This window comes from Anolis carolinensis, chromosome 4 (assembly GCF_035594765.1).
Source record: "Anolis carolinensis isolate JA03-04 chromosome 4, rAnoCar3.1.pri, whole genome shotgun sequence".
Classification (NCBI taxonomy): Eukaryota; Metazoa; Chordata; class Lepidosauria; order Squamata; family Dactyloidae; genus Anolis; species Anolis carolinensis.
Genome location: NC_085844.1, coordinates 250,634,030 through 250,778,208, shown reverse-complemented (window position 1 = coordinate 250,778,208; position 144,179 = coordinate 250,634,030). Strand labels below are relative to the sequence as shown.

Genomic DNA, 144,179 nt, shown 5'->3' with positions numbered 1-144,179 from the left:
ACTCTTTACACACTATAGCATTTCCTGGATGATGCAATACATGCTAGACACAAATTTCATTTAAACATTACTAATACACAAATCCCACATTAACATGCAGTTTGTTATCACTTTAACTGCAATGGCTCAATGCTATCTTACCTTGGGATAGAAGCACCCTTGGTACCAGTTTGCAATAGTTTTGTTTGCAGAAAACAATGCAACAAAGCTTGGGCTGGGAAAGAATGACATTTTATTTCAGCACATTCTGTTGTTACCAGTTGCAAGTTACTTTTGGGTAACAACATTACATTTAAAAAGCAAACCTTCCATTTAGCAGCAGAGGTAATGTGTTGGCAGAACGAGCAACAGTTTCTAATTATTTCCAAAAGTCACTTCCAGGCGAATACTAATATTGAAAGAAAGAAGATGGGATTAGATGTATGAGAAGAAAGCAAGGGAAGAAGAAAGGAAGGAAGAAAAGAGTGAGGGAGATAGTGTATGATGGAAATGGAGAAAGGAAGGGAGAGCCACAAAGAGAGCGTGCCCAAAGAGCATTGCTATGGAGACGTGAGGTCAGCTCTCTCAGAGCTGGAGAAGGGAAAGGTAAACAGCAAGCAGCTCTTCTGACATGAGGTGTATATATGCTAGTAATCTAAATTGATAAACTATACGTCTACCGTATATACTCGAAGATAACCCGAGTTTTTCAGCCCTTTTTATGAGCTAAAAAAACCTCCCCCGGCTTATAATCGGGTCAAGGTCAAGCCGGCAGGAGCCTGGAAGCTGATGCTTGCAATATATGATATATTTATCTCTCACCTTACCCTCCTTCATCAGTGTTTACTTTTCCAAAGCCTCCCTCGCTCTTGACCAAGGGAGTGTTTTGAAAAGGGAAAGAAGCCCTTGCAGATCAGGAAGAAGAATATATATATTAACCTTATAAAAGCATTTTCCTCTGAAATATTTTTAATCTCTGCTACATTGCAGGCATTTCTCCCTGCAAGCCTTTGCAATCCCTATGTACCTTTATATTTGTATCTAATAATGCCCAGCTGCTCACTGGAGGGAAGGATATGAGAGGCAAAGATGAAATATTTTGGCCACATCATGAGAAGACGGGAAAGCTTGGAGAAGAGAATGATGCTAGGGAAAATGGAAGGAAAAAGGAAGAGGGGGCGACCAAGGTGGATGAATGATACCCTTGAAGTGACTGGCTTGACCTTGAAGGAACTGGGGGTGGCCACAGCCAACAGGGAGCTCTGGCCTGGACTGGTCCATGATAGCACGAAGAGTCGGAAGTGACTGAACGAATGAACAACAACAAATTCCTAAAGCCAACAATTGACAAAATTAATGCCATTTGATACCACTTCAACTTGTCATGGCTCAATGCTGCTGAGTGATTCCAACTCCACAAGAACCGTGGGTTTGGGGCCCGGTGTGCCAAGCTCCAAAGATCAAATTAAACATGGTTGAATTGGAGGCAAAAGGAATAGAGGTGCTTATTTGTCTTGGACAAAGCAAATGCCAGTAGAGTCTGCACTCTAAAAACTGGCATATCCCACCTATTGGATACGTACAGAAATATTTATAGGACTTTGACAATTGCTGTCCTGAGTGCTAATTGACTCAGGTTGGGCACAGCTAGGATCTGCATTCTAGTTAGCTGAGATGTGTCGTCTGCCTCTGTCACTGATTGGTTTCCAGGTTTGGTGGGAATTTTAATTAGTTGTTATTGCTGAATTTGAAGTTTTGTTGCTGTCGCTTGTTTCACTTCTCAGGCTATGTGGGAAGGGAAAGACTGTGGGTAGGGTTTGAGCGACTGGGTGCTAATGGTCCAATTTTGTCTGTCCAGAGTGGGACAGTGGCTCTCATCCAGGTTAACAATGGGTAACAAGGGTGTTGGCATGGCTTGAATGGATTCCCAGGAAGAGGGACTGGCTGGGTGTTGGATAACTTCTGCGACATTTGGTTTGGCTCCATCGATAGGAAGGCAGGCACATTGCTAAAGGATCGTGCTTGGGGCCTGAAGGGTGGTAGTTTTCCTTATGTCCTCCCCCCCCCCCCCCCCTGCTGAGTGTATGTGTGCTTGTGAAACTTGTCTGAGTGTCCAGGCTAAAAGTCATCTGTGAAGGGTAGCCCAAATTAGGTTTCTTGAACTTGTCTATCAGGACCTTTCCGTGGGTTTTGGGATCTTCTTTGCGGCCCAGGGATGTTGGTAACAATGCTATGGGATGTTGGGAGCTGTAGTTTAATAAGAAATCTTTATTATACCCTCCCACCATCTCGCTGAAGGGACTCGGGGTGGTTCACAGAATCACTACAAAGTGCCTCATATAAACAAATAGTGCATAAGCATATAGGTAAAGGTTTTCCCCTGACGTTAAGTCCAGTCGTGTCCGACTCTGGGGATTGGTGCTCATCTCCATTTCTAAGCCGAAGTGCCGGCGTTGTCCGTAGACACCTCCAAGGTCATGTGGCCAGCATGACTGCATGGAGCGCCGTTACCTTCCCGCCGGAGCGGTACCTATTGATCTACTCGCATTGGCATGTTTTCAAACTGGTAGGTTGGCAGAAGCTGGAGCTAACAGGGGCAGCTCACGCCGCTCCCGGGGCTTGAACCAGGGGCCTTTAGGTCTGCAGCTCAGTGCTTTAACGCACTTTGCCACCAGGGCTCCGCATAAGCATATACACATCAACATAAGTTTAAAAACAACGAACATACATAAAATCCCATCTGATAAAATTGTAAAATTCCTAAAACACAGTACAACCTGTGAATAAAACTGGCTGTCTACAATAACAAACAACAACAACAACAACAACAACAACAACAACAACAACAATAATAACTTTATTCATATATAAAGGCTCCCATGGGGACCAACCAAGCCCAAATTACAGCATAAAATATAACAGCAAAATGCATTTAAAACATATAAACATATAAAATAAAACATATAAAATACAATAAAAAACATACTCAATCGACCAATAGCCAAGGCGCAGCAAGCATATTCAAGATTGGAAGTAAGTCAGTAGAATTTATATATGTGCAATATCTTGCAACCTCTAGAGCTGGGCCAGAATAAAGTGCAATGGCTGGGTATAGGTAGAGGTAAAAGGACAGTGTCAATTGTGCCGAATCAGATCAAAGTGCAAAGTGAAGCAATCGGTGGATCCTTAAGTCCGGCCATAGATTACAGCAGGTCAAAGGCCTGCCTAAAGTACCATGTTTTTAAACTAGCCCGAATGGCTTGAAAAGGGGGGGGGGCTAACCTAATCTCTCTAGGGAGAGTGTAGTTTGGTGAGGCACCAGCAATCTTTGGTTAAATTACTCCCAAGAATCCATAGCATTGAGCCACATTAGTTACAGCAACACCAAACTACCTTCATTCTATGGTGGGAATGCACCCCTGTTAAACACAGGGTTAGTAATCAATCTAACCATTTTCTCCAATGTTTGTCTGCAAGACCCAGATCAGAGAACACTTTGAGGCAAAGAATGCAATTTGTACACACAATCCCCATGCAACAAAAATATTATCCTGTTGAGATCTAGGGACGGAAAATAGCACATCACTTACCTGCCCAAGGATGCGATCATGATCAGTTTGCTGCCAGTCACCGACAACTTAATAATCAAAGCAACTTTCTGGAAATACACCATTGAGAGAGAGAGAATGGTCATTTGGGTGAGTGTGAGTTAACACAATCCTATATTGGAAGCAGTGCCTTTTTATGCATTGACAAAAGAATTAACCTGAGTTACCGTAATCAGTAGTGAGAAGCTGAGTACTGAAACCAATAAAACAATAGCTTGTGTACCTGGTGTAGGCCAAGTATGCATTTTCTAATGGCACCATTTGTGACGGCGCGAGTGGCGCCATCTATAAGTTGGAACTATAAGTTTCAAGATTTGAATTGTTGTATCATGCCTGATTTTGTAGATGGATTGGTTATTTATATCTGTCAATCAATGTTGTTTGTACCTGTTATATTGCTCACTCAGCAAAACTGTTTGGCTCCACCTCTTCCTGGAGTAGGACTGTGTTTCCTCCTTTTCATTCCATCAGCAAGTTCTCTATCGGATGGACGTGAAAGAGAGGCTTGGCTCTGAAAGCCCTTCAAAAGTTACCTCTCAGCACCAATTCTGAGGTTCTTACCCTTGGGACTCACACTTCATGTTCAGGACCAACCTGAACAACGTTGAGGAGTCTCAAGCGCCTTCACATCAGTCCTTTGGCAACAGAGGAAGACTCTTGTCTTCAGATATAGGTCATTGGACTGAGGCTGAGTTTGCTCCGGCATTCACAGCCAGAGAAAGAGGGATCTGGACAAGCTTCATGGACTTAAACAATCAAAGACTGTAATGTATATTTTCTTTTACCCCCTTTGTGAACAATAAACCCAGTTTTTGAGTTAACTACAGTGTTTTGGTCCTTGGGAGTTCCAGTTTCCCTAAAGGAGGGCAAGAAGCAATCCCCTGGGGAAAGATGTCACGTCCATGCCTCTTTCACTAAGAGTTTACAGCCCCAGGCGCGACGGCACACCATTCATAAAATCATAAAGGTAATGATGTGTGCTTCTAATAAAGAGCATTAGAAAAATGCAACACCAAGCATTTCTGCTCCTGGAATCATAACAATTGTACTTTTACAAAGTCTTGAAGCTACTCTGCCGAAGAGTGCTTGAGACTTACCAAATCACAGCTCCCTTAATTCCATAGCATTGAATCACAGAATTTCAAGCAGGCATGGGCAAACTTCAGCCCTCCAAGTGTTTTGGACTTCAACTCCCACAATTCCTAACAGCCAGTAGGCTGTTAGGAATTGTGGGAGTTGAAGTCCAAATCACTTGCAGGGCCAAAGTTTGTCCATGTCTGCTTTAGAGTGTTGTCAAACCGTGTTAATTCTACAATGCACCCCTTGCCAAATGGACACTTCCAAATATGAGGTTGTCATTCGAATGAAGTAGAAACAATGGCCTACATACTTGTGTATAAGTCGACTTCGTGTATAAATCTAGGGCAGATATTGAGATCAAAATTATGGATTTTGAAATGTTCCACCGATATGTCGACGATGCTTCTGTGGAAAGGAAAAGGGGCCTGCGGTGCCTCAGGGGTCAGCCATCCCTGCATGCCAGTGACGTTATCCTACCTCTGAGCTTTAAAAGACCTTCGTGGTGCAGCAGAAATACGCTTTTATGGGCTACCACTAACTGTTCTTCTGTGGCTGAAGCACATTGAGGACCGGACCCCAGATGCAAAAGCATGCAAACGAAATACCCCACCTCTCTGTTCAATGGCGCTGCCCATGTAGAATCGCATGCAAACTAAACATCCCATCTCTCTTTTCAGTGGTGTTGCCCATATAGAATAGCGTGCAAGCTAAACATCCCACCTCTCTGTTCAATTGCAGTGGCCATATAACATAGCCGGCAAACTAAATATCCCATCGCTCTGTTCAATTGCAGTGGACATATAGAATAGCATGCAAACTAAACATCCCACCTCTCTGTTCAATGGCACTGCCCATACAGAGTAGCATGAACACTAAACATCCCACCTCTCTGTTCAATGGCACTGCCCATATAGAATAGCATGAACACTAAACATCCCACCTCTCTGTTCAATGGCACTGCCCATATAGAATAGCATGAACACTAAACATCCCACCTCTCTGTTCAATGGCACTGCCCATATAGAATAGCATGAACACTAAACATCCCACCTCTCTGTTCAATGGCACTGCCCATATAGAATAGCATGAACACTAAACATCCCACCTCTCTTTTCAGTTGCAGTGGCCATATAGAATAGCATGCAAACCAAACATCCCACCTCTCTGCTCAATGGCGCTGCCCATATAGAATAGCATGCAAATAGGAGCAGAGGCTGGTCAGACTGACTGGATACCTCTTTCCAGCTGACCTGTCCAAATCCAGTCACCAAGGAATAGTGCTACTTACGCATTTTAGCCTGACCACAAACACGATTGTTCCATCTCTATTCTTGGTGAACATGTCCAATTGAACATATAGCTCCACAGTAAGCTTGTCCACTCCTAATTTAATCTCTATATCGGTGACCTTGTGTATTCTGATGCTGAGAAGAGCCTGGAGGGAAAGGTAAGAGACATGTCCTAATGTTATCAATAGGACCCTTGGAAGCCTCGGAAGTGGGATTTTGTTATTGGAAAGCCATTTCCGACCTCCCGCATAGCCCTTGCTAAAGATCCCTTGGTAGGTATCCTGTTAGTGTGGTTCTCTCCTTATGCAAGCAGAGGTGAGTTCAAAGCATCACACGTACCAGCTGTAAAAGACAAAAGAAAAAAGAGAAGTTTCAGATTTCTGAGTCTTGGGGTAGCTTCTACTTTTGCTCCTTGGAATACCCCTAGCAGTAAAGAATTCATAGAATAGGAGGAACTCCAGAGAAGGAGATTCTGCCTGGCAGCAACATAGTACGCTGTCAAACAGTTCTGACCATCAGGAGGTTCTCCCTAATGTTTAGGTGGCATCTTTTTTCCCCCCTGCAATTGGAATCCATGGCTTCATTGTGTCCTAGGCCAGTGGTTCTCAACCTTTAATAACAATAATAATAATAATAACAACAACAACTTTATTTTTGTACCCCGCCTCCATCTCCCCGAAGGGACTCAGGGCAGCTAACATGGGGCCAAGCCCGGATAATTACAATAGAACAAAATAAAATGCATACATAATACACTTTATCAGAAGATAAACATACATCAAAATAAAACACAATTATATACAATAACATCGTAAAAATAAAATAGTGACAATAGTATAGTTAGACATAATTTAAAAACCAGAACAGGAGTTAACAAACATAAACTGGGCCTTTTCTTCACCACGGACCCCCTTTTCGATCCCTTTTGTGGCCACAAACCCCTAAGCCTTAGCTCAAGATTTAAGGCGCTAGGCTACACCAAATAATAATTTCAGTTTTCTCATGAAGGTCCTTCAGACATAGAGAGAAGGGGATATTGGTTGAGCTGGTAATGTACACACTCCTATTATGATAGATTATACAAATTTAAAATAATAGTATAGTAATATGCAGCACCTTAAAAGGGTGATGACCCTCTGAAAGCATTGCAGGCAAGGAAGGGAGCCCACCTTATACAAACTCAGTTCTAATGCGTAGACTTCATTTAGTCACAAAATAGTGTGCATAAGACTCGAGTAAATACGGTACAATTCCCACCCATCTGCTCTCATAGCCAACGCCCAGCTCTGATGGATTTTCATTAAGAAAATAGATTTTTAAAGCTTGTTTTTTCAAAAGAAGCATAGAAAATGAAGATTTTGTTCCATTTCCTTTTCTGGTTTGCTTTCATTCATTCAGTCGTTTGTTCATTCAGATATAACTGCAAAATTCATAACATTTCTTCAAACCTTTGTGGAGCCCTTCTGACAACATGGCAAACCCCCCCCCCCCCTTCCCAGGTTCAGAACCACTCTCCTAGGGCATTAACACATCAGACAAGTGTGTTTTAACCCAGAATAAACCTGTTAATCCAGGTTTCCTTTAGAGAGGGGAAACATATGCAGCTCCTCCTAGGATGCATTACCATAAAGCGGAGAATATAGACCAAAACTATGGCAGAATGATTGGATGTATTTGTATTCACGAGGATGAGATGACAGTTCCTCTTCTCTCATGCATAGCAAGGCAGACAAACTAAACATGAGCCAGGAGTGTGATGCATCAGCTAAAAAGCTAATGTAATTCTAGGCTGCATCAACAGGACTATAGTGTCCAGACAGAAGGAAGCCATAGTCCCACTCTGTTTTGATTTGTTTGGACCGTCTCACTTGGGTCCTGTTCTGAGCAAAGCAATTCAAGAAGGAGATAGACCAAGTGGAAAATGTGCAGAGAAGGGCACCAAAGTGGCCAAAGGTCTGGAAACTATGAATGGATATGAGGAGCAACTTAGGGAGCTGGGTATGTGTAATTTGGAGGAGAGAAGGGTGAGAGAAGGGGACATGAGAGCCATGTTTAAGTGCCGTATTTGAAAGGAGGTCCCATTGAGGAGAAAGGGGTCAAGCTTGTTTTCTGCTGCTCCGGTGACTCAGGCACAGGAGCCATGGAGTTCAATGGCAGGAAAAGAGATTCTTCCTAAACATGACGGGAAGAAGAGCTGTTTGGCAGTGGAATATGGTAAAGGTATATTGGAGTGTGGTGGATTCTCCTTCCTTCTCTGGAGATTTTCAGGCAGAAGCTGGATGGCCATCTGTTGGGAGTGCTTTGATTGTGTTTTCCTGCATGTTATAAGGGGGTTGGACTGGATGGCCCCGGAGGTCTCTTCCATCTCTTGGATTCTGTTATTCTAAGGCCTGGCTTCCAAACTTTGGATCCTTTTGTTGGCTCTTCTCTGAACACATTCCAGCTTGTTGATATCCAGAACTGGACAAAGGGTTATTATTCCAGGTGAGAGCTGACCAATGCAGTGTAGACTCATACAATGCACCACAAGACTCCTTTGCATACTGATAATCAAGACTAATGCAGCCGTGGGTTGCATCTGCTCTGTAGGGTTAATGCATTCTGGCATCCTGTTGTGGCTCCATGCCATGGAATCCCGGGAGTTGTTGTTTGATGAGACACTGGCGTGTTTTGGGCTGGGCTGTAGCACAGCTGGTAAATCACCAGCAGTAATAACATCTACCAACCGAAAGGTGGGCAGTTCAAAGCCTGGTCGGGGTGAGCACCCAACCGTCAAGCCCAGCTTACTGTTTACCTAAGCAGTTCGAAAACAGCTTAGAGCTGTAGATCGAGAAATTAGGTATTGCAAATTGTGGGAAAGGTATTTTACAACATCATAAAGAACAAGACCAGAATTGTGGTGAACAAGAGGAAGGTGGAAGGAGGAAGTCCTGATGGCTCTTCATCATAGAGAATGGAGCAACAGCACTCCCTGTGACTGAATCCGAGCTCAACCTCCAAGACACCAAAAACTGGACTTCAAGACAACAGACCTCCTTTCTGTCTGTTCTGTCCTATCCTGTCTGTCCAAACGGCATTGAATGTTTGCCATGTATGTGTACCGTCATCCGCCCTGAGTCCCCTTGGGGAGATAGGGCGGAATATTAAAAAGTGTTATTATTATTATTATTATTATTATTATTATTATTATTATTATTGACACAACAACATAGTCTAACACAGCAAACAAGATAGATATGCTGGATTTTGTATCACAAAATCGTAAGTCGAACACTTCCCAAGTGTCTAGGACTGTGATGTATTTTCGGATGATGCGTGCAGATCCCAGTAGGGTGGCCTTTTGCAGTTGGCAGATCATAATTTGTCAATGTCTATTGTTTCCAAATGCCAGCTGAGATCTTTTGGCACGGCACACAATGTGCCAATCACCACCAGGACCACCTGTACTGGTTTCTGCCAGAGTCTTTGAAGTTCAATCTTGAGGTCCTGATAGCGGCTGAGGTTTTCCTGTTGTTTTTCGTCAATTCAACTGTCACCTGGGATGGCAACATCAATGATCCAAACCTTTTTCTTTTCCACAACTGTGATGTCTGGTGTGTTGTGTTACAGAACTTTGTCAGTCTGGATTCGGAAGTCCCACAGTATCTTTGTGTTTTCATTTTCCATGACCTTTGCAGGTTTGTGATCCCACCAGTTCTTTACTGCTGGGAGGTGGTACTTGAGGCATAAGTTCCAATGAATCATTTGGGCCACATAGTTGTGCCTCTGTTTGTAGTCTGTTTGTGCAATTTCCTTACAGCAGCTGAGGATATGATCAATGGTTTTGTCGGTTTCCTTGCAGAGTCTGCATTTTGGGTCATCAGCTGATTTTTCAATCTTGGCCTGAATTGCCTTTGTCCTGATGTCTTGCTCCTGGGCTGCAAGGATCAGGCCTTCTGTCTCCTTCTTCAGGGTCCCATTCGTGAGCCAGAGCCAGATCTTCTCCTTATCAGCTTTTCCTTCCATTTTGTCAAGGAACTTTCCATGCAATGTTTTGTTGTGCCAGCTGTCAGCTCTAGTTTGTAGTGCGGTTTTCTTTTACTGGTTTTTTGTCTGCTGGGATTTTTGACTTCAATCAAAGCAGGTTCTTCACTTTATTATTATTATTATTATTATTATTATTGCAGAGAAGGCTGAAGACATTGCAAAACTTTGACTCCCAGGATTCCATAGCATTGTGCCATGGCAGTTAAAGTTGTATCAAACTGCTTTAACTCTACAGTGTAGATGCACCCTACACCTTTGAGTTCTAACCCCCCATGAATTTGCATGTGTTGCTAGATTTTTAAAGATTTTACTTACATCCCCCGTAATTATCCCCAAAAGAGTAAGCCTCAATCCGATGGCTCCTGAATACTGTTTTGAAAAAGAGAAGAAAGAACACAGAAGTCAATGACTCAGAGACACCATCTTGGTGTGTGTGTGTTTAGACTGTATACACACACAAGAGCAATTGCTGTATGATGATCTGCAGCATTCAGTGAGTTACAGAGAACTCATTCACATTGTAAAATTCACTTACAATCAGGTTTCACTCTCTCCAGTGTCCGCTTTCTAAAATTCAAGCTTGCCATCACAACAAGCTTGGATTATAAAGATGGTGGAAACGGCTGAAATGGACAAACTAGCAAAAGCGATAAATAACCTTTTAAAAGGCAACCTTGTATAACTTTCATAAAGAAAAATGAAGTTACTTGTGGGTTCAGAGGTTTAAATATAACAGGAATAAGATTATATCAGAAATAGAAAGTGTGGATGTATCAACATACAGTAGAGCAGGGGTCCTCAAACTTTTTAAGTGGAGGGCCGATTCACAGTCCCTCAGACTGTTAGGGGGCCGGACTATGATGAAATAGTCCAAAATTAGGATTGTTGTTGTTGTGTGCCTTCAAGTCATTTCACACTTAGGTCAACCCTAAGTCTAAAGTTTAGGACAGAGGCCAGGTCAATCACCCCGGAGGGCCTTAGTTTGGGGACCCCTGATCTAGATAATCTCATAAGACCATAGGTAAGCAAAGAGACCTCCAAAGACCATCTAGATCATGGGTCCCCAAACTTTTTTAACAGGGGGCCAGTTCACGGTCCCTCAGACCATTGGAGGGCCGGATTATAGTTTTTTTTAAAAAAGCTATGAACAAATTCCTATGCGTACGGCACATATCTTATTTTGAAGTAAAAACAAAAAACAAAAAAAGGAACAAATACAGTCTCAATGTTAATAATAATAATAATAATCATCATCATCATCATCAAAATAATAAAGAGGGTTGGAAGAGACCCCTTGGGACATCTACTCCAACCCCCTTTTGCTTTTGTGCATCACATCATAATCAAAGCACCCCTGACAGATAGCCACCCAATAACAACAACAACAACAACACCATAATAAACATGGTTGGAAGAGACCCCTTGGGCCATAGAGTCCAACCCCTTTCTCCCTTTGTGAACCAAAACATAAAGCACCCCTGACCAACAACAACAACAACAACAACAACAACAACAATAATACACTAAAAATCAGGGTTGGAAGAAATTGCTAGCCTTCAAGAAAAATGAATCCACGACAGGGCTGCAAAGGAGGGAGTCTGTGTGGCAAGATAAAACGGGAGCCCTCTACCTTTTACCACAGGCATGCCCCTATTGTTGTTTCGCCTCCTCCATTGCAGGAAGGCGCATACAGGTGAGGGAGGAGGAGGAAAAGGAGTGTGCGAGGTGAGCGAGGAGGCAGGAAAGGCACACATCTTTCCCTCCTCTCTCGTTCTGTGCAGGCCTTCCTCAGCGGTAGCGAGGAGGAAAGGAGGAAAGGCCCACGCCTTTTCCTCGCCCCGTGAGGCCCTTCCTCGACAGCGGGAAATGGCGTGCGCCTTTCTCACTTCTCTCACCCCACGCGCACCTTTCCCACTGCCTTCCTCGACGGCGGCAGCGGGAAAGCTGCCCGCGAGGTGAGGGAGGAAAGTCACATGCCTTTTCCTCGCCTCGTGCAGCTCTTCCTCGGCGGCAGCAGCGGGAAAGGTGAGTGCAGGGCGAGGAAGAGCCATGCACCTTTCCTCCCTCACCCTGCGCTCACCTTTCCCGCTGCCTCCCTCAGCAGCGGCAGCGGGAAAGCGCCCCACGCAGCGGGGGAGGAATGCCTTTTCCTCCCCCCGTGCAGCCCTTCCTCGATGGTGGGAAAGCTGCCCCTGGGGTGAGGGAGGAAAGCCGCACACCTTTTCCTCGCCCCGTGCGGCCCTTCCTCAGCAGCGGCAGTGGGAAAAGTGTCTGTGGGGCGATGGAGATAAGAAAGGCATGTGCCTTTTCCTCCTTCTCCACACTACACGCACCTTTCTTGGCGGAGGAGGAAGGAGCCACCACCGCGGGGGCCGGATAAATGGCTCCGATGGGCCGGATGTGGCCCGCGGGCCGTACTTTGGGGACCCCTGCAGTAGAGTCTCACTTATCCAACATAAACGGGCTGGTAGAACGTTGGATAAGCAAAAAAAATGTTGGATAATAAGGAGGGATTAAGGAAAAGCCTATTAAATATCAAATTACATTATGATTTTACAAATTAAGCAACAAAACATCACGTTTTACAACAAATTGACAGAAACAAGCAGTTCAATACATGGTAATGTTATGTAGTAATTACTGTATTTACAAATTTAGCACCAAAACAACACAATGTATTGAGAACATTGACTACCAAAACATTGACTACTAAAAGACAAACTGCGTTGGATAATCCAGAATGTTGGATAAGCGAATGTTGGATAAGTGAGACTCTACTGTAGTAAAATTAGTGCAGTTTGACACCAGTTTTAACTGTCGTGACTCAATGGTATGGGATCCTGGGAGTTGTCGTTCAGTGAGGCACCAACACTCTAAATGGCAGAGAAGGTAAAGGACCTGGTAAGACTACAACTCCCATAATTCCATAGCATTGTGCCATGGCAGTTGAAGAGGTGTCGAACTGCATTAGATCTACAGCCCAAGTATTTTGTAATAGTGAAATGAAAAATGCTGTATTGAAGTTCATGCCTTTAGGAAGGAATGGGGGAATAACACTTAGACAGAAATAATACATTAATAATATTGTAATTATAATATTATAATATGATTATAATACATTGATAAAAGGAGCTCCCGGTGGCACAGCAGATTCAACCGCTGAGCTGCTGAACTTGCTGACCGAAAGGTCAACGGTTCTAATCCAGGAAGCAGGGTGAGTGCCCGCTGTTAGCCCCAGCTTCTGCCTACCTAGTAGTTTGAAAACATGCAAATGTGAGTAGATCAATAGGTACCGCTCCAGCAGGAAGGTAACGGCGCTCCATGCAGTCATGTGAATGGCCACATGACCTTGGAGGTGTCTATGAAAAATGCCGGCTCTTCAGCTTAGAAATGGAGATGAGCAGCAACCCCCAGAGCTGGACACGACTGGACTTCACGTCAGGGGAAACCTTTACTTTTACTAATATGGCTAGTCATAAGTAAGTAAAACTTTATTTATATACCGCCCTATCTCCTCAAGGGACTCAGGGCGGTTTCCAACATGATAAAAACAATACAATACAATACAGTACAATACACATAATAAACAGAACCATACAACAATTTAAAAATAATTCAAGTAATATAAGATATCAAGATGAACTGTGGAAATGTATAAATTGTGTAATGTTCAGCTGACATTGTATTAGTGTTTCTGTTTTAATCCTTGCTCAATTTTTTTCACAATAGTAGACTCTCAGTTAATCAGCACCCATAGGGACAGGCAAAGTTAAAGGTTTCCCCTGACAATAAGTTTAGTCATGTCCGACTCTGGGGGTTGGTGCTCATCTCCATTTCTAAGCCGAAGAGCCAGCATCGTCCATAGACGCCTCCAAGGTCATGTGGCTGGCATGACTGCATGGAGCGCTGTTACCTTCCCACCAGAGCGGTACCTATTGATCTACTCACATTTGCATGTTTTCGAACTGCTAGGTTGGCAAAAGCTGGGGTTAACAGCAGGAGCTCACCCCACTCTCCGGATTTGAACCACCAACCTTCCGATCAGCAAGTTCAGCAGCTCAGCGGTTTAACCTGTTGCACCAGCGGGGCCTCCATAGGGACAGGGAGATGCCGGATAAATGTAGTTCCTGGTTGCTTGAGAGTTACAATTAAAAATACAAACTAAGATAAATAAGTTAACTTAAAGTAACATTTCTGCTAAAAATTAGTTGTCATTTTAATTTTAAAGTATTATTTCTGCCGGTTGCTTGAGAGTTCTGGCTGATTGAGTTCTGGTTAACCGAGAGTCTAATACACATGTATTTTATAGCCCTTTGTTTTATCAATATATTCATCTATATTGTGCCCTGTCTAGAGCTGTGAGGGGAGGCAACAAATAAAATCCTCCTCCTCCACCTCCTCCTCCTTGTATTACACCTTGTATTAGGAGTCCTGGTGGTGCAATGGGTTAAACTCTTGTGCCGGCTGAACTGCTGACCTGAAGACCTGTAGTTCGGAGGTTCAAATCAGCAAGACAGGGTGAGCCCCTGTCTGTCAGCCCCAGCTATTATGTGGGGACATGAGAGAAGCCTCCCACAGGATGATATCACACCCGGGCATCCCCTGGGCAACGTCCTTGCAGACGGCCGATTCTTTCACATCAGAAGCGACTTGCTGTATATTCTCAATTCGCTTCTGACACAATAAAAAAATAAAATAAAAAGCCTTGTATTACAATATTTTTTTAAATGGACGACTCACTCTGTCAGGAGTACAAGTAAATTCTCGCTCGAGTTTCTTTGTGTAGAGCATCACAAATAGTTTAATTAATTCTGGATGGATAGCTTGGCAGAAACTGTAGCGGGACAAGATGGGACGAGCAATGGAGGTTGCAGAACTGGGGATGGTGTATTCGTTTCCCGCCGCTGAGGTGATCTTCACCTGGAGAGGAAAAGACAACGGCAGATCTTTAGACCTGCTTGAAAGCTCATTATCGATCTGGAGAAGATAGATGTGGAGAAGAACACACGGTTCTGGTTGCAACCCGCGGCTTTTGCTTACCAGCAGAGCCACGCTAAGATCTGCTTCAGTCATACGTGGCATTTCTGCCAACTGGCAGGCACAGGTGCCATACGAGCCCAGGCCCACGTTCACTGCAGAAAAAACAAAATGAGCAACAGCATCAAGCAAGACCCCAGCGTGTCCACTTTCTAGAACCCTAGGGTGGGTTTTGTATAAATTTTTATTGTGGTACTAGTTGTACCCAGCCACACATTGCTGTGGCCTAGTCTGGTTAAATGGGAAAGAATATTAAGTAAATGGGTTCCTGGCTACACACCAAACTAATATATACCCAGAAGTACAACGATACGCACTGGTAAATGGTCAATAAACAGGTATAAAATAAAAACTTTTGAATGAAATACAGAACTATTGAATGAAAACTATTGAATGAAATGCAATGCCCCAGTGCCCCGTCCTCGCTATTATTACTCTTGTAGTTTTTGCTAGTGGTTGGGTGTGGCCCCAAAGATGCCTCATCTCCAAGTCAGAGGGAAAGGTCCTTCTTCCTCTCCGCCACTTTCCTCCCTTCCCTTTCTCCTGCTGCTTCTGGTGTCCCATCAGCCCTCGCCGTCTCCATGCACCTTTCTCCTCCTTTTTTAAATAGTCATTTGTAGTACAGCGGCTGTTAATTTTTTTGTCCAGCAGATGGCACTGCTTGCAAACCTAAGCATGGTTTTACCTGTCTCAGGCATGGCAGGTGTGTAACAGTAGGTACACAAACACCTTAAAACACTCGACAGTTCAAATGCCACACTGTATCCAAATTTCAAAGCAATTGGTGAAGTAGTTTGGGAGATATGAGGTCCCTCACAAACGGACATTACATTTTTATTTATATAGATACTAGCTGTGCCCGGCCATGCATTGCTGTGGCAAAGTATGGTGGTATGGGAAATAAACTATTGAGGAATTGGTGGTAGTTAGGGTAAAGGGTAAAGGTTTTCCCCTGACATTAAGTCCATTATAAATGGGTTATATAGCTGTGTGAAAGGGCCTTGAGTCTACACTGCCATATAACCCAGTGCAAATTAGATAATCTGTGGAAGAAGCCTAAGTGAGGCCTAAGTCTGCCTGTCCCCTGGGCTGAGTTGGTTGCTAGGAGACCAAGTGGGCAGAGATTAGTCCTCTAACTGGCAGCAATTGGATAAAAGCTATGATTCCTTTCCCTCTAATTAGGACTTTATTTTTCTTTTCTTTTTGTTGTATCAACCTAGAGGCGTGAATGATGGATTGTGTTGTCAAATTTCGAGGTTGGGGGGCCTGTAGTTTTGTTATTTTGTTGGTCGTTGTGATGCCATCACTTATTTATATATATAGATGATGAAAAAACAATATCTAAAATTCAGCAATAGAGATACACATATTATTTCCCCGGTCCCACCACCTCCCCATTCACACCCATGACTTCTGACACCACGTCATATGGAACTTGTATCTAACAGAACTCTATCCTTATCATTACACTAGTAAATTCCCCGTGTGGCTATTTTAAAATCTATTTTTGTCTTCTTTTTTAAATACCCAAAGACAAGTCCCCATTTTCTAATAAACTCTTCTTTGTTTCTTCCCCTCAAGCAATTTGGGAGCTTGGCCATTTGAATATATCTGACAATTTTTTTCCTCCAATCCTTAATGAGTAGTTCTCTCCCCACCCTTCCAAGACTTTGCTATGGTAATTCTCGCCACCATAAAACTATATTGACAAATTTCTACATCATCTTTACCAATTCTGTCTTGTAACAAGCCCAGTTGACATCTTTCTGGGTTTTTCTTGATCTTTTTCGAAATAATTTTATTAGTTTCTTTCGTCACCTTTTTCTAAACTTTTTACCTCCTTAAAAGTCCACCAAACATGGAAGAAGGTGCCTATCTGCGTTTTGCATCTCCAACATTCCCTCCTTTGGGATTTATCAATTTTGACCATTAATTCAGCCATTATGTAACTTCTGTAGAAGTTACATAACTTCTTTCATACAAGTTTTCTCTAATGGACCCCATTATTGAAAATTTAAATCCTTTTTCCCATAGGTATTTCCAATTATCCAAATCTATATTTTCCCCTAAGACTCTGGCCCAGGAAATCATTACTGTTTTTATTTGTTTATCTTCCAGGTTATATTCTAGAACAGGCATGGGCAAACTTCGGCCCTCCAGGTAGGCTGTTGACGTCCAAAACACCAGGAGGGCTGAAGTTTGCCCATGCCTGTTCTAGAATATATTTGTATAACCTGGAGATCAATCCTTTAATTTCTTTCTCTGAAATATTCTCCAACTCTGGTTTCCTTTTGGAGAACCCAGTTTTAACGTCTTTCTTAAATATATCCTGTAGCTGATAATAACGAAACCAGTCATTTATCCCTAACTCTTATCATAGAATCATAGAATAGTAGAGTTGGAAGAGACCACATGGGCCATCCAGTCCAACCCCCTGCTAAGAAGCAGGAAATCGCATTCAAAGCACCCCCGACAGATGGCCATCCAGCCTCTGTTTAAAGGCCTCCAAAGAAGGAGCCTCCACCACAGTCTGGGGGAGAGAGTTCCACTGTCGAACAGCCCTTCTCACAGTGAGGAGGTTCTTCCTAATGTTCAGGTGGAATCTCCTTTCCTGTAGTTTGAAGCCATTGTTCCGTGTCCTAGTCTGCAGGGCAGCAGAAAACAAGCTTGCTCCCTCCTCCCTTCACGTATTTGTACATGGCTATCATGTCTCCTCTCAGCCTTCTCTTCTGCAGGCTAAACATGCCCAGCTCTTTAAGCCGCTCCTCATAGGGCTTGTTCTCCAGACCCTTAATCATTTTAGTCGCCCTCCTCTGGACGCTTTCCAGCTTGTCAACATCTCCCTTCAACTGTGGTGCCCAAAATTGGACACAGTATTCCAGGTGTGGTCTGACCAAGGCAGAATAGAATAAGGGGGAGCAGGACTTCCCTGGATCTAGACGCTATTCCCCTATTGATGCAGGCCAGAATCCCATTGGCTTTCTTAGCAGCCGCATCACATTGTTGGCTCATGTTTAACTTGTTGTCCACAAGGACTCCAAGGTCTTTTTCGCACACACTGCTGTCAAGCCAGGCGTCCCCCATTCTGTATCTTTGATTTCCATTTCTTCTGCCGAAGTGAAGTATCTTGCATTTGTCCCTGTTGAACTTCATTTTGTTAGTTTCGGCCCATCTCTCTAGTCTGTCAAGATCGTTTTGAATTCTGCTCCTGTCTTCTGGAGTGTTAGCTATCCCTCCCAGTTTTGTGTCGTCTGCAAACTTGATGATCGTGCCTTCTAACCCTTCGTCTAAGTCGTTAATAAAGATGTTGAACAGAACCGGGCCCAGGACAGAGCCCTGCGGCACTCCACTTGTCACTTCTTTCCATGATGAAGACGACGCATTGGTGAGCACCCTTTGGGTTCGTTCGCTTAGCCAATTACAGATCCACCTAACCGTAGTTTTGTCTAGCCCACATTTTACTAGTTTGTTTGCCAGAAGGTCGTGGGGGACTTTGTCGAAGGCCTTACTGAAATCCAGGTACGCTACATCTACAGCATTCCCTGTATCGACCCAACTCGTAACTCTATCGAAAAAAGAAATCAGATTAGTCTGGCATGACTTGTTTTTGGTAAATCCGTGTTGACTATTAGCAATGACCGCATTTGTTTCTAAGTGTTTGCAGACCACTTCCTTAATGATCTTTTCCAGAATTTTGCCTGGTATTGATGTGAGGCTGACCGGACGGTAATTGTTTGGGTCGTTCTTTTTTCCCTTCTTGAAGATAGGGACCACATTCGCCCTCCTCCAATTTGCTGGGACTTCTCCCGTTCTCCAAGAACTCTCGAAGATAATTGCCAGTGGTTCTGAAATAACTTCCGCTAGTTCCTTCAGTACTCTTGGATGTAGCTGATCTGGCCCTGGGGACTTGAATTCGTTTAGAGTGGCCAGGTGTTCCTGGACAACTTGTTTCCCTATTTGGGGTTGGATTTCCCCCAAACCTTCGTCCATTCCATGTTGCTGAGGTTGAAGATGGCTTTCTTTTTGTGAGAAGACTGAGGCAAAGAAGGCATTAAGTAGTTCTGCCTTTTCCCTGTCCCCTGTCGCCATCACCCCATCTTCTCCTTGCAATGGCCCTATCGCCTCCTTTTTCTTCCTTTTTCTACCAACGTAAGCAAAAAAGCCTTTTTTGTTGTTTTTTATGTCCCTGGCAAGCCTGAGCTCATTTTGCGCTTTAGCCTTGCGAACCTTTTCCCTACAGGTGTTGGCTATACGTTTGAATTCTTCTTTGGTGATTTCTCCCCTTTTCCACTTCTTGTGCATGTCACTTTTGTGCTTTAGCTCAGTTAGAAGTTCTTTGGACATCCATTCTGGCTTCTTTGCACTTGTCTTATTTTTCTTCTTTGTTGGCACTGTTTGCATTTGCACCTTGAGTATTTCACTTTTGAAAAACTCCCATCCATCCTTAACTCCCTTGTTTTTTAATATCGGCGTCCATGGAATGCCGCTCAGTAATTCCTTCATTTTTTGGAAGTCAGCTCTCTTAAAGTCCAGAATGCGTGTTTGACTTGTCTTAGTTTCAGCATTCCTTTGTATTGCAAACTGCAGGAGCACATGGTCACTTGCCCCTAAGGATCCAACCACTTCAACTGTATTGATCAGGTCTTCCACATTTGTTAAGATTAGATCAAGAGTTGCTGATCCCCTTGTTGCCTCTTCTACCTTCTGGACCATAAAATTATCTGCAAGGCAAGTGAGGAATTTGTTGGACTTTGTACTCTTGGCTGAGTTTGTTTTCCAGCAGATATCAGGATAATTGAAATCGCCCATGACTACTATATCTCTTCTTTGTGCCTGTTTGGTCAGCTGTTGACAGAAGGCTTCATCGAGTCCTTCATCCTGACTCGGAGGTCTGTAGTAGACACCCACGACAAGATCTTTTTGAGTCCCGGTTCCCTTGATTCTTATCCAGATGCTTTCAAGCTGGTTTCCCGGATTACAGTCTTGCATTTCTTCTGCAACGTAACTGTTTTTGACATATAAAGCTACTCCCCCTCCTCTCCCCTTTGTTCTATTTCTGTGAAAGAGGTTATAGCCCTCAATGGTTAAATTCCAGTGATGGGAGTCATCCCACCAGGTTTCAGTGATGCCTATGACATCGTATGTGTGGTGCTGTGCTAGGAGTGCTTATCTCCCTTTTAATTTCCATTGACCTTTTTCTTCCATTAGGTATTCCCTATACATTCTCATTTCCTCATTATATGTTGGTTTTAACACTACTTCAAGAGGGTTTTTTGGCTCCATCCCTTCCTTAAAACTGGGTTCCCCAAAAGGAAGTCAAAGTAAGGTTATATAAACCTACTGTGGGAGGGGCCTCCAGAGATCATCCAGTCCAACTACTTTTTGTCACCCAGACGCCTTGGATTTTTTATCTGCCACATCACACTCTTGACTCATGTCCAGCTTGGGGTAGAATCATTGAAACACAGAAACATAGAGATGGAGGAGACCCACCCTCCCTCCCTCCCTCCCCCCCAAGAGATCATACAGTCCAATTCAATTCTGCCATGAAAGGACACATAATCAAAGCACTCTTGACAGATGAATATGTCAGATTAATATGATGTGCAGATTTGATAAGTGTGGATTTAACGTGTGTGGATATGAATGAATTTTATGAAAAGTGCATGGATGGGGCCTAATTTGGCTGAAGACACAATTCTAAAATTAAGGCCTGCAATGACTAACTGCCTGCTTACTGTACTGTTATTAAAAGTTGTTGATAAGACCTGTGACAAATAATTAACTGTTGACATTGCTGACTTGATGAACTTTTGGTGAAAAACAAGGTGTTTAGTCAACACAGAGCCAACACCAATCAAGAAGAGTCAACATCTGCCAGGAAACTGAGGTGCAGTCAACATGTTCCAGTATGTAAGATGTCTGTCATTAATTTACAGCTTTTTGGGACAACATCAGCTAAATACTGCTATATAAGTGACCTTATTACAATCCAGAAAGTGTGACAGACAGTGAGCTGTTCACCCGCCATTCTCTGCTCCGTGGGAAGGACAGAGATGATGTATAAGAAGTGTCAGATCTGCAATAGTCTGTTTACTTGCCTCATTTTCTCAAGGGAAGAGGAAGGAGTGTGTTTTGGAGTCATGTTCTTTTTGGAGTTTTAGAAGTTTTGGAATTGTGTGTTGGCAGATTTGCCAGGAAGCAGTCTGGCCTAAGAGATGTTCTTCACGGAGGAAGAATGGAGAAATGGTGATGTATGCATGAGGCTGAATGCATGTACATGTGTGTGAATGCTGAGTAAAAATGTAACCCCCCCTTTGTTTGTTTGTTAGCCAATGTAATTGTAGGCTGTTTGTTTGTTTGTTTGTTTATTTATTTATTTATTACAATACTTATATCCGCCCTTCTCACCCATAGGGGACTCAGGGCGGCTTGTTGTGAATCCAATGGAGTTACATGGAATCTGTATATCTGTATGTCCAATGTTGTTCTTTGTGTAAAAGTGTAGTTCTGTAAAAGTTCTAATATACCCTCTCATACTGAAATTGCAATAAAAGAATCTTTCTTTAAACAGTATTCATGACAGCCATCCAACCTCTGCTTGAAAACCTCTAGAGAAGGAGACTCCACCAGACTCCCTGGCAGCCTATTCCTTCTACAGAAAGCTCTTATAAACAGGAAGTTCATTCTAATGTTGAGGTGGGATCTCTTTACGTGCAATTTGAATCCATGACTCAGTTGTGTCCTTGTCTCCAAAGCAACAGAAAACAAGCTTGCTCCCTCAGTATGACATACTTTCAAATATTAAACATGGCCCTCCCAGCTAAACATACCCAGCTCCCTCCTTAAAGAGAGATATGTGGTCTCCAGACCTTTGACCATTTTGGAAGCCCTTATTTATTTATTTATTTATTTATTTATTTATTTACAACATTTATATCCCGCCCTTCTCACCCGAGGGGACTCAGGGCGGCTTACAAAAATTGGCAAAATTTAATGCCCAAAATACAATCATAAAAACAAAACAATAACAGATCTATTAATGTGATGACCCATGGGCCTTGTAGTCCTGCTCATGACATTGTGATGCCTGATGAAGAAGAAAACTTGGGTTTTTTACCTTCCCAGTCAGAACTGGATTCTTCCCAGACAGATTCTTCCCAGCCAGATCTGGGAACCTTGCACCTGCAAGAGGGTTATGTTCCAGAAGTATGTCAAACAAACACTGAGGCTACATCTCCTGTGTTTTCTCGCCATGAGTTTTGTAAACAACAGAGAGGTTTGGAAGCGGCCTCGCGCAGGAGTGCTAGAATAATTGCTAAGAATTTAGCCAATTAAGCCTGCTTTCCATGAGAATCTTTAAGGAGTCAAACATCTGGTCTCAGAGATTAGCTTTCGTTTCTGGTTCCCAGAGAACTGCTCTCGGCGGGAAAGTTAGACTCTATATAGGTGTTTTACCCGCGGAGTAACTTTGCGGAGTCAATTCGTCAGCCTCCGGAGCGAGTTGTGTCTGAACAGCGCGCTCCGCTTCAAGCCTCGTTCCTGCTCAAGCCTTGTCCTTGTTTCCAGCCTTCGCTCCTGTTTCCCAGCCTTTGTTTACCTACGGACCTTGCCTTGTTTCCCAGGACTAAACCTTGCCTTGTTTCACGGATTTTACCAAGTTATTCCACGGACCTTGTTCTTGTTCCTCGTTACCTTGTTCCACGATTCAAGCCTTGTTTCAAGTATCAAGTTATTTCCTAGCCTTGCTCAAGTTCATGGACTAAAGGACCTTGTCATCTCCCCTCACTTTGCCTGGCAAAGTGAGTGTTTCGGTTATTGGATTACAACTTTGGACCTTAATATTTCATATTGGACATTGTTTCTTTGGACTAATTTTGACCTTTCCTGAAAGGTCTGCTTCTGGACTAACTTTTACATTTGCTTTTATTAACTTTATATATTTCCTTAATAAAGATATTAGATAGAATTTGGCCTCTGCGTATGGTTATTGGTGCTCTGTAGCCTGGGTCGTGACAATTAATAACATTGTTAAAACACATTATAAAACCTTAAAAACGTATATATAATTAATTCAATTCGTCCGAGATCCTCATTCTACATCCTTCCCTGACCCCTTCCAACTTGTCCATCTCCTTTTTGAATTCCTTTGCCCAAAACTGGACATAGCATTATTCCAGGTGAGGCCTGGCCAAAACAAAAGAGAGCAAGACTATGACTTCCCTCCATCAAGTCCAGAACTTTCCAAACTGTGCCATGACACATTTGTGTGTTGGCTGCAATGTGTAGGCATGTCGCACAAACGTAACAAGAAACGTCCCAATCTATGTGAAATAAGCAGTAAGTCATAAAAATGAAAAATAATTATGATATATGTTGTGTCGCTATACATTTATTATTACAATTTCTGTATGTGTCCATATCTCTTATAAGGTGTTGATTTAACCCTTGGTTTGCTAGAAAACTGAATTACTGTGTTGTTTAATGAAGCATGTCTAAAAATGCTGTGTCACCAATATGAAATGGTTAGAAAACTCTGATCTGGATGCTAAACTCCTATTGATGCATCCTCAAATTATATATGGCTTTTTTAGCTGCCTCATCCCACTGTTGACTCACATTCAGCTTATGGTCTACTTTTCTTTTATGTCAGGAATATAACTTGAGAAACTTTAAGTCACTTCTGTTGTGAGAGAATTGGCTGTCTGCAAGGATATTGCCCAGAGGACGCCTGGATGTTTTTACCATCCTTGTGGAAGGCTTCTCTCATGTCCTTGCATGGAGCTGGATCTGATGGAGGGAGCTCATCCGCATTCTCCCCAGGTTGGATTCGTGTCGGCAACCTTCAGGTCAGCAACCCAACCTTCACGTCATCAGTCCTGCCAGCACAAGGGTCTACTAAGACTTCTAGATCGCTTCCACATGGACTGTTTTCAAGTCAGGTGTCCCCCATCATGTATCTGTACATTTCAGTTTTTATTGCTTAAGTGTAGCACCTTACATTTCTCCCTGTTGAAATTAATTTTGAATTACGGAATCCTCCAAATGAGAAAGAGTTGGAGATCCTCAGGTTCATCTAATCTTAGTGGACCACAAAATGAACAAGAGTCAACAGGGTGGCATCTAAAAAGGCCAAAAATCTTAAAAGGCCAATTGATTGGCTGCATCTAGCATTTAGATCAGTGGCTCCCAACCTGTGGTCCGTGGACCACCAGTGGTCTGCAAGAAACTAAAATATGGTCCACGGCCTTCACTGTCGCAACAAGAGCGACTGGTCTTGCAAAACCCTCTTATAGTGCCAAGGCTTATTAAATATGGTTTTCTGCGGATGAGCTGATGGCAGCTATTGGATGGCATATGTTCTGTATCAGAAACTAGAGCTGATGTGGTCTATCCAATGCAAATTTCTGAATCAGCACCCCAAATAACCAAACCGAATTTAAAGTTGACCAAAAACTAATTTGTAACCTTTTTGGTACTAATGTTGGAGAGTGGTCCCTGGTCAAGTGGTCCCTGGTCGAAAAAAGGTTGGGAACCACTGATCTGGATCAAGTGAAGTCATAGTCCCACTCTCTTCTGTTTTGGTCAGATCTCACCTGGAATAATAACCCTGTGTCCAGTTTTGGGCAAAGCAATTCGAAAAGAATATGGTCAAGATGGTACTCTAGTGGAATGTAGACTGCCTGGGCATCTGGTGGAGTCTGCTTCTCTGGAGGTTTTTAAGTAGTGGCTGAATGGCCATCTGTCGGGAGGGACTGGACTGTATTTTCCTGCCAGGCAGGAGTTGGATTGACGGTCATCCTTGTAGTCTCTTCCAACTCTATAATTCTATGGTTCTGTAAGTCATGCCAAAAGAAAACCCTGTATCACAGAAAGAAACTTCCAAGATCTTCACCTTCTTTTTCCAGAGGAAACTAAATGCCAGTAAATGCTACATTTGGAAAGTATTACTGCTCACAAAACATGTAGTGAACATGCTAAAGCTCACCACAAGAAGAAATGACTAGAGAAATGGGATGATACAAAGACCTTACCATTTACAGCAGCCAGGAAAGTTAGTTTTAGAATATCCAAGAGCACCGCTATAATACCGCATACCTGTTGAATGAAGAAGAAAGATATGTTCTGTCTCACTGGAAGAATAGTCCTTGGATGGATCTACTGCTCAGTCAAATGAATGGCCTGCTGGACCTGGTCTCACTTACTGGTAAATTAAAGTCATGGAAACCATAGTGACACTTAAATTTCATGTTAACAGCCATGGTTCTGATGGAGCTAAGATTTGACAAGTGAATTTTACAAGAAGTTTTAAGAATGGGTTACAAAGAGATGAGAAGGGAGTGAGAAGAGAGTGAAGAGTTAAGGAATTTGAAAGAGATAGCAGTTGCCAGCACCAGGACAAGAGATGTGGTAAGAGCTGAAGTAGAGGTCTAAGGGCCCTTCTACACCAGAGTGGAAATCATCTATTGAACAGATGACAATCTATTTAACCTCAGCAGAGTGAAAGCCAAAACCAAGGCCACAAGATTTGTTATAGAACTCCAATATGCCGATGATAACGTAGTCTGTGCACATTCAGAAGAAGACCTACAAGCCATTCTAAACAGCTTTGCAGAAGCATACAAAAAGCTCAGCCTCTCACTGAACATTGAGAAAACCAAAGTGCCAATCCCTCCGTAATGCCAGAAATACAACTTAATGGTCTAACATTAGAAAATGTTAGACCATTTCCGCTACCTTGGCAGTCACTTCTCCACAAAAATCAACATTGACACTGAAATACAACACTGCCTGAGCTCTGCGAGTGCAGCATTTTTCCAAATGAAGCAGAGTGTGAGGATCGGGGCATCCGTAGGGATACCAAGGTGCTTGTTTGTAAAGCTATTGTCTTCCCAAGCCTACTATACGTCTGCGAAACGTTGACTGTCTACAGATGTCACACTCAACTCCTGGGACGATTCTATCAGCGTTTCTTCCAAAAAAAATTTCCTGCAAATCTCTTGGGAAGACAGATGGACAAATGTCAGCGTGCTGGAAGAAGCAAAGACCACTAGGATTAAAGCAATGCTCCAACACCATCAACTCTGCTGGACTGGCCACATTGTCCGAATGCCCGATCACCATCTCCCAAAGCAGTTACTATACTCCCAACTCAAGAATGGAAAACGGAAAGAGATTGAAAGATGGGCTTTAAACTAACATCAAAAACTGTGGCATAGACACCGAGAGATGGGAGGAGGGAAAATTGCACAGGAAATGTTTTTCAAAACAGGGTTGTTTAGGAACAGACAGACACAGAGACACTGAGTTGAAGGAAAGAGTACGGAGGGAGAAGCGAACGGAAAGAGGGGAAAAGGAGGCTTGATTGTGTGTGTGCATGTTTACCTCAATCACTCTGGTCGACTATAAAAACCATGATGTAGGATAATCAAAGGTGGCACTTTCTTGACACTTTCTTGACTTGATTGTAACCACCCCTTAGTTGTTCGTAATTGGATTCGCAATCTGCTCTGGCACCTTACTATTGTTCTCACCTCAAGATCTTTTTCCCAGCTCTGTTCTGTCCACCCCATACATTTTATTTTACTCATGCACTTTATTCACCAGCTCCAAACTTTAGTGAGCTGTGACAGTTACCTACTCATGTTTAGCTGGATTTTTCGATGTCTCGCTGATGATTGGATAAGATGGTTTTATGCCTTATGGTTTTATAATTTTAAGCTATTTTAAACTACAGTTTGACTGTTCTGTTTTTAATTATGATGTACAGTGTTCCCTCACTTATTGCTGGGGTTAGGTTCCAGGACCACCCGCAATATGTGAAAATCCGCGAAGTAGGGACACTATATTTATTTTAATATTTATACATTATTTAAGTAGTTATACACTATTTTAAGTCTTTATCAACCAATTGTGTGTTGATAAATCGCCGCCTCCTCCTCCTGTTTCCACTTGGGCTCCTTTTCTCTCCTTTTGGCTTCTCCTTCCTCCCTTCCTTAGGCTGTAAATTGTAATTTTTTGTGATTTATAATAGTCTTTTAGAGTTATTGAAAAACCGCAAAACAGTGAATCCGAGAAAAGTGAACTGCAAAGTAGTGAGGGAACACTGTATATTTGTTTTAAACTGTTTATTTTATTTGTTTGTTTGTTTGTTTGTTTGTTTATTTATTGGACTTGTATACTCCTACTCCCAGTTTGGCTTGGAGCGGTTCACAAAATGGATAAAACAATACAGTTAAGATTAAATAGCAATAAGAACGGACATAGCCCCAAGTTTTCACCCTTCGAAGGCTTGTCGCAAGAGAAAGGTTTTACAGGCTTTCCGAAATGATGTTTGATGGTTGAGCTTGTCCTTATGTGAGCCACTCCGAGTCCCCTCAGGGAGATGGAGGCGGCATACAAAAATAAAGTTATTATATTATTACTAGCTTTGCCTGGCCACACGTTGCTGTGGCTTATGGGAATCATTTGTTAGCCAGGTGGAATAGCAATGAATAGCCTTGCAGCCTCAAAGCCTGGCTGTTTTCTGGAGTAGCACCCTCAATCAAAGAGCTGCTTTGAAGCCTAGCTACTTCCGTAGTAGGGGAATCCTTGTTTGGTCAGCTTGAACTGCACTGAATAGTCTTGCAGCTTAAAAACCCGGCCGCTTTCTACATAGGGCATCCTTGCTGGGCCAGGTTGAATGGGACGGAGTAGCCTCGTGGCTTCAGAGCTTGGGGGTTTTCTATCTAGGGGAAATCTTGGCTAGCCAGGTTGAATAGCACTGAATAGCCTTGCTGCTTGCAAGCCTGGACGCTTTCAACCTTGCGGAATCCTTGGTTGGCCAGTTTGAATAGCAATTAATTAATTAATATGTGGCAGGTATGAATGCTGCAATTAGCCACCTTGATTAGCATTTAATGGCCTTGCAGCTTCAAAGCCTGTTTGCTTCCTGCCTGGGAGAATCCTTTGTTGGGACGTGTTAGCTGGCCCTGATTGTTTCCTTTCTGGAATTCCCAATTTCCCTGCTTTCAGAGTGTTGCTCTTTATTTACTTTCCTGGTTTTGGACATTATATTGTTCTGTATTATTATACCACAGTAACTATTTCATATTACAGTACAGTCTCACTTATCCAACATTCGCTTATCCAGTGTTCTGGATTATCCAACGCAGTCGGCCTTTTAGTAGTCAATGTTTTTGTAGTTAATGTTTTCAATACATTCTGATGTTTTGGTGCTAAATTCGTAAATACAGTAATTACTACATTGAACTACTTTTTCTGTCAAATTTGTTGTATAGCATGATGTTTTGGTGCTTAATTTGTAAAATCATAGCCTAATTTGATGTTTAATAGGCTTTTTGTTAATCCCTCCTTATTATCCAACATATTCGCTTATCCAACGTTCTGCCGGCCCGTTTATGTTGGATAAGTGAGACTCTACTGTTATACAACAAATTTGACATAAAAAGTAGTTCAATATACAGTAATGCTAAGTAGTAATTACTGTATTTACGAATTTAGCACCAAAATATCACAATGTATTGAAAACATTGACTACAAAAATGCGTTGGATAATCCAGAATGTTGGATAAGCGGGACTCTACTGTATTATTATTCTGCAAAATTAAACTATGTATTTTAAATCTCCTTGTTTCAAGTTTCTGATTGGGAACTACAGACTAGAGATAGTTTGGCACTGTGCTTCAACAGTTCCTTTCCATGAAATCCTGGGATCTGGAATTGAGGCAGGACTGCTTAGAATTATCAACTGCAAAGCTCTAGCACAGTGGTTCTCAATCTGTGGGTCCCTCCCCAGGTGTTTTGACCTACAACTCCCAGAAATACGAGCCAATTTACCGGCTGTTAAGATTTCTGGGAGTTGGAGGCCAAAACATCTGGGAACCCACAGGTTGAGAATCACTGATCTAGCACCTTATCAAACAGCAAATGCCAGGATTCCATCTAGAATTTTGATAAACTCTACAAGTTAGCTGGCATTGCCCCTCCTAACGTGCGATGGGAAGTTGCTGCTAACGGTGAGAGAAAAAAGGTCGAACGTTGTGAAAGCCACCCACTGCATGGCTATCACCCTCCTCCCACCAGACTCAAATCAAGGAAGGGCTTCATGAGAACCACCACTCCTCTTGAGGTTCCTCCAGCAACAGCAAGGGTGTCTCTCTGGGCAGCTAAACCTGGCAATTCTAACTGGATGGCCCCCCAAGAGGGTCAACCAAGAATGGGCAACTTGGAAGTCCCTGAACAGACTCAGAAGCGGAGTGGGCAGATCAAAAGACAACTTGGCAAGGTGGCACTACCTGGAGGAATCCTCCACCTCGTGTGACTGTGGAGCTGAACAAACAACTCAGCATATGTATGCTTGCTTGCCCACAATGCCCTGCCTCATGTATGGAGGAGGAGTTGTTTAAGCTACAGACAATGCGGTTGCTGTTGCCCGCTTTTGGTCCAAAACTATTTAGTTGCTTGTGATTCCTTATTATTATTATTATTATTATTATTATTATTATTATTATTATTATTTTATTTCCATTATTTGAAATGTACAATGCTTTTGACACGAAATAAAATCTAGAATTTTGCCATGGCAGCTTATCACATCAAGAAATGTTCCAATCATAGGATACTTTATCCTCTTTTCCAGCATGGAGAGGCACGGAGCTCATCACATGTGTTAAGCTACTTCCGGCCGTCATGCATCGCCTTCCGTGGTTGGGAAGAGGCAGAAGTGTCCTGAAAGGAGGGAACTCTGGCAATCGACCTCAACACATTGAGACATTTCCCCCTCGAAGGACACCTCAGCCTCTTTTCAAACACGGAGAGGCACATAGCTCATCGCATGTTCCGGGGTTGAAAAGAGACAGAAATGTCCTGAAAGGAGGGAACTCTGAGCATGGGATAGCAATCCTGTTCAGAGTTCTGACCTCTTATCGCACTTTACTCCAATTTTACTACTGAAGAACAGGTAGGATAGGAACCATCAAAAGTTTCCCGTCCTGCCAGCAGTCTGTTGTATCCTGTGAGGTTCCATGCAGATCAATATGATCCCATGGAAAGCAATGGTTTTAACCTGGAGCACTGTCTCTTGAATCCTGTGGGGTTCGATACAGAACAATATGATCCCATGGGAAGCATTGGTTTTAACCTGGAGCACTGTCTCTTGCATCCTATGGGGTTTGGGGCAGAACAATAGGATGATACAGCTATATGCACAGATGTCTATTATATACAGCAAAACAAAAAAAAAAGGAAAAGTATGGTATATAATATAATGTAAGTTATGTTATAGTTCTATACTTCTATAGTGATATAGTCACTTATATGTTATGATTGTAGTATCAGCTTATATATTCCAACTGTACAGATAAGTACATATAAATCAAAATTGTCTCGAATCTGAATCGGGTTTAAATAAACATGATGATTGACCGTAACTCCGTTCCTGTGGTTTACACAATGAATAATGGTAGACTTATGTATAGTATCAATATCAATATAACAAACCACGTATAATCCAATGTCCAATTTTAACAAATATAATTATTGGTACATAAAGTACCACCAATATACTCCTTTAACCAGGGAGTTATCCTTCTTTGTTACTATTGACACAGAACTTTGATTTACTTTGAATGATTGATTTTGAAGAAGAGTGTTACAAACCTTGAGAATATTATCAAGACTTTAATAAGACTACTTTATGTACCAATAATTATATTTGTTAAAATTGGACATTGGATTATACGTGGTTTGTTATATTGATATTGATACTATACATAAGTCTACCATTATTCATTGTGTAACTATATCACTATAGAAGTATAGAACTATAACATAACTTAGGTTAAAAAAAAAAAGTTTCCCCCTGATGTTAAGTCCAGTCGTGATTGACTCTGGGGGTTGGTGCTCATCTCCATTTCTAAGCCGAAGAGCCGGCGTTGTCCGTAGACACCTCCAAGGTCATGTGGCCATTGGCATGACTGCATGGAGCACCGTTACCTCCCCACCGGAGCGGTACCTATTGATCTACTCACATTGGCATGTTTTCAAACTGCTAGGTTGGCAAGAGCTGGGGCTAACAGCAGGCGCTCATTCTGCTCCCAGAATTTGAACCTGGGACCTTTCGGTCTGCAAGTTCAGCAGCTCAGCGCTTTAACACACTGCGCCACCACCAGGGGCCATAACATAACTTACTTTATATTATATTATATACCATACTTTTCCTTTTTTCCGTTTTGCTGCAGAACAATAGGATCCCATGGAAAGAAGTGGTTTTGAACTAGTGCCAGTCTCCTTGAATGTAAGGGGCTTTGCGCAGGGCAAGGAATCTCTTGGTTTTCGGATATTGTTGTTTCTTCTGATTAAAAAAAAAAAAAAAAAGGAATACTGACCGTGTGATGAATGTAAAATGAACGTATTGCCAGCCGTGAGGTTTCCATGGGTAAGTGTAATGGGGAGGCAGAATGCAAAATGGAACAACTGACAATATAAGAGGGGTGGGTCTCTCTTAAAGGGCGGTCACCCATGCTTTCTCCTCTCAATGTGATGAGGTAGTTTTAGTGGTGTCATAGTGCTGCAATTGTGTCCTCCTTGGTAATGTGTTGGGAAGCAGGAACACAGTTTGGTGGGTCTCAGGATCAATCTGTAGAAGGAATGTAGGTTGACCCCACTGGAACTGCCACGGTTGTAGTTCTATAAGACCTTCTCTGCTTAAGAGAGGCTGGGGCCTCACCGAACTGCAACTCCCAGGCTTCCATAGCATTATGCCGTGGCAGTTCAAGTGGGTTCAAATTGCATCCATTCTCAGACAGATCCGATAAGCTTGCACTCCCGCAGGTGTTGTTCGACTGCCACATCCAGCGTCTCCAGCCAATTTGGCAGAATATCATTTCCTGCGTTATTTTCTGCCTAATGTGGGGCTCCAGCAGCCTTACCTTGGCGGTTAGATCTGCAGTAATACGGCTCTGTATCCGAACTAGTGACAATACCGAAATTAAACTGCAAAGTAAAACAGAAAACAAAAAGGTGGCTGAATTTATTAAGTATCTATCCGTTCAGGCACATTCAGAGTTTAAGCCAGGGATCCCCAAACTAAGGCCCGGGGGCCGGATGCGGCCCTCCAAGGCCATTTACCTGGCCCCTGCCCTCAGTTTTAGACTTAGGCTCGCCCAAATCTGAAATGACTTGAAGGCACACAACAATAACAATCCTACTTAACTTGACTATCTCATTGGCCAGAAGCAGGCCCACACTTCCCATTGAAATCCTGATAGGTTTATGTTGGTTAAAATTATTTTTATTTTTAAATATTGTAGTGTTCTTTCATTTACCAATATTGTGCTATAGTAATAATATAATATATTGTGTATACATATTATATTGTTAATAATACTATAATGTCATACAATATAATAATACTAATAATAATACATAAGAATATTAATTATACATTATATATTAAATTTAATATTACTAATAATATTACCGTATAGTAGTATAGTACAATATAGTAATATATAATGCTAATATTGTGCTATGCTAATAATCTAATATATTGTATGTACATACAACTTGTAAGCTGCTCTGACTCCCCTGTGGGGTGAGAGAGGGTGGGATATAAATGTAGTAAATAAAAAAAAAATAATTGTTGTTGGGGTTTTTTTGCACTACAAATAAGACAGGTGCAGTGTGCATAGGAATTTGTTCGTATTTTTTTTCAAATGATAATTCAGCCCTTCAAGAGTCTGAGGGACCATGAACCGGCCCTGCACTTCAAAAGTTTGAGGACCCCTGGTTTAAGCTATCTTTTGTTCTTAGCTGCTAGGAACATTAAACTGCTTTCTGGTGATGTTTTAAGCATTGAAGGAATGCCTTCTTCATTTTCATATATTCTTTAGTATCTGAGGGTGCATCCACATGGTAGAATTAATACAGTTTTGACATTGTTCAGTGCGATGCAAGGGATTTGACAGCCACCCGTCCACCGGCAAATCAAACTGACCCAAAACTCACCCATCCATGATATCAATGTGCAGGCCTACAACAAAGCAATCACATTCAGTGATGTCAAGATCGTAGGATCCTCCCAAAAAGTTTGTATGGCAGTACGTGGTGCTGATCGACAAATCTACGTAGGCAGAGACATAGACCACTTTCACTTTACCAAGAAGTCTGAAAAGATAGACAAACAAACAGCTTCACAAGACCCTGAATGCATTGTCGTTTGTACGAGTTAGAGGAACAAATACATAGCTGAGTATTTTGTTCGACTATGGCTGGGCATTGTCCTTGGTCATTTCCAGATATTTCTAGAAATAGTGATGGAAGATGAGAGAGAGCGGGGAGGGAGGGAGGGAGGGAGGGAACAGCAGTGCACATTTGTACAATTGTGTTCAAATCCCACTCAAATGAAAACATGAAATGTCAGATTTTCACAATAAGGAATAAAATCCTGAATTGAGCCATTCCTCCTGTTAAAAAAGCCCTTACATTTCACAACAACTACAAAGTTGCTTCCGATATAATAAAAATTACTTTAAAATGAACCTCTGAGCAGCAGAACTATGGAGAGCAGAGATTATTATTATTATTATTATTATTATTATTATTATTATTAAATAAAGATAAAGGTTTCCCCTGACGTTAAGTCCAGTTGTGTCCGACTCTGGGGGTTGGTGCTCATCTACATTTCTAAGATGAAGAACCGGCGCTGTCCGTAGACACCTCCTAGGTCATGTGGCCAGCATGACTGTATGGAGCACCAATACTTTCCCGCCGGAGTGGTACTTATTGATCTACTCACATTTGCATATTTTCGAACTGCTAGGCTGGCAGAAGCTGGGGCTAACAACAGGAGCTCACCCCACTCCCTGGATTCGAACCACCGACCTTTCGGTCAGCAAGTTCAATAGCTCAGCGGTTTAACCCGCTTTGCCACTGGGGGCTCTAATAATACAGTAGAGTTTCACTTATCCAACACTCGCTTATCCAACATTCTGGATTATCCAACGCATTTTTGTAGTCAATGTTTTCAATACATCATGATTTTTTGGTGCTAAATTCATAAATACAGTAATTACTACATAGCATTACTGCATATTGAACTACCTTTTCTGTCAAATTCGCTTATCCAACGTTCTGCCGGCCCATTTATGTTGGATAAGTGAGATTCTACTGTAATAATAATAATAATAATAATAATAAGACGAAGAAGATATACTGCTGGCATTATAAATTGGACACAGGCAGAACTGGACAATGTGGACAGAAAAACAAGAAAACTCATGACCATTCATCATTCACTAACACCCTTGCAGTGATGTTGACCGGCTCTATCTGCCTAGAAGATCAGGGGGCAGAGGACTCTTACAAGTAAAACAAGCAGTCAAAGAAGAAGAACATGCCCTGGCAGGATATGTAAAGCAAAGTGAAGAACCTGCTTTGATTGAAGTCAAAAATCAGAAACTCCTCAAAGCACAGCAGACAAAAAACAGTACAAGAAACCCGCACTACAAACTGGAACAACAAAACATTTCATGGAAAGTTCCTTGACAAAATGGAAGGAAAAGCTGACAAGGAGAAGACCTGGCTCTGGCTCACGAATGGGACCCTGAAGAAGGAGACAGAAGGCCTGATCCTTGCAGCCCAGGAGCAAGCCATCAGAACAAAGGCAGTTAAGGCCAAGATCGAAAAATCAGCTGATGACCCAAAATGCAGACTCTGCAAGGAAACCGACAAAACCATTGATCATATACTCAGCTGCTGCAAGAAAATCGCACAGACAGACTACAAACAGAGCCACAACTATGTGGCTCAAATGATCCATTGGAACTTATGCCTCAAGTACCACCTCCCTGCAGTAAAGAACTGGTGGTATCACAAACCTGCAAAAGTATTGGAAAATGAGCACGCAAAGATACTGTGGGACTTCCGAATCCAGACTGACAAAGTTCTGGAACACAACACACCAGACATCACAGTTGTGGAAAAGAAAAAGGTTTGGATCATTGATGTTGCCATCCCAGGTGACAGTCGCATTGACAAAAAACAACAGGAAAAACTCAGCCGCTATCAGGACCTCAAGATTGAACTGTAAAGACTCTGGCAGAAACCAGTGCAGGTGGTCCCGGTGGTGATGGGCACATTGGGTGCCGTGCCAAAAGATCTCAGCTGGCATTTGGAAACAATAGAAGTTGACAAAATTACGATCTGCCAACTGCAAAAGGCCACCCTGCTGGGATCTGCACACATCATCTGAAAAAACATCACACAGTCCTAGACACTTGGGAAGTGTTCGACTTGTGATTTTGTGATTCGAAATCCAGCATATCTATCTTGTTTGCTGTGTCATACAATAATAATAATTATTATTATTATTGTTATTATTATTATTATTATTATTATTATTATTATTATTATTATTATGTTATTTCTTACCCACAGCTCCTCATGGCTTGAGGTAGGTTACAGAATAATTGAAACACATAAACATTGTAAACGTACTCCAGATCCACATGTTAAAATGCTATCTGGACATAAAGACATGGATGTGCAAATGCCGCAATAGTGCAACACTCTTAAATGTGTAGTGGTGGAGGGGATTATACTGGAAAAGGGTCACTAGTTACAGAAATGCTGTGGGATAGCAGCTTCATGCGATAAAATCCTTAATCACTTCCTTTTAAAAATATAATAAGGGATTTCCGAGACATGCAGGAAAGAGGGCGGATTCAAAAATTGAAATGCTCACCAATTTTTTCCTTAATGTTCTGTAACATTTGGATGTGTTCCAAGGTCAATTTAATTTTCAGTATAACCATTAAGCAACTTTAAGGAACTTTAAGGAACCATTAAGCAACTTTAAGAGAACATAAAACGCTTTAAAAACCATTCCTTTGGCCTCATCGTCATTGCCATAAGGGCTGTGGGCAGGATTAAACATAATGGAGATTGAGAACACAGCCATCTTAAATGTAGTTTGGGAAAGTGAGGCCCGCCATGGCAGCGAATGCAAAAGGCCCTGCCGTAAACTACATTTCCCATCATGCAGTTCTGCTCAGGGCCCAAATGAGAGCTGAAGGAGCCAAATTAAGGCTGGCTGCAACAGTCATCGTTTAGAGTTAGTCTAATAATAAAATAATTAAATCTACAAAGAGGACTAAAATAAGTAAGTAAAAGTATAAATCTGTGCTAAGTCTTGAAATTATGTGGTTGTGTGTCATAAAGACAGACGGATATTCAAGGGGATGGCTGTTGTTGCATTTTGGGAGGTAGCTTTAAAAATGGCAGAGAAAGGAGCCCCTGAAGTTTCTAAATTATAGTAATTTAATTATGTGCATGCGCAGACGTGGTTTGGGAAGCGAGGCCTGCCCTAAACTACATTTCCCATCTGAAGGCACCAACAGTGGGGTTTATATATCTGTGGAAGGTCCAGGGTGGGAGAAATAACTCTTGTCTGTTTGCGGCAAGTGTTTGATTAATTGCAACATTCACATTCCCTTGCCTAGTTTCCAATATACCTCACAACCTCTGAGGATGCCTGCCATAGATATGGGCAAAACGATGCTTCTGGAAGATGGCCATACAGCCTGGAAGACTCACAACAACCCAGTGATTCCAGCCATAAAAGCTTTTGACAACAGAATAATAAACAATGAATCGCCAAGGGATCTTGCCTGAAAAACAGTGATCCGGTGTGCTTGATTTAGGAAGCACAAAGGCAGGGGAAGAGCAAAGAGGCGCAGCAGAAGCATGCATGTTACAGATATCTGTGACTGCAAATCTGGGGGAACATAAGTGCTGCCTTTTTCAGTGACTTCTAACAGGAATCCTGCGGGGTCTCCTTCTTTTAAGCACAAACTGAATGGCCATCTGTTGTGAATATTTTAATTGTGTCTTCCTGCCTGTCAGAAGGGCTTGGACTGGATGACCCTTGGGGTCTCTTTGTTACCAGGTGAGTGTACAGCGGAATCAGTAGTGTCCAGTTAACACCATGTGCAAAGAACTCACACCAGGCAGAGGAATTGAAATGAACAAAGGAAACTTTACTCTTGCTTGTTGAGTTGAAATATAAAACAGTTCTGCTGTGGATGTAGCGTACCTGGATTTCAGTAAGGCCTTCGACAAAGTCCCCCACGACCTTCTGGCAAACAAACTAGTAAAATGTGGGCTAGACAAAAGTACGGTTAGGTGGATCTGTAATTGGCTAAGCGAACGAACCCAAAGGGTGCTCACCAATGCGTCGTCTTCATCATGGAAAGAAGTGACAAGTGGAGTGCCGCAGGGCTCCGTCCTGGGCCCGGTTCTGTTCAACATCTTTATTAACGACTTAGACGAAGGGTTAGAAGGCACGATCATCAAGTTTGCAGACGACACAAAACTGGGAGGGATAGCTAACACTCCAGAAGACAGGAGCAGAATTCAAAACGATCTTGACAGACTAGAGAGATGGGCCGAAACTAACAAAATGAAGTTCAACAGGGACAAATGCAAGATACTTCACTTCGGCAGAAAAAATGGAAATCAAAGATACAGAATGGGGGACGCCTGGCTTGACAGCAGTGTGTGCGAAAAAGACCTTGGAGTCCTCGTGGACAACAAGTTAAACATGAGCCAACAATGTGATGCAGCAGCTAAAAAAGCCAATGTGATTCTGGCCTGCATCAAGAGGGGAATAGCGTCTAGATCCAGGGAAGTTATGCTCCCCCTCTATTCTGCCTTGGTCAGACCACACCTGGAATACTGTGTCCAATTTTGGGCACCACAGTTGAAGGGAGATGTTGACAAGCTGGAAAGCGTCCAGAGGAGGGCGACTAAAATGATTAAGGGTCTGGAGAACAAGCCCTATGAGGAGTGGCTTAAAGAGCTGGGCATGTTTAGCCTGCAGAAGAGAAGGCTGAGAGGAGACATGATAGCCACGTATAAATACGTGAAGGGAAGTCATAGGGAAGAGGGAGGGAGCTTGTTTTCTGCTGCCCTGGAGACTAGGACACGGAACAATGGCTTCAAACTACAGGAAAGGAGATTCCACCTGAACATCAGGAAGAACTTCCTCACTGTGAGAAGGGCTGTTCGACAGTGGAACTCTCTCCCCCGGACTGTGGTGGAGGCTCCTTCCTTGGAGGCTTTTAAGCAGAGGCTGGATGGCCATCTGTCGGGGGTGCTTTGAATGCGATTTCCTGCTTCTTAGCAGGGGTTGGACTAGATGGCCCATGTGGTCTCTTCCAACTCTACTATTCTATGATTCTATGATTCTATGATTCTATGATTCTATGATTCTGCAATCGTACAATGTCCATGTAGTTGCATAAGATCGATAACCAATCAATCAGCTTCAATATATACAGCATAGCATATTCATAACTACTACTTGACCGTAGCTAGAGAGCCTTTCTTTCCTGTTCTCTCCCTCCAAGCTCAAATTCCAACTGACATTCTCAGCCACCTGCCAGCAAAAAGATACATTGTTTTAGGCATGGCCTTGCCTCTGCAAAAAGAGCTCAGCTCTTTTGCAGAGTTCCCTTTGCAAACCAACTTTGCAAGGATTTCTTTACACACACACATAGCAATTTGGCGCAATACTCTTCTCACTCTATGAATCTCTGATTCTAGGAAAGTTGGGGTGGGAGCAGTACAGGAGGAGCTCTCAACAAGCAATACTCACCTGAGTTGAAGGAATATCTTGACTTCTATTACCATCTCAGCACAGTTTGTATTTGGAAAATGTTTCAATTTGAAAGCTATAAGTTTGACATCTATAATTAGGAACCTGAAAGAGAAGGGGATGACAGAGTGTGAGAAACAGCAGATGACCCCAAGCAAATACAGAACTGAATTGCACAAGATTTATAGCCAGAGAGATTATATCACACCAGTCTATTAGTCACGTTGGAGGCTCCCGAAACACAAAAAGAAGCACTATGTACTGCACAACATCATTCTAATCTCATCCCAAACCAAGCTTCAAACCAAACCAAGACAGAGTTACCACAGGAAAATCCACTGTATGAGATGCATGTGATAATATCCTGGGTCTTTTGCAGGACTTTCGCAGAACTTTTAGATTCAAGAAAATCTTCAGATTTCCCAGGCTTTCAGTCCTGGATTGCTTATTGCTTCTTCCATAGTCCTGTTATCTCTTTCTCAGCCTATTATTGCTACCAGAGGTGTTCAGAGGCCAAATCTCTGCAAATTGTAAAAGAGCTTTACTCACTTGCACAAAAATCTGACCAATAACCCGATGTCAAGGTCTGCTATAATAATGGTTTCAAAGTGCCTCTTAAGAAGCCCATCTTCCTCCAGGGCTTGTATGTGACCTGGAATAGAAATATCTATGAGATTGATGGAAGGAGGCCAGTTGATGAGTTTGGCTAACTTCCAGAAATCCCAGCCAGTTTACCAACTCTTAGGAATTGTGGGAGCTGAAGTCCAAAGCACCTGGAGGACCAAAGGTTGGGAACCATTGGTCTTCAACAGAGGTTCCCAACTTTTGGGCCTCCAGGTGTTTTGGACTTCAACTCCCAGAAATCCCAGCCAGCTTACCAGGTCTTAGGAATTGTGGGAGCTGAAGTCCAAAACACCTGGAGGCCCAAAGGTTGGGAACCACCGGTCTACCAGGAGGGAGCTGGCATCCATGGCTTTGAATGCAATTTTTCCCCAAATAATTTTATTGAACATTTACTAGGAGAGTGAGGGAGGGAGGCAAAAGAAAAAATGGGGATGATAGATTTGTTATTGTTTAGTTGCATCTTTACCAATGTCTAATGTCACAAGGAGAAAACAAAAAGGGTGGGGATTGTTGAGGTATGGGGTGTTCGTTTATCATTGTTATAACTAAGTCTTCGTCTCTATTTCTTTAACACATTTCATAAAACATTGAAGATTCTAACAATTTTAATTTTCAGTCCATTGGTTGTATCGTCTTGGTTTTCTCACCTTGTCTCATGATCTTCATATATTCCTTTCCAGTTCTTCTTCAATGAAATCTTAATTTTTCATAACAAATTGTTTCACATTAAATCTTTTCTTAAATAATAATAATAATTATTATTATTATCATTATTATGTGTTGTCGAAGGCTTTCATGGCCGGAATCATGGGGTTGTTGTGTGTTTTTCGGGCTGTATAGCCATGTTCCAGAAGTATTCTCTCCTGATGTTTTGCCCACATCTATGGCAGGCATCCTCAGAGGTTGTGAGGATGCCTGCCATAGATGTGGGCAAAACGTCAGCCCGAAAAACACATAACAACTTTCTTATTATTCTTATTCTTATCTACAAAGAAAATTCTATAATTTTCATTTAAATTGTTAGTAGGTTAGTATTTATATCATTTTATCATTATCATACTTTTTGTATTACATCAAATTTATATAATTCTATATAACCAATCTATTTTGTAGCCCATTTCAATCTTATTAGTTAATGTTGTTTCACAAAATTTCTTAAATTTTGGGTGGGTGCTTGCTTACACAATATTAATAGCAATAATATTTTCTTTCCCGTGGCCCCCAAGGGATTTTTATCAATTATTATTATTTGATATACATAATCATAATTACAATACATGTCCCTTTTCCATTCCCTTCTCCCTCCCCGCACCCATCCCTCCCCCTTCCCTGTTGACAACTTAAACTATTTTTTCTTGTTACATGAGCCTTCTTTCCATTCTATCCAATTTTTTCTTCCAGCTTTCATCATCTGGTTTAACAATCTGTAGCCATCTGCTAAATGGAGTCCATATTTCTTTAATTTTCTTCTGTTTGTCTGACCATGTTTTTTTGCTTCTTATAATGTCCATAATATCCAGTTGTATTTGATCCCACATATATTCATACCATTTGTTGTTATCCTTCCACCCCCACGCTATTACTGCGTGTGCAGCTCTAAACATTATCATCATTAATTTTTGGTCTTGGTCCTTAATTCTTCTATCCTCATATATCCCTAATAACAAAATGTGCATATTTATATTAAATTTTGTTTTAGTATGCAATTCAACCTGGGTTAGGATTTGGTTCCAAAATTTTTTTTACTTCTTCACATTCCCACCATAGATGTGAGCAGAGCCGGTCCAACAATGAAGCGAATTAAGCGGTCGCTTGGGGCGCAAAACATACGGGGGCACAGTCGAGACTGCTTTTTCTGTTGATTTCTTGTAAAACATGATGTTTTGGTGCTTAATTTGTAAAATCTTAATGTAATTTGATGTTTAATAGGCTTTTTCTTAATCCCTCCCTATTATCCAACATTTTCACTTATCCAACACTTTTATTTTTCAGTGATTGGTTTGGGGGGGGGGGGCAAAATTTTGTTCGCCTACACTTGAAAAATACCTAGAGCCAGCTCTGGATGTGAGTACCATGCCTCCCGGCCCCCACTATGCCAACATTTGGGATTTAATCCCTGAATCATGTGTGCCAGCTGAATGGGTGTTCTCTACCATTTCGTAATTATTTTCAATTCTAATTCCTCATATTTTTCTATTTTCATTTTACGTAAACCACTGATTATGTTTACTATCTTTTCTTTTCCTGGGCTCCCTTCCTTTTCCCACTTGTTTTCCATTGTTCTATACATAGATTCCTTATCTTCTATCACTCTTCCATATATTTTATTTAATATTTTTTACCACCAAGTCTCTCTTTTAATATCTTGTCTATTATATTTTCTACTAAAATAGTAATAATATTTTCCATCCACAACTCTTGTGTTCTAATTTTCTTGGTTTTATATATATTTCTTTGATTAAAAGCCAAACCTTCCTAACTTCAAATATTGGAGCCCAGTTTAATTTATTAAATTTAGCTATTTCAAAAACTCTTCCGATGTAATCATCATCACTCAGTATATTTTTATAGTCCATATTAAAGACTTTTTAGCCAAAATCTTGTAGTTTACCCATGGTCAAGATTATATTTTCCTTGTCATCCATTTTTACAATGGATCTTTGAATGCAATTTTGACTTCACTTTAACTGCCTTGGCTCAATGCCTTGGTGAGGCATCAGCGATCTTTGGCAGAAAAGGGGAAGACCTCATAAAGCTACAACTCTCATGGACTCAATTACATTCAACCAAGGTTGTTAAACTGGTGTCAAAGAGAAGCAGCTGTACTTTGAAGATGTGCCCTAAGAAGCGTAACACAACTCTTACCTTTCTCTAATTCAGAGACACTGTAAGCACACTTGTTTCCAGGTTTGGGGCTTTGTGAAGGGCTCAGAAGGGCACAGAAGGCAAGAAGGGCTAGGATCTTCCACATCTCTCTTTTCTGAGACCTGCAGAAAACTGAAGCACAATCCATCCACAGTTTATCTAAAGAAAGAAGGAGGCTTCAAACCTCAAGTTAGAGCAGAGGACTAAGGACCTCATCACACTGAGGTTTGTCGCCGTCGTAGAACACTTCATGGACAATTAAAGGAAAAAGAGGCACGGATCCCATCACATAACTTAAGCCCATTACTGGATGTCATCCATGCCCTTCTTTCCTCGAAATGCACATGAAGTGTGCTAAAAGAAGCAAGCTCTGAACACAGGCAAGTAACCGTGCGATGGATCCATAGTTGGAGCCAGCTGGAAAACATGTGGATGGGGGGTGTCTAACTTGCCCGCCCCATTTCATCATCACAATGGGTGGTCTTTTGGGGATTGTCTAAAGAACAGAAGTGTCTTAAGAATGGGGCTTGGAAAGGAAGGCAGTCCATAGAAGTATCTTAAGAATGGGGCTTGGGCAGTCCTAAATGTTACAGAATATCTACACAGCTACAAACCCATATTGGGCTCACTGCGCACTATATCAAGGACTCAACACACTTCATAGAAAAGATCAGCAACCTCAAGCTAAGCACCAAGGACATCCTGATCAGCTTCGATGTAGTGTCCCTATTTACTAAGGTTCCAGTAGCTGACACCCTCACACTAATCAAACAAAACTTCCCAGAAGACATCACAGCTCTGTTTCACCATTGCCTCACTACTAGCTACTTTCAGTGGGACAATGGATTCTATGAATAGAAAGATGGAGTGGCCATGGGGAGCCCTCTCAGCCCAGTAGTAGCAAATTTCGATATGAAACACTTTGAAAAACAAACCCTAGAAACAGCGCCAAAAAAGCCAACTGTATGGCTCAGATACGTTGATGACACCTTTACCATTTGGAGCCATGGAGAGGAAGAGCTCAGCAAGTTCCTGGACCACCTTAACAGCATCCACCCAAACATCCAATTCACCATGGAAAAGGAAATGGAAGGAAAACTGCCATTTCTAGATGTTCTGGTCATCCGCAAACCCAATCAACAGTTGGGCCACACAGTTTACAGAAAACCTACACACACAGATAGATACCTTCATAAAAACTCCAACCATCACCCAAGTCAAAAAAGAAGCACAATCAAAGCCCTGACAGACCGTGCACAAAGAATCTGCGAACCTCACCTCCTCCAAGGTGAACTCAACCACCTAAACTGGGCTCTACAGGCCAATGGAGACTCCATCACAGACATCAGAAGAGCTGCAAGGCCAAGAACAAGCCATGAGAGTTAAGACAAAGATCCACCCAGAGGAAAGGTGTTCTTACCAGACATCAAGGGAACTACTGACTGCATAGGCAAACTGATGAAGAAGCACAACCTACAAACCATCTACAGACCCACAAAGAAAATCCAACAAATGCTACGGTTAGCGAAGGACAAGAGGGATCCTCTCACCTCTGCAGGAGTCTACTGTATACCATGCAGCTGTGGACAAGTCTACATAGGGACCACCAAACGCAGCATTGCCCAAACAAGAGTCAAAGAATATGAAAGACTCACTCAACCAGAGAAATCAGCCATAGCAGAGTACCTGATGAACTAACCTGGACACAGATTATTATTTGAGAACACAGAAATGCTTGACCACTCCAACAACTATCATGTCAGACTACACAGAGAAGCCATTGAAATTTACAAACATGTGGACAACTTCAACAGAAAGGAGGAAACCATGAAAATGAACAAAATCTGGCTACCAGTATTTAAAAAACTCAAAAATCAGAACAGTAAATAAGAAGCAACACTCTGAGACATGGGAACTAGGGGCAGTTAACAAAGAATGCCCCCGGGCAGAAAGTAGCTAGTAGATGTAGCCATTCAATGCAAATTAGGGTGATTAACTGGAACATTTACGCTGGCCTCCAACTTTATTTTTTTCGTGTCAAAATCATTGCATAACAAAATACATTTTAAAATGATGGGGGGAGGTGGAAAGGAAATCACAAGCACCTAAATAGTTTTAGACCAAAAGCGGGCAACAGCAACCGCATTGTCCGTAGCTTTAAGCAACTCCTCCTCTGTACATGAGGCAGGACATTGTGGGCAAGCATACATATGCGGAGTTGTTTGTTCTGCTCCACAGTCATACAAGGTGGAGGATTCCTCCAGGTAGTGCCACCTTGCCAAGTTGTCTTTAGATCTGCCCACTCCACTTCTGAGTCTGTTGAGGGACTTCCAAGTTGCCCATTCTTGGTTTGCCCCTGGAGGAGGACCCTCATGGGGGGCCATCCAGTTAGAATTGCCCAGAGGGACACCCTTGCTGCTGCTGGAGGAACATCAAGAGGAGTGGTGGTTCTCATGAAGCCCTTCCTTGATTTGAGTCTGGTGGGAGGAGGCTGATAGTCATGCAATGGGTGGCTTTCACAATATTCAACCTTATTTCCTCCAACTGACAAGAGTTCTTCCCTCACCCTGGACTTCCCACAGATATATATAAACATTCCTTGCTTAGTTTTTCCATACCTCACAACCTCTGAAGATGCCTGCCATAGATGTGGGCGAAATGTCAGGAGAGAATACTTCTAGAACTTGGCCATACAGCCCGGAAAACATACAACAACCCTGTGATCCCGGCCATGATAGCCTTCGACAACACATTGACTTGAATATTTCTTATCTATCTGGCTTAATTTGACTGGTGTTAAGTACCATGCACAAAGCAGCTGCACACAATAACATCCTGTGGAAACTTACTAATAGCGCATGGGGTGCAGACCCAAAATTAATAAGAACATCAGCCCTGGCCTTGTCTTTCTCAACTGCTGAGCATGCCTGCCCCTGTGAAATCTGCCCATGTGAAGCAAATGAATATAGTACTGAATGTAGAATAATCACAGGATGTCTTAAACCTACACCTGTTGATACACTGTATAAACTACCTGGCATTCCCCCCCCCCCCGATGTTTGACTGGAAGTTGTTGCCAATTCCGAGAGAAGTAAGGTTGAACACCGTGAAAGCCACCCACTGTATGGCTACCAGCCTCCTCCCAGCGGACTTAATTCAAGGAAAAGTTTCGAGAGAACCACCACTCCTCTAAATGTTCCTCCAGCAACAGCACGAATATCCCTCTGGGAAGCAAAATCAGGCAGTTCCAACTGGATGGCCCCCCACAAGGGTCTTCCTCCAAGAGCAAACCAAGAATGGTCAATGTGGAAGTCCCTTAACAGACTCAGAAGTGGAGTGGGCAGATTAAAAGACAACCTGGCGAAATGGCACGACCTAGAAGAATCCTCCACCTTGTGTGACTATGGAGCAGAACAGACAGCTCCTGTCAGAACCCAGGCTGCAGAGCACCAATAACCTTACACAGAGGCCAGTCTCTATCTAATATCTTTATTAAAGAAATATATAAAATCAATAAAAACAAGTGAATATAGTTCAGAAGCAGACCTTTCAAATAAGGCCAAATATAGTCCAGAAATGTATTGTCCAATATAAGATATTAGAGTTCAAAGTTGTAATCCACTTGACCGAAACACACAATTTGCCAAGCAATAGTGTGGGGAAATAACAAAGTCTTTATAGTCCAATGAAGCTTGACAACAAGGCTGGAAATAAACTTGATTCTTGACTTGATCCAAGACTTAAAACGAGGCAAACTTGAAGCATGAAACAAAGTCCGTGGCAAAACCGTGAGACAAGGCAAGACTTGAAACTTGATCCGGGAAGCAGGGAACAGGGATTACGAAGTCCACACACGATCTCTCTCCTCAAGCTGATCAATTAACTCCGCAAAGTTTCCCTTGCGACAAACACCTATATTGGGTCTCGTTTTCCCGCCAACAGAACTCTTTCCCTAGAGAACGAGAAGCGAAACCCAACTCTGTCCAGATGCAAGACTCCTTAGAATTTCCCAAGGGAAGCAGACCTAATCAGCCATTTGTTTGGCAGCGATTCTCAGGCTTCTGCGATTAGCCTCCCTGACTCCTCTATCCTTAGTATAATTGTCCCTCCAGGAAAACGGGGGGGGAGTTCTGCCCAAGGCCTGTTTGGCTGAATTCTTGAGGGCAAACGTCAACATCCTGCAGGTGGAGAGGCTCCAGCTCTGGCTGAACCGGCGAAAATCCCATGTTTTCCTCTTCGTCTGCCACAATAGTACTAGAACAGGACTACAAGGCCCATGAGTCATCACAGCTCCACATCTGTATGCTTACCCACCATACCCAGACTCATGTACAGAGGAAGAACTGTTTAAAGGTACAGACAATGCAGTAGCTGTTGCCCGTTTTTGGTCTAAAACTGTTTAGCTGCTTTTATTTTATCAGTTTTAAACTTATTTTGCCAGACTACGCTCTGGCACCACGAGATGCAGAGCCAGTCTTAGGAAATGAGGCTACTAAGTGGAGTCCACGACATACGAGTGTGGAGAAAAGCAAACCACAGACCACCTACTACAATGCAGTCTGAGCTCTACTACATCCACAATGGAGCAACACCAGAGGCACTCCAAGTAGCCAGCTGCTTGTCAAAGGAAATCTAGTATAATTTTAAGTTTTCTAACTTTGTATTTTTTAAATACTGCATCCTCAATTCACTTCTGACACGATAAATTAAAAATGCTTTCAAACTGGGTTATATGGTAGAATAGATGGGGGTCTTTCTGGGCTTTTCCCAACTCTTTGTGTAGGCAACTGGGGAGACTTTGTAAGGATATTCTTTTCTTCTTAGGATTGCACGTTCTATTATACACTTGCTCCATCTGTTATATGATGCAGTATCCACCCATGGATTCAATGGCCCTTTGAAGGCCACCATAAGGCTGATGTGGCCCTATAAGTCTATTGTTTCCATACAATACTTCCAATCGTTACGCAGTGCTTAAAGAAGCAATTGTATAATGGAATCAGTAAATAAAGACTGTCAGATCCCTTTCATCTGCTTTGAAGCTGGAGCGGTAATTAAATTAAATGAAACAAAAATACGTAGATGTTCCCGGCTGAATGCCAAGGGGCAATTTGCGTTCTTCATTTGTCCTAAGCAAAGTACTAATGATAAGGTTCGATAGATAGAAAGGTTCAAATAATTAAATAAAGCCATGTTGCTCATGGGAGTTGTAGCTTGGTGAGGCAGCAGCACTCTTTGAAAGAGAAAGACTAAAGCAAGCCGGGGCAAACTTCGGCCCTCCAGGTGTTTTGGACTTCAACTCCCACCATTCCTAACAGCCGGTAGGCTGTTAGGAATGGTGGGAGTTGAAGTCCAAAACACCTGGAGGGCTGAAGTTTGCCCATGCAAACTATAACCCCCATAATTCCATAGCATTGAACCGTGGCAGTTAAAGTGGTGTTAAACTGCATACATTCTACAGTGTAGATCAGGCATGGGCAAACTTCGGCCCTCTCTCCAGGTGTTGTGGACTTCAACTTCAACACAGACTTCAACACAGAACTACCCTCAACTTATCCATGGTTCAAATTAAAAATCTTGATCCCGAAACCTGACTTCACATTATACACAAAGTCAACTCATACACAAATATATATGGTGCAACCTATGTCTTATAATCTTCGACTTATCCATGGGTCGTATCAAAATCCATAAGCTTGGCCCCAAAACCTGCCCTTACACACCAGGATATATGGGACGTTATTCTAGCAACCTCCTCACTTATCCAGAAGACTTCCGCTTATCTGCAATGAGCCCAAGGTGACATTACTACATGATTCATCATTTTGATCCCTAAACATGATCTTGAGGTATACACTCCATTGATTTATACGAACATGAGGATATATGGTACTTCCTGTCTGGATGGGAAGGTTCATGAGAATGTAACCTTAGACTCATGGACTTGGAAGAGACCACACAAGCCATTCAGTCTAATCCCTTTCTGCCAGGCAGGAAAAGCACAATCAAAACATACTCAACCGATGACCATCTGGTTAAAAACTTCCAGAGAAGGAAACTCCATAAGACTTCCAGGCAACATATCTCACTCTCATGATGTTTTTTATATCTCAATCTCATGACTATGTTAACATGGAATCTATTTTCCTGCACTTTGGATTCCTTGCTCTGTGTCCTATTACAGCAGCAAAAATCAAACTTGCCTCGTCCTCAATATGACATCTTTTCCAATATTTAAACATTGCAATCATGTCCCCTCTAACCTCCACCTCTCCAAACTCCTTAAGCTGCTGCCTTAAGTGGCCTTCCCCTGGACACTTTCCATCTTGTCCATCTCCTTATTGAATTGCTTCATCCAGAACTGGATACAGGGCTATGATTCCAGGTGAGACGGTCTAACCCAGGGGTCCCCAAACTAAGGCCCGGGGGCCGGATGCGGCCCACCGAAGCCATTTATCCGGCCCCCACGGCACAAGGGCTGAAGGGGGTTGGACTAAATGACCCAAGGGTTCTCTTCTTCTCTTACAACCATTATTGTTGTTGTTGTTGTTATTATTATTATTATTATTATTATTATTATTATTATTATTATTATTATTATTAACATTAAGGCTGTGTGGCCATCTGTCAGGGGTGCTTTGCATGTGCTTTTGGTCCACAGAGGCAGAAAGGGGTTGGACAAAATGGCCCAAGGGGTCTCTTCCAACCTTCTTTATTATTATTATTATTATTATTATTATTATTATTATTATTATTATTATTATTGACATTGAGACTGGGAGGCCATCTGTCAGGGGTGCTTTGCTTGTGCTTTCGGTGCACAAAGGCAGAAGGAGGTTGGACTCAATGGCCCAAAGGGTCTCTTCCAACCCTCATTATTATTATTATTATTATTATTATTATTATTATTATTATTATTATTATTATTATGGTTATTAACATTGAGGATGGGTGTCCATCTGTCAGGGGTGCTTTGCTTGTGCTTTCAGTGCACAAAGGCAGAAAGGGATTGGACTCAATGGCCCAAAGGGTCTCTTCCAACCTTCTTTATTATTATTATTATTATTATTATTATTAACATTGAGGTTGGGTGGGCATCTGTCAGGGATGCTTTGCTTGTGCTTTCGGTGCACAAAGGCAGAAGGGGATTGGACTCAATGGCCCAAGGGGTCTCTTCCAGTCCTCTTTTTTATTATTGTTGCTGTTGTTATTATTATTATTATTGCTCGGTGGCCAACTATAGTCGGGCCCTCCAATGGTCCGAAGGATTGTGAACTGGCCCCCTGTTTAAAAAGTTTGGGGACCCCTGGTCTAACCAAAGCAGAACAAAGTGGGACTACAACTTCCCTCTGTCTAGAGCAGTGGTTCTCAACCTGGGGTCCCCAGATGTTTTGGCCTTCAACTCCTAGAAATCCTAACAGCTGGTAAACTGGCTGAGATTTCTGGGAGTTGTAGGCCAAAACACTTGGGGACCAACATGTTGAGAACCACTGGTCTAGACACTATGCAGCCTAGAACCACATTGACTTTTTTCACTGCCACATTACACTCCTGAATTTTGTTGAATTTATGGTCTACTAAGACTCCTGGATCCCTTTCACATGGACTGTTGTCAAGCCAGGTGTCCCCCATCCTATATCTCTACATTTCATTTTTTCTGCCTAAGTGCCATACCTGATATTCCTCCCTGTTCAAATTTGATTTGTTAGTTTTGGCTCAGCTCCCTAAAGTCTTAAAGTCATTTTGGTTTCAGATCCTGTCCTCTGGGATATCAACTATTCCTCTCATTGGTGTCCTGGGCTGATTGCCAGATCGAGATATCTGCAACCATCTGAAGTATTGAAACATCTGCTCAATAACAGTGAGGTCATAGCAGTGGGCTTGCAATTGCTCTCCACCCCAAAGGAATAATAGAATAACAGAGTTAGAAGAGACCACATGGGCCATCTAGTAGGCATGTGCGATCCATGAAAAAAAATGATTCAAAACTTGCTTCAAAAGTAGGGGGTGCTGGTGCTTCATTTCTAAAGTCATTTCCAAATTTTGAAGCAAAAAAATCGAAACTCCGAAAATTCGGAATATTCGTATGTACCTCGTTAATGGAAGACACGCGTGCGCATGAAGGAAAACATTATTGTCAATGGGGAACCTTGAGAGGCTTCTATCTCCCTCATTTTTGAGCTGTCCTAATGAAATTTGCTACAGTGGTTGAACACATTTACCACTGTTAGCTCACCAAATCTAAGACCATTTGACGTATCCTCAGATTTTTGGTGAATTTTCAAAGTGTTTATAAAAAAACATTTTTTTTAATAATAACAAAAATCTTTTCCTGGTTTAGAAGTGTTATTTCCTGTTTCATTGGGTTATCTTTACTTTTAAAATCATTGTTCTACTTCACAAACTTTGTTTTTGTGGCTGAAACTTTGTTAAATTGGTGGACAGAGATTCAACCAACCATAATGTGCTATTTTTTATAGGACGACGTCCCTTGTGCAAAGACAAAGTTTTGCCAGTGTAATAAAGTTTTGCCATGTTTTTATGACAGAACCAATTAGGAAATGACATTTATCAACAAGGAATAGAAATCATAGCACACCATCAAATCACTCCTGACAGATGGCCATCAACCTCTGAATAAGGAAATCTGTTCCTGGTTTGAAAGTGTTATTTTCTATTTCATTGGGTTTTCTGGGGCTGAAAGTGTGTGACTCGCCCAAGATCACCCAGTGAGTTTCCATGTCTGAGTGGGGAATCAAGCCACAATTGTAGTCCAACTCTCAAACCGCTACACTACACCATGCTAAAAAGCCCCATAGAAACCAACCAGGAAGAGAAGGGGGTTTTCTCTCCTGGAGAGCAACGGGTTTAAGAGCCACATAGAAACCAATCAGGAAGGTGCGTGGTCATGGTAGAGAGACGGTCACATTCCAAGGAGAGTGCCAGCTCTGGAGGGCGACTGGGTAGAGCAGCAGCTCCCTTCCCCTGTGGATTGAGGCGAGGGGAGCAGCAAAACCAGGAGGTCAGCCGAAGGTCCAAAAGGATTCTCCTCCTCAAGAGGAGAGGCCGAAAGGATCTGATATTGATCTCAAGGTACCACGGGTCGCTCCAGTAACGTACAGGCGATCGGCCTGCAAATCTCCGACTGCACGCATTAAAAACTTAAAGAAAGAAGATGAGGAGAAGGAAAGAAGAAGAGACACGCAGAAACATAAGTGTGAAAGAAATAAAAGGGTTTCAGAAAGAGGCAAGGGGACTCCCATGAGAAAAGAAGAAGAAATCCCAGGAAACAGGAAATGGAGGGAGAAACAAAAAAGCAAGGATGAGAGAGGGATCAATTTATATTGGACTAGAAAGAGAGGCTGACCTTGAAACAGATTTGTTGAGTCTACGAGGGGGCTAAAAGTAAACAAGGGAAACACCCGGAGTGTGGAAGGAGGAGGGGTGTGGAAATCAACCAAGTAGGGAAGGGGGTTTCCTTTCTTGGATAGCCAGGAGAGAAAATGCTCCAGGCTTGGTTTCTATGGGGCTCTTAAACCCCAATGCTAGCCAGGAGATTGGTTGAATTAAAACACTTCCTCATATATCCGAAGGTTATCCGAAGGTATTCCGATGCATGGGCGCCAACGCTTCGAATTGCAAGGTTAAATTCGAAGTGCCAAACCACCTCGGAACCCCATTCGGAACTCAAAATAGATACAAATTTATTACTATTAACGACAATTCCGATTAATTCGCCCATGCCTACCATCTAGTCTACCTCTTCTTCTATGCAAGAAAAGCACAATCAAAACACCCTTAACAGATGACCATCCAGACTCTGTTTAAAAGCTTCGAAGAAAGGAGCTTCCACTAGACTCCAAAGCAGAGAGTTCCACTGTTAAATAGCTCATATAGTCAGGAAGTTCTTCCTCATGTTCAGGTGGAATCTCCTCTTGTGAAATTTGAACCCATTGCTCCTACTCCTAGTTTCTGGGGCAACAGAAAATAAGCTCGCTCCCTAATGGCATCCTTTCACATATTTATCCATGGCTCTCAGGTCTCCTCTTAACCTTCTCTTCTGCAGGCTAAGGAGACCCAGCTCTTTAAGACACTCCTCACAGGGATTCATGGTATCCAGACCTTTGATCCTTTTAGTCATCCTTTTCCTCTGGACATCTTCCAGCTTAGAGTCAATATCTCTTTTGAACTGTGGTGTCCACAATTGGACATGGTGTTATTCCAGGTGAAGAGGTCTGACCATAGCAGAATAGAGAGGCACCATGACTTCCCTTGATCTTTTAGAATTTTTTGTGTGTGTTAGGAGCAACCAGAGTTGCTTCTGGTGAGAGAATTGGCCGTCTGCAAGCACGTTGCCCAGGGGACGCCCGGATGTTTTTCATGTTTTACCATCCTTGTGGGAGGCTTCTCTCATGTCCCCGCATGGAGCTGGAGCTGATAGAGGGAGCTCATCCGCGCTCTCCCCGGGTGGGATTCGAACCTGGCAGCCTTTAGGTCAGCAACCCAACCTTCAAGTCACAAGGCTTTTATCCCCTAGGCCACTGGAGGCTCCTGTCTTTTAGATACTAGACACCTTTTGATGCAGCCCAAAATCCCATTGGCTTTTTTAGCTGCTGTATCACATTATTGGTTCCTGTTCAACTTGTTCCCCATGAAGACTCCAAGAAAATAATAATAATAATAATAATAATAATAATAATAATTATTATTATTATTATTATTATTATTATTATTATTTTCCAGGGAGACTCATTGTAGCCTCTGCTTTTCATTATTGCTGCGATCCCTCTGTCAACAATCTTACAAAAAGCAAATCTCGGCTATCAAACATCTAAGAAATCTCACAAAATTTTGCATCTGATGTACATGAATGACCTGAAGCTGTATGGAAAAACGGAAACTGAAATCCAGTCTCTGACTAACACTGTCCGAATTTTTAGCACTGATATCAGCATGGAGTTTGGTTTGTACAAATGTTCGACAGTGGTATTGAAGAAGGGAAAAATCATTGAAAGTGGGGACATAAATATGCTTAATGGCCAAACGATAAAGTGTCACCAGCCAGAGAGGCCTATAAATATCTGGGCATATTACAGCTGGACAACATCAAGCATGAACATGTGAAAACTGTGATCAGCAAAGAATACACACAAAGGGTTCGAAAAATTCTACAAAAGCTAGCTCAATGGAAACAACACCATCAAGGCATCCTCGCAGTGATGTTGACCGGCTATATCTTCCTGGAAGATCAGGTGGCAGAGGACTCTTACAAGTAAAACAAGCAGTCAAAGAAGAAAAACTTGCCCTGGCAGAATATATAAATCAAAGTGAAGAACCTGCTTTGATTGAAGTAAAAAATCAGAAACTTCTCAAAGCACAGCAGACAAAGGATCAGTTCTGTAACGCAATACACCAGACCTCACAGTTGTGGAAAAGTCTGGATCATTGGTGTCGCCATACCAAGTGTTAGTTGCATTGATGAAAAACAACAGGAAAAACTCAGCCGCTATCAGGACCTCAAGATTGAACTTCAAAGACTCTGGCAGAAACCAGTACAGATGGTCCCGGAGGTCATCGGCACATTGGGTGCCGTGCCAAAAGATCTCAGCCGGCATTTGGAAACAATAGACATTGACAAAATTACGATCTGCCAACTGCAAAAGGCCACCCTACTGGGATCTGCATGCATCATCCGAAAATACATCACACAGTCCTAAACACTTGGGAAGTGTTCGACTTGTGATTTTGTGATACGAAATCCAGCATATTTATCTTGTTTGCTGTGTCATACAACGTCATTGTGTCAATAATAATAATAATAATAATAATAATAATAATAATAATAATAACTTTATTCTTATACCCCGCCATCTCCCAAATGGGACTCGGGGTGGCTTACATATGGGACAAAATGCCCATAGACACAAATACAAACAATCCATCAAAGCAAAAAAGTAAGGTTAAAATAAAAACATAGTTAAAAATAACAAAGCAGTTAAAAACACAAATTTGATGAAACATAAGAATATAAAACGGCCGTGTAACAATACTCTGCGAAACCAGTTGTCGTAATACAATGGGCGTGATCAGGATATACAAGGGCAGGCATGGGGCAGTGCAAGCAGCATAGATGGGGCTGGAAAGTGAAGAAAGTAGCATATTCAGGAACCTAGAGACTGGACATTTATCAAAAGCAAGCTGAAACAACCAAGTTTTCAGGTTCCTACGAAAGGAGGACAATGTGGGGGCTTGTCTAATTTCCCATGGGAGGGAGTTCCAAAGCTGGGGGGCCACCACCGAGAAGGCCCTCTCCCTTGTCCCCACCAACCACGCTTGTGACGGTGGTGGGAGCGAGAAGAGGGCCCACCTGACAGATCTTAGAGCCTGTGCCGGTTGATGGGGGAGATGCAGTCTCGAAAATCAGCAGGACCCAAATCGTTTAAGGTGTTTCAGATCTTGCTTATATGGAGTGTTGTTGAGCCAGGCATCACCCATCCTATATCTTTGCATTTCATTTTTTCTGCCTAAGTGGAGCAACTTAATTTGTCCTTGCTGAAGGGCCCCCGCCCGTCCCTACTTCCAGTTTAGGCTTCCATTCCTTCCACCACCAACCTCCGCTTTCCTCTCCGCTCCTTACCTGCAGTTGCTGTTTGACCAAGGCTGGAAATTGGGTGGCTGGTTTAGCCCAGCCTTCGCCCAGATGAGAATCAAGTGCCATTATATAGCCCAGTAAAAAACAACCTAATGGAGCCAAAAAGCAAAGAGGTGTTTCCAAGAAAACAGAGTGTACAAAAGGCCCTTTGCTGCAAAATGACAAACACACCTGGCCGTCAGAATGAACAAACAATGCAGGGCCGGCTGAAGCTCACGCAATCTCTGAGTTACAAACATCCAATTTACAAAGGACTCGTAGTTACGAATGGGGTTGAGACAACATGAAGTGAGAGAAATCTCCCCCTCAGAAGGGACATTCACTCCTGGAAGAGTTAGTATCATGGGTAAAGTATCTCAGCTAAAGTTTTATCCCCAATCCTTGTTTCCACAACAAGCCAAATTTTGCAAAATCCAATTATCACTGGACAGAAAGTGAAATGAAATCTTCTGAAAGGGGCACAGACAGACAGCAAAGGCAACATCACCTTTCCCTATCCATCGAAAGCTGGAGCTACACTTAAAAATGTACCTGTTCTGATTTACATACAGATTCATCTTAAGAACAAACTTACAGATCCTCTCTTTTTTGTAACTTGGGGACTGCCTGTATTTACCAGACAGTTCCCTGATCTACAGGTCGCTCTGGAAAGTTGACTGAACACATTTGGTGTGCAAACTATACCTTGAGTATTCATTATCTAGAAATCTAGAATATTCCAAAATCCAAAACCATCTGTATGGGGGGCTGAGAGAGTGACACACTTTCTGATGTTTTGATGTACACCTCCCTCTGAAGTACAGCTTACAGCAGCTGGCATGCATTGGCAGTTGACTGTATGTTCAACAGTGGAACTCTCTGCCTTGGAGTCTGGTGGAAGCTCCTTCCTTGGAAGCTTTTGAACAGAGGTTGGATGGGCATATGTCAGGGAGTCAACCGTGCAATGTGACAGCTAAAAAAGCCAATGTGATTCTAGCGAACCCCTCTGTACTGCTTTGGTCAGACCTCACTTGGAGGTCCAGTTCTGAGCTTCACAAGTCAAGAGAGATGTTGACTCTAAGCTGGAAGGTGTCCAGGGGAGGACAACTAAAAGGAGACCACTAATCCCTATGAGGCGCATTTTAAAGAGTTAGTTCTGTTTAGTCTGCAGAAGAGAAGGTTGAGAGGAGACATGAGAGCCATGTTTGCATATGTGAAAGGATGTTCTAAGGAAAAGGAAGCAGTCTGCTGCCCTGGAGACTAGGATTCAGTGGAGTCATGGGTTCAAATGACAGAAAAGGGGATTCCACCTGAACATTAGGAAGAACTTCCTGAGTGTAAGAAAAGCTGTTCAGCCATGGAACTTCCGCCTTGGCATCCAGCAAAAGCTCCTTCTTTGGAGGCTTCTAAACAAATGCTGGGTGGCCATTTGTCAGGAGGGCTTTGATTGTGCTTTTCCTGCATAGCAGCGAGTTGGACTAGATGGCCCATGTGTTCTCTTCCAACTCTGTGACTCTATGATTCTATGAAATAGAGCCTGGGCTTCATTGGGGGTCTCCTATCCAAGTACTAACCAAGTTGTCTCTGCTTAGCTTTGAAGACCAAATAGGATCTGGTGCATTTAGGATATTTAGAACCATTATTCTGCCCAATATTTGTTCAGTTGTGTTGTGCTGTGGTTGGTGTGATGCTGATTTCCTCCGATGAACAGTTTCCAAGCCAGGTGTCACCCATCTTGTGTGTTTTGCTTTGCCTGCCTATACATTTCTCCTTGTTGAAGTTCATTTGGTTAGTTTTGACCAATCAGCTCTCTGTTCTGTGAAGGTCGTTTTGGATCTCTCTCCCCGGGGCCGTGGTGGAGGCTCCTTCCTTGGAGGCTTTTAAGCAGAGGCTGGATGGCCATCTGTCGGGGGTGCTTTGAATGCGATTTCCTGCTTCTTAGCGGGGGGTTGGACTAGATGGCCCATGTGGTCTCTTCCAACTCTACTATTCTATGATTCTATGATTCTGTGATCTTGATGCTCTCCTCTGGGGTGTTAGCTATCCTTCCCAATTTGGGATCATCTGCAGACTTGATATGCAATGCATGCCTTCTATTCCATCATCCAAGACATTGAGAAGGTGTTGAACAGCCCTGAAAGGCTTAGGACAGACAACTGTGGTTCCTCACTGGTCACTTCTCTCCAAGAGGAAGAGGAGAACCATCCATGTCTTGGTCCTTAAAAAAAAGTCACACACTGCCTCTTTTGTGCCTTTCCAGGAGCAATAATTTAATGTTCCTCTTCCTCCCCTTCCTCCATCACAAACCAGTCGCGTCACAAGGAGCGCTGCGCATCTCAGTGATTGCGATATCCATCGTGAAGTCAAGAGATCAAAGGCAATCAGAGGCCTCTGTGGCAGAGAATCACGTCAATTCCTTTGGGCAGAAACGTATTTTAAGTCCAACGCCATTCAGTCTCTTACAATACAGGCAGCACAGCCAATGAAAGAAATACCGTAAAAAAAAGTCAGGGCCAATCAGCCATGACGTTAAGGAGTCTGATCTGATCTCCTGTCTGTATTTTACATGAAAAAGACTAATGAGCCACACAGGTCTCCGATTATGGTGTCGGTACACGTGGAATTGTTAACCCTTTCAGCCCTATATTTTTTAAAATCTAACGAGGCATCTCCTATACTGAAGAATACAGTTTGACACCACTTAAATTACTACTATGGAATCTTGGGAGTTGTAGTTTTCATAGAATCATAGAATCATAGAATAGTAGAGTTGGAAGAGACCACATGGGCATCTAGTCCAACCCCCTGCTAAGAAGCAGGAAATCGCATTCAAAGCACCCCCGACAGATGGCCATCCAGCCTCTGCTTAAAAGCCTCCAAGGAAGGAGCCTCCACCACGGCCCCGGGGAGAGAGTTCCACTGCCGAACAGCCCTTCTCACAGTGAGGAAGTTCTTCCTGATGTTCAGGTGGAATCTCCTTTTCTGTAGTTTGAAGCCATTGTTCCGTGTCCTAGTCTGCAGGGCAGCAGAAAACAAGCTTGCTCCCTCCTCCCTAGGACTTCCCTTCACATATTTGTACATGGCTATCATGTCTCCTCTCAGCCTTCTCTTCTGCAGGCTAAACATGCCCAGCTCTTTAAGCCGCTCCTCATAGGGCTTGTTCTCCAGACCCTTAATCATTTTAGTCGCCCTCCTCTGGACGCTTTCCAGCTTGTCAACATCTCCCTTCAACTGCGGTGCCCAAAATTGGACACAGTGTGATTCCAGGTGTGGTCTGACCAAGGCAGAATAGAGGGGGAGCAGGACTTCCCTGGATCTAGACGCTATTCCCCTATTGATGCAGGCCAGAATCCCATTGGCTTTCTTAGCAGCCGCATCACATTGTTGGCTCATGTTTAACTTGTTGTCCACGAGGACTCCAAGGTCTTTTTCGCACACACTGCTGTCAAGCCAGGCATCGTCCCCCATTCTGTATCTTTGATTTCCATTTTTTCTGCCGAAGTGAAGTATCTTGCATTTGTCCCTGTTGAACTTCATTTTGTTAGTTTCGGCCCATCTCTCTAGTCTGTCAAGATCGTTTTGAATTCTGCTCCTGTCTTCTGGAGTGTTAGCTATCCCTCCCAGTTTTGTGTCGTCTGCAAACTTGATGATCGTGCCTTCTAACCCTTCGTCTAAGTCGTTAATAAAGATGTTGAACAGAACCGGGCCCAGGACGGAGCCCTGCGGCACTCCACTTGTCAAGACCTTTTGCAAGGTCTTTAGCCTTTTCTGCCCAAGGGTTCCGGGACCTTACTTAACTAAAACTCCCAGGATTCCAAAGCATTTAGACATGGCAGTTAAAATGCGGTCAAACTTCATTAGTTCAGCCAGTTTTAATCATGAATTTTAAACTTGTGTCTTGTGTCCACTATATTTTAACCATTGTTCAATGTGCTTTAATATATGTATTTTGTAAAAATATGTTTCAATATATATATTTTATATAATGATTATGTGTGTTTAGCTATGTTGTAACCCTCCTTGAGCTACGAGGAGAGGCAGGTAAGAATTGTTATTATTATTATTATTATTATTATTATTATTATTATTATTATTATTATTATTATTATTTTATTATGACACAGCAAACAAGATAGATATGCTGGATTTCTTATCACAAAATCACAAGTCGAACACTTCCCAAGGGTCTAGGACTGTGTGATGTATTTTCGGATGATGCGCGCAGATCCCAGCAGGGTGCCCTTTTGCAGTTGGCAGATGGTGATTTTGTCAATGTCTATTGTTTCCAAATGCCGGCTGAGATCTTTTGGCACGGCACCCAGTGTGCCCATCACCACTGGGACCACCTGCACTGGTTTCTGCCAGAGTCTTTGAAGTTCAATCTTGAGGTCCTGAGAGCGGCTGAGTTTTTCCTGTTGTTTTTCGTCAATGCGACTGTCACCTGGGATGGCAACATCAATGATCCAAACCTTGTTCTTTTCCACAACTGTGATGTCTGGTGTGTTGTGTTCCAGAACTTTGTCAGTCTGGATTCGGAAGTCCCACAGTATCTTTGCGTACTCATTTTCCAATACTTTTGCAGGTTTGTGATCCCACCAGTTCTTTGCTGCTGGGAGGTGGTACTTGAGGCATAAGTTCCAATGGATCATTTGGGCCACATAGTTGTGCCTCTGTTTGTAGTCTGTCTGTGCAATTTTATTATTATTATTATTATTATTATTATTATTATTATTATTATTATTTGATATACAACAAGATTAGTACACAGCAAACAAGATCACTATGCTGGCTTTTGTATTTGATCACACGTCGGACACTTCCCAAATGTCTAGGACTGTGCGATGTGTCAGCAAATAATGTGTGCAGATCCGATTAGGGTGGCCTTTTGCAACTGACAGATGGTATTTTTGTTAACACCAATTATTTTTAAGTGCTGGCCAAGTCACTGCGTCCTGTGTGCCCATCACCACTGGGACCACCTTGACTGGCTTGTGCCAGAGTCTTTGCAGTTTGATCCTTAAATCCTCATAGCGTGTAAGCTTTTCCAGTTGCTTCTGGTCAATCCTGCTGTCACTTGGGATTGCAACATCAATGATCCATACTTTGTTTTTTCCATGATCGTGAAATCCCAGAATAGTTTGACGTGTTCATTTTGTGTAACTTTTCCAGGCTTGTGATCCCACCAGTTTTATTATCACAGGCAGATGGTATTTGTGGCACAAGTTCCAATGGATCATTTGAGCAACAGTATTCTGCCTTTGCTTGTAGTCCGTCTACGCAGTCTTCTTGCAGCACAGCAGTTGAGGATGTGATCCATCATTTCGTCTGCTTCTTTGCATAGCCTACACTTGGGATCTTTAGTTGACTTTTCAATTCTGGCTTTGAGGGCATCTGTTCTAATTGCTTTTTGCTGTTATTATTATTAGTATGAATAGCAGTAGCAATATTCTACAATGCAGATGGACCCTATATGCTTCCCATGAGCCACAAAGGGAGATGGGTAAGAAATAAATTTATTACCATTATTGTTATTGAAGATCTCTTTCCCTAGGGGGAAAGCTTGGATTGTGCATGCCTGTGTGGGAGAAGTAGGCTGGACTAGATGACCTTTAGGCGTCCCTTCCAACAATGCAATGCACCAATGACATGGGAGTCCGAAAGACATACAACAACCCAGACATGGGAGTCACTTGCTGCTTCTTGTGCTGCATAACAATGTGAACAAGCAACATATCCAGAGACAACAACCCCATCTGCAATATTACCATTTATTTTTAAGCACTAGGGGCCCAAAGCCACACTTTGTCAAACGCCAGTCGCTGGAATGCAAAAGTTGCAGAAGTCCAAATGGATTTGAAATCGCTTCTGGTCCACCAAAGCCAACCTTCCTCTGGAGACCTGGAAGTCTGTGCCTCTTCCTCAAATTTCATGCTGCCGGCACCGGCTCATTCCTTGCTGCTGGTCTTTGTCATCTTGTGCCGCATCATGTAGCTCTTCAAGGTGGGCTTGATGAGGCTGGAGACGGCCGACCACTTCTTGCCCTTCTTGGGCCGCTGGTCCATGCCCTGTATCAGCTGAGACTCCAGCAAGATCTTCGGGATTTCTGGGACATTCACCGGGTGGAGGTTGGTGAATTGGATGCAGTGATAGATCCGAGGCTGAAGGCAGCAAGGAGAGAAACCTTATCACATTGAGAAATCTCCCCCTGGTAGGACACTTCAGCCTCTATTCAAACATGGAGCAGCACGGATCTCATCACATGAGTTAAACTACTTCCAGCCATCATGCATCGCCCTCCGTGGTTGAAAAGAGGCAGAAGTGACTTCGGCAATCAGTCTCATCACATGTGTTGTCGAAGGCTTTCATGGCCGGAATCACAGGGTTGCTGTGAGTTTTCCGGGCTGTATGGCCATGTTCCAGAAGTATTATGTCCTGACGCTTCACCCACATCTATGGCAGGCATCCTCAGAGGTTGTGAAGTGAATACCTCACAACCTCTGAGGATGCCTGCCATAGATGTGGGTGAAGCGTCAGGACATAATACTTCTGGAACATGGCCATACAGAACAAACACAACAACCCAGTCTCATCACATTGAGAAATCTCCCCCTGGTAGGACAATTCGTCCTCTTTTCAAGCATGGAGAGGCACAGAGCACATCACATGTTCCGGGGTTGAAAAGAGGCAGAAATGCCTTGAAAGGAGGGAACTCTGAACATGGGCCAGCAATCCTGTTCAGAGCTCTACTCTACTACACTTTACTCCCATGTTTACAACTGAAAAACAGGTGGGATGGCAACCATCAGGCCCGTAGTCGGGGGGGGGGGGTCTTGAGGGGCTTTAGCCCCCCCCCCCCCAAATTCTCAGGTTAGCTAGGATTGGTAGTTGTCTTTTGTTGTCTATTTGCTTAGTTTCAAGTCTCATTCCAGATCTCGGGCCTACATTGGAAGACACTATAGGGCTGATTATTTTAGATCAACTCAAAAATTGCATCCTGACACATCTTCAACTGCCATACCCCCATCCTGAGAAACCCTGGGATTTTCTATTTTCATGACTCTGTTGGCTTTCCAAAGCGCTACGACACATGCTATATCTTACTTATGTGGCTCGAAAAACAAGGCCAATGTGCCTTTGGAACTACATTTGCAAATTTATCTGGCCCTACTGAAGAAGTGGCTATCATAACAACTGGTTTCCAAGATATGCAGACATAGGATGGGAAGCCTGTCTTGACAAAAGTCCATGTGAGAGCGATCTAGAAGTCACAGTAGACCACAAGAGGAACATGAGCCAACATTGTGATGTGACAACTAAAAAGTCAATCCAACTCTAGGCTTTATCAAAAGGAATATAGCATCTACATAGAAGAAAGCCATCATCCCTCTCTGTTCTGCTTTGCTCAGAATGTACCGTAATCTATAGCTGCAAAGTTGTATTTCAACACTGTGAGTGAGAGCTCTGAGTCCATCTATATAGATAAAAGAGTGACGGCATCACGGCAATTCACAAAACAACAAAAGTACAGGCCCCTCAACCTCAAAATTTGACAACACAACCCATCATCCACGCCTCAAGGTTGATACAACAAAAAGAAAAGAAAAATAAAGTCCTAATTAGAGGGAGAGCAATAATTTTTTTTATCCAATTGCTGCCAGTTTAGAGGGCTAATCTCTGCCCACTTGGTTGCCTAGCAACCAGCCAAGGGACAGCCAGGGTTCAGTTAGGGGACAGGCAGATTTAGGCCTCACTTAGACTTCTTCCACAGATTATCTAATTTGCACTGGATTATATGACAGTGTAGACTCAAGGCCCTTCCACACAGCTATATAACCCATTTATAATCTTATATTATCTGCTTTGAACTGGATTATCTTGACTCCACACTGCCATATAATCCACTTCAGTGTGCATTTTATACAGCTGTGAAGAAGGGGCCTCATATAATCCAGTTCTGAGCAGATAATATAAGATTAGAAATATACAGTAGAGTCTCACTTATCCAACGTAAACAGGCCGGCAGGATAAGTGAATATGTTGGATAATAAGAAGGGATTCAGGAAAAGCCAATTAAACATCAAATTAGGTAATCGTTATACAAATTAAGCACCAAAACATCATATTATACAACAAATTTGACAGAAAAAGTAGTTCCATGCGCAGTAATGCTATGTAGTATTTACAGTAGAGTCTCACTTATCCAACACTCGCTTATCCAACGTTCTGGATTATCCAACGCATTTTTGTAGTCAATGCTTTCAATATATCGTGATATTTTGGTGCTAAATTCATAAATCCAGTAATTTCTACATAGAATTACTGTGTATTGAACTACTTTTTCTTCCAAATTTGTTGTCTAACATGATGTTTTGGTCCTTAATTTGTGAAATCATAACTTAATTTGATGTTTAATAGGCTTATCCTTAATCCCTCCTTATTATCCAACATATTCGCTTATCCAACATTCTGCCGGCCCGTTTATGTTGGATAAGTGACACTCTACTGTATTGTATTTACAAATTTACCACTAAAATATCACAATGAATTTAAAACACTGACTACAAAAACATTGATTATGAAAAGGCAGACTGCGTTGTATAATCCAGAACATTGTATAAGCGAATGTTGGATAAGTGAGATTCTTCTTTAATATGAAATAATTACTGGGATAGAATAATGCAGAACAATATAATCTCTAAAACCAGGACAGTAAATAAACAGGGGAATTCCACACAGGAAACAATCAGGGCCAGCTAACACCTCCCAACAAAGTATTCCCATCATCAAAGTCTGGCAAATCCTGTTTTCTCAGGGCCACAGACAGTAGAAGCACATAAAATATCGCAAACAACACCACTCTGAAAACAAGGGAATTCCAGACAGGAAACAATCAGGGCCAGCTAACACCTCCCAACAAAGTATTCCCATCATCAAAGTCTGGAAAATCCTCTGTTTTTTCAGGGCCACAGACAGTAGAAGCACATAAAATATCGCAAACAACACCACTCTGAAAACAAGGGAATTCCAGACAGGAAACAATCAGGGCCAGCTAACACCTCCCCACAAAAAATTCACTCAGGGAGGAAACAGCCAGGCTTTAAAGCTGCAAGGCCATTACATCCTAATCATTTTTCCTAATTGCAGCATTCATACTTGCCTCCAACAAACAAAAAAAACCAATCAGAAATATTATATATTCACAACCTTTAGGAAATAATATCCCCTGATGGCGCAGCGTGTTAAAGCGCTGAGCTGCTGAACTTCTGGACTGAAAGGCCGCAGGTTTGAATTGAGGGACCAGAGTGAGCCTTTACTGTTAGCCCCAGCTTCTGCCAACCCAGAAGTTCAAAAACATGCAAATGTGAGTGCATCAATAGGTACTGCTCCGGCGGGAAGGTAACGCCGCTCCATGTAGTCATCCCACATGACCTTGGAGGAGTCTACGGACAACGCCGGCTCTTTGGCTTAGAAATGGAGATCAGCACCAACCCCCAGAGTAAGACACGACTGGACTTAATGTCTAGGGAAAACCTTTACCCTTGACCTTAACTACCACCAATTCCTCAATACTTTATTTCCCATACCACCAGACTTCGCCACAGCAACGCGTGGCCGGGCACAGCTAGTTACCATATATATTGCTGGACATCTGTGGTTTGTCTCAATTGTTCGAGTAATCTTAATGATCTTTACTACAATCAAAATTGTGTGTGTGTGTAGAAATAAGGCAGACTTAGGAAAAAAACAATGCAAGGAGATGGACAAAATGGAAGGTATTCAGAGATAGGTGACCAAATGGTCAAAGTTTTGGTAGCCAAGCTTTATGAGGAGCTGCGTAGGGATCTAGGTATGTTTGGCTGAGGCCCTCAGCCTGAGGGGGAACATGATAGTCATGTATAATATTTCAAAGGATGTCACATTTGGTCAGGGTTTTCCACCAAAACATTAGGAAGAACTTCCTAACAACAAGAGCTGTTCAGAAGTGGAATACATTGCCCAGGAGTCTGGTGGAGTCTCCTTCTCTGGAGGCCTTTAAGAAGACGCTGGATGATCATCTGTCAGAGGTGCTTGGATTGTGTTCCTATATGACAGAATGGGGTTGGATTGGATGGCCCTTGGTGTCTCTTCCCCCTCTTTCGTGATTCCTAGAAAAGGACTTTACTCCTTGAATTGCAGTGGGAGTGAATTGCTCTTGTTGGAAAAAGCAAGTACTACAGCCATGGCCCCATCTGACTTACATGCTCCTTGTTGGCAACTAAGGTCTTCACCTCCGGCAGCTGCGTCAACATCGGACGATGTACCTTCTGCTTGTAGGCATAGCCCAGGATTTCACTCTTCTGTCCGCGTTGAAATTGAAAAAAGAAATGGGGAAAATGTTCATTTCTCCAGCCCCTCTGCCCTCTGTAACTCCGGAATCCCTGTGCAATGCCCACACTCCTTTTTGAAATCCAAATTTCTACCAAAATCTTGGGCATAACTTCCTTTCCTCATACAGTGTAGATTAGGCACCGGCGAACTTTGGCCCTCCAGGTGTTTTGGACTGCAACTCCCACAATTCCTAACAGCCGGTAGGCTGTTAGGAATTGTGAGAGTTAGAGTCCAAAACACCTGGAGGGCCGAAGTTTGCCCATGCGTAATTTACACTGTAGAATTGATGCAGTTTGACAGCACTTAAAGTGCCATGGCTCAATATGGTGGAAACCTGGGAGCTGTCATTTTACAAAGTATTTCAGATTCTCTCAAAAACTGCTGGTGCCTCACCAAACTACAGCTCCCAGGATTCCATTTCATTCATTCGGCAGTGTAGATGAATCTCTTGTCTCCATAGAAAGGCTCACCTTCTTCCCAGATTCCTCCCACTTCTGAAAGGTGGCTTCGATTTCTTCTTCGGTGAACTTGGCTATCCGGGTCTCCTTCTGGATCAACTGCCGCATCTTGCTGGCCGTGTCCCCCATGCTGCCGGACTTGACGTGCAGGAAATCCAACAGCACGGATTGCTGCCTCTTCTGCTGTCCCAGTGCATGGACAATGTTGCGGGTGCTCCTGAATAGGGAAGAAAAGGGGCCAAGATGGGCTACAGAGACCCCGATGGGGCACCTCCTTCTCCCAGGCAAAATCGTAGAGCATTCCAGGGATCAGTTATGGTATCTCAAGTGGACAACGACAGGAGGATTTCCAAGATTAAAATGAAATGCACAGATATAAGATGGGTGACACCTGGCTTGGAAACAGTCCATGTGAAAGGAATTGAGGAGACTGCAAGATGAACATGAGCCAACAGTGTGATGGGGCAGCTAATGCGATTCTACACTACACTGATAAGAGTCCAGTGTCCAGATCAAAGGGAGTCATAGTTCCACTCTGTTCTGTTTTGTTCAGATCTCACCTGGAATAACACTGAGCCCAGTGTCTACATTGGGGCAAGTCATAGTCCAACTCTCTTCTGCTTCAGTCAGGTCTCACCAGGAATTAAAAACCTGTTCTGGGCAAAGCAGTTCAAGAAGGAGATGGACAAGATGTAAGGTGTCCAGAGGAAGGTCACCAAAATGATCAAAGAAGAGAAGATCAAGAGCTGGTTTGTTTCAAGGACTGTTAGTGGATACCAAAATTGTCAGGGCCCCCCAAAAAGGCAGCTTGGGTTCAACCCAACCCCTGGATTTGCAGTCACAGACACAAGCAGTATCTGTAACATGCATGTTTCCCTGCACCTTATCTGCTCTTCCCCTGCCTCTGTGCTTCTTAAATCAAGCACACTGGAACCCTACATCTCTGCCAAGTACCCTTGACAGCACACTATTTAATTTGGTTCTAATCTTAACTATTTACAGTTACTCACATAGATTAGTGCTCAGAAACAGTCACAGCAGAAAAGAAGGATCAAGCACATGGTTGGTGCTTTTGTACCATCGCCATTCTCTGTTTATCTCTGTTGCCACCCACAAATATGACATCTGGTCACTGTTGCCTGGCCTAATATGACATTCCTGGCCGGCCTCTCTAGGCACTGAGTGATTTCAACCCTTCAGTTACCCATGCTACCAGACACATGTCTTGGGAATGATTTTTTCTGCCCTATAATTCCATCAATTAATCAATAAAAATCCATAGATACTCAAGTCCCTTTACAGGCTACATTTGAATTTTTTTAGGATTTTGGAAAATTTATGCATGCGTCATGATATATCTTTGTAGTAGGAATAAAACTCAGTCTGGATTCACCGCCCTCTGAAGTGGAAAAACCAATGTGTACTGTCCACAGCAGTTCCAGACCTCGGATATCTCCTGTAAAGTTTAGACTAAAACTCAGTCTAGATTCTGGGGCCAGTGGCAGCATCTACTCACTCCCAATGGGGCTGCCGGCCTTCATTGAGGACCTTCATGGTGTGTAGGGAAGCAACCCGGCGGATCTCCTCTGGCACGTGGGCTGGGATCAGGTGCTGGACTCCCAATCTCCATAGGGACTGTCCAAATGTACCTGTAAGACAAAGCAGGAGTAAATTAGGGCAGGCATTGGAAGGATGGAGTGACTGGTGATTTTTCACCATTGAGTGGATCCATATGGCTTGCCAGAACATCCCCATTTGAAGCAAATTCTTCCCATTCATCCAAGCCCGTGCTGCAAGCATTCTACTTTTGAATGAAGGCAGAAGTGTGTATTCAACTTGGCCAAAGCAGATGTCAGCAGAGTCTGCGCTCCACAGACCGACATGAGCACAATTGCAAACAGACAGATTTATTTATACCACTTTTGACAGCTATTCAAAACTTTGCTGTGCCAGTTGTTGATTAGTCCAGGTCGGTGCCAGCTAGGATCCACTCCCTGATAGGTGCAGAAGCACCGTCTTGTCACTTTTAATTGTCTTGAGACATTGCAGGAAATTTAATGAACCGCCATTGCTTGATTTGAAGTTAGTGGCTGCTTTTGTTCTACTCAGGAAAGGGATGCAAGAGGAAAGAAATACAGCTGGGCTGCATGGCTCTTGTCTGGAACAGGACAATGGGTTTTGGCTGGCCACACAATGGGTGTACAGGGTGTTGTCACGGCCTCAATGGGGATCCCAGATAGGGATCTGATTTGGCGATCAGGAGGAGGAAACGTTCCCAGGAATAAAGTCAGATAAAATCTAGTGGGAGGGGGTGTGGCTGTTCTTCAGTCCATTATGTGACTCTAAGGGCATTGTGAAGGGTTTAGGGTCTTTCGTTAAACTAAATGCTGAGGCATTCCTTGAGTGTGGGGTATGTATGTAAGTGGTGCTTGTGAAACCTTTTGTAGGTTCATTGAGAAGTTGCCTGAAACCTCGGAAAAGATCATTGCAGGCTTAATGGCCAGTGCCCATGGAGCTGCAGGTTCCAGGGTTCATTTTGGAGTCCTGTTTTTCGACAACAGAAGGATCACACAATTATCCTGTTCTTCTTGTTGTTGTGTGTCCCAAGTCATTTCATGATTAAGGTGGTAGTACTGCAGTCTTTTTCTGGTAGGAGGTTTTATATGGACTTCATCTGAGGGTGAGAGAGTATGACTTGCTCAAGGTCACTCAGTGGGTTTCCAGGACTGAGGAAGAATCTGGACCCTGGTCTCCTGGAGTCAAACTCTTGCATCACTACACTGTGCATTAACCCATGCATTAAACCACCACAAAAATTGTTTTTGTGGTGATTGAGCAAGATTTCTAGTAGCCAAAAGGGAATGCTTTTGTGCTTGAAATAATTCATTTGCCATTTTCTGGCTACTAGAATTTCTGAAAAATTAAGGAAATGCATGCAAGCCTTCTTGATTTGTGTTCATTTGGGCGAGCCACAAAATCCAGTTTTTCTTGATGGTATTGGCACCATTTTAACTGTCATAACTCAATGCAATGGAGGTGTGGGAGTTGCAGTCTAGCAAGACCTTTAGCCTTCTCTTCTGCCAAAGAGGGCTGGTGCCTCTCTAAACTACAACTCCCAGCATTCCAAAGCATTGAGCCATGGCGGTTAAAGTGATGCCAAACTGCATTCATCCTACAGTGTAGATGCACATCTACTTAGCCATTTTATTATCTGGAAAAAGTTGGGTTTTGGTACTCTGATTATTCTTCCTTGCCCGCTAGAACCCACCCCAAGCATTACCAATGCTGCCTGGGGATTCTGTATGCTACAATCCATAAAGATGAAAGAAAACAGACACCCATCCTATTTACTTGGACACAATCATTTTCTGTGTTGTATTGAGATTCAAAAAGATGTGCAGTACCAATGTGCTTTCCCGTCAGCATCCAGAGCTTGACTGTGCAATCATGGCTGGCAGTGAGGATGCTGCGGTATCTGTCAACGTATCTGATGCTGACCACGTTCTTTAGATGTCCCCTCCATGAATTGAGGCAGGTTGGGGGCACCAAGGTGGTGACCCAGCCCTGGTAGACCTGCCGAAGAGGGAAAGCCATGGCCACCAAATGCAGAAAGGCAAGGGACATAATGCTCTGGATTGAGGAGGAGGAGGACCCTCATGGAACCCTAGAGCTGGAAGAACCCCCAAGGGCCATCAGGTCCGACCGCCTTCTGGCAGGCAGGAAGACACAACCAATTTTGGAGAAGAAGGCAATGGTTAACACAACTGACCTCCTGGGTTACTCCAAGGGTTTGATATCTTGCAGGAATTCTGCAGTATTCAGGAATTAGATAACAGAAATCGTTCTCCTCCATGGATTCATCATCCGGCACATGCAGAGATGCTTCAGAGTTGGATTGAGTGCAGTAATTCATGATGTCCCAGATCTAGAGCCAAAGAGAAGAATCAAGACCATCAGAGTAACCTACTTAGGCTTTACGTCAGGCCTTCACCACTTTGTGTTTTCCCATAAAGGAGGAGGATGGAAGATCAATCACCACTGGTTTAAGCATATGCGCCATTGCATTTGCAAAATAGTGATAAAGCTGGAAAGTGTACCCAGAGGCTATGCCATCCAGTCCCATTTTGCCATGCAGAAAGACACCATCCAAGCCCTCCTGACAGAGAGCTATCTGCTAAAAACCTCCAGAGAAGGAGACTCCACCACACTGCCAGGCAGCAACGGATGTCGTGAAGTTCTTCTTAATGTTTAGGTGGAATCTCTTTTCCTGCAATTAGAAGCCATTGGTCCATTGTGTCCCAGTCTATGGAGCAGCAAAAACAAGCTTGCCCCTTCCTCAACATGACTTCCTTTCAAATATATAAACATGACTGCACCCCTGTCCTATCAGAGCAATATCATTAGCAAATTCGCAGATGATACAACCGTGATGGGGCTTCTTATCTCTGAAGGGGATGAGTCTTCTTATTGGGATGAAGTGGGTGGCTGCTCTCATGGTGCAGGGACCATAACCTGGTTCTTAACATCAACAAGACCAAGGAGCTCATAGTGGACTGCAGAAAGAACAGACCAGATATCCACCCTTGGTCATAAATGGAGCCCAAGTGGAGCAGGTGGCCAGTTTTAAGTGCGTTCATACTCCAGCGTTGGTGAACAGGTCCCAGCAGAGAGTGGACTGTCTGAGACTTCTGAGGAACCAACAACTGAATGAAAAACTGCTGGAGACTTTATCCCACTGTGCTATAAAGAGCGTCCTAACCTCCTGCATCTGCGCATGGTTTGGTAGCTGCATAGTGGCAGATTGTGATGACTCATGGGCCTTGTAGTCCTGTTCCTAGTACTATTGTGGCAGACGAAGAGGAAAACATGGGGTTTTCGCCGGTTCAGCAAGAGCCGGAGTCTCTTCACCTGCAGGATGTTGATGTTTGCCCTCAAGAATTCAGCCAAACAGGCCTTGGGCAGAACTCCCCCCCGTTTTCCAGGAGGGAAAATTATTCTAAAGATAGGGGAGTCAGGGAGGCTAATCGGAGAAGCCTGAGAATCGCTGCCAAACAAATGGATGATTAGGTCTGCTTCCCTTGGGAAATTCTAAGGAGTCATGCATCTGGACAGAGTTGGGTTTCGCTTCTCGTTCTCTAGGGAAAGAGTTCTGTTGGCGGGAAAACGAGACCCAATATAGGTGTTTGGCGCAAGGGAGACTTTGCGGAGTCAATTGATCAGCTTGAGGAGAGAGATCGTGTGTGGACTTCGTAATCCCAGTTCCTTGCTTCCCGGATCAAGCTTCAAGCCTTGCCCCGTCTCACGGTTTTACCACGGACTCTGTTTCATGCTTCATGTTTGCCTCGTCTTCAGTCACGGATCTAGCCAAGAATCAAGTTTATTTCCAGCCTTGTTGTCAAGCTTCATTGGACTTTAAAGACTCTGTTATTTCCCCACACTATTGCTTGGCAAAGTGTGTGTTTCGGTCAAGTGGATTAAAACTTTGAACTCTAATATCTTATATTGGACAATACATTTCTGGACTATATTTGACCTCATCTGAAAGGTCTGCTTCTGAACTATATTCTTCACTTGTTTTTATTGATTTTATATATTTCTTAAATAAAGATATTAGATAGAGACTGGCCTCTGTGTAAGGTTATTGGTGCTCTGCAGCCAGGGTCCTGACAGATAGATAGGAAGGCGCTCCAAAGGGACACCACTTTTGCACAGAGAATCATTGGTTGCCCTCTTTCTCCCCTCTTAGGTCCCACAGCCTTAAGAAAGCTCAGAGCATTCTTGGGAATCCATCTCACCCAGCACATTCATTTTTGAATTATTGCCATCTGGCAGACATCACAGGGTGACAAAGGCAAGGACAAAGACTGAGAGACAGATTTTATCCTAGAGCTGTAGCTATGTTGAATTCCATGGTTCCGCATTGATGTGGCATTGGGGGCTGTGCGGTGGTGGTTGGGATGTGGAGGAATGGGTGTGTTGTTTTGTGGTGTGTGCTGGGGTAAAGGTGGTAAAGGTTTCCCCTGACGTTAAGCCCAGTCATGTCTGACTCTGGGGGTTGGTGCTCATCTCCATTTCTAAACCGAAGAGCCGGCGTTGTCCGCAGACTCCTCCAAGGTCATGTGACCGGCATGACTGCATGGAGCGCTGTTACCTTCCTGCCGGAGCGGTACCTATTGATCTACTCACATTGACATGTTTTCGAACTGCTAGGTTGGCAGAAGCTGGAGCAACAGCGGGCGCTCACTATGCTTCCAGGATTTGAACCTGGGAACTTTCGGTCTGCAAGTTCAGCAGCTCAGTGCTTTAACACACTTCGCCACCGGGGCTCCTTGTGTGCATGTAATTTTGTTGTGCAATAGCACAATGACAAAACAGTTATTCTATTCTATTCTATGGCTCTCATGTTCCCTTCTCTCAGCCTTCTTTTCTCCAGGCAAAATATTCCCAGCTCTCTGAGCCATTCCTCAAAGGGCTCAGCTTCCAAACCTTTGACCATTTTGATAGTCCTTTTCTGGACACGTTCCAACTTGCCAATATCCCTCTAGAATAGTTTCGCCCAGAACTGGACACAATATTCCAAGTGAGGACTGACCAAAGCAGACTAGAATGTGACTACGACTTCCCTCGATCTTGACACTATTCTCCTATAGATGCAGCCAAGAATTGCTTTGGCCTTTTTAGCTGCCACATGACAGAGTTGTCTCATGTTCAGCTTGTGGTCTACTGAGACTCCTGAATCCCTTTCCCATGGACTGTTTTCAGGCCAGGTGTCACCCGTCCTATATCTGTATAGTTGATGTGTAGTACCTTATTTATTTATTTACAGTATTTATATTCCGCCCTTCTCACCCCAAAGGGGACTCAGGGCGGATTACAATGAACACATATATGGCAAACATTCAATGCCAACAGACAAACAACATCCAGTTTTAGACAGACACAGAGGCATTTTTTAACATCTTTCCAGCTTCACGATTCCGGCCACAGGGGGAGCTGTTGCTTCACCGTCCATTCGTGGCTGTTCTTCCTCATTCTTTTCCTCGTGAGCAGTTTTATGGTGTTGTAGATTAGTTAAATTAGCCTCCCGCATAAAGCGTACCTAAATTTTCCCTACTTGATAGATGCAACTGTCTTTCGGGGCTGCTAGGTCAACAGCAAGCTGGGGCTATTATTTTTTTTAAAAATGGTCGGAGGCTTAACCCGACCCGGGCTTCGAACTCATGACCAGTAGTCAGTAGTGATTTATAGCAGCTGGTTACTAGCCAGCTGCGCCACAGCCTGGCCCCGTACCTTCCTTTTCTCCCTCTACTCTGTTTAGATCATTTTGGATCCTGATCCTGTCCTCTGGGGCACATGCAGCATCCACAGACAAGAGGTTGTGTGGCTGTGAACGCGAAGTCAATGGGCATACTGACCTTGATGTATCCCAAAGAATCCGCGGTGAAGAGGACTAAGTCCTTTTCGTCAGTGCACATGGAGCAGACAGAGGAGTACAAGCCGGGTTTGTGGGCTGCATGGAATTTGCCCATCAAGCCTCCTTTGTTGCCCACAGCCCAAGCGTAGATGTACCCATCTGTGCAGCTGGTCAGCAAGATGGCCGTGTCTGGAGCCCGCTCGCGGGTTTTGAGAAAGAGAACCTAAAAAGATCAATGCAGATATATATTGTGTCAAGACCCCAGAAACTAAGTCTACTTGGAATCACAGAATTGGAAGAGACCCCCTAAGGCAGGCATGGGCAAACTTCGGCCCTCCAGGTGTTTTGGACTCCAATTCCCACAATGCTTAACAGCAGCTGTTAAAAAGGGCTATCCAGTCCAATCCCCTTCTGCCATGCAGGAAGACATAAACAAATCCCTCTCAACAGATGACCAACCAACCTCCATTTCAAAACCTCCACTGGACTCCTACAAAGCAGACTGTCACGACCCAGGCTACAGAGCACCAATAACCATACGCAGAGGCCAGATTCTATCTAATATCTTTATTAAGGAAATATATAAAGTTAGTAAAAGCAAATGTAAAAGTTAGTCCAGAAGTAGACCTTTCAGGGAAGGTCAAAATTAGTCCAAAGAAACAATGTCCAATATGAAATATTAAGGTCCAAAGTTGTAATCCAATAACCGAAACACTCACTTTGCCAGGCAAAGTGAGGGGAGATGACAAGGTCCTTTAGTCCATGAACTTGAGCGAGGCTAGGAAATAACTTGATACTTGAAACAAGGCTTGAAACGTGGAACAAGGTAACGAGGAACAAGAACAAGGTCCGTGGAATAACTTGGTAAAATCCGTGAAACAAGGCAAGGTTTAGTCCTGGGAAAACAAGGCAAGGTCCGTTGGTAAACAAAGGCTGGGAAACAGGAGCGAAGGCTGGAACCAAGGCAAGGCTTGAGCAGGGACGAGGCTAGAAACGGAGCGCGCTGTCCAGACACAACTCGCTCCGGAGGCTGACGAATTGACTCCGCAAAGTTACTCCGCGGGTAAAACACCTATATAGAGTCTAACTCTCCCGCCGAGAGCAGTTCTCTGGGAACCAGAAACGAAAGCTAATCTCTGAGACCAGATGTTTGACTCCTTAAAGATTCTCATGGAAAGTAGGCTTAATTGGCAAATTCTTAGCAATTATTCTCGCACTCCTGCGCGAGGCTGCTTCCAAGCCTCTCTGTTGTTTACAAAACTCATGGCGAGAAAACACTGGAGATGTAGCCTCAGTATTTGTTTGACATACTTCTGGAACATAATCCTCTTGCAGGTGCAAGGTTCCCAGATCTGGCTGGGAAGAATCTGTCTGGGAAGAATCCAGTTCTGACTGGGAAGGTAAAAAACCCAAGTTTTCTTCTTCATCAGGTATCACAATGTCATGAGCAGGACTACAAGGCCCATGAGTCATCACACTATCCCCCTCCTCAAGCCCCCTCCCAAACTGGGACTCTCTCCCCGAGGTGCGAGGTCGTGGCTTGGCGGGATAGGTCTGATGGAAGCGACGGGTTAGATCAGGAGCGTGAACTGTGGAAGCGTCTTCCCAAGAGCGTTCCTCAGGGCCAAAACCCACCCAGTCAATGAGATATTGCAGGCGGCGGCGGTGAAAGCGAGAATCCAAAATGTCCTGAACCTCGAACTCGTCCTCCCCATCCACCAAAATAGGGACGGGGGCCGGCCGGTCTACATCTGGCCGCACACCATCCGCCGGAAGGAGCAGGGAGCGGTGAAACACTGGGTGAATGCGCATTGAGCGCGGAAGTTGGAGTTTGAAAGTCACGGGGTTAAGTTGCGCCACCACTGGATAGGGGCCAATGAAACGGGCATCTAACTTCCGGCAAGGGCGATGGGAGGGCAAAAAGCGAGTGGACAGAAAAACCCGATCTCCTACCTTGATTTCGGGGCCCGGCTGGCGATGTTTGTCCGCGTGACGTTTATAGTCCTCCTTGGCTTGTTCCAGTTGCTGGAGCAAAAGTTGTTGCACCGCTGTGAGTTCCTGCAGCCAATCTTCTGCTGCGGGAACTTCTGAAGTTTCAATGACAGGGGGAAAGAAACGTGGATGGAAGCCGTAGTTTGCAAAGAACGGCGTTTCTTTTGTAGAAGCTTGAACTCCATTGTTGTAGGCAAACTCAGACAGTGGTAGCAGAGAAGCCCAATTGTCCTGTTGGTAGTTTACATAACAGCGAAGGTACTGTTCCAAAGTGGCATTGGTGCGCTCCGTTTGCCCATCCGTTTGGGGATGATGAGCTGAAGATAAACGAGAGTCTATGCCCAATAGTTTTTGTAGTGCCTTCCAGAAACGAGAGGTGAATTGGGATCCACGGTCTGTGACCAAACTCTTGGGCAATCCATGTAGTCTGAAAACATGTTGGAGGAATAAATCTGCAGTCTCTTGGGCTGTGGGAAGACCTTCACAGGGAATGAAATGGGCTAACTTGGTGAAAAGGTCCACCACCACTAGGATCGTGGTGAATCCACAGGAAGGTGGTAAGTCAGTGATAAAATCCGCAGAAATTATTTCCCATGGGCGAGATGGGTTAGGAAGGGGGTGTAGAAGCCCTGAGGGCTTCTCCCTTCTTATCTTGGAGCGCTGGCATACTGGGCAGGTGTTAACATATTTTTCCACATCCTTGCGGATCTTGGGCCACCAGAAATCTCTTAGGATCAAATGCATGGTTTTAAATAGTCCGAAATGCCCTGCTGGTTTGCAGTCATGACACAGACGAAGTGCTTTTTCCCTGCCCGGTCCGGGTGGGATATAAACATGATTTCTATAGCAAAGCAGTCCATCTTTAAGCGAAAAGGGAAAATGCAGACCTTGACGAAGTTGATCCTGCGCCCAGGCATCTGCTTGCTGACTAGCCCTGATTTCTTGAGCACAGATGGGCCCTGGAGTAGAGGGAGTTGAATCAATGGGAGTGGATTTGGTGTTCCCCACTGTGAGCGTGGCAAAGTTCTCGGGTTGTAGTAGTTGGGATTCAAAGGTCTCCTTGCGTCCTGCAGCGTATTCCGGTTTACGTGACAGGGCGTCTGCTTGCTTGGTTTGGGCTGGGGTCACATAATGAATCTGGAAGTTGAAACGTTCAAAGAATAAAGCCCAACGTTGCTGCCTCTGATTTAGCTTGCGGGCAGTTCTTAGATGTTCTAGATTCCGATGATCAGTGTGGACTTCAATGGGAAATTTGGCCCCTTCTAGCCAATGTCTCCAAGTTTCAAAAGCTGCCTTTATGGCTAATAGTTCTTTTTCCCAAATGGTATAGTTTCTCTCTGGTGCGGTTAGTTGACGAGAATAATAGGCACAAGGATGAAGGTGATCTCCCACCGGTTGTAGGAGCACAGCCCCAATTGCCACATCAGAGGCGTCCGCTTGCACCACAAAAAGGGTTTCAGGATCTGGATGCTGAAGGATTGGCTGGGATGTGAATAATTTCTTTAGTTGCTGGAACCCTTTCTCTGCTTGATCAGTCCAGCGGAAGGGCTGCTTTCCACGGATGCAGCTAGTGATTGGGTCAGACCAGCGGGCAAAATCTGGAATGAACTTACGGTAATAGTTCGCGAACCCCAAGAATCGCTGCACCTCCTTCTTGTTAGTTGGCGCCCGCCATTCCAATACTGCTGAAACCTTGGCTGGATCCATGGAGAGCCCTAGAGGCGAGATACGGTATCCAAGGAAATCTACCTCTTGTAGATCAAAAGCGCATTTTTCTAGCTTGGCATAAAGTCCATGATCCCGCAATCGTTGCAACACCATTTTGACGTGGTTCTCATGTTCTGATTGTGATCTAGAAAACACCAAAAAATCGTCCAGGTAGATTATCAAGAACCTATCTAGATAGTCCTGGAAAATGTCATTGACAAAATGCTGGAACGTTGCGGGAGCTCCGCATAATCCATAATTCATAACTCGGGACTCGAATAATCCGAATTTAGTCTGGAAGGCGGTCTTCCACTCGTCCCCTTCTCTGATGCGAACTAAGTTGTAAGCTCCCCGAAGATCCAGCTTGGTGTAAACCTTGGCTCCTCGAAGTCGGTCTAGTAGATCCGAGATTAAGGGCAGGGGATAGCTGTTCCGCTTGGTGATATTATTCAATGCTCTGTAGTCCACCACCAAGCGTAATTCCCCTGACTTCTTCTTCACAAACATCACTGGGGAGGCGGCTGGGGATTGAGAGGGTCTGATGAATCCCTTGCGAAGGTTTGTCTCTATGAATTCCCTGAGAGCTTCTTGCTCTGGTTCAGTCAGGGAGTAGAGATGCCCTCGCGGGATCGGGGCCCCCTCCACCAAGTCAATGGCACAGTCATAAGGTCTATGTGGGGGTAATTTTTCGGCTTCTTTTTCATTGAATACATCCCAATACTCGGAGTACTTCTTTGGCAAGGTGATAATGGGCTCGGTGTCTGTGGCATGGCAGACCTTGGCTACGAGGCAATGGTTTTGGCAGTACTTTGAAGCAAACTGCAGTTCTCTGTTGGACCAGGAGATGCTTGGGTCGTGAAGTGTCAGCCATGGAATCCCCAAAATCACAGGGAAATGGGGAACCTCAGTAACAAAGAAGGAAATCTCTTCCATATGTTCCCTTATCCACATCCTGGTGGGTTCCGACCACTGGCTTACGGGGCCCGTCTTGAGAGGGCGGCCATCGATGGCTTGCACCACACGGGCATTCTTGAAGTCATGATATTGTAATCCCAGAGAGTCGGCATACTCTCTATCAATGAAATTGTTGGTAGCTCCTGAGTCTATCATGGCGTGGATCATGACGGGTCCCTTTTTTGCTGACCATAAGGTGACCACTAGAAGGAACAGGACCCCGGTTGGCGGCTCTTGAATGGGTTTCTTGACCGGGTTGGCGAGCCTCTCTACGCCCGGTCGTTGGCTTCCCCCGCCGGCTGTGTGCCAGCCGCCTCAGACGTCTTCGTCTCCGTGGAGGACGCCGCCGCAAGACGGGCGGCGGGCTTCCCTTTGGCTGGGCACTCTCTGGCGAAGTGGCCCCCATTCCCGCAATACCAACAGAGATTTAGGCGTTGGCGGCGGGCCTTCTCGGCGGCATCTAATCTGGGACGCACATTGCCCAACTGCATCGGCACCTCCTCGCTCCCTCTGGGGTATGGGGATGGTGGTGGGGGTCTCCACACTGGACGCGGCTGAACGCTGGCGGGAGCGGGGGGTTTTGCCCCAGCTCTACCGCTCTGGCCTCGTACCCACTGCTTCCTGTTGGCAATCATGACTTCAGCCCGTAAACATTGATCGATGAGTGCTTCCAGCGTTTGGGGAGGATCCACCTTGGAGATTTCCTCCAGCATTTCAATGTTGAGACCCTCCCGAAATTGTCCTCTGAGGGCAACATCGTTCCAGCCGGTGTTGTGGGCCAGCACTCGGAACTCGGCTATGTACTGAGACATGGGTCTGTCTCCTTGGAAGAGGCGGCGGAGTTTGTGCCCGGCTGCCTCCAAATTGTCCTCGATTCCCCAGGTCGCCTTAAGGTGGTCCAAGAAATGTTGCGCTGACCTTAGATGTGGGGAGGCTTGGTTGAACAGAGCCGTCGCCCAGTTAGCCGCTGGCCCGTCTAGGAGACTGTAAATCCACGCCACCTTGATGTCTTCCTGGGGAAACTCGGCATCACGGGCCTCTAGATAAGCTTGGCATTGGCGACGGAAAACATGAACCTTAGAAGCTTCTCCAGTAAACTTGGTTGGCAACGCCATGGCCGGAAGACGGATTCCGCGTTCCTTCAAACCCTTTATTTCTCCATCCTGTGCATTGAGCTTATCACGGATTCGGTCCACCTCTTCCTTGTCGATGGTGTAGGTAATCGGCTGGCCGCTCGGCCCAGGTACGACTCCGGTAGACATTCTGGCCGAGGTTAATTGGTGCTTAGGGTGGCGGAGTCAAACTGTCACGACCCAGGCTACAGAGCACCAATAACCATACGCAGAGGCCAGATTCTATCTAATATCTTTATTAAGGAAATATATAAAGTTAGTAAAAGCAAATGTAAAAGTTAGTCCAGAAGTAGACCTTTCAGGGAAGGTCAAAATTAGTCCAAAGAAACAATGACCAATATGAAATATTAAGGTCCAAAGTTGTAATCCAATAACCGAAACACTCACTTTGCCAGGCAAAGTGAGGGGAGATGACAAGGTCCTTTAGTCCATGAACTTGAGCGAGGCTAGGAAATAACTTGATACTTGAAACAAGGCTTGAAACGTGGAACAAGGTAACGAGGAACAAGAACAAGGTCCGTGGAATAACTTGGTAAAATCCGTGAAACAAGGCAAGGTTTAGTCCTGGGAAAACAAGGCAAGGTCCGTTGGTAAACAAAGGCTGGGAAACAGGAGCGAAGGCTGGAACCAAGGCAAGGCTTGAGCAGGGACGAGGCTAGAAACGGAGCGCGCTGTCCAGACACAACTCGCTCCGGAGGCTGACGAATTGACTCCGCAAAGTTACTCCGCGGGTAAAACACCTATATAGAGTCTAACTCTCCCGCCGAGAGCAGTTCTCTGGGAACCAGAAACGAAAGCTAATCTCTGAGACCAGATGTTTGACTCCTTAAAGATTCTCATGGAAAGTAGGCTTAATTGGCAAATTCTTAGCAATTATTCTCGCACTCCTGCGCGAGGCTGCTTCCAAGCCTCTCTGTTGTTTACAAAACTCATGGCGAGAAAACACTGGAGATGTAGCCTCAGTATTTGTTTGACATACTTCTGGAACATAATCCTCTTGCAGGTGCAAGGTTCCCAGATCTGGCTGGGAAGAATCTGTCTGGGAAGAATCCAGTTCTGACTGGGAAGGTAAAAAACCCAAGTTTTCTTCTTCATCAGGTATCACAATGTCATGAGCAGGACTACAAGGCCCATGAGTCATCACACAGACGTCCTGGTCAAGCAGCTCTTAACTTCAGAAGGTTCTTCCTAACATTTAAGTAGAAAATCTTTTCCTACAATTTGAATCCATTGCGCCATGTACAGTAGAGTCTCACTTATCCAAGCTAAACGGGCCGACAGAAGCTTGGATAAGCGAATATCTTGGATAATAAGGAGGGATTAAGGAAACACCTATTAAACATCAAATTAAGTTATGATTTTACAAATTAAGCATCAAAACATCATGTTATACAACAAATTTGACAGAAAAAGTAGTTCAATACGCAGTAATGTTATGTTGTAATTACTGTATTTACGAATTTAGCACCAAAATATCACGATATATTGAAAACATTGACTACAAAAATGGCTTGAATAATCCAGAAGCTTGGATAAGCGAAGCTTGGATAAGTGAGACTCTACTGTACTAGAGACCATATCACATTGGGATGTGCTCCTTTTCTGAGACTCTTTGAACACAATTCTGAATGGGTCCTATTACATAGCATTTGTCTCCTTCCATTAGTCATCCATTGCAAAACGTCTCAGAAACGGAGTCATTGCACATGGGATTCTAATTGTGCTTTTTAAATTCATTTACTATGATTTTATACGTTGCTGAAGCGCTGTCTTTACATGTAATTGGGAAATCTGTATTCATTCCGTCTGCTAAAATCTCGAAGGAAAGGTAGTTCGGAACTTCCAGGCCACGTCACTGCACATTATCAAAAGCATTTGAACGGATTCGGAGGAGCCAATCTTCTATGGTATGATGAGTCAAAAGCGCAGTTTTTTCAAATTGTAAGAAACGTAATAACCAGGTGGGATGGGGAGAGTGCGCATCCCGCCTGAATACAGCGTTCATCCAGTCCTTAAAAAATATGGGATGCATACTGATATAAACAAATTATATCCCAACGTGATAAGATCTGGTCTCTAGACTAGTGGCATCTAGTGGCACAACAATGCTACCAAAGCATGCCATGGGTTTACTAATACAGCAACAAAAAAGCCCACTGTATGGTTCAGATATGTGGATGACACTTTCACCATTTGGAGCCATAGAGAAGAAGAACTAAACTAGTTACTGGAACACATCAACAACATCCACCCAAACATCCAACTCAAAGAACACAAAGGAAAACTACAATTTCTCAATGTTATCCACAAACCAAATCAACAATTGAGCCACACAGTTTACAGAAAACCTGCGCACACTGATAGATATCTGCATTAAAACTCCAACCATCATCCTGGTACAAAAACAAGCACAGTCAAATCCATGCAAAAAGAATCTGCAAACCCCACCTCCTCCAAGGTGAACTGAACCACCTAAACTGGGCTCTACAGGTCTACATTGGGACCACCAAATGCAGCATTGCCCAGACATGAATAAAACAATATGGAAAGGCACCTTAAACTAACTCAGTCAGAGAAGTCAGTTGCAGCAGAGCACTTGATGAACCAACCTGGACCCAGAATATTATTTCAGAACACAGAAATGCTGGATCACTCTCACAACCATCATATCAGACTACACAGAGAAGCCATTGACATCCACAAGCTTGTGGACAATTTCAACAGAAAGGAGGAAACCATGAAAATGAACACAGTCTGGTTACCAGTATTAAAAAACACCAGAATCAAGACAGTAAATAAAGAACACAACTCGTAAAGAGAGGAGCTCCAGACAGCAAACAATCAAATGCCAGTTAACACCTCTGAAACAGAGGATGCCTCCAGGCACAACAGCCAGGCTACCTCTATGCACATACTCTCACTTATTGACTTTGCAGCTACTCAATGCTAATTGAGTTTGCTATATATACACTCCACTTGCCTCACCTCCAACAGACCTCTGAAGATGTCAGCCACGGGTGCAGGCAAAATGTCAAAAGAGAATGCTACTGGAACATGGCTATACAGCCAGAAAAATTCACAGCAACCCAGTGATTCTGGCCATGAAATCCTTTGACATGGCAAGCGAGTGCCACTCACCTTCTCCACGGCTGCCAGCGGGGCAGACACTCCTTCCTGCCAGGTTTGTGGATCCTTCTTTGGGGCGCTGGTCTCACCAGTGCTTGGTGTTTGAGGAGGATGGGCACTCTTCCCACCTGCTTCAGAGCTCCATGCTGCCTGCAGAGTCGAGAGGGAAATCTGTCATACATCAGACCTGTGTGTCGCACCTCAGGTTAGCTTCACCTTGCTAAAGACACCAGACTGCACACAGAATGTAGTCTTTTGTAGTTTATTAGCGAATAGGGAAAAGATAGTTCATAAAAGGCAAAAGTTGTTCTAAAAGATAGTTGCAAAAACAAGGCCGTAAGAAACAGATCCATAGAAACATTAGGCATGAAACAAGGTCCTTTCAAACGAAGCCAAAGTCCCAGAAACGAGAATACATCCAGGCTACAAGATAACACAGGAAAGCAGACTTGGTTCTTGATTCAAGCAAGGAAATTGCTTTGACGAAGATTTCCCTCTCAGCAGACTGTTTTAATAGCATAACATGAAGGCATTTCTTTGCCCTTTGACCTCCCTCTTATTTGCTATTCTAAGATTTCTGCCGAAATTCCAAACGACTAGCCCAATCTAGAGAAGCGGCCCCATCGCCAAGGCCACAGGGCTCGTTAGTGTTATCAGGCTGAGGCTGGGAGCTGCTCTCCCTTCCTGCTTCTTGCACATGAGCACCATCATCATTAAGAACATCATTTCTTCTCGTGGGAAAGCCTCCCTGCTCCTGAATCTCCCACAGCAGGAACACCCTGCACCTGAATCCCATAATTCCCATCAGAATCATCTTGTAACTCATCCTGAACCTGAATCCCATCATCATGAACTTGCATCCCAGAATCCTCATCAGAGTCACACAGAAGCCCAGAATCCTCATCAAAGTCACACAGAGGCTGAGTCAGAACACTGTGTCTCTCCCAATATCCTCAAAAGTAGCAAAGCACCCCTGCCTTGGAAAAATCCATAGCATCTCTGTGCCCAATTCCGAGACCAGAGAAGTAGCTAAAGTGAGACTTGGAGTCCATGTGTGCTCCGCCAAGGCTGTTATAGTGGTTATGGGCCCCAAGAATGGCATTTTAGGACCAGAGGAAGCCTTTTTGAAAAAAAAAAATTTGGTCACTCTGTGTCATTAAAACATGGTCCTCAAGGCCTCCTGGGGTTTCCAATGCAAGTCACCTAGAGTCTCTCAATTCAGATCTAAACTATTGAAACTGCGGTTTGGGGCACCTCACTCAGGAACACGGAAGTCTTGGCAGATGTGCCATCATGTGCTATTATATGCAGGAAAGCTTTTTGTATGATCAAAAGGAAATAATAATACTCATCATCATCATCATCATTGTTAGCCTGTCCTTGTCAAAACTGCAATAGGGCAGGAAGGCAGGGTAATGAGAGAGAGAAGACAGATGACTTATGCAAAGGTGGGAATCTACCCATCTCAAGTGTGATGAGTGGATTGAATGAAATTGTATGCTAAGGACCTATTACGCCTTGCCAAGGTTGAGACACCATCCTAAGAAATTCAGAAAGTGGAAGAAACAAAAAAGGTGAAGAGCAGATTAATTTTGGTATGAAAAGCACTGATGAAGAAAAACTGTTGAACTGACATAATTGACCTGAGAACTTTTGGTGTAAACAACACATGTTTACATGGTCGAGGCAATTACTCATTAAATTAAGGAAGTCAGAAATAAAGTTGAGGAAGAAAAACATCTGTTCCGGAATTGATGGAGCTTCAGCAAGTCTTAGCTGAATAACAAGTTGTCAAAACAACAACAGCAACAATTATACAAAAGCAGCCTTTTTTTCTCTTGGAAAAGTGTGGCAAATCTGTGAGGAATGCAGTCTTATTCCAAGATGGCCTGAATGAATGAAGTAAATATGGATGCATAGTATGTACAATATAATTTACAATAATATATAATAATTATAACATATTGTATATACATATAATATTCATAATATTATATTGTAATACAATATAATACTAGTAATACAATATAATAATATTAATTATATATTATATTTTACATGTAATATTACTAATAATATTACAATATATTGATACAGTACAATATAGTAATTTATTACCAGTATTATACTATGCTAATATAATATTGTATGTAAATCTAATTTGTAAGCCGCTCTGAGTCCCCTTTGGGGTGAGAAGAGCGGCATATAAATGTAGTAAGTAAATAAATAAATAAATACATGTGAGTGAATGTTGAGTATATGTTTCTCCTTTTTGTCTGTGTAATCAATATAGCTATTATAAAACCAGTACAGGGTCTGTGTATCCACTATCCACTTCTTTCTCTGAAAGTCCCTGATGCAATCTGTCCCACTGAAAATGGATTAAAGAACATTTTTAAGGTTCAAAAAAGTATTCATGACACAAGAACATCCCTATCACAGGATGAGCATACCTATCCAGAGACATTTCTGTTCAATATGATATTGATTCAAGCTCTTCCACACAGCTAAATAAAATCCCACATTTTCTGCTTTGAACTGCAATATATGGCAGTGTGGATTCAAATAACCCAGTTCAAGGCAGATATTGTGGGATTTTCTGCCTTGATATTCTGGGTCATATGGCTGTGTAGAAAGGCCCTCAGGTCAAATGTACTTATTTCAGGGTGTTTCAGTTCAATGTGATAACCAACACACCTATCTCTGCGATTACAAATGTTACCCATGTCTCCGTTCAATGAAATCGTGGACATACCTATTGAGGGGTCTTTCAATTCAAGGCCATAACAAATGAATGTTTTCCATTCAGTGCAATAATGAATGCACCTGTCCTGGGACATTTAGTCAACAACTGCAAATCCTGACATATTTCTTTTCAGTGCAATAATGAAAGTACCCATCCCAGGATGTTTCTGTTTATTGTTGTTGTTGTTGTTTATTAAAGGTAAAGGTTTCCACTTGATATTAAGTCTAGTCATGTCTGACTCTGTGGGTTGGAGCTCATCTCCATTTCTAAGCCGAAGAGCCGGCGTTGTCCATAGACACCTCCAAGGTCATGTGGTCATAGGCATGATTGCATGGAGCACTGTTACCTTCCCACTGGAGCAGTACCTATTGATCTACTCACATGTGCATGTTTTCAAACTGCTAGATTGGCAGAAGCTGAGGCTATCATTGGGAGCTCAGCCCGTTCCACGGATTTGAACTACCAAACTTGCAAGCTTTGGATCTCAGCAATTTAACCCACTACGCCACCACAGCCCATTGTTTATTATGTTTATCTATACCCTGCTTTTTCTCTCCACAAGGAGACTCAAAGCGGCTCACATTAAAAGTATTTCAATACAACTGAATATACCAGATCCCATGATGTTTCCATTTAATGCAATATCAAATATACCTATCTCTGAATGCTTCTCTTCAGTGCAATAATAAACATTCCAATCCCATTCAGTAGTATAACGAACATACCCATCCCAGATGTTTCTCTTCATCTGGGATAAAGATTGCAATAACTAATGTAGGATGTTTCGGTTCAGCACGATAACAAACATACCTACCCTGGGACGTCCCTAACCAAGAGGACGTTTCCATTCAATGCAATAAGAAACATACTTATCCCTGGGTGTTTCTGTTCCCTTAATGAATGTGATTTTGATGAGACGACAGGCCTGGGCGGTCATCGTCCGGCCATCCCTTTGGCCTCACCTGAGGCTGCATGGCCTGGCTCCCAGAATGGGCCGAGCCAGGAGGCCTGCCGTGGACTGAAGACGTAGAAGGCTGGACCGCACTGGAGGGCCGTTGGGGCAACGAGGGTTTTGTGGGAACCCGTGTCCTGGAGTAGGCCCACAGATTCCTCCTGGAATTACTTGCAAAATCAGGTGCCTTCCGTGGACCCAGCATTGGAGTATTCACGTCCACAGAGAACTCCTGATAAAACGAAACAATACAGGCAGTTGCCAAGTTACAAACAAGAGAGGTTCTGTAGGCTTGTTCTTAAGTTGAATTTGTATGAAAGTTGGAACAGGTACGTTTTTAAGTGTAACTCCATCCAAAATGGCTGTGGCGCAGGCTGGTTAGTAGCCAGCTGCAATAAATCACTCTGACCAAGAGGTCATGAGTTCGAGGCCAGCCCATGTCAGAGTGAGCATCCGACCATTAAAAGAAAATAGCCCTGCTCGTTGTTGACCTAAGCAACCCGAAAGATAGTTGCATCTATCAAGTAGGAAATTTAGGTACCACTTATGTGAGGAGGCTAATTTAACTAATTTACGGCACCATAAAAACCGTGCAGTGGCATTTAGAATGATGAAGTATCCAAGGACTCGGCATCACAGTGGATGATGAAGCAGTTGCTCCCTCTGTGGCCAGAAGTGAGCATACCCTCAGGAAGCTGGAGAAGGTTAAATTGCCTCTGTGTCTCTGTCTTTGTCTCTGTCTCTATGTTCATATGGCATTGAATGTTTGCCATGTATGTGTACATTGTGATCCGCCCTGAGAAGGGCGGAATATAAATACTGTAAATAAATAAATATTAGCTTTGGATCACATAGAGAAGGGTAAACACCCCTGTGGTATTTGTTTTGCTGTCTGTGCCCCTGTTGAAGAGATTTCATTTCTCTTCTGTCCCTGTGATAATTAGATTTTGAAAAAAATGGCTTGTTATGAAACAAGGATTGGTGTTTTTTATCGTGTCAGGAGCAACTTCGGGCGTGATTGAATTGGCCGTCTGCAAGGATGTTGCCCAAGGGAAAACTGGATGTTTTACCATCCTGTGGGAAGTTTCTCTCATGTCCCACATGGAAACTGGAGCTGACAGATGGGAGCTCACCCCACTCCCCAGATTTGAATCGCCAACCTTTTGGTCAACAGTCCTGCTGGCACAAGGGTTTAACCCACCGCGGGCTCAAACAAGGATTGATGAAAAAGCGTCATTTGAGACCTTTTTCCCCCTGATATCTAATAACTGATTAGTGGAACTATATGTCAGAAATAATCATTCCCAAGACATGTGCCTGATAGCATGGGTAACTGAAGAGTTAAAATCACTCAGTGATTCTCATGAGAATCACCCAGGGAATGACTCTGAAAGGAATGTAGAGGAGACAGAAGGGTTACAGATACCCCAGTGTTTACAACTCAGAAAGGATAGTGCAAAACAGAGATACATTGGGTGTTCCCAGAGACTGAAAGATAAACAAAGAGAACCCAAGTGTGAGAAAGAGTGATGTCATGGACAAGAGGGAGTATTTTTAAGGAATTTGAGTCAATGTTCAGTGGGGAGATCAACATCGGATTTCCATGTGTCAAGTTGCCTGTCTTGGGAGCTGAGTTAGGAGTTCTGTTCTTGGGTCTGGATCTTGTTTTCCTGTTTAAGTTCCATGCCTCCTGTTTGGATTACAAATCTTGTTTCAAGTCTCAAGCCTTTGGGATTATAGTCACATTCAAGTATCAAGCCGTTGGATTATGGTTATGTCCATGCTTTCAAGCTTCTGGATATAATTCTAGTTTAAGTGCTACAACCCTTGGATTACAGTTTCTTGCTTTTGTCTTTGGTTATTTTTAAAATTCATATTCAGAGTTGGTCAGTGTTTTTGTTAAGTTCCTGGATCTCTAGCTCATGGGCGTATCTTTGAAACTGATTTTGCATCCTGGGTTTTGCTGGTACTTTAGTGAATGCTTTGACTTGCTTATTTTGAACACTATTTTGAAACTGTTTTTATATTAGATGCTCTTTTCTTAATAAACTTATCATTATTGTGGATCTGTGTGGTGTTCATACAGATGGCTGGGCTGAAACACAGAGGAGGGAGCAGGAAGTCTGAATTGCTGCCAGAATGGCATAAAATGTCATGTATTTTCCCTATGAATTGCTTGAAGTGTGTTGTTTGTACTAGCATTATATTTTCCAATAAACCTCTGTAGCTTTGCTTTCTTTCAACAAAGAGCGCTTGTTCTCAATCTGAACTGACCTGGTTTATGGAAGCTCGCCAGGCATGGATCTTCTTATCCATGGTCCTATCTGAAATCGCAACATTACTTTTGACCCATGTTCAGTTTTAGTTAAGAATCATACAATCCTAGAGTTAGAGGATACCCCAAAGGGAGCAACTCCAATAATACCCGTTTTGGCTGAAGCACCAGTGGACTTTCGGAGGCATTGAAGCGGCAGAAGGCCTGGCCGGAGTGGACGTTCCAGAGCACGATGTCTCCATTGCAAGACGCCGTCGCCAGCAGCTTGCTTTTGTGACCATCCATGCAAAGGATATCGTCACAGTGGTAGGATTTCCAGTGCTTGCTTTCAATCACTTTGTCGTGTTCTTTGACATCTCTGGTTAAGAAATATATGCATAGGTACATATTAGTAAACCCATAAATGCTGTTCAAGGATTGAAAGGAAAAGCATCTCCCACTCTCCCAAATTATTTATCTTGTTCAAAAAGTAATGTGTCAGAAATCAGAAAATCCAATTAGTAATTTTCAGTGGATGTTCCCAAACTCTGCAACCTCCTTCCAAGAATACTTAAGCTGGTGTTGTCCTTACCATCTTTCTACATGTCATTTAAGGTCTTATGCTATTTCTGGTGCTGCTTTGAGTTTTGATACATTCACCTCCTAATTCAGGCTTTCATGCTTTCTTTCAGGACAGTGGTTTTACCTGGATCAGAGGATTATGGCAGCTGTCACTTGAGATATCCTTCTACATTCTCACGGGACTAAGGCTATAAGAAAGATTCCTAATTCAGATTTCTAACCCAGCTAGAAATCTGGAACGATAGAGTTAAATTTCCTTATCCTCCCTGGAGTAAGTGTCTAAAGGGTGCATCTACACTGTAGAATGAACGCAGTTTGAAACCACTTCAACAGCCATGACTCAGTGCTAAGGAATCCTTAGAATTGTAGTTCTGCAAAGTCTTTAGACTTTTCTGTCAACCAAATTACAAATGTAATATTACTAATACTATTACCATATAATGATATAGTACAATATAGTAATTTAATGCTTATATTGTGCTAAGCTAATAATATATTGTATATGTACATTTGATTTGTAAGTTGCTCTGAGTTCCCTTCGGGGTGAGAAGAGCAGGATGTAAATGTAGTAAATAAATTCGTAGAATTTCGTAGCATTGAGTCCCATGGTGCTTAAAGTGGGGTAAAAGTTTATTAATTCTACAGCGTAGATGCATCGCGAATCACACTTAAACAGTGATAACCTGGTGGTCTTTTCGTAGCTGTATTGCATTTTCCAGGCAGTCACAATTAGGCAGAAAATATCAATATTAATCTCTCTTTCTCTTTTGCGGGCGCACACATATACACAAACGTGCAAATTGCATTTTCCAGCCAGTCACAATTAGGCTGAAAATATCAATATTAGTCTCTTTCTCTTTTGCGGGCACACACATATGCACAAACGTGCAAATTGCATTTTCCAGCCAGTCACAATTAGGCAGAAAATATCAATATTAGTCTCTCTTACTCTTTTGCGGGCACACACATATGCACAAAAGTGCAAATTGCATTTTCCAGCCAGTCACAATTAGGCAGAAAATATCAATATCAGTCTCTCTTTCTCTTTTGCGGGCACACACATATGCACAAAAGTGCAAATTGCATTTTCCAGCCAGTCACAATTAGGCAGAAAATATCAATATCAGTCTCTCTTACTCTTTTGCGGGTGCACACATATACACAAATGTGCAAATGATACAGCAATGTCGCACAAAGTTCACGTCCTACTTACAGGTACCATGTCACCCGCTTGCTCCAACCCGACACGAAAATTTTGTAATTCATATAAAGGATGCAGGTGATCTGTTGTAAGAAGAAGAAGCAGCAAAAGGAGAAAATATTGCAAGATGTTTACGTACATAAATCAAATTGCAAAAACAAAATAAGATATACAAACAGTGAATGGGGAGGTTCACTGGAGGAAAGTGAAGGGTTAGACCAGGCATGGGCAAACTTCGTCCCTCCAGGCGTTTTGGACTTCAACTCCCACAATTCCTAACCGCCTACCGGCGGTTAGGAATTGTGGGAGTTGAAGTCCAAAACGCCTGGAGGGACGAAGTTTGCCCATGCCTGGGTTAGCTTCATCTTTGACGGCATCTACACTGTAAAATGCATTCAGTTTGACATCACATCAACTGCCATGGCTCAAGGCTATGGAATCATGCGGTTGGTAACTTTGCAAGCCTTCCCTGACCAAAGGCTCCTGAACATTGGACTCCCTAGCATCCATCCATGGCATCAAAGTGGCATCCGATTCTCCCTTCCTTAACCCTTCTGACCTCGCTCTTGTCCTCAAAGGGCAGCTCGAAGAGGCAGGCCCCGTTGTTGAAGTTCCACAACTTGATGGTCCCGTTTTTCAGGGCTGTGATCAGCCGCCTCTCCGGCGGATCAAACATCATGGCGGTGATCTCCACCGGCTGCTCGAGCGCTGTGGCGAACTCCATAAACTTCTGCCCAGACAAGATGTCCCAGACGCTGATGAGGCCACTGTAGCAGCCGCTCACCACCTGCGGCAGAAACCACGCCAAAAAATTAACTCAAACAATGTCACCCCGACATCATTCATGTTAACCAATTACAACTACAGTCGAGTCTCACTTATCCAACATAAACGGGCTGGCAGAACGTTGGATAAGTTAAAATGTTGGATAATAAGAAGGGATTGAGGAAAAGTCTATTAAACGTCAAATTACGTTATGATTTTACAAATTAAGCACCAAAACATCATGTTTTACAACAAATGGACAGAAAAAGAAGTTCAATACACAATAATGTTATATAGTAACTGGCTTTGCCCGGCCACGTGTTGCTGTGGCTTATGGGAATCCTTTGTTGGCCAGATGGAATAGCAGTGAATAGCCTTGCAGTCTCAAAGCCTGGCCGTTTTCTGGAGTAGCTGGAGCTTTTTGTTGTATGAACGTAGAGGCATGGATGAGGGGTTGTGCTGCCAAGTTTGGTGTTTCTGGGATGTGTAGTTTTGTTGTTTTGTCCTAGGCCGAAATGTCATTACCCTTTTATATATATAGATTACTGTATTTACGAATTTAGCACCAAAACTTCACAATGTATTGAAAAACTGACTACAAAAACATTGACTACTAAAAGGCAAACTACGTTGGATAATACAGAACATTGGATAAGCAAAGGTTGGATAAGCGAAACTCTACTGTAGTAAGTTGTAATGGGTGCATTTCCAAACACTAAGGTATAACGGTGCATCTGCACTGTATAAGGTATAAAGGTGCATCTACACTGTAGAATTAATGCAGTTTTAACTGCCATTGTGAAATACGATGAAATATAGGGCTTGTAGGGTTGCTGTGAGTTTTTCAGGTTGTATGGCCATAAACCAGTAGCATTCTCTCCTGACGTTTCTCCTGCATCTGTGGCTAATGACATCCTCAGAGGTTCTGTTGGCAGTAAAGCAAGTGGAATGTATATATACCTGTGGAATAATGTCCAGGGTGGGAGAAAGAAAGAACCCTTGTCCATTAAAGCAAGTGTAAATCTTGCAGTTAGCAAGTTTGAATAGCACTGGTTATCCTAAACAGAGGATGCCTCCAGGCAACAAAACCCAGGCTACCTCTATGCAGTTACCCTCACTGATTGACTTTGGAGCTTCATGGCTACTCAAAAAAAAAGTAGTATGAAAAACTCCCTTTAACAGTAAACACAGGTAGGGAATGTAGAGAGAAACTGGTCCAAAGCAGGGACAGTGTGAAACAAGAAGCAGGTATCTCCATGCGTGGTGCAAATCCTAGGTTTTGCAGATCCAAAGTTGCTTTTTTCAAGACCTTTTTTTTCTCTGCAATTTACCTGCTTAAAGATCCTGTTGTACAAAGCGCTGCAGAGTGGCTGCTCATGGGACTTGATTTCGATCTCACCAGATTCTGCCGCAAAGAAGACGCCAATCTGCAGCAAAGCAAGAGAGAAAATCACGTGAAACTAAAGTTTAATGGACAGTATTGCACAAACTCATATTTCATAGCAGTTATGCGATCTCTGATAGTGGATACACATTGTCATGTGTTACCACATTATCACATGCTTCTCCATTCATGCAACCGTGTTCCCGGGCCCATACATCTGCATTCCCTCGTAAGCTCACCCTCCTGCATTTCCCCATTCCATATTTATAAATAATTTTTAAGTAGTTTCACAATTCCAGGAACTGTTAATTTTTCAAAACAGCCAACAATACTGAAAATGTAAATATTAGTAGCTCAGGCATAGTAAGGAGGAATGGGAGAGGATCCTGCTCCCATCATCTGCTCCCATCATCACCGCCATATACTGACACAGAAGGAAAATGGTCCCATGGCACTAGGTTGGTGACTTTTGTATCCTAGCCGCACCTGAGCTGTCAGGTGAGCCTCAGGTTGGGCCTGTTCAGCCCGTGATTGTACCTGCACCTGACCTGTCAGATGAATCTGGGTTGGGGCCTAGGATTCCCATGCAGCCAGAGTTGGATGAAGCTGCTGTTCCTAGGGAGCCAGAGTTTGTTCCTGAGGATTCTGGGAGCAGGCATACAATGGTTTCAAGCAGGCAGCTTGAACCACATTCCTTGGGAGAGTCAAGGTCGACCTATCCCTTGGCAGATGGGCATTCCAGTTGTGATAAGAGTAATGAGGTTGACAGAAAGAAAGCAATATGTCAACAGCAACAAGAAAGGGAGGTTCTGAGAAGGAGCAGATGGTTGCTAATGAGAAAAGATTTTGAGCAAACTTCTCACGGAAAGAGGCCTTGATTTCAGCTTTAAGAGGAATCACTTCTGAGAGAGATTTTCAGAGGTGGTAACTTTGCTCATCAAGAGTGTTGCTTCTGTTCATGGACTCATGTTTCTTGCTTCATAGAATTTGGTTTCATCTTCCTGTGGACTTTCATGCCAAGTTCATGCAGTCTTGTATCTTGAGTTTTGTCCAATTCTTATTCTTGCTCTTGGGGAATTTTGGATTATCCAGTCATAGTTCCTAAAAGCTTTGCAGTTTGGATCTCTTGTTCCAGTCAAAGATCCTGTTCTTCCAATTTTGTTCCTGTTCCTTGGACTAATTTTGATAGCTTGTTGAAGTTTATTCTTGTGTTTGATTTTCATGGACCCTTGCTTCAAGACTCTCAAGTATCTTGTACCTGGTGGACTAAAACCTTGTTTCATTGACTTTGAACATTGATTTGCTATTGCTTACATATACTCATCAATAAACAACTTGCTTTGCTTATAGTCTGGGGCTCCAGCGTGGTCTTGAGGTGTCTCTGCAGTCTAGGGGTACAACAGTGATATTGATATGTTTTGTCCTTTGATAGCAGGGCATCAGTTTATCAGGGGAAGAAGGCAGACCAGCATTGAGATGCACATGGCATCATGGAATAGGGACTTCAATGCCGTTTCATCGTGCAATAAAGTCCAATATGGAACTAACTAAGAAAAACTCTAAAAACTAAACCAACCAATGGATTCAAAGTAGAAGAAAGAAGATTTCAACTGAATAATGAAAATAACTTCCTGAGTTTAAGAACTGATCAATGGTGGAATAGACCACCCTGAAAGTTGGTGGACTGTCTAGTTGGGGAAGGTTTAAAGAGCAATTGATGATTATCTGCATGGTTCTTTAAGCATGAATTTCTGTATTAGTGTGGATTGGATTAGAATATGGTCCCTGGGGTAACTTCTTGTTATGTATGTCTGTGACCTACACAACCTACATAGGATACTCTTTGCTTTGGTTGCTCACTGACTAGACCATATGACTTGCCTGTGCCTCCTAGTATGCCAAGCACATGGGGTTTAATAAATCATTTTTTGTAAATGCCAAAGCTGCTGCAAAGGATAAAAGGAGAATTTCTGGAAGCCTATCCAGATATTTCATCATTATTACTGAATTCATTCATGGTGACTTGCACCTGAACAATTTGCCATGGACGTAATAGTCCTCCATGTTGTCCTCACACACAGTGCATGTCAGTGATACTGGGTCCATTATTATTAGTAGTAGTAGCAGTAGTAGTAGTAGCCTTCGACAACACAGTAGTAATATTATTTATCAAGTTTGTAGATGGCACCAAATTGGGAGGGAGAGCCAATACTCCAGAAGACAGGAGCAGAATTCAAAACGATCTTAACAGATTAGAGAGATGATTGACCAAAACTAACACATGGAAGTTCAACAGGGACATATGCAAGATACTCCACTTAGGAAGAAAAAAGGAAATGTAAAGAGACAGAATGTGGGACGATGCCTGGCTTGACAGCAGGACGTGCGGAAAAGAGCTTGTCCATGTGGGGAACAAATTAAACATAGGCCAACAATGTCTAAAAAAGCTAATGGGATGTTGGCAGGGATAAATAGGAGCCTAGTGTCTTGATCCAGGGAAATCATGATGCCCCTTTATTCTATTCTGCCTTGGTCAGACCACACCTGGAATCACACTGTGTCCAGTTCTGGGCACCTCAATTGAAGGGAGATGTCAACAAGATTCTGTTTATATCCAGCTTTTGCTCCCTCAAAGGAGACTCTAAGCACTAAAAACCATACAATATGTAGATGAAAACCAAAAGCATGTAAACATAAACATTAAAATAAAATTCAATATAGGACTTATTAAAAATGCATCATTGAATACATATATAATACATAAAAACCCAAAATATAGGGAGTTAGTGTTTCCGTGTTAGCTCTCCTTAAGACAAGTATGAAAACTGAAACTGTTAGAAATTAACAGTGTCAGCTGACTAAACATGGCTCAATTTCTTTCTATTGATTTCTTGAATTCCCTTGTTGACTCCAAAAACAAACAAGGTGGGCAGTTGGAGGTTACAAACAAATGTTTGCTAATGGCATTGCATTTACAAATGTATGGGGGGGCTAGAATAGCAAAGGGAAAAGATGCGGAAGGACTAAAAAACAAATCCCAATTCTGTTATAGGTCTTTATTGCACGAGAACAGCGGTAAATGATTGCAGTTGTTTTCTAGTGTGAAATTGCACTACTTGTTGTGTGATGTCCTTGCATTGATTTTGCTGTTCAGGTTTCCCATCCTCTCCTCCTTCCCAAAACCTCCTCTCCCATTTCATCCAATTCCTTTTACTCACCGTGTAAGTGGCGCAAACCAGGAAATTGTTAGGGATGTGGTAGTAGATGGCCGAGATGGGGCAGTTCCCCAAAGGGACGCTCCTGCTGTGAATGGACTGCAAGCAAAGGTGATCCAGTAGATCCCAAATACGGATGTTCTAACGGAGGCAAGAGAAGAAGCAGTGTTGGGAGAGAAGCCTGGTTGCTAGGTCATGAAGCATATCCTGGGGGAAGCAAATCTTCATGAATGTTTTTCTTGTTGGGCAGAATAAGTCATTTCACTAAAAAAAGTCCTCAAAAAGTGTATTTCATGAGTTTAGGGGAAAGGGAATCGAAACATGAGCTTTTCATGGTGCATGCAGCACTTTCTGTGCAGAAATGTTGTTTTCAGCCCAAGGAGCTTGCTTTCTGTGTGCAGACAATAACCTCTTAATTCTTTGTTTAATTGCTTTTTAACTTCCGTCAAATGAGATTTTAGCTGGACTTTTCCTTAAAAGTTGTTGCAAGTTGTTTTAATTCCCATGAGAAAGGTGAGGCATGAATGAAAGAAATAAGAAAGATTTTGTGCAGAAAATTTCTCTGCGCAAAAATTTCCGTGCACATTTCACATAAAATAAGCCCCAAATGGTAAATTCTCATCCTGGTTTTAGTGGCATTCCAGAAACTCCCTCTTCACCTGGAACGTGAATATTTGAATATGTAATTTCCACTCCTAGGAAGTGTTATATTTTGTTAATGTGGGATTGGTGTATTGGTAGTGTTTAAATGAAATTTGTGTCTTTTCTGTATTGCATACTGATTGCATCATCCAGAGTGTACTATAGTCTGTACACTTAATTACTAAGAAGCTGTGATGACCTTGATGTGTGGCTGGTGCTGGGGAGTATCCAGACACAAGTGTGTATGCATTACTGATTGCATCAGTTCTGTTCTGTTCTGAGTTGAGTGCTGTCTGCCTAGAGTGAAAGCTCAAGTCCTGTGTCCATTGTCTGCAAGTCTATTTGTCTTTATTACTGCTTTCAGTAAAATTTGTATATAGTTTTACCATTGTCTCTGATGTCGCTTCGTTCTCCGTTCCACTGACTCCATCCAACTGCTGCTGCGCTGCGTAAATTACTCTGACATATTTCAGTGGGTGAATACACTGTGGGTGCATCTACACTGTGAGTTGAATGCAGTTTGACACTACTTTACCTCCCATGGCCTCATGTTATGGAATCATGGGAGTGGTAGTTTGGTGAGGCATCCGCACGCTTTGGACAAGAAGGCTGCAGTAATGTGGATGGCTTGGATAGTGAGGATGAGGAGATGCTGGTGAAAAGGCCAGTAGTGGAGCTGGAGCCCAGAAGTTGCCTCAGCCAAGCTTTGAAGCAGCACCCAAGGAAGGAGCTACTACATCTCAGCCTACAGAACAAATACAAGAAGCTCCCCTGAGCAGGCTGAAGGAGAGTTCACTGTTCCAATTTTTGTAGACCTACGTAGAGAGAGATCTCAGTTGTACAGATCCTCAAGCCAGCAACACATCACACCTGCGGACTTAGGATTTAAGGAACTCAAGTGTTGCACCTTGTTGATGGCCGCAACGTATGTTCTAGAACAGGTATGGGAAAACCTTTTTGCCTTGGGGCCACATTGCAGGCTGGGCCAGAAGGGCTTGCTGGGAGGGAGGATGGCCCAGCATACAATGTCGGGATGGGCCTGGGAAGGGGACAACCCAGGAGGGGGAAGAGCAGGGCCTGGGCCATCCTCAGGTTGTCCTCCCGGCATAATGATGGGGCTTCTCGCTCCATCCTTATGACGGGAAGGAAAGTAAGGTACGCTGCGGCTGCTTGGATCCTCCAACCCATCCTCCTCCCCCGATCCTTGCGCTGTCCTCTTGGCATTATGCCGGGAAGAGGGCAAGAGGGCTCTCAGCTGCTGCGTGCCTTCCTCCACCACCATTTTGGCATAAGGATGCGGTAGGCCCTTAATAGAGGTTGTTTTTATATACCTGGTTTATGTAATGTTATTATCGTTTTCATGTAGCCAACACTCCAGAAGACAGGAGCATAATTCAAAACGATCTTGACAGACTAGAGAGATGGGCCAAAACTAACAAAATGAAGTTCAACAGGGACAAATGCAAGATACTTCACTTCGGCAGAAAAAATGGAAATCAAAGATACAGAATGGGGGACGATGCCTGGCTTGACAGCAGTGTGTGCGAAAAAGACCTTGGAGTCCTCGTGGACAACAAGTTAAACATGAGCCAACAATGTGATGCGGCTGCTAAAAAAGCCAACGGGATTCTGGCCTCATCAATAGGGGAATAGCGTCTAGATCCAGGGAAGTCCTGCTCCCCCTTATTCTATTCTGCCTTGGTCAGACCACACCTGGAATCACACTGTGTCCAATTTTGGGCACCACAGTTGAAGGGAGATGTTGACAAGCTAGAAAGCGTCCAGAGGAGGGCGACTAAAATGATTAAGGGTCTGGAGAACAAGCCCTATGAAGAGCGGCTTAAAGAGCTGGGTATGTTTAGCCTGCAGAAGAGAAGGCTGAGAGGAGACATGATAGCCACGTATAAATATGTGAGGGGAAGTCATAGGGAGGAGGGAGCAAGCTTGTTTTCTGCTGCCCTGGAGACTAGGACACAGAACAATGGCTTCAAACTACAGGAAAGGAGATTCCACCTGAACATCAGGAAGAACTTCCTCACTGTGAGAAGGGCTGTTCACCAGTGGAACTCTCTGCCCCGGACCGTGGTGGAGGCTCCTTCTTTGGAGGCTTTTAAGCAGAGGCTGGATGGCCATCTGTCGGGGGTGCTTTGAATGCGATTTCCTGCTTCTTGGCAGGGAGTTGGACTAGATTGCCCATGAGGTCTCTTCCAACTCTACTATTCTATGATTCTATGATGTATTTTATTTCATGTATTATGTATTTTATGTATAGTAGTATCCTTGTGTGCTTTTTTGTAAGCTGCCCCGAGTCCCTATGGGAGATGGTGGCGGGGTATAAATAAAGTATGATGATGATGATGATGATGATGATGATGATAAGTAGTAGTAGTAGTAGTAGTAGTAATAGTAGTAGTAGTAGTAGTATGCCAAGAGGACAGGGAAAATGTGGAGGGCCTGAAGTAAGCACCCAAGGGGCTGCATCCGGGCCCCGGGCCTTAGTTTGCCCATGCCTGTTCTAGAAGCAACAACCTCAGACTCTTGCTGTCTTGTCTTCCTAAACTCTGGACTTACTCTTGGACCTTGGCTTATGGATTCAAACTGTATTTGGCTTACAACCCTGGAATGGAACTTCAGCATCTCTGTTGTGTTATTCTGACTAGATGGCCCTTGAGGTCTCTTCCAACTCTACTATTCTATGATTCTATGATTCTAAGTTTGCCTCTCTGTTGGACTGTCGATGTGATCTCAGACTGTTAAGTAAGGCTCTGTTGGCACTTGGGGGTGGTCGAGGCTTCTGACATAAAGAACTTGTAACGTCACAACTCCCAGGATTCCATAGCATTGAGCCAGGGCGGTTAAAACAGGGTCCAATTGCATTAATTCAGAAGTGAAGATGCACCCTGTGTATGTGAGTGAGGAATAGTTGAAATGTGGGGCTTTAAGGCAGGCATGGGCAAACTTCAGCCCTCCAGGTGTTTTGGACTTCAACTCCCACAAATCCTAACAGCCTACTGGTTGTTAGGAATTGTGGAAGTCCAAAACACCAGGAGGGCCGAAGCTGGACCACACCTGTTTTAAGGACACACCACCACCCAAGACAAAAAATCCATAGTTTCCACACAAAGAAAGATATGGGACAGAAATCCACACTCATCTGGCTGGACATGGCAGTGCCAAGCCAAGAATCTGAGGGTTTACCACCACCATCAACACCACCACACCACACAAGCACCTACTTTGTCTTTGGAGAGGCTAACAATGGTGGTCCTCTCCCTGTTGATCATGATGTTGGTGACGGCTGTGGCGTGGCCTTTGAGCTGAGTGATGGAGCTGCTGGTGACGTACGGGTTCCAGACTCGGATCTCGGGGTCATATCCCCCCGTCACTGCCATGAAAAAAGGCAAAGCACAGATTATGACTGTTTGTGGGATTTGGGCAGGGAAGCTGAATCTGCAAGGCACAATTATTTATTCGTGTTTCATCCTAATCTCCAAGCAAAACCTCTCTCGGGGAAACTGGGAGAGTCGAGACATATTCCAATAATGATATAATATAGTCAATCCTCCACATTTGCTGGGGGTAAGGGCACAAACCCGCAGCAAAACTGAAGAACTGCAAGTAGTTTTTTCTATTTTTTTTAAACCACCAAAACTAATGAATTCCTGCTGGATGTTGATCGTAGAATCTCAGAGGAGGACCTAAAGATTTCTAAAGAGGTATTCTAGAAATCTCTCATTCCTTTGGTAGAAGTTGTCCATAGAGTTACACTGGAGAGCCTAATTGAAATGTCTTAAAGAGAACATTTTAATCAAATCCATTCATAATGTCATCCACAGATGTCAAACCCACAAATGTTGCTGTGAAGGTGTATTCTGTATTATTGAGAGAAGAAAATCATGCATCCTTACTTCCTCCCATCAAGGAGCAATAAGGTCTCATGACAGCTGAAATAAACCAATTTTATGGAGTCCTCCCCTTCAGCCATATTGGAGACGAGCTCCTTACTAGCCAAACTCGAATACAGAGAACTTGGAAATTAGCAGAAATAAGGATTCTGCCTCTTTCAGCTCTTGCAAGACCTTGTATTTCTCAGGGCAGTGATGGGAGAAACCCTAGCTGTACAGATTCCTAATCCAAAGAAAGGAATTATCATAGAAGAGGTTCTCAACCCCTTCCAAGCATTCACAGCAGCTATACTAAAACCACCAAACTGCTGGTCATGACAGAAGTGAAGCTAAAGGTATCATGGAAACCTTGAGTTTTGTCTGATCCACCATTATCCTTGGAGATCCTCATCCAAGGATAAAGACATGAAGCATCTTCCACCACCTGAGGTTAATGAGGCAATTGTGGCTTCTGGACAGAAGTATCTTGCATGCTTTAGGACAGTGGTTCTCAACCTGTGGGTTCCCAGGTGTTTTGGCCTACAACTCCCAGAAATCCCAACCAGTTCACCAGCTGTTAGGATTTCTGGGAGTTGAAGGCCAAAACATCTGGGGACCAACAAGTTGAGAACCACTGTCTTACAGCATGCAAGAGACATCTTCCAGGAGAAGCCATGGTTGTCCCCATCAGCCTCATCTAGGAGATGGTGCTTTACGCCATGTGTGTCTCCCAAGATTAAAGGTGGATCAGCCAAACCCAAAATTTTCTTAGTAGCTGTAGCTTGGCTTCATTTTGAGACATCCTTCAGCCTAGCCGACGTAGAATCTGTCAGGGTATTGTGAATTGTGTGAAATGTTAAAATCAATCTAGGCTATTAGAAATGCCTTCTGTGTTAGTTTCGGCAAGGCATTTCAGTAGTTATGGAGTTAATAAGAACCTGCTTTGATTGACGTATCACAGGACCAATGGGGTCAAGTTTGTTTGACCGGGACTTCCTTCTTGGTCTGTGGAATGCAGGGGAGTGTCGCCTGTGTTAGTGTGTGTTCGGCATAAGCATTCGCTGGAGATGAACTATGAATGCTATGCACTGTAGCCGAGGAGACACAGCCATGTGTCCGGGATTTATTGTGAATAACTGCAACTGTAAATAGTTATGTAAATAAAGTTAAACAACAGTTGGATTTCAACTGACCCTTCGTCTGCTGGACTGTTTGTTGACCAGTGCTGATTCTCCGCATGGGAAGACAGCCTGGAGAAGGAGGTGAGACCGGGATGATGATTTTTGGAACCCACTCTGCACGGCAACCAGGGTCTCACCCCACCATCGTTTCCCATGACAGAATCCAACTGCATTGGCATCCTGGAACCCATAATTCTTCTCAATAGCTGGCTTTAAAGGATAGTCGGGCAGAGGGGCAAGAGGGATGAGTGGGACCTATTGTCTGGTCATAAATGAGACCAATGTGGAGCTGGACAACTAGTTTCCTCCACTAGTATTTAATAGGTCCAGAAGTGTTAATGCTTGACCACCTTGCGCAACACATATATATTATGTCCAGCTTAGCCAGGAGTTTCTTGCAAACATACCAAGGATATTCATCTCCGGGGAGTAATCAAAGCACAGGATGCCTTTCTTCAGAACGATCATGGCTGATCTGCAACAAGCACAACAAGATGTTTAATTGCATTTGCTGGACCTCTTCTTTTTAACCCTTATGGCAATTTCTACAGAAATAAACCAACCTGATAATATCCTTAAATTTTCCAGTAAGCCTTTATTGGCATATATGTATGTATCATATACCTAGCAAGACAAACTCTTGCCAAAGGGAGCTCAAGGGTACATCTACACTGAGAACAAATGCAGTTTGACACCCCTTTGAACTTCCCTGGCTCAGTGCTATGAAAACCTAGGATTTGCAGTTGGATGAGGAAGAGAAAGCTATGGACATTGTACAACTACAACTACAACGATTCCATAGCATTGAGATCTGACAGTTAAAGTGTCAGTTAAAGTGTCAAAGTGGCTTAATTCTGCAGTGTAGATGCATCCTATGTCTGCTAAGTAAGTTAAACTTGAGCCACATGGAGCTCAGGAGACTGTGGCTTGATATGTATTCCCTTATTGTCATCCTATGTAATTTGTCATTTAAATTGGAAGAGAGAGGAACTTCGCCCAGCTAACTTATTCAATTTTTACTGTGCTCTGCTTTGAAGTCGTGGGCATTCAATCCTGAGGCTTCTTAGGCATTTACTCCATTTAAGAGAGGAATAAATACGGCTTCCTTCTTCCATGCGCTCGCCATCCATCAGAGTCAGCTCAAAGGCACAGAACAAACACCATCAGGATTTGTTTGCCTCTTTAGTGGCTGTGTTTTATTGTTTTAATTTGCTCTTAAATACCCTGCAGTCTCTTTGATGAAGTGCAAGGCCCAAATATTTTCAATAAATGAAAATGAATTTCAAAAATAAGGAAATGCAACACCACCATCTCCTGTCTGGTCCCTTAACTGCAAGTGTGAAACTTGCACTGAATTGTGCTTGGCACTTTAATAGGCTTCATAGGTGTGATCTTTACAACATCCTGAAAGGTAAGCCATTAATAGGATACTAGAATCCTAAAGTTGGAAGGGACCCCGAAAGGCCATCCAGCCCAACCCCCTTCTGCCGGGCAGAAAGACACAATCCAAGCCTTCCGGACAGGTGGCCATCCAGCACAATATCAAGAAGGAAACATCAAGCAGGAAACTATATTCGGCGGATGCCTGTGGATAGCAATCATTGTCTCTAAAAACAGCTTAACATGCTATCATCCACCATCAACAAAATGTTTGGTGTAATCTCAACATGGAAAAAAGAATCATAGGGGGCATCTACACTGTGGAATTAACACAGTTTGATACCACTTTGCTCAATGCTATAGTAGTTTAGCATTCTTTGTCAGAGAAGGCTAAAGACCTTGGAAAACTACAAGTCCCAGGTCTCCATAACACATAGTCATAAAGTAGTTTCAAACTGAATCATGTCTGCAGTGTAAATGCACTCAAAGAGGCTCAAAAGAGGAAACTTCTGTAGTAATGGGAGACTTACTATGTATTTGTTGCATCTGTATGCCGCCTTTCTTCCAGAGTGGGGGAGAAATTTTTATATATATATATATTCTCATGTGTGAGATTCACACAGCTACCTACACACAGAAAGTAAAAAATTACAAGCCCCAGTTAAAACAATGAGGCAAGAATGTCTAGGAGTTACTCTAAATGTCTCTGTCCATGACCATAAAGCCGCCGAACAACAGCACATTAGGAACCGTTGATGATCAAACAGCATGTGCTAAATGGGTTTGTTGGTGCGAGGAGGATGTCCGTGATTCCACTTAAGGGCTACGGCTGCAGCAAACGCAATTGTCATTGACGACGCTTTCTGCATTTTAATGTGCACCTGCCTCGCTGTTTAGAGTATTTGTTAAAATCACTTAAAACACTCCTATGCTTGATTCTATTTTAATATTTGTAATGTTGTGGAGTTTGAGTTGCATGGTTGCGATCCAATACAAAGGCCAGCATAGTGATCTTGTTTGCTGCGTGCTAATCTTGTTGTGTATATAATCATCATCATCATCCTCACAGTGATATTGACCGGCTATATCTGCCTAGAAGATCTGGTGGCAGAGGACTCTTACAAGTAAAACAAGCAGCCAAAGAAGAACATGCCCTGGCAGAATATATAAAGCAAAGTGAAGTCAAAAATCAGAAACTCCTCAAAGCACAGCAAATAAAGAATCAGTACAAGAAAATCGCACTACAAACTAGAGCTGACAGCTGGCACAGCAAAGCATTGCATGGAAAGTTCCTTGACAAAATTGAAGGAAAAGCTGACAAAGAGAAGACCTGGCTCTGGCTCACGAATAGGACCCTGAAGAAGGAGACAGAAGGCCTGATCCTTGCAGCCCAGGAGCAAGACATCAGGACAAAGGCAATGAAGGCCAAGATCGAAAAATCAGCTGATGACCCAAAATGCAGACTCTGCAAGGAAACCGACAAAACCATTGATCATATCCTCAGCTGCTGTAAGAAAATTGCACAGACAGACTACAAACAGAGGCACAACTCTGTGGCCCAAATGATTCATTGGAACTTATGCCTCAAGTACCACCTCCCAGCAGGAAAGAACTGGTGGGATCACAAACCTGCAAAAGTATTGGAAAATGAGCACGCAAAGATACTGTGGGACTTCCAAATCCAGACTGACAAAGTTCTGGAACACAACACACCAGACATCACAGTTGTGGAAAAGAAAAACGCTTGGATTATTGATATCGCCATCCCAGGTGACAGAGATCAAGCCATAAGAAATAAGATACAAATGTTATTTAGTATATAGGATGGAAATGGATAAAGATAAAGATATAAAGATTGTCTCACAAAGAAATGAATATGTAAAAAGAAAACAATCCTTGTGTTGGTGGTGGGAATTGTAAATGTTTTGTATGTCTACGGTATGTATTTTTTGTGTTTTAAAAAATAAAAAATCTGTATTAAAAAAAAAGCCATCCCAGGTGACAGTTGCATTGATGAAAAACAACAGGAAAAACCCAGCCGTTATCAAGACCTCAAGACTGAACTTCAAAGGCTCTGGCAGAAACCAGTACAGGTGGTCCTCGTGGTGATGGGTATACTGGGTGCCGTGCCAAAAGATCTCAGCCGGCATTTGGAAACAATAGACATTGACAAAATCACGATCTGCCAACTGCAAAAGGCCACCTGCTACTGGGATCTGCACGCATCATTCGAAAATACACCACACAGTCCTAGACACTTGGGAAGTGTTCGACTTGTGATTCTGTGATACGAAATCCAGCATATCTATCTTGTTTGCTGTGTCATAATAAAATAATAATAATAATAATAATAATAATAATAATAATAATAATAATAATAATAATAATAATAGGTTCATTCCTGTGGGGTCCATATATGGCCCAAAGACCTGATTTGAAAGCTTCTGTCAGGCACCTCTGATGACTTGTTCACCCCTTTGTGCCCATGAGAAACACTTTTACCCCATTGTTGTGCAAGGTATTTCACAGAGCGGCAAGGAAAAGGCTTTATCTTACTGGAGTTTGCCATCCATGTGCGTGGGGAGATAGGTCAGGGCCATGGCGCTCATTTCGGTGGGAGTGCAGGAGGCGACCAGGTTGAGCTGGGAGACGTACATGATCTGGTGGACCCAGTCTCCATGCAGAGCCTGCAACCATGGAAGAAAAGGAGTGACTTCGGGAGAACAAAGCATAGGGAGCTGGAAATCAATGGGCGGAGGACTGATCCATATCCATGCGTGCAAGCCAGATTGGGGAAAGAATGCATGGTGTGCCTGCAACTGTGGCTCTTAAAGGAGTCATCTGAGAACTGACACATAGGAGTCGCTCTATGACTGTGCAGAAAACCTTCATCTCCTCTAATAAGACTGCTGGTGCTTGTGCTTCACCAAACTACAACTCCCAAGATTCCATAGCACTGAACCGTGGCAGTTAGAGTGATTCCAAACTACATTAATTCCACAGCGTAGATGCACCCTAAGAAAATGCAGGACTCAATCAAACCCCTTTGCTCTGTTTCTCGGGCTGGCAGCTAGTGCTTCGATTCCTCCCAAACAGAGGATGCCTCCAGGCAACACAGGCCAGGCTACCTCCATGCAGACACTCTCACAAATTGACTTTGCAAACTTCATGGCTACTCAAATGCTAGTTCAAGCTTGCCTACTGCAACATTCACACTTGCTTTAAACAGACGAGGGTTCTTTTTCCCACCCTGGACATTATTTCACAAATATATATAACTATATTATATTATATTATATTATATTATATTATATTATATTATATTATATTATATTATATTAGGCCCGGGCTGTGGCACAGGCAGGAGAGCAAGCCAGCTGCAATTAACTGCAATGAATCACTCTGACCAGGAGGTCATGAGTTCGAGGCCCGCTCGGAGCCTATGTTTGTTTGTCTTTGTCCTATGTTAAAAGGCATTGAATGTTTGCCTATATGTGTAATGTGATCCGCCTTCGGGGTGAGAAGGGCGGAATATAAATGCTGTAAATAAATAAATAAATAAATAAATAAATAAATAAATAAATAAATAAATAAATATAGTAAAGGTAAGATTGGAGCCCCTGGTGGCGCAGCAGGTTCTTTCTGTCAGAGTGATTTGCTAGGCACACACGCAGCAGAAGTCGCTGACGAGAAAACACTAGATAAATAATGACGTTGGAGTCTTCAGTTCTCTATCAAAAGTTTTACTCATGAACGGAATTCCACAGTTCTCACGCAGGCACAGACGGGAAGGAAAACAAAGAAAGAAAATATAGGAAGCAGAGGGCAATTTATCCCAGACTCTGCTGTCTGATGCAATCCAAGTTTGCAGGCACTTATCCCATTAAACACTGGCATAGTAAACAGTACACAGTGCATGGTGCAATCTCCAGCACACATTGCACCACCATGACTCAATTACATTTAAACAACTCTATATACAATCATTCCTACTTTAACACTTTCTCCCATCCTGGACATTATGTAAAGGTAAGATTGGAGCCACTGATTGGACAGCGGGTTAAACCACTGAGCCGCTGAACTTGCTGACCGAAAGGTCAGTGGTTTGAATCCGGGGAGTGGGGTGAGTGTCAGCTGTTAGCCCCAGCTTCTGCCAACCTAGCAGTTTGAAACCATGCAAATATGAGTAGATCAATAGGTACTGCTCTGGTGGGAAGGTAACCATGCTCTAGGAAGTCATGCTGGCCACATGACCTTGGAGGCGACTACAGACAATGCCGGCTCTTCAGCTTAGAAATTGAGATGAGCACCAACCCGCAGAGTCAGACATGACTGGTCTTAATGTCAGGGGAAATCCTTTACCTTTACCTACATACATACACACACACTCCACTTGCTTCACTGCCAACAGAACCTCTGAAGATGCCAGCCACAGGTACAGGCGAAACATCAGGAGAGAATGGCCATACAACATGGAAAACTCACAGTAACCTTTTTTGCTTCCTGATGATAGATCCTTTCCACAATTTTTGTTGTTTCAACTATAGTGGAAAGGGAAATGTGAGGGGTTTGGAGGCAGTGGAAGCTCCATGGGGTCAGGTTATTTGGAAAATTCACCACCAAAAAATGCCGCAGCCCAGAGGCACATGCAAACACTCACGGAAACTGTGAAATTCCTGTACACATCAAGCTGTGATTTCAGGACGATGCCCACAGGGACTTTGGCTAAGCCACCTGTGAGGGGAGACAAAAGGACGCATCATTAGGAGCACAGTGTCCAGATCGAGGGAAGCCATAGTCTATTCATAGAAGCATAGAATCCTGGAGTTGGAAGAGACCTCATCCAGTCCAACCCCATTCTGCGAAGAAGTAGGAAATCTCATTCAAAGCACCCCCGACAGATGGCCATCCAGCCTCTGCTTAAAAGCCTCCAAAGAAGGAGCCTCCACCACACTCCGGGGCAGAGAGTTCCACTGCTGAACAGCCCTCACAGTGAGGAAGTTCTTCCTGATGTTCAGGTGGAATCTCCTTTCCTGTAGTTTGAAGCCATTGTTCCGTGTCCTAGTCTCCAGGGCAGCAGAAAACGATCCTGCTCCCTCCTCCCTATGACTTCCCCTCACATATTTATGCACGGCTATCATGTCTCATTCCAGCCTCCTCTTCTGCAGGCTAAATATGCCAAGCTCTTTCAGCCACTCCTCATAGGGCTTGTTCTCCAGACCCTTAATCATTTTAGTTGCCCTCCTCTGGACACATTCCAGCTTGTCAACATCTCCCTTCAATTGCGATGCCCAGAATTGGACACAGTATTCCAGATGCAGTCTGACCAAGGCGGAATAGAGGAGTAGCATGATTTCCCTGGATCTAAGCACTATATTCCTATTGATGCAGGCCAAAATCCCATTGGCTTTTTTAGCTGCCACATGACACTGCTGGCTCATGTTCACCTTCCTCCCCGTGAGGACTCCAAGATCATTTTCACACGTACTGCTGTCAAGCCAGGCGTCCCCCATTCTGTCTCTGTATTTCCTTTTTTCTGCCGAAGTGAAGTATCTTGCATTTGTCCCTGTTGAACTTCATCGTGTTAGTTTCCCCCATCTCTCTAATCTGTTAAGATTGTTTAGAATTCTGCTCCTGTCTTCTGGAGTATTGGCTCTCCCTCCCCATTTGGTCCCATCTGCAAACTTGATGATTGTGCCTTCTAACTCTTCATCTAAGTCATTAATAAAGATGTTGAACAGAACCGGGACCAGGACGGAAACCCTGCTGATGGCACTCCAATCATCACTTCTTTCCAAGATGAAGATGACGCATTGGTGAGCACCCTTTGGGTTCGTTCGCTTAGCCAATTACAGCGCCACCTAACCGTAGTTTTGTCTAGCCCACATTTTACTAGTTTGTTTGCCAGAAGGTTATGGGGGACCTTGTTGAAGGTCTTACTGAAACCCAGATACGCTACATCCACAGCGTTCCCTCCATCTACCCAGCTTATAACTTTATCGAAAAAAGAGGATTAGTCTGGCATGGTTTGTTTTTGATAAATCTGTGTTGACTATTAGCGATGACTGCATTCATTTCTAAGTGTTTGCAGACCACTTCCTTAATGATCTTTTCCAGAATCTTGCCTGGTATCGACGTGAGGCTGACCAGATGGTAATTGTTTGGGTCGTTCTTTTTTCCCTTCTTGAAGATAGGAACCACATTCGCCCTCCTCCAATCTGCTGGGACTTCTCCCGTTCTCCAAGAACTCTCGAAGATAATTGCTAGTGGTTCTGAAATAACTTCCGCTAGTTCCTTCAATACTCTTGGATGTAGCTGATCTGGCCCTGGGGACTTGAATTCGTTTAGAGAGGCCAGGTGTTCCTGGACAACTTCTTTCCCTATTTGGGGTTGGATTTCCCCTAATCCTTCATCCATCCGATGTTGCTGAGGTTGAGGCTGCCTTTCTTTTTGTGAGAAGACTGAGGCAAAGAAGGCATTAAGTAGTCCTGCCTTTTCCCTATCCCCTGTCGCCATCACCCCATCTTCTTCTCGCAGAGACCCCCTATTCCCTCCTTGTTCTTTTTTCTTCTATAAGCAAAGAAGCCTTTTTATTGTTTTAAATGTCCCTGGCAAGCCTGAGCTCGTTTTGTGCTTTAGCCTTGCAAACCTTTTCCCTACAGGAGTTGGCTATTCATTTGAATTCTTCTTTTCTGCTAACCCAGTTCTGGGCAAAGCAATTCAAGGAGGGGATGGATAAGCCGGAATGTGCCCTGAGAAGGGCCACCAAAATGGTCTGGAAAGCATAAATCCCTCTGAGGAGTGAGGATGTTTAACTTGGAGGAAGTAAGGCTGAGACAAGGGAATATGAGAGCCAGGTTTAAATATTGGAAAGGATGCCATAATGAGGAGGAGACAAGTTTAGTCTCTGCTGCTCTAGGATACAATAAGGGAGCAATGGACCCCAATGGCAAGAAAAGAGATTCCACCCCAACATTATGAAGAACATCATCTTGTCAGATCTGTTCAACACTGGATTATTCTGCCAGTAGAGCCTCCTTGATATTTTGCAACAGAGGCTAGATCACCGTCTGTCAGGAAGGCTTTGATTGTGTCTTCCTGCCTAGCAGAAGGAAGGGGGTTGGACTGGATGGTCTCAAAGGGCCCCTTTCAACTCTAGTGGAATATAGACAACCTGGGAGTCTGCAGGAGTCTCCTTCTCAGGAGGTTTTCAAGAAGAGGCTGGATAGCCATCTGTCAGGATGGATTGGATGGTGTCTTCCTGCCTGGCAGAAATAAGGGAGTTGGACTGGATGGACCTTGAGGTCTCTTTCCAGGATTCTCTGAAAAGAGATCACCTGGCAGAAATAAGGGAGTTGGACTGGATGGACCTTGAGGTCTCTTTCCAGGATTCTCTGAAAAGAGATCACTTGGCAACTAGCAACTTCCAACAACTGGGAAACACTATTTCCCAGTAATTGGTTCTTTCTAGATTGCTAGTTCACAATCCGGAATAGTTGGCCAATGTGGACTTATAATTATAGGAAATTCCTGTGCCATCGGCATGGATGCAAAACCATATATGTATGTACGAGTGAAGAAACAGCAGCTGGTAATTTAGAACGGAGAATTGCACAAAGAAAGAGGAAGATAAAAATTACATAAAAACACTTAGGAGTGATGGGTCTCTTTCTTTTTCTCTCCAAAGAGCTCCCGTATATTAGTGAGTTTACAATCTTATTTATTTACGGAGGACTCGCGGCAGCTTGCAATAACTTGAAACCACAACATAACAGAAAGCCAATTCAAAAGTGTAATAAACAAAGGCAGAATATTTTATATATGATGCCATTTTTAACACAAAACAAACTTATAACCATGAAAGGATTTGCAACCAGTGGGAGAAAACCAGGAAATGGGGAAGAAGGTTCTTCATAAGTCAAATTGTTCCATGATATGTATGTGCTTCTGCTATTTGCTTTCACTGGTGCGTCATATCAACATTTGTTAGTCCAGCAAATATTGCAAAGCCCCAATCCTAAGTGTTCTGCAAGTGTGGTCCTTAACACACAAGTGTCCAGAGAGCTGTAATAGCCGTGGGGTCTTCCATAGCTACATTGGCGACTCTAAAGTGGGATAGCAGGGGTGGGAAACGCATGCCCTGTGGCTATATGTGACCCCACTTGTTCTTCTCATCTAAATTTACTAACCATGGGACATCCCTTCATCCAACCATGATAAATGGAAGCATTGACAATCTTCTGCAACGGAAAGGTCTGCCTTTCTAGACCCTACTTCCTATATGTTCCATGTAAAAATTTGCTACGAGAGGGCTAAGAGGGCTCCCCATGGCTACTCCCTTTTTTTGTTCTTAGATTTCATTGTCCCATTGGAAGTAGTTTATGGTGAGGAAGTGTTGAATCAAGACTGTGAAATTCTAGGAAATTCTGGTTAATGAGTGCAATGGTGTCTGCTATGGGGACCTTGGTGAATAGAGACTTCACATTGAAGCTGAAATTGAGATTGCTGATTTTTTCTATGAAGTGGGCTGAGTCCTTTTTTTGTCATGTGGACCAATTTTTTTAATTGAAGTTTTACCTTATAAGATAGAGTAAATTAACATTGAAAGAGTGAGAACATTTGATTGTATAGAAAGTAAGAAAACTGAGATTAAAAAAGGATCAAAAAGGGGGAGAGAGAGAGAAAAACCAAAAACAAAGCTAAAGTGTCCATATTTATATGAAAAATAAATAAATAAATCTGAACAAATGGCGATATAAAAATGCAAAAGTACTTGGCAAAGAAACACACCAAAAAGCAAAAGCAAAAAGCATTAGCACTGGCATTAAACACTTCGAATAAAATCACTAGGTTAGAAGCAGCTGACATTGGTAATGTTCTAACAAAGAACTGCCAAAAACTGTTAAAGTTAAACTAAACAATCATTGTTGTTCCAGTACGACAGTTGGAAAATATAATAATAATGATAGTAGTACAGTAGAGTCTCACTTATCCAACACTCGCTTATCCAACCTTCTGGATTATCCAACGCATTTTTGGAGTCAATGTTTTCAATATATCGTGATATTTTGGTGCTAAATTAATAAATACAGTAATTATTACATAGCATTACTGCGTATAGAACTACTTTTTCTGCCAAATTTGTTGTCTAATATGATGTTTTGGTGCTTCATTTGTAAAATCATAACCTAATTTGATGTTTAATAGGCTTTTTCTTAATGCCTCCTTATTATCCAACATATTCGCTTATCCAACATTCTGCTGGCCCGTTTATGTTGGATAAGTGAGACTCTACTGTAGTAGTAATACTAATAGTCAGGATTTCCAAGCAGTATGTAATCATTTGGTTAACAGAGAGATATAGAAGAATAATATAACGTGCATTTATGATAAGTCTATATTTCATTAAGGCTAGTAATAAATCATGTTCTTACTCCTAGAATAGTATATTTTTGCTTTTTAGTACATTAAGAATACTTTTTAATGTATTTCCTTAGATGGTAGAATATAAATGCCTGCATTTCAGGCAGAATTATCCTATGGTCTGTTGTATCACTTTTTTATTTTAGGAATGTTCTTTTATTAAATAAAATAAAGCATAATAAATTATAATATGCAGGCAGTGAGTCAGCGCATTTCTACAAATGCTGAGTCCTTAATGTAATGTGTAGTGAGCCCACTATGGGTTTGTAGTTCTGCGGCCAGAAATTTTGCAGAATAGATTTGAATAAGTCAACCCGAGCTATTTGGGTCAATTTATTTAGTCAATTTTTATACAAAAAATTCTAGACTTATACATGAGCATATACAGTGGTCTCCCCTGGTCCCTCTCACATAAAGTTACTACAGTAGAGTCTCACTTATCCAACATTCTGGATTATCCAACGCATTTTTGTAGACAATGTTTTCAATATATCGTGATATTTTGGTGCTAGATTCGTAAATACAGTAATTACAACATAACATTACTGCGTATTGAACTACTTTTTCTGTCAAATTTGTTGTATAACATGATGTTTTGGTGCTTAATTTGTAAAATCATAACCTAATTTGATGTTTAATAGGCTTTTCCTTAATGCCTCCTTATTGTCCAAGTTATTAGCTTATCCAAGCTTTTACCGGCCCGTTTAGCTTGGATAAGTGAGACTCTACTGTAGTTATGGGACATTCCTTCATCCAATGAATTGGAGCACACCGAGGCATGATAGATTGGGCCATTGATAATATGGGGTTCAATCTCCTGTAACCAAATGGTCAGCTTTTCTAGACCCTTCTTCCTATGAGTTTACCGATATAGCCGCGGACATTGAAAAGCCCGTTCATCATCACATCTGTCGACGTGAAGATTAGGATGTTGCCTTTGATGTCACCAACGCAGAACACGCCTCTGTGTCCATCTGTCCTGGTTCAGGGAGGAAGGAAGAGAGGAAAGAGGAGAAAGAAACCAGACTGTGGATGACAACTGGGACAGGACTTGGTCTACAAAGGAAGCCAGTGAGCCTGGATGGACATGTCTGGGTGGAAGCTTTCCTTGGTGGCTTCAACATCTTAGATCAAGCATGGGCCAACTTGGGCCCCCCAGGTGTTTTGGACTTCAACTCTCACAATTCCGGCTGTTAGGAATTGTGAGAGTTGAAGTCCAAAACACCTGGAGGGCCCAAGTTGGTCCGTGCCTGTCTTAGAATGTTTCAGCATCAAAAGATATGGTCATCTCTCCCTATTTGCTGGAGAAACATTTGTGGATTTGACTTGGGTCCTCATGGGGGAAAGACATAAAAATTAAATAAATACATAAAAGTAAATAGGATTCTATGATGCTATACACCAGTGTTTCTCAACCTGGGGGTCGGGACCCCTTGGGGGATCATGAGGTGGTGTCAGAGGGGTCACCAAAGTCCATCAGAAATCACGTATTTCTGATGGTCTTAGGAACCCCTTTGGCAGAGAAGGCTGAAGATCTCTCCGCCTATCCTCTTCCTTTTTGGAAAAAGATGGCTAATCCTCCCAAATTTGTGCCAAATTTGGTCCAGATCATCATTGTTTGGGTTCACAGTGCTCTCCAGATGTAGGTGAACTACATCTCCCGTAAATCACTGTCAATTCCTCCCAAATCTCTCCAGTATTTTCTGTTGGTCATGGGGTTCTGTGTGGGAAGTTTGGCCCAATTCTATCATTGGTGAGGTTCAGAATGTTCTTTGATTTTAGGTGAAATAAGTCCCAGCGACTACAACTCCCAAATGTCAAGGTCTGTTTTCCCCAAACTTCACCAGTGTTCACATTTGGGCATAGTGAGTCTCCATGCCAAGTTTGGTCTAGATCCATCATTGTTTTGAGTCCACAGTGCTCTCTGGATGTAGGTGAACTACAACTCTAAAATTCAAGGAATGCCCACCAAACCCTTCCATGTTGGTCATGGGAATCCTTTGTGCCAAGATTAGTTCAATTCCATCGTTAGTGAAGTTCAGAATGCTCTTTGGTTGTAGGTGAACTATAAATCCCAGCATCTACAACTCCCAAATGACAAAATCAACCCCCCCCCAACCCCATCAGTATTCAAATTTGAGCATATCAGATATTTGTGTCGAATTTGGTCCAATGAGTAACAATGCTTCCTGCAGATGAGATATTTACATTACAATTCATAACAGTAGAAAAATTATAGTTATGGAGTAGCGACGGAAATAATTTTATGGTTGGGGTCACCACAACAAAAGGAACTGTGTTAAGGGGTTGTGGCATAAGGGAGGTTGAAAAGAGTCAAATGAAATATTCCCTCCAGCCCCGCCATCCCACCTAAATGCAACTCAAGAGAGAGAATACACATTACTCAAGGTAACTTTCGCAAATTGTATGTGATGGGTTTCCGTTTCATTCCAACTGTTTTGGGGAGACACCTTCAGGAGCCTGAAACCCCAACAAGTGCCACATAGGATTTCAGGTGACCTACCAGTAGTCCATGGCTGTAGCGCATCCCTCCAAGTCAACAATGGTAAATAGCCGGTCGCATTTGTTGCCACTGATATCAAAAAACTCTGGAGTTAGGAAACAAGGACAAAAGAGGAGATGATGTTTCTCAATGACAGCATAGACCTCGCAATGGGGTGCACCTGCCCTGCAGAATCAATGCAGTTTGGCATCAGTTTAGCTGCCATGGCTCCATGCTATGAAATCCTGGGATTTGTAGTTTGGTGAGGCACCAGCACTCTTTTTGGAAAAGAAAGCACAAGTCCTTGTAAAAATACAACTCCCGGGATTCCATAGCATTAAATCATAGCAGTTACTACATGGATTCTACCCAGTGTGGATGCACCATCACTTTCCAAGCTGCATCAATAAACATGATGCTAAGGATGGATGTAATTTCATTTTTAATTTCATTCATATAGATAAGAATAAATAGATTTTAACCAGCTTTTTCTCCACTGCGAGGGAGTCCCGAAAAACTGCACATTTTGGAGATCTATTCACAGTAAAGATTCGTTCTATCCTACCCGTCTTACCTACCTTTTTATATATCTGTGAAGAAAATTTTCAATAAAGATAATTTTTTAAAAAAGATTTATTCTATATGTTGAAAATCAACAGTGTTTTCTTATGCGAAAAAAAAACATGGTTTCCTGCATAGGAAAGTTCTATTCTGTGCACCAAAGGATTCTGTGCAGGAAGCAGATTTCTGTGCAAAAAAGAACATTTTAGTAGATAAAATAGTATGTGCTGCTGCTTTTTAATAAAATTGCCATGTTTAAGCCTGGTCAAAGCCCCAAGCAGATCAAATATATATAGATATCATGTCCAGGGAACCTCATCAGTTTTGAAATTATTTTTTATTAAATATTCAACAATTATGTTGGAAATAACAACCTTCTACAAGCCTGCTATTTGTTGTGTATATAATTCAGATTGTTTACTATACTGTATATGTGTGTATTGGTATGAAGTTTTCCTTAGCTCTATGTTGTGGGAGGGACTGTAGATCATGTGATCAGATCTGGGACTATTCCAACCTGAGACTCCTTTTTAGAGGATGAATGCCATTAGATTCTAAGACTGCACAGACTCCATTGGATCACAGAACGGAAATGCTTTAGACTTTGGATTGTTAAGATCATAAGAATGATGGCCTGTGTTATCTGCACAGAGAAACTACTTCAAACCTATCTGTAACTGGATTAATAAGCAATGTCCCTGTATGTTGAATACGTGAAGTTTTTAAGTAAACCAACTATGTTATTTTTTAACAAAGACTACTTATTTTTGTCTCTTTAGAGCATAATTTAAACCAAGATGTTTTAAGGGAGAGTAGATGCTTTTGGGCACTGAAAGAAACACTTCTGAAACTCTGCTATAAATTTTGTACATTGGCATATCTTTGTTACTAACAGTTCAAAGAGATAACTAGGTATATCAATCTAACAACTGAGAAACCTAGTTTGCTTTGCATGAATACTGCTGTGTTTCCCCGAAAATAAGACAGTGTCTTATATTAATTTTTGCTCCTAAAAATGTGCTAGGTCTTATTTTCAGGGGGTGTCTTATTTTTCCGTGAAGAAGAATTCACATTTATTGTTGAACCAAAAAAAGAGAACATTTATTATATACTGTCCAGTAGTTGTCATCATAAACCAGGATGATCAGACAAACTGTGAATCCTATCAAGAATGTCTTGTTACTACCATTATTTCCATGTACAACAATCTATGGTACGTACATTTACCGATCCTGCATGCTCTGATGTTCTGTTCGGTGGGCATGCTTCCAAACAAAAACTTTGCTAGGTCTTACTTTTGGAGGAGGCCTTATATTTAGCAATTCAGCAAAACCTCTATTAGGTCTTATTTTCAGGGGATGTCTTATTTTTGAGAAAATGGGGTAGTTGTTTTGGACTACTCTTCTACTTCTGAGGAGGAGATAGAACAAGAGGCTGAAGAGGTCGCACTTGGGGATCCGGGGCCAAGTGTTGAGGAAGGAGAAGGTGAGGTGGACATACTACAAGTTCCTACATTTTTAGAGCAGCGAAGGTCAAAAGAAAGGAGAATGTCAGCTAGAATCACAGCAAAAATGCTGAGCAATCAGACCTCACCCTAGGAACATCTGTGCTGGGAGCTCAGGACTATAAATTAGCAGCAAAGCCAGTAGTCAGGGCTGGCTGCAACTGATTACGTAGTGTATTTGTTTTCCAGTCTCCATGCTACAGTTCCAGCATTGGCTTTGCAAAGGACTTCTTGCTACAGACTCTTGTTCCTGTATATTGTAAGCCTTTTTTTTACCAAAGACTCTTGCTCCTGCCTGGTGTGAAGACTTGTGCCAAAGACTTCCGTTTCATGTCTGCTGTAAGACTTTGCATTGCTTTTGAATTGTACCTTCTGTTTCCTTTACTGCTGTTTGCATTATTATTATTATTATTCTTTTGATAAGTCAAGCTTTTTTGGTTACCTTTGCTCGTGTTGTAAGGCTGTTTCTGGAGCAAAACAGGACACTAGTGCATATTTACCACTAAAGAGACTATTCACTCAAATGAGTTTTTAGCTCTTCTCAGGAAGATCATACTTTGCAAAAGGTTATGATTATTCCAAATGGTGTGAATGCCAATCAATCTCCAAAAGGGTCATGCTTGCAAAAGGCCATGGAGGTTTTCCAAAGGATTGTGATCTAAAACATCATGCCTTTCCAAAAATTGTGAAATATTCTTTTCATCCCATTATAAAGCACTGTTGGGGTGTTTTCCATTTACAGTAGAGTCTCATTTATCCAATGTAAACGGGCCGGCAGAATGTTGGATAAGCGAATATGTTGGATAATAAGGAGAGATTAAGGAAAAGCCTATTAAACATTAAATTAGGTTATGATTTTACAAATTAAGCACCAAAACATCATGCTATACAACAAATTTGACAGAAAAAGTAGTTCAATGCCCAGTAATGCTATGTAGTAATTACTGTATTTACGAATTTAGCAGCAAAATATCACAATGTATTGAAAACTTTGACTACAAAAATGCGTTGGATAATCCAGAAGGTTGGATAAGCGAGTGTTGGATAAGTGAGACTCTACTGTACATTGCAAAAGGTTATGATTATTCCAAATGGTGTGAATGCCAATCAATCTCCAAAAGGGTCATACTTGCAAAAGGCCATGGAGATTTTCCAAAGGATTGTGATCTAAAACGTCATGCCTTTCCAAAAATTGTGAAATATTCTTTTCATCCCATTATAAAGCACTGTTGGGGTTTTTTCCATTTATTTATTTATTGTTTTTTTTTACCATTTATTTATTTATTATTTTATATATTTGTATTTATTTTATATCCTGTGTTTCCTCTAGGAAAGATGCTGAAGAAGGAATGGAGTTTTTCCTAAATTCTGCAACATTCTTCCAACTAACAACTTCTTTTTTTAATAAACTGTCTTAATTTATCCTGTTTTTTAAAAAATCCGAAATTATTTTATTGTTGTCCTTTGAGTCTTTTTGTTGTTAGACATGTATTTCTTGCGGCGTACCTAGAGCTCTTGAAAGGAAGAAAGAACAGGTGGGATGCCAACGTTCTCAAATTAATCAAGTTAATGAAATATTTATTGCTGCCTGATCCCCGGGTGTCACATTTACATATGCAAAGCAGCATTTCACTCTTCTGTTGTTCATTTTCTCTCTTTCTTGCTCTCTCTGGGTAGAACATGAAAATTAACTTGTGAAACACAAGTTTGGAAAAAGTTATTGTTGGGTTACAAGAGGAAACGAGCTTGTTTTCTGCTGCTTCGGAGACCAGAACAAGACTCCCATGGATTCAAATGACAAGAAAAGAAATTCCACTCATATATTAGGAAGAATATAAGAGTTTCTGAAACTGAACTAAGCTTCATTAAAGGACTCTGCTTCTTTGAAAGTCCTTAAAAAGAGGTCAAATGAGTTAACCATAGGAAGGAGGCTGACTGGCAGGTGGCATCTTGTCACCAAAGGCAATAGCTCTAACTGCAATGCCAATATGCCTCTGTCGTGCAATAAAGTCCAAAGGGGAAGATGTGTGTCTGTCTCCAAACAAAGCAAAAGAGAGACAGATTTAAAGTGTTTGTCTATAGAAGACTGGAAGCTAGCAACTCAAGAAGATTCTAGAGTTTGAGGATACCGGAATATGAGTTATAGCAAGTATAGGTGTCACGGGATAAAAATACGAGGGTTGAATGAAAAGTAATGCCTCCACCTTCATTACTTGGGTTTGGATGGGAATATTTTAATAAATCAAACACAGAAATAATCCTTAGAATGTGCTCTTTAACTACCACTATTCACTTTTCCACATAATCACCAGACAATTGGATACATTTCTGCCAACGTCGAACAAGTTTTCTGAAGCCGTCATGAAAGAAGTTGACACTCTGTTTCCGCAACCAGTGTCTCACAGGACCCATCGTGCACAGATCTTCCGATAGCCAAGCAACACAAGACCGTGACCCACACGTTCTTGTGAAATGCTGATTATGCTTGACATTTCTCTCTGAGTGATATGACGATCGTCCTGAATTCATCTGTCAACCTTTTGCTTGTGAAACTCTGTGGTTGCTGTCACAGGACGTCCAACTCTTGGTTTGTCACGCAAGTCAGATGTTCCCACCTCAACCTCTTTAAACTTACTCACCCAACGACACACAGGACTCACATCAACACAATCACCATAAACAGCTTGCATTCTCTGAGGAATCTCCTTTGGGGTGACACCTCCTGCTGTCAATAATTCAGTGACTGCACGTTGCTTAAGTTGCATTGGCCAACCGTCTGCGCAGGGTTCCATACTTTGCAATTTAATAACACAACCGTTCAATGCTAAAGCTTCCCGCTAAATGGAACTGTAGAAGAGAGTCTACTGAACAAGCCAGGACCTGCCACAGACCAGCACTGCCATCTGTTGAGGAGTTACGAAGGTGGAGGCATTACTTTTCATTCAACCCTCGTATGATATATGGTTTGAATGAACTGAATGGAACGAAGGAAGTAATGAGAGCTAATAATTTTGAAGACACCAGTCTGAAGATTAAGGCCTGCAATGACTAACTGCCTTCTTGCTGAACTGTAATTAAAAGTTGTTAATGAGACCTGAAATGGTTGACCTGCCTGGTAAACTGTGATAAGAACTATGACAGTGATAAGAGAAATGTTTACATCTGTCAACATTGGTGGACTTGATGAACTTTTGGGGCAGAGATAATGTTTCTCTTAAGTTAAGAGTGTTAAGAAGGAAGTCAACGCAAGGCCAACACTAATCAAGAAAAATCACCATCTGGTCCAGGAAACTGAGATGGAGCCAGGATGGAAGAAGTCTATCATTCGTTTACAACTTTGGGACAACATCAGCAAAATATTGCTATATAAGTGACCTTACAACAATCTAGAAATTGTGACAGACAGTGATAATATTATACTCAAGTATAAGCCAACCCGAATATAAGTCGAGGCACCTAATTTTACCACAAAAAAACTGGGAAAACATTGACTCAAGTATAAGCCGAGGGTGGTAAATTTCAGAAATAAAAATTGATACCAATAAAATTACATTAATTGAGGCATCAATAGGTTAAATGTTTTGAATATTTACATAAAGCTCAAATTTAAGATAAAACTGTCCAACTCTGATCAAATCATTATTCTCATCTTCTTCAATGTAAATTTGCTTATGTATCCTTTAATAATAATAGAGTAAAATAATACATGTAATAATAATAATAATAAATACAGGAAAATAATACATGTAGTAATAAATAGAGTAAAACAGTAAATGTAATAATAATAAGATCAGAGTGAAATAATAAATGTATTATTAGTAATAAAAATAGAGTAAAATAAATGTAATAGTAGCAACAATAATAGATAATAGAAAAATAATAAATGTAATGATACCAATAATAATAGAGAAATATAATAAATGTACCATACATTCTCGAGTATAAGCTGACCCAAATACAGTAGAGTCTCACTTATCCAAGCTAAACGGGCCGGCAGAACCTTGGATAAGTGACTATCTTGGATAATAAGAAGGGATTAAGGAAAAGCCTATTAAACATCAAATTAGGTTATGATTTTACAAATTAAGCACCAAAACATCATGTTATACAACAAATTTGACAGAAAAAGTAGTTCAATACGCAGTAATGTTATGTTGTAATCACTGTAATTAGCACCGAAATATCATGATATATTGAAAACATTGACTACAAAAATGCCTTGGATAATCCAGAACCTTGGATAAGCGAGGCTTGGATAAGTGAGACTCTACTGTAATTATAAATAGAGTAAAATAATAAATGCAATAATAATAATAGTAATAAGATCAGAGTGAAATAATAAATGTATTATTAATAATAAAAAATAGAGTAAAATAAATGTAATAGTAGCAACAATAATAGAGAAAAATAATAAATGTAATATCAATAATAATAGAGAAAAATAATAAATGTACCATATATTCCTGAGCATAAGCTGACCCAAATATAAGCCAACCAGGACCCTTACCCAAGTATAAGCCGAGGTGGGCTTTTTCAGTCTTAAAAAAGGGCTGAAAAACTAGGCTTATACTCGAGTATATACAGTAGTTGCATAGGATCTGCATGTCTGTATGTCTAGATGTTCTATGAAAGTTCTGATTTACCTCTCACACTGAAATTGCAATAAAAACATCATATGCTTTAAAGTTATTGAAAAGTTCTTCTCATCATAGGAGTGCTTCTACCAATGGATGCCACAAAGCCTACATCAGAAGCATGGTGAGATATTCCAGCGCTGCCTTCTCAAAACAAAGCCCTTTCAAAGTGAGGGAAATACGTAACAACAGTCCAAATCAGCCAAAATGTTACTGCTGATATATTGCAGACGTACCAATATCCTGGTCGGTTGTTGAAATGGCCAACAGATTGATATTTGGCAGGCAGATCATGTCGATCACCCAGAGCTTCAAACTGTGGCGCCGCTTGGTCTGGTCCAGCTGGAAGGGAGGAAAGAGCCAAAGAGATGTCTTAAGCATCAATGTATATGTGGTACTGATAAATGGGCTGTATCAGTAGGAGTCTAGTGTCTCGATCAGACATGAGCAAACTTGGGCCCTCCAAGTGTTTTGGACTTCAATTTCCACAAATCCTAACAGCTGGTTTTAATGTGTGCCTACTGTAGTCAATGCTGACACCCCAATTTATAACCAGGGAACTTACAATTTTCCCAGGCTGGAATGATATAATAATAAGAGTTAAATCTTGGACAATTTGCAAAGGGGGGCAACAACCACAACAACGAACGCTTTCCAAGTTAAATCTGTGTACATTTCACCAAGGTCTTATATTCTATCTTTTTACAATTCATATATTTATAGCAGAAGGTCACAAGAGAAACCATGTCACAAAAGGTATTTTGACTTTTGCCAAGCTTGAGCCACACCTGAGCTAAGAATTTAACGGCTGTTAATTGTTTTCTACTCCAGTCAATGGCTCTCAGACAAAGGAACTGCAAGGTCTTTGTGTATGGCTGGGCTGAGGAAAATTTACATTTCTAGGCTTTAGGCTAATAGATATCTATATATATAAAAGAGTGATGGAATCCCGGCAACCAACAAAACAACAAAAGTAAACACCCCACAACCTAGAAAATTGACAGCACAACCCCTCATCCACGCCTCTAGGTTGATACGACAAAAAGAAAAGAAAAATAAAGTCCTAATTAGAGGTAGAGGAATAATTGTTTTTATCCAATTGCTGCCAGTTAGAAGGCTAAGCTCTGCCCACTTGGTCTCCTAGCAACCCACTCAGCCCAGGGCCTCTTCTCGGCTTAGAAATGGAGATGAGCACCAACCCCCAGAGTCAGACATGACTGGACTTATCGTCAGGGGAAAACCTTCACCCTTTACCTTAACTACCAACAAGTCGTCAATACTTTATTTCCCATACCACCATACTTCGCCACAGCAACGCGTGGCCGGGCACAGCTAGTATATTTTATATATATATATATATATATATATATATATATATATATATATATATATATTCATTCTTGCCCTTATTTCTCAAATCCAAAATGTATCCTTCTGCCTCCTTCTACACAGCCATATAACCCTGAATATCGAGGCAGATAATGAACAATATCTGCTTTGAATTGGGTTATCTGAGTGCCATATAATTCAATTCAGTGTTGATTTTATGCAGCTGTGTGGAAGGGGCCTCAGACTGGAATTACATTGTCATATATCCTAGGATCTGATCCCAGATTACCTTCTTATCCCAGATTATCTGGCAGTGTAGACTCATATAATCCAGTTCAAAGAATATAATCTGGGAACAGATCCTGGGATTTGGGCAGTGTAGATCCAGCCTCAAAGCAGCTAACATTAAAAGCATTGCAATACAATTCAATATATGCAAATATACAAACAGGAGTAATTAAACATCAGTATGAAAAACAATTCAGATTAAAAAACATAAGACCATTAAAATACACATACGAGGGTTGAATGAAAAGTAATGCCTCCACCTTCATAACTCCTCAACAGATGGCAGTCCTGGTCTGCGGCAGGTCCTGGCTTTTTCAGTAGACTCTCCCCTACAGTTAGCTCCATTTGGCGGGAAGCCTTAGCATTGAACGGTTGTGTTGTTAAAGTGTGAAGTATGGAACCCTGCACAGACAACATGCTATCATTGAATTCTTGACAGCAGAAGGTGTCACCCCAAAGGAGAAAGGCGTCACCTTCATTCTCGTAACACGCGAGGAGCTCCTAGCATATTTCAAGTCTGTGTGCTTTCATTTCAGGCGTCAACATTCTGGGTGCCCATCATGCACAGATCTTCCAATAGCCAAGCAAAGCAATAATGTGACCCACACATTCATGTGAAATGCCTATTAGGCTTGAAATTTTCTTCTGAGTGATACGATGATTGTCCTGAATAAATCTGTCAACCTTTTGCTTGTGAAACTCGGTGGTTGCTGTCACGCAAGTTGGATGTTCCCACCTCAACATCTTTAAACTTACTCGCCGAATAACGCACAGGAGTCACATCAACACAATCGCCATAATCAGCTTGCATTCCCTGATAAATCTCCTTTGGGGTGACACCTTCTGCTATCAAGAATTCAATGACTGCACGTTGCTTAAGTCGCATGGACCGACCATCTGCGCAGGGTTTCATACTTCGTACTTTAACAACACAACCGTTCAATGCCAAGGCTTCCCGCCAAATGGAACTGTAGAGGAGAGGCTACTGAACAAGCCAAGACCTGCCGCAGACCAGGACTGCCATCTGATGAGGAGTTACAAAGGCAGAGGCATTACTTTTCCTCCAGCCCTCGTATTAAAAAGACATAGAGCGCAGTTTAACACACATTAAAGGCGTGCATGTTCCATAATATCCCAATATGAGAACCCTGCACGGCAATGCCACCCCGTTTTGCAACCCCATCCTCTGCACTCTCTGCTCTGCTTACATAAACCGTCCGGAGCATTTTGAAGGAGTCGCTCCAATAGTGCAGGATCCCGTCTCTGCTCACGGTGAGGAAGCGCCCCGGGGTGGAACGGCCCCCCACTTTCCTGGGCCTATCCTTCCTGCCTCGGGTCTGGTTCGGGAAGAACTGGATCTTGACTATTTCCTCCGAATGAGCCCTGGGAGCAAGGGAAGAGGGTGCAAATGCCATTTGCAGTAGCCACAAACTATAGCAAACTTTGATCCTCCCTCATTCTACTGTTGTGACTCAGCTGGAGTCTCAGAGTAACTCTGAAGGGGATTGTGGGATTCAGGTTCCAGATGTTCAAGATGATGGGATTCAGGTTCAAGATGACTCTGATAGGAATTATGGGATTCAGGTTCAGAGTGTCCCTGTTGTGAGAGATGAGGATCAGGGAGGCATTCCCATGGCAGGGAATGGTATTGATGATACTGGAGATGATACTGAAGCTAGCCAGGTGCAAAGGGAGGATAACTCCCAGTTAGATAGCATGCAGACAGAGGCTCCTGCTAACGAGCTGTCTGGCCTTGATGAAACGGCATCTCTGGATCGAGCTGGCCGTTTGGAATTTCGGTTGGCAGGAGTGTCAGAATAGCAAACAAAAAAGAGGTCAGAGGACAAAGAAATGCATTCATGCTATGCGGGGAATATTAAAGGGTGTGCTGAGAGAGAAATCTTTGTCAAAAGCAACGTCTCGTTTGAGTTAGAAGCAGCTCTTGCTTTCTTGGTTTATCCTGCATCTTTGTGTATTCAAGTTCATTTTTTATTTTTCATGTCAGGAGCAACCTGAGTTGTTTCTGGAGTGAGAGAATTGGCCGTCTGCAAGGATGTTGCCCAGGGGATGCCTGGATGTTTTGATGTTTTACCATCCTTGTGGGAGGCTTCTCTCATGTCCCCGCATGGAGCTGGAGCTGAGAGACGGAGCTCATCCGCACTCTCCCCGGGTGGGATTCGAACCTGGCAACTTTCAGGTCAGCAACCCAACCTTCAAGTCACGAGGCTTTTATCCCCTTGGCCACCGGAGGCTCCTATTCAAGTTCATGGAACTGCACAAAACACTCACACTGGGACACGTTTCATGTTTGGCTTGAACTCCGGGAGCAATTTGTTCTTCATCATGTCATCCTTCCCGCGGTATTCGCGAAGCATATAATTCAGGTATTCCTCCTGAAAACAGAGCATAGCGAAAGAAAGTCATGGCGGTTGTCAGAAGATGATGCCTGGATTCAGACCCATGTGCGAGGCAGGTTCCTCCAGAGTTAGGGTGTGTGTATTGGTCATTGTACTTGTGAGTGAAGCAAATAGGATGCCTGACACCTGGCATGAAAACAATCCCAGTGAAAGGGATCTACGAGGGTTGAGTGAAAAGTAATTGCCTCCACCTTCGTTACTTGGGTTTGGATGGGAATATTTTAATAAATCAAACGCAGAAATAATCCTTAGAATGTGCTTTTTAACTACCACTATTCACTTTTCCACATCATCACCAGACAATTGGATACATTTCTGCCAACGATGAACAAGTTTTCTGAAGCCGTCACGGAAGAAGTCGACACTCGGTTTCCACAACCGGCGTCTCACAGGACCCATCGTGCACAGATCTTCTGATAGCCAAGCAACGCAATAATGTGACCCACACGTTCTTGTGAAATGCTGATTATGCTTGAAATTTCTCTCTGAGTGATACGACGATAGTCCTGAATCAATCTGTCAACCTTTTGCTTGTGAAACTCAGTGGTTGCAGTCACAGGACGTCCACCTCTTTGTCACGCCATTCAGATGTTCCCACCTCAACATCTTTAAACTTACTCACCCAACAAAACACAATCACCATAAACAGCCTGCATTCTCTGATGAATCTCCTTTGGGGTGACACCTTCTGCTCTCAAGAATTCAATGACTGTACATTGCTTAAGTCGCATTGACCAACCGTCTGCGCAGGGTTTCATACTTTGCACCTTAACAACACAACTAAGTCTTCTCACCAAATGGAACTTTAGAGGAGAGTCTACTGAACAAGCCAGTACCTGCCGCAGACCAGGACTGCTATCTGTTGAGGAGTTACGAAGGTGGAGGCATTACTTTTCATTCAACCCTGTGCTCCGTGTGGTACTTACCTGGCTTGATCCAGGTAGCAACTCACCCTTTAGCTCTTCTGCAGAATAAACTACTGTAAATCTTAAATATCTCCTCATTTCTAGTCATAACTGGAAACAAAGACTAGGAATGAAGGTACTAAGCATCAACACGACTCAATTCTGGTTTGGTTAGGCTTCATCTGGAATCACCCTGTGTCTACTTCTAGGCATCACAGTTCAAAGACATGGATGGATAAACCTGAAGGTGTCCAAAGTAAGACCACCAAAATGGTGAAAGGCCCTATGAGGAGTGGCTTTGAGAGCTAGGGATGCCTGAGAGAGGATATTTCAAGAGTGGAAAGGATGTCAAGTTGGAGAGCTACAAATACGTTACCCAGTCCACGGCACCGTCACAGTTGATGTCCACCTTCATAAAAATGACATCGATGTCTTCGTCGGAAATGTCCCCCATGATCTTCTTCATCGCCTTCCGGAACTCTTCCATGTCCAGTCCTTTAAAAAAAAAAATCACAATTACATTATTGGGATGTGATCTAACGTATTTCCGAAGCAAGAGGGATGGGAGGTCCCACTCCTCCATGCATGGCTTTGAGCATCATAAGGTGCATCTATTGCGCCAAATTGCTATGTGTGAGTGTAAAGAAATCCTTGCAAAAGAACTCTGCAAAAGAGCTCAGCTTTGCAGAGGCAAAGCCACGCCTAAAACAACAATGTATCTGTTTGCTGGCAGATGGCTGGTTTTGACAGTTGGAATTTGAGCTTGCTGGGAGAGCACAGAAAAAGACAGGCTGTCTAATAGCTACGGTCAAGTAGCAGTTTATATATGCTATGCTGGATATATTTTGAATGCTGATTGATTTAGTTATTGATCCTATGCAACTACAAGGACATTGTACGATTGCTGAACTGTTTATTTGACTTCAGCTCAACAAGTAAAGTTTCCTTTTGTTCTTTCAATTCCTCTGCCTGGTCTGAGTCTTTTGCACATGGTGTTAACTGCACGCTGCTGATTCCGCTGTACACTCACCTGGTAACAGCATCTACACTGTAGACGTAATTCAGTTCAACACCATTTTAATTGCCAAGCAATCCTGGGAGATGTGGTTTGGTGAAGCACCAGCACTCTTCAGCAGAGAGAGCTACAGAACTTGTAAAACTACAGCTTCCAGGATTCCATAACATTGATCCATGCCATTTCAAGTGGTGTCACAAGGTATTAATTCTACAGTGTAGATCAGGCATGGGCCAACTTTGGTCCTCCAGGCGTTTTGGACTTCAATAATAATAATAATAATAATAATAATAATAATAATAATAATAATACTACGAGGGTTGAATGAAAAGTAATGCCTCCACCTTCGTCACTTGGGTTTGGATAGGAATATTTTAATAAATCAAACGCAGAAATAATCCTTAGAATGTGCTCTTTAACAACCACTGTTCACTTTTCCACATCATCACCAGACAATTGGATACATTTCTGCCAACGATGAACATGTTTTCTGAAGCCGTCATGGAAGAAGTCGACACTCTGTTTCCTCAACCAGCGTCTCACAGGACCCATCGTGCACAGATCTTCCGATAGCCAAGCCAAGCAATAATGTGACCCACACGTTCTTTTGAAATGCTGATTATACTTGAAATTTCTCTCTGATATATTGGTATATATCACAACAGCAGCAAGAATGGTTTATGCTAAAAAAAATGGAAACAGGAAGAAGTGCCTACAAAAGAGGTCGTATTAATTAAAATAATGGACATCATGGATATGGATAAATTAACGTTTTTATTGAAAAAAAGTCACAGGAAACAATGTTAGAAGTACAGACTGGAGTCTTTTTAAAGAATACATGAAAATCTAATGAAATAGAATTATAAATACAGCTATATATGTGTGTATATATACATACAAAAGAAAGGAAGACCCAATAGAAAAGAACACAGAATAGGGGTGAAGAAGGGTAGAAAATGGGGGGAAAAATGATAGATAATGTCTGGAAGTACTGCAAAGAATGAAGAATGGAAGTACAAGTTCCCCCTAAATATACAATTTTTTTTCTTCTATTTTTTTCTTTTTTTCCACATTTTTAGATACGTAGATATATATAGATATATATTGGGAGTTTTTTCTGTTTTCTATACATACTTTACTTTCTTCTTTTTTTCCTACTTTTCTATAACACATAATGTTCCCCCACTTTTTATGTATTCAAACAAAATCTTTTCTTTCAATAAAAATTATTTTTAAAAAAAATTCTCTCTGAGTGATACGACGATTGTCCTGAATCAATCTGTCAACATTTTGCTTGTGAAACTCAGTGGTTGCTGTCACAGGACGTCCAACTCTTTGTCACTCAATTCAGATGTTCCCACCTCAACATCTTTAAACTTACTCGCTCAACGATGCCCAGGACTCACATCCACACAATCTCCATAAACAACTTGCATTCTCTGATGAATCTCCTTTGGGATGACACCTTCTGCTCTCAAGAATTCAATGACTGCACGTTGCTTAAGTAGCATTGACCGAGCATCTGCACAGGGTTCCATACTTCGCACTTTAACAACACAACCGTTCAATGCTAAGGCTTCCCACCAAATGGAATTGTAGATGAGAGTCTACTGTCGCAGCTATCAAACTGGGGTTCCAAACATTCAACCCCTTCTGAAGAAGCTGCACTTTTCATCCAAGGAGAAAAACCCATAAGCAAACTGTCTTTTAGCAAAGAAAGATTTATATGAAAATATATACAAACACAACACAAAAGTCCTTGGCTTTTATCAGCTGCTTTCAAACAGCGAAACAAAATGTTATCTTCAAGCTTTCTTCAGCCCCAACCTTTTAAACAACCTGGTTTCCAGACTCTCCGTCTTCAAAACTCTCTTCGGCTTCACTCCAACAGCAACACCATCATCGTCACCATCACCATCACAATCACTGACTCAAGATTTACTCAGTCTCTATTAATAGCACTCAGTCTTTAGCAGGTGTCTTGATTGCTGCTGGTCATACATGGATAGGACATGATTCTTACAAACACTTACCCATTTTCACATAAGAAATGACCTCGTCGTCTCACTCGTTCAGTCGTTTTCAACTCTTGGTGCCCTCATGGACCAGTCCAGGCCAGAGCTCCCAGTCGGCCGTCACCGTCCCCAGTTCCTTCAAGGTCAAGCCAGTCACTTCAAGGATACCATCCATCCATCTCGCCCTTGGTCGGCCTCTCTTCCTTTTTCCTTCCATTTTCCCCAGCATCGTGATCTTCTCCAAGCTTTCCTGTCTTTTCATGATGTGACCAAAATACTTCATCTTTGCCTCTCATCTCCTTCCCTCCAGTGAGCAGCCATTGGGCATTATTTCCCGGAGGATGGACTGGTTGGATCTTCTTGCCAAGGTCCAAGGCACTCTCAGGATTTTCCTCCAGCACCAGAGTTCAAAAACATCTCTCTTCCTTCGCTCAGCCTTCCTTATGGTCCAGCTCTCGCATCCATAGGTTACTATGGGGAATACCATTGCTTTGACTATGCGGACCTTCGTTGCCAGTGTGATGTCTCTGCTTTTCAGTATTTTATCGAGAAGAAATGACCTAAATAATATAAAACTCTGACATCTACTGAACAAGCCAGGACCTGCCACAGACCCAGGACTGCCATCTCTTGAGGAGTTACGAAGGCGGAGGCATTACTTTTCATTCAACCCTCGTAATAATAATATTGCAGGAGTTGAAGTCCAAAATACCTGGAGGACCGAGGTTGGCCCATGCCTGGCTCAGATGTATCTATAGCTTATCTCTCCCAACTAATCCATCAAAGTGTGCAGTGGTCTTTTATGAGATTGTGGCTAGCAGACGGAATAACGGGGTGCCAAGTCAGTGGACTCACCTCCTCCGCCATCAGTGTCCGCTTCCCGGAACATGCGCTCCAGTTTCCGTAAGTGGTCATAGTTGATCTGATCCTCCAGCTGCCTGTTCTTGGCGTCATCGTGGGAGGCGGCGATCCTCATGAGGAACTTGTGAGAGGAGCACACCAGACGTCCCGCTTTGCTCAGGAGGCCAGGGAGCTTGGGCTGGGAACAACACAAGGCACGTCAGTCTGGACCCATAGATTCCTAGAGATGCAAGGGACCCCCAAAGGCTATCCAGACCAGCCTGTCAGAACTACCCCATTGTGTCCTGGATGCTCAATGGACTCACGTTGGAAGGGAACCCAAGAGCCATCCAGTCCAACCCCCTTTCTGCAAAGCGGGAAGACACCATCTTAGCAAAACATCTCCAGATGTTTTGGCCTTCAACTGACTGGTAAACTGACTGGGATTTCTGGGAGTTGTAGGCCAAAACACCTGAGGACCCACAAGTTGAGAACCACTGATCTAAGCCCTCCCATCAGATGTCCATCCAGCCTCTGCTTAGAAATCTCCAGAGACGGAGACTCTACTACTCTGATGCTGCATATCCCCCTGATCAAACAAGTCTTACAAATGGATGGACGGATCATAAAAATTGGACAGACCCCCCCAAAGGTCATCCAGTCCATCCTGTGATAATGTAGTGTTTTGAGTTGGAAAGCTGACATTCTGCATTGGCCCAAAAATGCTTCTGGAGTAAATATAAGTGTTTCGGTTGGAAAGAATGCTGAAGAAAGAAGAACAGGACTATTGCAAGATGGAGAACTGCAATGCATTGTGATATGGAAACTTTTGGCAATCGAAACGGGGAACAGTTTATCCACAAAATTGCCAAAACTTTGAAACTTGATGGATTGAAGACGGCAAGGATGCCTCTTTAACTGGTACAAACAAAGGAGTATTGCACCTGGGAGATTGTCCCTTCAAAATAATGGATTGGGTTGGAAAAAAATAAAAGTGCAATAGGTAAAGGTAAAGGTTTTCTCCTGGCATTAAGTCCCGTTGTGTCTGACTCTAAAGGTTGGTGCTCATCTCTATTTTTAAGCTGAAGAGCCGGTGTTGTCCTTAGACACCTCCGAGGTCATGACTGCATGGAGTGCCGTTACCTTCCCGCCGGAGCAGTACCTATTGATCTATTCACATTTGCATGTTTTCAAACTGCTAGGTTGGCAGAAGCTGGGGCTAACAGCGGGAACTCACCCTTTTCCCCAGATTCGAACTGCTAACCATTCGGTCAGCAAGTTCAGCAGCTCAGCGGTTTAACCCGCTGCGCCACTGGGGCAATAGGGCATACCAATAGGGCCAGGCTCTAGCACTGCAGGCTAAATCAGCAACTGCTGTAAATCTTGTCAATCAAAAGGTTGACAGTTCGAAGCCCAGGTCAGGGTGAGCTCCTGGCCTTTAGCCCAGCTTCTGCCTACCTAGTGGTTCGAAAGCAAAATGTGAGTAGATAAATAGATACTGAGAGCTGGAAGGAATGGGGAAAACAACTGGTGTAAACCACAGACTAAAATTGCTGTAAAATGGTTAAAAAAAATTGTATTTCTAAATGTTTCATTGAGTGTAAACTACAACAGTGCTCGAAATTCAGGAACGGAAGGAGAATTGTTTTGCTCAGGGAGAAGGTCAGAATAATTCTTGCTCAGTTTCCCCAGCTACACCCTTCTGAAATCTATAGAAAATATACTCACTGAACGTGGTGCTGCTGGGTGCTGGGCGCCGGACACGAGGTCGCTCTCGGAGTCAGATCCTCCCCTAAAAGCATGAGGGAAAAAGTCAAGTCGAAGCCTTGAATTTAAGTATTCAGACAAAAGCATTTCAGTCTCTGGATGGCCACCTAGAATCATAGAATAGTAGAGTTGGAAGAGACCACATGGGCCATCTAGTCCAACCCCTGCTAAGAAGCAGGAAATCGCATTCAAAGCACCCCCGACAGATGGCCATCCAGCCTCTGCTTAAAAGCCTCCAAGGAAGGAGCCTCCACCACAGTCCGGGGGAGAGAGTTCCACTGTCGAACAGCCCTTTTCACAGTGAGGAAGTTCTTCCTGATGTTCAGGTGGAATCTCCTTCCCTGTAGTTTGAAGCCATTGTTCCGTGTCCTAGTCTGCAGGGCAGCAGAAAACAAGCTTGCTCCCTCTTCCCTATGACTTCCCTTCACGTATTTGTACATGGCTATCATGTCTCCTCTCAGCCTTCTCTTCTGCAGGCTAAACATGCCCAGCTCTTTAAGCCGCTCCTCATAGGGCTTGTTCTCCAGACCCTTAATCATTTTAGTCGCCCTCCTCTGGACGCTTTCCAGCTTGTCAACATCTCCCTTCAACTGTGGTGCCCAAAATTGGACACAGTGTGATCCCAGGTGTGGTCTGACCAAGGCAGAATAGAGGGGAGCAGGACTTCCCTGGATCTAGACGCTATTCCCCTATTGATGCAGGCCAGAATCCCATTGGCTTTTTTAGCTGCTGCATCACATTGTTGGCTCATGTTTAACTTGTTGTCCACGAGGACTCCAAGGTCTTTTTCGCACACACTGCTGTCAAGCCAGGCGTCCCCCATTCTGTATCTTTGATTTCCATTTTTTCTGCCGAAGTGAAGTATCTTGCATTTGTCCCTGTTGAACTTCATTTTGTTAGTTTCGGCCCATCTCTCTAGTCTGTCAAGATCGTTTCGAATTCTGGTCCTGTCTTCTGGAGTGTTGGCTATCCCTCCCAGTTTTGTGTCATCTGCAAACTTGATGATTGTGCCTTCTAACCCTTCGTCTAAGTCGTTAATAAAGATGTTGAACAGAACCGGGCCCAGGACGGAGCCCTGCGGCACTCCACTTGTCACTTCTTTCCATGATGAAGACGACGCATTGGTGAGCACCCTTTGGGTTCGTTCGCTTAGCCAATTACAGAGCCACCTAACCGTAGTTTTGTCTAGCCCACATTTTACTAGTTTGTTTGCCAGAAGGTCGTGGGGGACTTTGTCGAAGGCCTTACTGAAATCCAGGTACGCTACATCCACAGCATTCCCTGTATCGACCCAACTCGTAACTCTATCGAAAAAAGAGATCAGATTAGTCTGGCATGACTTGTTTTTGGTAAATCCGTGTTGACTATTAGCAATGACCGCATTTGTTTCTAAGTGTTCGCAGACCACTTCCTTGATGATCTTTTCCAGAATCTTGCCTGGTATCGATGTGAGGCTGACCGGACGGTAATTGTTTGGGTCGTTCTTTTTTCCCTTCTTGAAGATAGGGACCACATTCGCCCCCCTCCAATCTGCTGGGACTTCTCCCGTTCTCCAAGAACTCTCGAAGATAATTGCCAGTGGTTCTGAAATAACTTCCGCTAGTTCCTTCAATACTCTTGGATGTAGCTGATCTGGCCCTGGGGACTTGAATTCGTTTAGAGTGGCCAGGTGTTCCTGGACAACTTGTTTCCCTATTTGGGGTTGGATTTCCCCCAATCCTTCGTCCATTCCATGTTGCTGAGGTTGAAGATGGCTTTCTTTTTGTGAGAAGACTGAGGCAAAGAAGGCATTAAGTAGTTCTGCCTTTTCCCTGTCCCCTGTCGCCATCACCCCATCTTCTCCTTGCAATGGCCCTATCGCCTCCTTTTTCTTCCTTTTTCTACCAACGTAAGCAAAAAAGCCTTTTTTGTTGTTTTTTATGTCCCTGGCAAGCCTGAGCTCATTTTGCGCTTTAGCCTTGCGAACCTTTTCCCTACAGGTGTTGGCTATACGTTTGAATTCTTCTTTGGTGATTTCTCCCCTTTTCCACTTCTTGTGCATGTCACTTTTGAGCTTTAGCTCAGTTAGAAGTTCTTTGGACATCCATTCTGGCTTCTTTGCACTTGTCTTATTTTTCTTCTTTGTTGGCACTGTTTGCATTTGCGCCTTGAGTATTTCACTTTTGAAAAACTCCCATCCATCCTTAACTCCCTTGTTTTTTAATATCGGCGTCCATGGAATGCCGCTCAGTAATTCCTTCATTTTTTGGAAGTCAGCTCTCTTAAAGTCCAGAATGCGTGTTTGACTTGTCTTAGTTTCAGCATTCCTTTGTATCTCCAAGAACTCTCGAAGATGATTGCCAGTGGTTCTGAAATAACTTCCGCTAGTTCCTTCAATACTGTCGGGAATGCCTTGATGGTGCCTTTCTTACATGGCAGAATGGGGACCTCTTCGGCAGGGGAGTTTAGAGAAAGGAGATTTAGATAAATAAAAGAGTTTCTTCAAAGTTTTATGGAAATCATGTGTGAGAGCAATAGAAGATTTAACCTACCCTTGAGATCAAGTTAGATTTTAGATAAATTATTAGATAAATATTATTATTATATTATTATTATACTATTGTGTAGAAGATAGCTTATTCGTAAGACAATTGATGATGCTTGGTGTTTTTTCCCTCTCTTTTAAACCCTAGAAGAGATGGAGTTCGTTAGAGAAGCTAGGACCCATTTCTTCATTATTACAAAAGTAGTTACTATTTTTGTAAATAAACCTTTTGTGATTTTAAAGACAGGACTCTTGATGTTTGCCTTCTAAGCTCTAAATTCTTTACAGCCACATGGTACTTCACGCTCTGCTTGCTGTGAGCTGAATGCTCAACCCAAAGTATCCTGTTTTTGCATTTTTTGGATGCTCTGTTGTTTTGGGGTAGTTTTCCCTAACACACAAAATCGTAACATTTTTTCATCCGAACTCTGCAAAAATCAACAAATTATTGGGCCTGGATATCAAACTTCAGCTTCTCCAACTAAGAATTAGGACACAGTTTGCGATGCTGAAGAGCTTTTCGTTGTGGCCTGGATGCATGTATTAATTGCTCCTAATTGCTCCCTCATTGATGCTCTAATTTACCCATGTCGTTGTAGGAAAAACAATGGAGTCTTGTGATACCTTACATAAGAACACGGTGGCTGGATCTGACCTAAATAGCATCGTCCACAGAGGAGACCGAAGGAGCCTCGCATCCAGCATTTGGGAACCTTACAAAACCAAGACTGTTGTTTGCCTTCAAGTCATTTCTGACTTATGGGTTCCCAACCTGTGGGCCGCAAGACCCAAAATAAGGGCCACAAGACATGCGGGAAAAACTGGCACCAGGAGTGTGTGACATGGTTGGAGGAGAGCGAGAGAGAGAAGGAGAGGGAGAAAAGGAAGGAAGGAAGGAAGGAAGGAAGGAAGGAAGGAAGGAAGGAAGGAAGGAAGGAAGGAAAGAGATGCCAGAGCATTGCCTTTGTCCTCATTGGCGCTTTCTTAGCCTGCACCCCAAATAACCAAATCAAATCTAAGGTTGACCAAAAACTGATTTGTAACCCTTTGGTACTAATGTTGGAGAGTGGTCAGAGTGGTCCCTGGTCAAAGTGGTCCCTGGTCAAAAAATGGTTGGGAAACACTGCCCTAAGGTAAAACTATCACAAAGTTTCAGGGGCCTGCGAGAGTGAGATGCGCCCAATGGGTTTCTGAGGCTGAGTGTGGATTTGAATGCTGTGCTCCAAAGTTGTACACATCCAGGACACCAAACACAAGCTACTTAGGGTCTCAATCAAAGTGGGGTTATAACAACAACAACAACCAACAACAACAACGATGATCTTGTTTGCTGTGTACTAATCTTGTTGGATATAGAAGAAGAAGAAGAAGAAGAAGAAGAAGAAGAAGAGGAAGAAGAACTGTAAAAGCCGAAAAGCTAATCTTCACATGACGTGGATTGACTACAAAAAGGCCTTTGACTCACTCCCACACAGCTGGATCATCAAGTGCCTGGACGCCATCGGGATTAGTAAAACCGTTGGCACCTTCATTGAAAACATGATGGAGCACTGGAAAACTGAACTGTTTGTTGGAAATGAAAGTTATGGACTTGTCAACATCAGAAGAGGAATTTTCCATGGAGACTCATTGTCCCCTCTGCTTTTCATTATTGCCATGATCCCTCTGTCAACAATCTTACAAAAAACAAATCTCGGCTATCAAACATCTAAGAAATCTCACAAAATTTCGCATCTGATGTACATGGATGACCTGAAGTTGTATGGGAAAACGGAAACTGAAATCCAGTCTCTGACCAACACTGTCCGAATTTTTAGCTCTGATATCAGCATGGAGTTTGGTTTGGACAAATGTTCGACAGTGGCTTTGAAGAAGGAAAAAATCATTGAAAATGATGGCATAAATATGCCTAATGGCCAAACAATAAAGTGTCACCAGCCAGAGGCCTATAAATATCTGGGCATATTACAGCTGGACAACATCAAGCATGAACATGTGAAAACTGTGGTCAGCAAAGAATACACACAAAGGGTCAGAAAAATTCTCAAAAGCAATCTCAATGGAGGCAACACCATCAAGGCCATAAACACCTGGGCCATACCTGTCATAAGATATACTGCTGGCATTATAATTTGGACACAGGCGGAACTGGACAATTTGGACAGAAAAACAAGAAAACTCATGGCCATTCATCATTCACTGCACCCTCGCAGTGATGTTGACCGGCTATATCTGCCTAGAAGATCAGGGGGCAGAGGACTCTTACAAGTCAAACAAGCAGTCAAAGAAGAAGAACATGCCCTGGCAGAATATGTAAAGGAAAGGGAAGAACCTGCTTTGATTGAAGTCAAAAATCAGAAACTCCTCAAAGCACAGCAGACAAAAAAACAGTACAAGAAAACCGCACTACAAACTAGAGCTGACAGCTGGCACAACAAAACATTTCATGGAAAGTTCCTTGACAAAATTGAAGGAAAAGATGACAAGGAGAAGACCTGGCTCTGGCTCACAAATGGGACCCTGAAGAAGGAGACAGAAGGCCTGATCCTTGCAGCCCAGGAGCAAGACATCAGGACAAAGGCAATTAAGGCCAAGATCGAAAAATCAGCTGATGACCCAAAATGCAGACTGTGCAAGGAAACCGACGAAACCATTGATCATATCCTCAGCTGCTATAAGAAAATCGCGCAGACTGACTACAAACAGAGGCACAACTATGTGGCCCAAATGATTCATTGGAACTTATGCCTCAAGTACCACCTGCCAGCAGCAAAGAACTGGTGGGATCACAAACCTGCAAAAGTATTGGAAAATGAGCACGCAAAGATACTGTGGGACTTCCAAATCCAGACTGACAAAGTTCTGGAACACAACACACCAGACATCATAGTTGTGGAAAAGAAAAAGGTTTGGAACATTGATGTTGCCATCCCAGGTGACAGTCGCATTGATGAAAAACAACAGGAAAAACTCAGCCGCTATCAGGACCTCAAGATTGAACTTCAAAGACTCTGGCAGAAACCAGTGCAGGTGGTCCTGGTGGTGATCGGCACATTGGGTGCCGTGCCAAAAGATCTCAGCCGGCATTTGGAAACAATAGACATTGACAAAATTATGATCTGCCAACTGCAAAAGGCCACCCTGCTGGGATCTGCACACATCATCCGAAAATACATCACACAGTCCCAGACACTTGGGAATGTTCGACTTGTGATTTTGCGATACGAAATCCAGCATATCTATCTTGTTTGCTGTGTCATACAATAAAATAATAATAATAATAAATTTTTCACTCTCCCCCACCCATGGTTGTTCCAGATGGGGCAAATATACCAGGAGATTGTACTATTTGCTGCTGTATTTCCACCATATGAGGTGTTGATATGTCCAAACAGTTTCTTTGTCCCCAAAAGCAATACTTTTGCTTCTACCTTCAAATGTAGTTCTACATTTTTGTTCTTCTACAAACTGATTTTAACTTTGGCAAATAAGTCTCCTTTGGAATAGGTGCAATTGTGGAGGAATTTTAGGCACTTCTGGTCCCATTGCAGCAAGCAAAAGGAGAGTTAGTTGTCATTTGAATGTATCTCCAAAAGACCCCAAAGCCATTCCTGCCCCATAAGATCTCTAATTGCCTGACTATTGTCAAATAATGGCACCAGTAAGACTGAATGCCCTGAGAGTCATAGGGAAGACAAAACAAAGGGCATTTGATTTGGGACCATTCACAAGGTCTTCAAAGCAGAGCCAAGAAAGTGTTGGCCTTCCAGATGTTGCTGAACTTCACTTCCCATTAACTGTTTAAAGCTTGGCTAATGTTTATGGATGATGGGAGCTGCAATTCATTGTCACTGACAAACTGGAACATGTCCAAAGGAGGGCAAAAGCAAATGGGGAAAGATATGGAAACCAAGACTCTGTTCAACAGAAAGGAGGAAAGTGTAAAAATGAACAAAATCTGGTTACCAGTATTAAAAAAACACCAGAATCAAGACAGTAAATAAAGAACACTTAGAAACAGAGTAACTCCAGACAGTAAACATGCAAGTGCCAGTGTCCTGTTTTGTCTTTCAAGAACAGCCTTAAAACACTGTGGTAAAGAAATGAAAACTGCTTTACTTCAGCAAAACATAAAGAACAGCACACTCAGTGGTATAATGCAAATAGAAGCAAGGAAGTCTTAGGGCAAGCACAGTTCTTAGTCTCTGATAAATTCCCAAATCCAATAGCAGTCTTACTTCAGACAAAGAAACAGCAATAAATCCTTAAGAGCAGTTTCCCAGATGCAGACTCGAAGCAGGCACAAGGGGAGCGAAGGCTTAAGCATTTGAGTCTACCAACAAGAGCTGGCTGCACCTGCTTCTGCTTTATAGCCCTGAGTCCCCTCACAGCTGTGAGAGCAGTTCCCAATTACTCAGCTGCATTTTTGGCAGCTATTCTAGCTGAACGACGTCTCTGCTCTGTTTCCTTTCGCCTTTCCTGAAATGTGGGTACTTGCAAAATCTCCTCCTCAGATTCCAACTCACCCCCAGATTCATGAACACTTTCCTGCTCCCCTTTTGCTTCTGAAGAAGAGGAATCCCTAACAGCCAGTCAACACCTCCCAAACAAAGGATGCCTCCAGGAAAAAACACCGATTGACTTTGCATCTGCAAGGCTACTCAATGCTAATCAAGCTTGCTAATTGCAGCACTCACACTTGCTTCAAACAGACAAGAGTTCTTTCTCCCACCCTGGACATTATTCCACATTTATATATACACTCCACTTGCCTCATCTCCAGCAGACCTCTGAAGGTGCCAGCCACAGATGAATGTGAAACATCGGGAGAGAATGCTACTGGAACATGGCCATACAGCCTGAAAAGCTCACAGCAACCCAAGGAGATCCTGGCTAAATATTGAGCATAACTTATTTATTCTGAGAGCTTTTTGACAAGGAAATTTATGTTACCAGGTGTGTATACAGCGGAATCAGCAGCGTGCAGTTAACACCATGTGCAAAAGACTCAGACCAGGCAGAGGAATTGAAAGAACAAAAGGAAACTTTACTTGTTGAGTTGAATTCAAATAAACAGTTCAGCAATCGTACAATGTCCTTGTAGTTGCATAGGATCAATAACCAATCAATCAGCATTCAATATATATACAGCATAGCATATTTAAATCAGCTACTTGACCGTAGCTATTAGAGAGCCTGTATTTTTCTGTGCTCTCCCAGCAAGCTCAAATTCCAACTGACAAACCAACTGACAAACCAAGCCATCTGCCAGCAAACAGATACATTGTTTCGAGGCGTGGCTTTGCCTCTGCAAAGCTGAGCTCTTTTGCAGAGATCTCCTGCAAACATCTTTGTAAGGATTTCTTTACACACACACATATACACATTAACATTTTGGCGCAATAATTTAGACCACCTTGGTGGTACATTCAGGAGTGTTTTAACTGGGAATTCGGTTGGAAATGGCCATTGAGGCTCCTTCCAACTCCATTTGGTTACCATACCTGAAGACTTCTGGATCTCTGCTAAAATAGATTTTTAGACTGGGTTGTTGGGTGTTTTCCAGGCTGTCTGGCCATGTTTCAGAAGTATTCACTCCTGACGTTTCACCCACATCTATGGCAGGCATCCTCAGAGGTTGTGAGGTCTCAGGGTTGTTGTGTGTATTCTGGGCTGTCTGGCCATGTTCCAGAAGTATTCTCTCCTGACGTTTCACCGACATCTATGGCAGGCATCCTCAGAGGTTTTGAGGTGTCAGGGTTGTTGTATGTTTTCCGGGCTGTATGGCCATGTTCCAGAAGTATTCTCTCCTGACATTTCACCCACATCTATGGCAGGCATCCTCAGAGGTTGTGAGGTCTCAGGGTTGTTGTATGTTTTCCGGGCTGTATGGCCATGTTCCAGAAGTATTCTCTCCTGACGTTTCACCCACATCTATGGCAGGCATCCTCAGAGGTTGTGAGGTCTCAGGGTTGTTGTATGTTTTCCGGGCTGTATGGCCATGTTCCAGAAGTATTCTTTCCTGACGTTTCACCCACATCTATGGCAGGCATCCTCAGAGGTTGTGAGGTCCCAGGGTTGCTGGGTGTTTTCCGGGCTATATGGCCATGTTCCAGAAGTATTCTCTCCTGATGTTTCACCCACATCTATGGCAGGCATCCTCAGAGGTTGTGAGGTCTCAGGGTTGTTGTATGTTTTCCGGGCTATATGGCCATGTTCCAGAAGTATTCTCTCCTGACGTTTCACCCACATCTATGGCAGGCATCCTCAGAGGTTTTGAGGTCTCAGGGTTGTTGTATGTTTTCCGGGCTGTATGGCCATGTTCCAGAAGTATTCTCTCCTGACGTTTCGCCCACATCTATGGCAGGCATCCTCAGAGGTTGTGAGGTATGGCCATGTTCCAGAAGTATTCTCTCCTGACGTTTCACCCACATCTATGGCAGGCATCCTCAGAGGTTGTGAGGTCTCAGGGTTGTTGGGTGTTTTCCGGGCTATATGGCCATGTTCCAGAAGTATTCTCTCCTGATGTTTCTCCCACATCTATGGCAGGCATCCTCAGAGGTTGTGAGGTCTCAGGGTTGTTGTATGTTTTCCGGGCTGTATGGCCATGTTCCAGAAGTATTCTCTCCTGATGTTTCGCCCACACCTATGGCAGGCATCCTCAGAGGTTTTGAGGTCTCAGGGTTGTTGTATGTTTTCCGGGCTGTATGGCCATGTTCCAGAAGTATTCTCTCCTGACGTTTCACCCACATCTATGGCAGGCATCCTCAGAGGTTGTGAGGTCTCAGGGTTGTTGTATGTTTTCCGGGCTGTCTGGCCATGTTCCAGAAGTATTCTCTCCTGACGTTTCACCCACATCTATGGCAGGCATCCTCAGAGGTTGTGAGGTCTCAGGGTTGTTGTATGTTTTCCGGGCTGTCTGGCCATGTTCCAGAAGTATTCTCTCCTGACGTTTCGCCCACATCTATGGCAGGCATCCTCAGAGGTTGTGAGGTCTCAGGGTTGTTGTATGTTTTCCGGGCTGTATGGCCATGTTCCAGAAGTATTCTCTCCTGACGTTTCGCCCACATCTATGGCAGGCATCCTCAGAGGTTGTGAGGATTTTTAGACTGTATTGTCAGGGGCTTCCCAAAGCCGTAATCCTCTGAAGAAGCCAGCCACAGATGCAGGTGAACATCAGAAGGGAAATGGTGCTAGAACATGGCCATACAGCCTGGAAACCACACCACACCCCACAGACTAAACTCCTTGCCATTCACACACAGATGTGGCCTAGGCCGGATGGGCGATGCACGGAAGAGGAGCCACTCACCAGGTGACGGAGGGATGGATGCTCAGCCTCATTGGCGTGCTTATCCCCGAACTTAACAGAGAGCTCCTCATGGAGCTCCTTTTGGAGTCGCTGAACCACTCGGGGGCAGACAGGTGGGTGTCCATATGGACGGCTCCTGCTACGGACTCCGCCATCTTCTCTCCGAAGGAGTAGCAAACCCGACTGTGATGTCAAGCTTTGGAATAATGACCTCATGTAACAGAACCCCGGAGAAAGATCTCTGTCGGCCTTTCCAAGTTTCAAATAATCGCACTGCGCTGTTTCATGCCGAACAATGGAAGATGGCAGGACCACCATCAAGAGGAAACTGGATGACAATAAAACATATAAATAGCAGAGGATAAACAAAGTACACTATGTTGGGTTGCTGTGAGTTTTCCAGGCTGTCTGGCCATGTTCCAGAAGCATTCTCTCCTGACATTTCACCCACTTCTATGGCAGGCATCCTCAGAGGTTGTGAGGTCTGTTGGAAACTAGTCAAGTGGGTTTTATATATCTGTGAAAGTTCCAGGGTGGGAAAAAGAACTCTTGTCTGCTTGAGGCTAGTGTGAATGTTTCAATTGTTCACCTTGCTTAGCATTGAATGGTGTTGCAGCTTCAAAGCCTGGCTGCTTCCTCCCCAGGGGAATCCTTTGTTGGGAGGTGTTAGCTGGCCCTGATTGTTTCCTGTCTGGAATTCCCCTATTTTCAGAGTGTTGCTCTTTATTTACTGTCTTGATTTTAGATGTTTTTAAAAATACTGGGAGCCAGATTGTGTTCATCTTCATGGTTTCCTCATTTCTGTTGAAATTGTCCACATGCTTGTGGATTTCAACGGCTTCTCTGTGTCGTTTGACATGATGTTGGTCATGATGTCATGATGGACATGATGGAGGCTCCTTCTTTGGAGGCTTTTAAGCAGAGGCTGGATGGCCATCTCTCAGGGGTGCTTTGAATGTAATTTCCTGCTTCTTGGCAGGGGGTTGGACTGGATGGCCCATGATGGCCCATGATGGCTCTATTATTCTATGATTCTATGATTCTGTGGTCGGAGTGGTCCAGCATGTCTGTGTCCTCAAATCATATATTGTGACCAGGTTGGTTCATCACGTGCTCTGCTATGGCTGACTCCTCTGGTTGAGTCTGCAGTGCCTTTCATGTTCCTTGATTCATGCCTGGGCAACGCTGCATTTGGTGGTCCCTATATAGACTTGTCCAAAGTTGCATGGTATACAATAGACTCCTGCAGGATTTTCTTAGTGGGTCTGTAGATATATAAACCTTACTTGCCTGGTCTCCAACAGGCTTCACAAGCTCTGAGGATGCCTGCTATAGATGTGGGCAAAATGTCAGGAGAGAGTACTTCTGGAACATGGCCATACTGTCAGGGATTCCTCTTCTTCAGAAGTGGAAGGGCAGCAGGAAAGTGTTCATGAATCTGAGGGGGAGTTGGAATCTGAGGAGGAGATTTTGCAAGTACCCACATTTCAGGAGAGGTGAAAGGAAACAGAGCAGAGACGTCGTTCAGCTAGAATAGCTGCCAGAAATGCAGCTGAGTAATTGGGAACTGCCCTCGCAGCTGTGAGGGGACTCAGGGCTATAAAGCAGAAGCAGGTGCAGCCAGCTCTTGCTGGTAACAAACTGACTCTCATGCCTAAGCCTTCGCTCCCCTTGTGCCTGCATTGAGTCTGCATCTGGGAAACTGCTCCCAAGGATTTATTGCTGTTTCTTTGTCTGAAGTAAGACTGCTACTTGATTTGGGAATTTATTAGAGACTTAATAACTGTGTTTGCTCTAAGACTTCCTGGCTTCATTTTGCATTATTCCACTGAGCGTGCTGTTCTTTATGTTTTGCTGAAGTAAAGCAATTTTCATTTACTCACCACATTATTTTAAGGCTGTTCTTGAAAGACAAAACAGGACACATTCAGCCCAGAAAACTCACAGAATCCCAGTAATTCCAGCCATGAAAGCTTTTGACAACAAACTACACAACGTAACACGATTTTAGTCCCTGGGTTATCAATGTCATTTCTTAATTGGTTTTATCATAAAAACATGGGGAAAGTTTATTAAACTACAAAAACCTTTGTGGGAGAGACATCCTGCTATAGCACATTTTGTTCTAGTTTTGCCATGAATATCTCATAAAGTCTCAACCAATTCAGTGGCGTTAGTGGCAGCCACAAAAACTAAGCTTCTGGCATAGAACAACTACTTTCAAAGTATTGTAAGTTCTGTACAATTAAACAGGAAATAACACAGAAATGCTGGACCACTCCAACAACTGGACTTCAACTCCCACAGTTCCTAATAGCCTAAGTTTGCCCATGCCTGCCATACACACTAGATATCGAGCACCTCAAGCATTAGGGACTCTTCTACCAAAGTTAAGTAACTTTCTTTTGTCTATCTCTTTTTTTTCTGAGATGTATTCCCTGCAAGAATAAAAGTTTCTGCCTTTGTTAACTGACCAGAATATCTTGCATATTTTGTCTTGTTTCCTGCCATCAGCCCCTACGTAGCACTGGCCGCACTGCAATTTGGCTCTACTATAGATACCAGACATTCCTACAATTGCTGGCAAGCGAGGCCAGGAAGGACACAATGAGTTCTTTCTCCTCCACAATGTACAGTTGGCCCTCCATATCCAAGGCTTGGAAGGATTCCAAAAAGCAACCTCTTGATTTTGTCATTTTACTTACTTGGACACCCACGGATTTTGGTATCCACAGGAGTTCCTAGAACCAAACCCCAGTGGATACCGAGGGCTTGCTGTATTAGGATTTTTTGAATTGTAGGAGTTGAAGTCCAAAACACCTGGAGGGCCAACATTTGCCCATTAGGCCTGTGCGATCAATGAAAAAAATGTTTCGGTACTATTTGGGGAGGGAAATATTTCTAAAGTGTTTCCAAAATTGGATGGGATCTGTATTGTAACTACAGTAGAATATGTTGGATAATAAGGAGGCATTAAGGAAAAGCCTATTAAACATCAAATTAGGT

At 43.0% G+C, this 144,179-nt stretch overlaps 2 protein-coding genes across 3 annotated transcripts; both read right to left on the bottom strand.

The window, feature by feature from the left end:
• Positions 1–6,277: 6,277 nt before the first annotated feature.
• LOC134298716 (uncharacterized) lies at positions 6,278–39,858 on the bottom strand. Its single transcript, XM_062979787.1, has 8 exons — positions 38,679–39,858; positions 33,029–33,187; positions 31,951–32,014; positions 25,054–25,117; positions 15,023–15,114; positions 14,723–14,902; positions 10,298–10,351; positions 6,278–6,298 (listed from the first exon to the last, which is right to left on the bottom strand). Exons 1-8 carry the CDS (start codon positions 38,711–38,713, stop codon positions 6,278–6,280), a joined length of 669 nt encoding a protein of 222 aa, XP_062835857.1. The 5' UTR covers positions 38,714–39,858.
• Positions 39,859–60,347: 20,489 nt separating this feature from the next.
• Positions 60,348–141,328, bottom strand: efcab8 (EF-hand calcium binding domain 8). Of its 2 annotated transcripts, XM_062979187.1 has the most exons (27): positions 141,174–141,328; positions 131,299–131,362; positions 129,586–129,769; positions 126,077–126,195; positions 124,668–124,771; positions 123,587–123,761; positions 120,998–121,103; positions 114,084–114,168; positions 112,426–112,538; positions 106,797–106,870; positions 104,693–104,823; positions 101,164–101,231; positions 98,928–99,076; positions 95,053–95,190; positions 91,782–91,877; positions 90,245–90,472; positions 89,698–89,768; positions 88,074–88,281; positions 85,659–85,880; positions 81,963–82,100; positions 73,040–73,261; positions 69,394–69,549; positions 69,029–69,197; positions 67,141–67,273; positions 65,637–65,841; positions 65,037–65,135; positions 60,348–60,956 (listed from the first exon to the last, which is right to left on the bottom strand). In XM_062979187.1, exons 1-27 carry the CDS (start codon positions 141,326–141,328, stop codon positions 60,744–60,746), a joined length of 3,825 nt encoding a protein of 1,274 aa, XP_062835257.1. In that variant the 3' UTR covers positions 60,348–60,743. The 2 variants fall into 2 exon arrangements, 1 of the variants encoding a protein (XP_062835257.1); XR_010005674.1 differs by lacking the exons at positions 60,348–60,956; positions 65,037–65,135; positions 69,029–69,197 and having other exon boundaries at positions 65,703–65,841.
• Between the last annotated feature and the right edge of the window lie 2,851 nt (positions 141,329–144,179).

Excerpts from the sequence above, each read along its gene's own strand:
- efcab8 (XM_062979187.1), bottom strand. The coding sequence starts at position 141,328 with ATGGCGGAGTCCGTAGCAGGAGCCGTCCATATGGACACCCACCTGTCT. Across the intron at positions 114,169-120,997 it reads AACAACCGACCAGGATATTG|AGTTTTTTGATATCAGTGGC; the intron begins GTACGTCTGCAA and ends TCCTAACTCCAG. Across the intron at positions 69,550-73,039 it reads ATTCTTTGGGATACATCAAG|ATCTGGGACATCATGAATTA; the intron begins GTCAGTATGCCC and ends CTTTGGCTCTAG.
- LOC134298716 (XM_062979787.1), bottom strand. The coding sequence starts at position 38,713 with ATGGTAATAGAAGTCAAGATATTCCTTCAACTCAG. Across the intron at positions 14,903-15,022 it reads ATCTTAGCGTGGCTCTGCTG|GTGAAGATCACCTCAGCGGC; the intron begins GTAAGCAAAAGC and ends TTTCCTCTCCAG. Across the intron at positions 6,299-10,297 it reads TGGGGATAATTACGGGGGAT|CTGGTACGTGTGATGCTTTG; the intron begins GTAAGTAAAATC and ends TGTCTTTTACAG.